General features: G+C 44.5%; 1 protein-coding gene across 4 annotated transcripts; it reads left to right on the top strand.

Annotated features, from left to right (window-relative positions):
• The first annotated feature begins 16,595 nt into the window (after positions 1–16,595).
• Positions 16,596–108,560, top strand: SH3GLB1 (SH3 domain containing GRB2 like, endophilin B1). 4 transcript variants are annotated; one of them, XM_077452967.1, is made up of 11 exons: positions 16,596–16,748; positions 48,328–48,469; positions 61,103–61,231; positions 64,723–64,856; positions 67,022–67,114; positions 71,359–71,400; positions 79,217–79,240; positions 84,599–84,688; positions 92,166–92,266; positions 100,673–100,898; positions 105,540–108,560. In XM_077452967.1, exons 1-11 carry the CDS (start codon positions 16,686–16,688, stop codon positions 105,645–105,647), a joined length of 1,152 nt encoding a protein of 383 aa, XP_077309093.1. In that variant the 5' UTR covers positions 16,596–16,685; the 3' UTR covers positions 105,648–108,560. The 4 variants fall into 4 exon arrangements, with proteins under 4 accessions (XP_077309093.1, XP_077309092.1, XP_077309095.1 ...); XM_077452966.1 differs by having other exon boundaries at positions 71,359–71,448; XM_077452969.1 differs by lacking the exon at positions 71,359–71,400.
• The last annotated feature ends 29,156 nt before the right edge of the window (positions 108,561–137,716 follow it).

Here is a 137,716-nt window from a genome sequence, read left to right as displayed (position 1 = left end):
ATCAAATGTTCAGAGAAAAATATTCTCATCTGAAGCTGAGTTAGTAATAAGTTTCTAGTGTATGAGTATGACATATAAGGCCGCGTACACACGGGCGGACTGTCTGTCCAACTTAGTCCGCTGAAACACATTTCAGCGGACAGTCCGCTCGTGTGGGGGTTTCAGCTGACTTTTTCAGCGGACAGTCTGGCGGACTAAGTATTTCGGAATTTCCGTAATATTGTCCGTCCAACTTTGGTTTCAGCGGACAGTCCGCTCGTGAGTAGGCTAGTTGGACGGACTAAGTATGGCACATGCTCAGAAAGGATTTACACGGCGAAAGGTTGCATTGCTGTGTATTGGACTTCCGATTTCTAGTCCCGTCGTACGTGCTGTACACGTCATCGCGCAAGCTTTCAACGGACTGTTTGTTCATCGTGTGTGGTCAAGTCCGTTCATTCGAAAGTAGGACGGACTGTCTGTCGGATTGTCTGACGGACTAAGTTGGCCATACAGTCCGCCCGTGTGTACGCGGCCTAAGGTATCTTGATATAGAATGTCATGAGAAGACAAATATTGACACGTGCCTACGTAGCTAAAGGAATAATACATTGTGGATTATATCCTGTTAAATTAAGTTTAGAGTAGTCTCAGTCATATTAATAAGTATTAGTATATAGTTACTTAATGTAGTTAAAGTTGATAATATGTGTTCATATTAGTAGATGTTTGGTTATATGACATTACATGATCAGCACATTACTACAAATGTTACATGTGGGCTTGTCAATCAAGCTCCATATGACTGAGTTAGTATCTACTTTTGTATAGCATATTTCTGAAGTGAGCAGAAATGAATGTGTGCCATGCAAGGTTCTAAATTTTTGTGAGGTTATGACGTTCACATGTAACATACAAAGCCAACGTTTCTATACTGAAGGGCAGACAGACACACACACCCTCTAGGGGGTATGACACTGATATATTCACACAAAGAAACTGATAAGTTGGGACAGCTGAATTCTGCCAGAAATACAGATTTTGGTCCAAACTTGCCTTGGATACACATGGTTGCACAAAGATTTCGGAAAATCCGATCGTTCAGAACGACGTGACGTGCCAGTAGCCAACAGCTTTTGTCTCGTAATATATTTTGAGCATGCATGGCACTTTGTGCGTCGGAATTGTCTACACACGATCAGAATTTAAACAATCAAATTTTGTTGTCGGAAAATTTTAGAACAAGATCTCAAACTTTGTGTATCGGAAACTCCGATGGAAAAAGTCAAATGGAGCCCACACACGATCGGAATTTCTGACAACACAGTCCGTTTTCACATTTTCCGTCAGACAGTCAGACCGTCAGTACAAGGCATTAGAATGTAATTTCCTGCTTCATCTTGTGACACACAAGTCAGGATGGACAGAAGGCAGCAGCCATGAAGCACACATGCTTTCATAAGCTTATTACAGCATTATAACTTTTTATTCTATTTGATATATTTTTACCCACATTGAACTGAACTATTATACTTTTTACATTGTATTTATGATGCCAACTGTGTGACAATAAACTCACACTTTGTTTTAAGTCAGTTTGACTATCAATGTTGTTCATCCGGAAACGCCTCTGAGATACAAGAATATTAGATATTAACCACTACAATACAGGGCACTTTCGCCCCCTTCCTTCCCAGCCCAATTTTCAGCTTTCATCGCTCTAGCGCTTTCAGTGACAATTGCGCGGTCATGCTACACTGTACCCAAATGAAATTATCATTTTGTTCGCACAAATAGAGCTTTATTTTGGTGTTATTTATTCACGACTCCGTTTTTAATTTTTTGCGATATAAGCGCAATAAAAGCGGAAGTTTGGAAAAAAAACAATATTTTCTTTTTTCTATTTTAAAAGAAATCCAATAAAATCAAATTTTGTCATAAATTTAAGCCAAAATGTTTTCTGCTACATTTTTTTGGTAAAAAAAATTCCGTTAAGTGTATAATAATTGGTTTGTGTGATCACAGACATATGTACGCAAATGATCATGTACATATGTGTGCAGGTGATCACGTACATATGTGTGCAGATAATCATTGGGACATGTGATTTTAGTGGGACATATGTGGGGGACATGTTTTTATTATTAGGGACATGTGTTTTTATTATTTGGGGACATGTATGTTTTGGGGACATGTGTGTTTTGGGGACATATGCGGGGACTGTGTTTACACTGTGTTGTGTGTTGTGTGTTGACACTAGACTGATGATCAGTGAGTAAAAAGCTGTAAAAAAACAGCTCATACTCACTGATCATCAGCCGGCTGCAGCGTTCTGCTCTCCTCTCCTCAGCGATGACTTCCATGTGAGGAGAGGAGAGCCGATTGCCTAGCAACCGGCTGTTTGTTTACATCACATGACGGCCGTGATTGGACAGGGCCGTCATGTGATCAGGAGGGCCAATCACAGAGCCCTCCTGCCGATCTGAGATGTGCCGTGTCCGGGTGACACGAGCACATCAGGATCGCGCCGCTGCGCGAGCACGCGCGCGCGCGATCCCACTACTTCTGAAGGACGTTCCTGAACATCCTATCAGAAGTAGACGGCTCCCACCTGGCTGTATATATGCATTGGCCGGGTGGGAAGTGGTTAATATTATTCTTCAGATACTTTAACAAAAAAGGTAAGTATTCCAGCATTAGAAAGGAAGTAAAATGTTCTTCAGCTTGGAACTCTGCCAAAACAGACAATTGTACAACACTTCCAAGCAATGTTTCATATTCCTATTTCTGCCCTCCAATATCTGTGTGCTAAATGTACCTATTTTTTATTCACATAGGGGAAAAAAGACTCAGGACATCTGAAGACACCAGGGACCCCTCCACCTCCAAAAGAAGGGGAAATCACAAAACCACAAGCAGAGGATGAGGAGGGAGAGGTTTATGAAGTGGGCGAAATTGTCACCACAAGAGGTGAGTGTCTTAGACCACAGCTGCAGGTAAGAGATCTATTCCTGCATATTTCTAAGACGTGTTTTTTTCTTTTAGGTGATGTAGATATCGTGAATCTCATTTCACCAGTGAAAGTGCCTAGATCCTCATCGGGGAGAGAATGACTGACGACTATTTGCTTGCTGCCTGCCCACGACCTCGGCTTGTCTGACGATTCTTCTGCCTGCTGATTCGGTACCTATCTGCCTGCCTGTTCCTGACCCGGCCTGCCGACGACTTCGTCCTACCTGCTGTTCTTCTGCGGTTCCAGCCTTCCAGTATCCTGCTCTACCTGCTCGTGGGTCTGCTGTGAGAACCGTACTACAGGACACCTTCCCCGCTGCCTCAGCGTGTGCATCTCCCGCAGTTCCCGCCTCCTGCTGATCTCTGTTCCTGTCACATCTGCTCCTCTTTAGTACCCGGAGCCGGATCAGCCCAGACACCAGTGTCCTGCTTGGCACTTGTGCCCCTTCCACGCTCTCGAACCTCTGTCTCCTCTACCAGGAGTTCCTGAGCCAGAGGAATACGAGTAGCCGCTCCCAGCATCCGTGGGCTCAACCACCAGGTACGTGACACCAGTACTGGAGTATGGCTGTGGGGCCCTAGGGCAGATAAGAGCTGGACTTTGTGGAGGATATGATAATATGACAGGGAGGCTGCTGGGGTCCCCTGGAGCTAGGAGCAGGGTTTGCAATTGTGACCCTTGCAACCCCTTATGCTACGCCCATGGCACCACATATGTGAGGTATCGCTGCGAATGTCAGAGTAAGCACAATATATCAAGCACCAGATCTCTAAACTTGTAACCTGACCCTTCCTTTCTGTTAAAAAAAAAAACTTGTAACCTGTAAAGGCTTTTAAAGCATCACCTAAGGATAATTAAATGTATAGTAGTTTGTCGCCCTACATGTATGTAGCACTAACCCTCGAAGGAGCTGCTGGTTTGATTTGGGCTTACCGTTACCTCACCTGCTTGCTTCTTCGTCTTGGGGATCCCGTGGTAAATGGCCCAAAGAATGTTGAAACTGACACTGAATCCTCTTTTGGGTTATTTATTTAGAAAAAACAAAGTCTCTTAATGTAGGGTAGAGGTTAGGGGTGAGTTCAGGCACTTAAATTGCAAGGTGAAAGTATTAAGAGAATCCAGAGAATAAAACTGTTCCACAACTGGATTCAACAACCCCTGGATAGACCTCCCTCACTAGGCCTAGCAGCCGGTGGGATGCTCGGTAAAGTCTCTGCCACAGACTTGTGTGATACACTTGAGTGTTACTGAGGCATGTGGATAAATTTAAAGAACTGACATACGGTACCAGTTTCTCTCTAACCGATGCGGCGATACCGTATGAGTGTTTATCCAAGGTTCCGTCCTTCAACTAAGTCTCCAGGCTCCTTCAGGGAAACCAGCCTTGCGCATGGTCTTCTCCTGAAAGAATCCATCCCTGGGGTTCTTCAGTTGCTGGGCCTCTCCCTACTGATGAGATGGTACCGGACCATCCCTGGATCGGTAGGCCCTGAAATTAGACACAGGATGCATAGTTCTGCACCCCAGGCCAGGAGGGCCATGGGGCTGGGTCAGGAGGACCACCGGAGCCAAACAGACAAAATGTAATTCCCCGCCAACATGGTGTCGGTACCTTAACCACTTCAATACCGGGCACTTAAACACCTTCCTGCCCAGACCAATTTTGAGCTTTCAGCTCTGTCGCACTTTGAATGACAATTGCGCGGTCATGCTACACTGTACCCAAATGAAATTTTTATAATTTTTTTCCCACAAATAGAGCTTTCTTTTGGTGGTATTTGATCACCTCTGCGTTTTTTTTTTTTTTGTTTCAGTTTCAAAACTTTGTAAATAAGTACGTTTTCTCCTTCACTGATGGGCACTGATGGGGCTACACTGATGGGCACTGATACGGCGGCACTGATGGGCACCAATGATGTGGCACCAATGAAGTGGCACTGATGAGGTGGCATTGATGGACACTGATATGTGGCACTGATAGGCGGCACTGATGGGCGACACGGATGGGCGACACGGATGGACACTGATAGGTGGCACAAATTGGCACTGATAGCTGGCACGGATTGGCATGGATGGGCGGCACAGATGGGCATGGATAGACGGCACAGATGGGCATGGATAGGCGGCACAGATGGGCATGGGTGAGCACTGATAGGCGGCACAGGTGGGCACTGATAGGCGGCACAGGTGGGCACTGATAGGCGGCACAGGTGGGCACTCATAGGCGGCACAGGTGGGCACTCATAGGCGGCATTGGTGTTATACTGTACTAATGGACGCCAATCAGTGCCAAACAATAATGCATGCCAATCAGTGATGCCCATTGTGGGCACTGATTGGCATCCATTATGGGCACTGATTGGCATCCATTGTGCTGACTGGCATCCCTGGTGGTCTAGGGAGGATTACCTTTTCCCTGGTGGTCTGGTGGCGTCCCTGGTGGTCCAGTGTGGGCATCCTCGGGGGGGCTGTGCTGATAATCGATCAGCACAGACCCCCCCTGTCAGAGGAGCAGCCGATCGGCTCTCCTCTACTCGCGTCTGACAGACGCGAGTGAGGAAATGCCGATCACCGGCTCTTCCCATTTACACTGTGATCAGCCGTGATTGGACATGGCTGATCACGTGGTAAAGAGTCTCCGTCGGAGACTCTTTACCGAGATCGTAGTTGCCGGGTGTCAGACTGACACCCCGCAACAACGATCGCCGCGATGCGCGCCCCCGGGGGCGCGCAGCGGCTCATAATCCTGATCACGTCATATGACATCCGATCAGGATTATGAAACCACTTTGCCACCGTCAATTGCCTATAGGGCGGGCGGCAAGTGGTTAAATACCACCCTCCAGAATGCACAGCAAAACAACACTCCCACTGGGCTGGCTCTGAGAGATAAGTGGCATTTAATGCACCAGCTAGACTGCATTTCTACTCTTGCCGGTGGTGACACCGACACCTGCGGTCAAGGAGAACCCAGTGCAACCCAGCTGGACTAGTACTGAAACCAGAAATTTAGAGAAATAATCCCGAAGCCAAACTGTGTACATTTTTTCTATAACCTCATCGGTCAAAAAGAGTTGAAGGTATGCCAAGAGGTTGTCATCTTCAACCTCCAATAAATGGGAATCTTGGGGGTGCTACATGCTCCGTACCGTAGTCAATCGAGCACCAAGTCTGCACATCACTGGGCACAGTCGCAGGATCATCACTGAAATTGCTTTCCATGCCTGATGACAAACTTCCCCACATAGTCACTCAATTCTGCAAATGATTCTGTATCGCTGTCACTGTTTTCCAGCAGATCACATGCAGCTTTTGAGGTAGAGGTTCGCTTTTTTGATGCCATGGTTGTTCTGCAGTTTCCAGACAGAAAGTACAGTAAAACTGCAGGCAAGGGTACTGGAGAAAGCACTGTGGGGGGGGGGGGGGGCAAACTAAGGTCAATTTAATTTTATTTGGTAATGTAATCCAATAGGATTACAATGTATCAGTGTGTTTGTGCTTTATACTATTTGAATTTGCCGATGGAAGCCAGGGCACACCGTGCATCGAGCGGAAGATCCAGCTGCCGTACACAGCGGGAGCACATCGTGGGATCCCGGGGACAAGGTAAGTAATCTTTTCCAGGATCCAGCGATGAGATCCCGAGTGGCTTGGGGTTACCACTAATGGCACTGAAATCTATCCCCGAGCAACACTCAGGAATACCACCAGGGGGGTTAAGCATAGATTTGCTTTTAAGCCCAAATGGGGACGTTTCGCTCTTCCTCCCCCTCCTCATTAACATTTGTCACTTTTTTTTGGAAGGGGGAGCAGATAACTGATTTTGACACTTACCTGCTCCCCCACTTCCGGTCAGCTCGCCACAGAAATCTGAGCAGAAGTTCAGCCCCTCCCCTGAAACCCTTCTGGGACATGTCACAGGTCCAGGAAGACTGGAGAACCAATCACAAAGTGCAGTGCAGTTGGAAGCTGTAAACAAAACATCCCACACTCCGCTTGAGTGCTTTCATCATATACCGCTTCCTCCCAGTCTGAATATACATATCAGATTTTACAGCAGAAATTTGTAAGAATCAGACAAGACTAGCTCAGTTACAAAGCTAAACGTGAACTGTTTATTGAAACACATGTAACAACAGATATCCACTCAAGGTCAATAACCCCTCCCTTGGATTCAGGGCGGGGTAAACTGTCCAATCAGCAATAAGGAACACAAATACAAATATCCATCCCATAATACATTTACCATAAAGCAGACACAAACAATAGAACAATGGAATACATCCACACCCCAAATGACCTCAGCAAAGAGTCCAACAGCATGAGACAACACACAATATATACATATATACAACATTCCAGTGTGACTGTACATCGAGTCTGACTAGCACAGATGAGACTGGAGTTCTTGATCACCCTGTGCCCCTAATAGACAAAGAGTGATTTACACATAGAAAGGGTGGGGGGAGCTGGAAAATGAGTTTCCAGAGCTCTCTAAGGTAAGCTGGGTTTCACAAGCCCCCCACCCAAAGTGACTCACGTCACAGAAGCCAGCTGTAAAGCCACAAGAGTTCACTTCCAGTTTCCTTAAGGTGTTACTAAACTCAGGAGCCTGTATTCACTATATCTAGTCTCCCACAGTCAGGGCAGTTACAAGGAGTGGGCAGGAGGCGCGACTGCCCTGGGCGGTGTCCTAATCTGAGGGGAGAGGGGGTGCACTGGGAGCTTCGGTAGCTGCCCTTGCCTCACTGACAGGAGTTACGGTATTCACTGCATATCTACTGATTACCGGACTCCCTCCTCATCCAACTCTGTCTTATCTCTGCGATTTACTGTTGCTAATAATTACTCTCTCCTGCAGTAAGCCACACTCCACCCTCAACTTGCTCTCCTTCCCGTGTCACTTCACCTTCTTCCCTGTTACTCTCACTATGGTCCGGCTCATCTCCTCTCCACCCACTGCGATGGCAGTGTTCAAATCAATGCTACACCAACTTTGTGGTGCTGCATAAATTTGAAAAAGTAGTACATGCACTACTTTTGCAATTTAGGGTGTGACTTCAATAAACATCTGTGCATGAAGCCACACAGATGTCTTCAAAGACGCACTGAGATGAGGCTTTGAAATTGTGCGATTTCAGGTGAAGTTGCACAATTTCAAAGCCACATTCAATGTGAATGGGGGCTAATAGCAGGTTCACACTGGTGTGCTGTGGTTTGGCCACAGAGCAATTGTATGTACAGTTTATCCACAGTTTTAGGTGCACTCCCATTAAATTCTATTAGACGGTTTTCATGAAAGCAAATCACAGTCTTGCATGTGCATCTTTGATGCACAATTAGAAAACACACAGCCCAATAGAATTCATCAGGATCACACCTAAAAGTGCAGGTAAATCACACATACAATCGCACTGTGGCCACACCACAGCGCACCAGTGTGAATAAGGCTAGGTTCATACGCTTGCATGTCTGGATCATGCAATAAATTGTGGTTTTCTTGACAAACACAGAAGCACACTGTCCTTTAGTAGATTCACAGCAGTAGCATTGATAGTTAAAGGCACCCCACACATCTGCACATATTTTCACACACACCAAACCACATGGTGCTACAGGACATTTTTAGAAAAGGGTCATGGACACCACCAACCACTACCCCATATGTGTGCACCCATTACTCGCAGGTTGCTGCAGTGCAACACTGTAAGTACTATTATAGTGCAGACCTTAAAGTGGAAGTAAATTCTGTTTTACTTTGCAAATTTTTGTAATATTGTCAAAAAATGTATAGCAGTTATTCAAAACGTTTCAGAACTACCTTTTTTAAATTATTAAAAAAGGTCTTCTTCCGGGAATCGGCTGCGCTAACTTTAGCTTTTTCTGTGGACGTAATTTCCACCCTTTCTCGGATCCCCTGATGAAATCTCAGGTATGCACGATCGCAGGAGAACCAGGACGCTGAGGAGGAAGGAGCAGTATTGCGAGCCTTCCTAGCTGTGCCGTTTTCAATGCAACACACATACCCTACGTGCTGTTGTTAGGGAAACAGCACACATAGCGTGCCATCAATCGAACTACGAACTGGGCATGCGCCGGTGACGCAGTGAAAGTTTGCAAGATAAATTGTGAGAAGATTAAAAAAGTAAGTGAAGTTTAACAGGCAGCTATCATTAGCCTGACAGATGTAGAATTAAATGTGATAAAGTGAAGCTGGGGAGTTTAGAATTACTTAGACCACTATTATGCCGTGTACACATGATTGGAATTTTGGTCGGAAAAAGCTCTGATGGTTTTCCCGACGGAATTCTGACAGGATTTAGCTGTCAAGCTGTCTTGCATACACGCGGTCACACCAAATTCCGACCGTCAAGAACGTGGTGACGTACAACACGTATGACGGGACTAGAAAAAGGAAGTTCAATACCCAATAGCTAATACTTTCCATCTCGTAGTTGAATCTGAGCTTGCATGAATTTTTGCGCATTGGAGTTGCATACACAAGATCGGAATTTCCGATAGAAAGTTTTTACATCAGGAAAATTGAGAACATGCTCTCAAATTTTTGCTTGCGGGAATTCGGCTAGCTAAATTCCGATGGAGCATACGCACAGTTGCATTTTCTGATGAAAAGCTCTCATCGGTCTTTTGCTGGCCAAAATTCAGATCTTGTGTACGCGGCATTAGGGTAATTTCATATGGGTGGTCCACCTGGCTGACTCTGCTTTGCTCAGCAGGGAATCAATCCACTGCTCCCTGCTATTATGGAAAATAGGGTTTCCATCCGTCTGGATTTCATGGACAGAAACAGATCAGATAGCAGTGGGTGTCAGCGGACATGTCACCGCTGACATCCGCCGCTCCATAGAAGTGAATGGAGGTTCCGATCAGGTCCTCGTGAAAAACTGACAGACAGACGTGATTGGAAAGTCCATGTGAAATGGGCCCAAGTCCAAGCGCGGGGTGGGGGGCACTTTGCCATTTTTGCCCTGGCTGCTGGGTGACCTTGTCCCAGCACTGCGCACAGTACACAGAACATGGAAATTCAATTATTTTAATACATGTAAACTGCTAAATACCTTTTCTCATCATCAGTATATAGCAGTCTTGTAACTTCAATCAGTGCCTGGTTAAAGATTGTAGGAGGAGTTTTCATACTGCACTGGCTGTCCTATCAGGATACAGACCCCTGCCCCTGTGTATGGACAGTGCTGATTGGACCTGTGTTGATCACAAGCACTCTCCCAAGAAAAAAAACAATACACACCAAACTAAGCATGTGCAGCCTGACTCCATAGACTGTCTTATCCGGACTTGTCCAGGGGGACAGTGCAGGGAGGGGGAGGATCTGTGCAAAAAAAACTTTTTTACACAATGCAGAGGATTAACCCCTTAGGTTCCACAGTGAGTATAACAAGCATGCTGTAATGCATATACAGACTGATTTTACTGTTGTGGGTTTAATAACACTTTAAGTGAAGATGTTGGTGCCAGTGTTCTGTCAAAATAGCCAACTCCTTGAGATCTCCTATCGCTTCACTTCCAGTTACTGTAAAGCAGGGGTCCCCAACCACCAGGCAGTGGCCCACTACCAGCCCTGGCCTCTCTGCAGCCGGTCTACAGGACTGGTGCGATATGAGAGCCAGGCATGCGGCATGTTGGAGCCAGGGGGTGGGCGGCACGAGAGCCAGGCGGGCGGGATATCAGAGCTATGCAGGTGGGCGGGATATTGGAGATAGGCGGGCGGGCAGCATGTCAAAGCCAGGCAGGCGGGCGGCATGAAAGAGCCGGTGTTCTGTCAAAATAGCGAGATGGATGAGAGAAGCGTGTGGGCGGATTAGACAAGCGGGCGGTGAGTGACTAGTGCTGCCAGCAATGCAGCGGCAATACACATATGGTAATACTGGCAGGTGACGTGGCAAGTTACAATACACATCTGGGGATACTGGCAGGTGACGTGGCAAGTGACAATCCACATCTGGTGGCACTAGCAGGCGACGTGGCAAGTGACAATCCACATCTGGTGGCAGGTGACGTGGCAAGTGACAATCCACATCTGGTGGCAGGTGACGTGGCAATTGACAATCCACATCTGGTGGCAGGTGACGTGGCAAGTGACAATCCACATCTGATGGCAGGTGGCGTGGCAAATGACAATCTACATCTGTTGGCACTCACAGGTGATGGGGCAAGTGACAATCTACATCTGTTGGCACTGGCAGGCGATGTGGCAAGTGACAAGCTGCATCTGGTGGCAGGCGACACGCCCAGGGCTTCCACTGATTCTGCCTTATGGTGAGTTGAACTATTTCATAGTATATTACAATGTAACAATATAAATAATGCGTTTCAATCACCCTGACACCGTAACAGCCATGGTGCCGGGATGATTGAAGCGACAACACCAGCCATTGCCTCAACAAATTGCCCGCATTAAATCGTTCCCCCCCCCCCCCCGGGCCTAATATTCTTCCACGCAGCTGGTCCCCAATGCCAAAAAGGTTGGGGACTGCTACTGTAAAGCATCCGTAATTGGAGATTTAGATGAGTTGCTGTTTTCACACAACACCGGCAAGCATGTACACTCTGCTATACCTAAAGGACTACTGCAGCTACTGCCCTTATATAGGCCACTGGGCACCAATGTAAATAGCTAACGTGGGCACATCTGTGCACGATCGAGTGAGCGTGCTTCTGTGTATGTGCATGTGCACTGGCGGACATCTATTCACAGCTTAAGCACTCCTATGCATCTCAGGGTTACTGCAGAATGTTCCTGATAGGAGATCTCGATGAATTTTGACAGAACATCTGCACCTGAAGCCGATTGAAGAATTATCTGAGGTGAGCACATTGCTGTTTCCAGGGGCAGGTAAGTGTACTTTTATAGAAAGTCAGTAGCTATAGTATGAATTGCTGCTGATTTTTAATTTTTTTGGGGGGGAGCTTAGTGCTCCTCTTTAACTAGTTCCCGACCCGCCGCAGTTGTACTGCAGCAAGTTGGCTCACCTGGGCATATCACCATTATTGTACGTGGGGCACATGGCCACCTAGGGGGTGCACACACACCTGGCATCCCCACAGCGATCGGATTAGTTCCAGAACCGATCAGTCTCAAGGCCCAGGCCAATGATTTCTGGCCTGGACCTGGTGATCGGTTCTGGCAAATAAGACTGTCCTCTACCTGTGTAATGTAAACACAGGCAGAGGAAGTGATGTCACCTCCCCTTGTCAAGCCCCTTTCGGTTCCAGAGCTAGAGGAGAGGACATCCCACTGTGGGTACACAACAGGAATACATGTAGGTACACTTGTCATCCCCCAATCACCTTCTGATCGCCCCCCCCCCCCCCCCCGTTAACCCTTTCACTCCCTGTCACAGGGTCACCAAAGGCAGTTTTCAGATTTTTCACTGATCACTGCACTGGTGTCACTTGTCAGGAGGGATGAGAACCAGAACTTGCGAACAGGCAAAACATTTGTGCAAACACACGAACACCGTTAAAGTCTATGGGACACAAACATTAAAAATCAAAAATGCTCATTTTAAAGGTTATATGCATGTTATTGCCATAAAAAGTGTTTGGGGACCGGGTCCTGCCCCAGGGGACAGGTATCAATGCAAAAAAAGTTTTAAAAACTGACATTTTTTCAGGAGCAGTGATTTTAATAATGCTTAAAGTGAAATAATAAAAATTAAATATTCCTTTAAATATCCTTTAAATATCGTGGGGTTGCCCTTAGTCTTCCTGTAAAATAGTGCATCTTTCCCGTTTTTAGAACAGTACCACAGCAAAATCACATTTCTAAAGGAAAAAATGTCATTTAAAACTGCTTGCGCATGTAATGAATTGTCGGATCCCTGCAATATAGATAAAAATCATTGAAATAAAAACGGCATGGGTCCCCCCCAGTCCATTGCCAGGCCCTTTGGGTCTGGTATGAATATTAAGGGAAACCCGGCACCAAAATGTCAAAAACAAAATGGCATGGGGGTCCCCCCAAAATCCATACCAGACTCTTATCTGATCACACAACCTGGCAGACCACAGGAAAAGGGGGGGACGAGAGAGTGCCTCTCCCCCTCCTGAACTGTACCAGGCCACATGCCCTCAACATGGGGAGGGTATTTTGGGGTCCCTCCCAAAAAAACACCTTGTCCCCTATGTTGATGGGTACAAGGGCCTCTTCCCCACAACCCTTGCCCGGTGGTTGTGGGGGTCTGCAGGTGGGGGCTTTAACAAGGGGACCCCCAGATCCCAGCACCCCTATGTGAATGGGTATGAGTACATTGTACCCCTACACATTCACCAAAAAAAGTGTAAAAATTGTAAAAATGACAGTTGACAGTTTGGGACTGGTCCTTTATTAAAAAAATGTCCTTTCATCTTCAATCACAGCTCCGATGACACGAGAAAAAAAAAATGAAAACTCTGCCTCCATGGGAGGTGTCTCATGACTGGAGGCTTTTTGCAATGACAGCCCTTTATTAAAACAAAAAAATAAAAGTGTTTCCCAATGTAACTCCATCTTACATCTCCGAGAAAAAAACAAACGAAAACATAAAAACTGTGCCTTGATAGGTGTCTCGCGACTGTAGGCTTTCTGCAATGACAGCTGTTATATAGCTGAGGGCAGGACCACCCGGTGACGTAAATGGGTGACCCTGCCCCCTCAGATGTTAGGTGACATCACATGATGTCAGAGGGGGGCAGGAAGAGGCCCTTGGGGGGACCCCAAAACACCCTAACCATGTTGAGGGCATGTGGCCTGGTACAGTTCAGGAGCCCCAATAGAACCCAATTTTTTTTTAAAAGAGTACCTGTCACTACCTTTTGCTATCATAGAGGATATTTACAAAAAATAACAATGTAAAAATAAAATAAAAAAGCAAAATAAATAATAAAACAAAAAATAGAAATAAAGCACCCCTGTCCCCCCCTGTGCTCGCGCGCAAAGATGAACGCAAGTGTCGGTCTCGTGATGTATGTAAACAGAAATTTCACCCGTAAACAGCAGGTATCACTGAAAATGTCAGATTGAGGACAGTAATTCTAGCAGGAGGCCTTCTCTGTAAATCTAAAGTGGTAACCTGTAAAGGTTTATTAAAGGTTTTTAAAAATGTATGTAGTTTGTCACTGATGCACGGTTGTGTGCAATTTTAAAGCATGTCGTGTTTGGCATCTACTCAGCATGAGATCATCTTTTTATATTTTACCAAACATTTGGGCAATATAGTGTGAGTGCATTAAAATTTACAAAAGTGTTTTTTTTTTTTCCCAAAAAATGCGTTTGAAAAATCGCTGTGCAAATATCGTGTGAAAAAAAATTGCAACAGCCACCATTTTAATCTGTAGGGCCTTTGCTTTAAAAAATATATATATATAATGTTTGGGGGCTCAAAGTAATTTGAACCCCCAATCATTGCTCACACATGCCATGGGTATATGTGCAATTCCACCATAAAATACATTCTACTGCTTCTCCTGAGTACGGGGATACCACATGTGTGAGACTTTTTGGGAGCCTAGCTCTGTACAGGACCACGAAAACCAATCACCACCTCCAGGCTTTCTATGGGGGTGTAAAATGGTAATTTGGGGGGTTTTGTGCTATCTTGGCATTTCATGGCCTCTGAAACTGTGATAGGTAGCGAGGAGTGAAATGAAAAATGTACGCCCTTAGAAATCCTGAAGGCGGTGATTGGTTTTCAGGGTCTTGTACACGACTAGGCTCCCAAAAAGTCTCCCACATGTGGTATCCCCGTACTCAGGAGAAGCAGCAGAATGTCATGTGTGAGCAATATATAATTTCAGTGACAATGATTTGTCATTTTTCAATCACTTGTGACAAAAAAATAAAATAGTCAATGGGCTCAACATGCCCCTCAACAATTTCCTTGGGGTGTCTACTTTCTAAAATGGGGTCATGGGGGGGGGGGTGTACTGCCCTGCCATTTTAACACCTCAAGAAATTAGATAGGCAGTCATAAACTAAAAGCTATGTAAATTCCAGAAAATGTACTCTAGTTTGTAGACGTTATAACTTTTGTGCAAACCAATAAATATATGCTTATTGACATTTTTTTTTCTCACGACATGTGGCTGAATAGATTTTGGCCTAAATGTATGACTAAAATCTAGTTTATTGGATTTTTTTATAACAAAAAGTAGAAAATATATATTTTTTCAAAATTTTCGGTCTTTTTTTATTTGTATCGCAAAAAATACAAATCCCAGAGGTGATCAAATACCAACAAAAGAAAGCTCTATTTGTGGGGGGAAAAGGACGCAGATTTTGTGTGTGTACAGTGTTGCATGACCGTTCAATTACCAGTAAAAAACAGCGCAGTGACAAATTTTAAAAATTGCTCTGGTTATTAAAAGGGGGCAAATCCTTCTGGTCATTATTTGGTTAAGGTAAAGAATGCAGGCATGGGGGAACATACAGCACAATACAGCATACAATTTGTGCTGTATGTAGGCATATACTAGTACAAATTTCCAGAAAAAAAATCATAACTCATTTATACACTTTAAAGTGGTTGTAAACCCTTACAACAACCTTTGACCTACAGGTAAGCCTAGATTAAGGCTTACCTGTAGGTCCAAGAAATATCTCCTAAACCTACACGTTTAGGAGATATTTGCCGAAAGACAGGCACCGCTGTCTATGGGGCATGCGCCGTAGACAGCGGCGCGCAGTCGCACTGAGCGCTCCGTGGTCAACGGCAATATGCCGCGAGTGGCGGCTCCTGTGCGCATGCGCGGGAGTGACGTCATCGCAGCTTCGCCGAATGACAGCGGCGGAGCAGCGAGACCCACCGAGAAGATGGATGCGCCGGACTACAGGGGACAGCGGTGACTTCGCTGGCTCCTGTGTCAGGTAAGTGACACATAATGGACTACTATGCGATGCATAGTAGTCTATTATGCTTTACCTTTGCAGGGAATGAAAGAGGAAGTAAACCCATCAGGGTTTACTTCCTCTTTAAAGTGGTTGTAAACCCTTACAAACCACTTTGACCTACAGGTAAGCCTAGATTAAGGCTTACCTGTAGGTCCAAGAAATATCTCCTAAACCTATACGGTTTAGGAGATATTTGCCCGAAGACAGGCACCGCTGTCTACGGCGCATGCGCCGTAGACAGCGGCGCGCAGGCGCACTGAGCGCGGCATTTCCAACAACGGAGCTGCCGCGTGTGTCAGCTCCCGTGCGCATGCGCGGGAGTGACGTCATCGCAGCTTCGCCGAATGACAGCGGCGGAGCTGTGAGACCCCACCGAGAAGATGGATGCGCTGGACTACAGGGGACAGCGGTGACTTCGCTGGCTCCTGTGTCAGGTAGGTGACACATAATGGACTACTATGCAATGCATAGTAGTCCATTATGCTTTATCTTTGCAGGGAATGAAAGAGGAAGTAAACTCTTCAGGGTTTACTTCCTCTTTAAAAAGTAGTAGCCATGTGTCTTTTCCAAAAGCTCATTTATTGGAATGGATAAAATAGTCTCCATAAAAATGGCGGCGGCGCACACACTCTGCGGACACTCTTTCTATTTCCGGTCTCCTCTCTCTAGTGAATCTCGAATTTCCGGCCCAAAGAGCCGCCCAGTGTGTGACAGGCGCGAGCTGTGGGCGGAGCTTGTCCCTCCCTGGACTCAGCTGCCACTTTTCCTCCCGCTTCCAACACGACCATGGACTTCAACGTGAAGAAACTGGCGGCCGATGCCGGCACCTTCCTGAGCCGGGCAGTGCAGGTACGAGGGCGACTGGAACACCGGAGGCCGGCCGCTGGGCTCTATGTACGGCCTAGTGAGCCTGCACGAGTGTGGTGGCCTCAGGCGTCATGTCTGTCTGCTAGTCGTTTTCCTGTTTACCTTCAGAGCCCGACTACATTAAAGGAGACCGTTCACCAGGAGACGTTCCCGGGACTCTGGTGATTGTAGTGCGTTGTCCTCTCTGTGTGACATCATGTGTGCTCTATGGTGACAGAGCCTCCTCTGCTTCCTGTAACTGTCATGTGTCTGAACACTGGGTGTCTATAGCACTATAATACAGGACGTCACTGTCTATGTTTACCTTCCAGGGCCCCCCGTTCGCACAGATGTACCGCCCAGGGCCCCCCCCCCTGTTCGCACAGATGTACCGCCCAGGGCCCCCCCCCCCGTTCGCACAGATGTACCGCCCAGGGCCCCCCCCCCCATCCGCACAGATGTACCGCCCAGGGCCCCCCCCGTCCGCACAGATGTACCGCCCAGGGCCCCCCCCGTCCGCACAGATGTACCGCCCAGGGCCCCCCCCGTCCGCACAGATGTACCGCCCAGGGCCCCCCCCGTCCGCACAGATGTACCGCCCAGGGCCCCCCCCCGTCCGCACAGATGTACCGCCCAGGGCCCCCCCCCCGTCCGCACAGATGTACCGCCCAGGGCCCCCCCCCCCCCATCCGCACAGATGTACCGCCCAGGGCCCCCCCCCCGTCCGCACAGATGTACCGCCCAGGGTCCCCCCCCCCCCGCACAGATGTACCGCCCAGGGTCCCCCCCGTCCGCACAGATGTACCGCCCAGGGTCCCCCCCCCCATCCGCACAGATGTACCGCCCAGGGCCCCCCCCCCCGTCCGCACAGATGTACCGCCCAGGGCCCCCCCCCCCGTCCGCACAGATGTACCGCCCAGGGCCCCCCCCGTCCGCACAGATGTACCGCCCAGGGCCCCCCCCCCCCCCGTCCGCACAGATGTATCGCCCAGGGCCCCCCCCCCCCCGTCCGCACAGATGTATCGCCCAGGGCCCCCCCCCCCGTCCGCACAGATGTATCGCCCAGGGCCCCCCCCCCCGTCCGCACAGATGTATCGCCCAGGGCCCCCCCCCCCCGTCCGCACAGATGTACCGCCCAGGGCCCCCCCCCCCCCGTCCGCACAGATGTACCGCCCAGGGCCCCCCCCCCCCCCCCCGTCCGCACAGATGTACCGCCCAGGCCCCCCCCCCGTCCGCACAGATGTACAGCCCAGGGCCCCCCCCCCGTCCGCACAGATGTACCGCCCAGGGCCCCCCCCCGTCCGCACAGATGTACCGCCCAGGGCCCCCCCCCGTCCGCACAGATGTACCGCCAAGGGCCCCCCCCCCGTCCGCACAGATGTACCGCCCAGGGCCCCCCCCCCCCGTCCGCACAGATGTACCGCCCAGGGCCCCCCCCCCCCCGTCCGCACAGATGTACCGCCCAGGGCCCCCCCCCCCCCCCCCGTCCGCACAGATGTACCGCCCAGGGCCCCCCCCCCCCGTCCGCACAGATGTACCGCCCAGGGCCCCCCCCCCCCCCGTCCGCACAGATGTACCGCCCAGGGCCCCCCCCCGTCCGCACAGATGTACTGCCCAGGGCCCCCCCCCCCCCCCGTCCGCACAGATGTACCGCCCAGGGCCCCCCCCCCCCGTCCGCACAGATGTACCGCCCAGGGCCCCCCCCCCCCCCGTCCGCACAGATGTACCGCCCAGGGCCAAGCCTCTCCCCACCCGGGCGCACAGATGTACCGCCCAGGGCCCCCCCCCCCCCCGTCCGCACAGATGTACCGCCCAGGGCCCCCCCCCCGTCCGCACAGATGTACCGCCCAGGGCCCCCCGTCCCCACAGATGTACCGCCCAGGGCCCCCCCCCCGTCCGCACAGATGTACCGCCCAGGGCCCCCCGTCCGCACAGATGTACCGCCCAGGGCCCCCCGTTCGCACAGATTTGTATTAAAATCAGAATGTGGCTGTGTCCAGGGCCCTAACTTTGGATGTATTTTTTGCTGTATAGATGTAATGTTTGTGCTGATCTTTATCTGCTGCTGCTGTCCAACATGTCAGTATCCAATGGGGTTGATTTGCTAAAGGCAAAAAGACTGTGCACTACACATGTATTTTTGCACCAGTGGTCTTCAAACTGCAGCGTTTGGCTTGCATTTATCTGGCCCTTTGGGCGCTGATTCCCCCCCCCCCCCCCCCCCACTGGACACAAGCAATGAGGGACTATTCCTCCCACTGAAACCAAATGTGGGGCTGGGGAGCTAGTCCTCCCGTTGACAGCGCTGATGGGGTGCTAGTATTCCCAAGCACCAAAAAAATATATTTATATTAGGGATGCACTGAATGGGTTTTTGGGTGCCGAAACCGATACCGAAAATGAAAAATACACTAGGCCGAAACCACACCGATACCGAAAATGACTGTTTTTAAAAATTTTTATACAGGAGGTGGTCAGAGACTGGCGGCATGATAAGAGATAAGTGTGCTGTCCCCAGTGCAGCCAGTGATGCCACGAAGAGAGAGGAGAGCCGCCTCCGCCGTCTGGTTCAATAGAGCGCCGGGAACATCACAGCTTTAATATCAATAGCTGTGTGTTCCCCCGTCGCATACAGCCCCTCCCCCTTGTCCGGGGAACTGTTATAGACAGATTACTCGTCCAGATTGGATGGGTAATCTGTCTATCACAGTTCCCTGGACAAGGGGGAGGGGCTGTATGAGATGGTGCGCGACGGGGGAACACACAGCTATTGAAATTAAAGCTGTGATGTTCCCGGCACTCTATTGACCAGACGGCGGAGGCGGCTCTCCTGCATTATAGATCTCCCATGATGGGTGGCACCAGGGGCGGGGGCGGTGCTCCGCCCCCACCCAGGCCCCGCCCCATTTTCGGCTCAATTATCGGCCGTTTTTTCCTTTCGCCAAATTGCCGAAAAGGGCATTTTCGGCCTAAATGTTTCGGCGGACGAAATTTCGGTGCATCCCTGATTTATATTATATTATATTATGTTTTTTCATGGCTGTGTGAATGGAATTATATGGTCACAGCATAGACTTTCATTTTATAACATCAGCATTATAATAATACAAACAATAGTTTTATTTTTTGACATTCCAATGTAAGATTACTTGACAAATCTTTCACGTTGTGAGTTCTGCCTGTCTGCTGGCCATTTCTTTCCACGACTTCCTGGATTCCCTGCGTGCTTTGCGGCTTCTTCTCTGCTGTTTTTTCTTTCAGTTTCCAAAGACTACATATCCCATGATACCTTGCTGCCTGCAAGCAGTGATTCCTATTCTGACCCCGCCTCTTTAAACTCCTCCTCTGTAGTTCAAAAGGAAGACTCAATTCTGTGACACAGTAGAGCCTACTCACAGGGCATAGTGAATACGTTTGTCACAGAATTTCTGGAAGTAAATGTGTGGGGATCTTCACAAAGTAAGTGTACAAACTTCAAAATTATTCCGATTACTAGGAGTAGGTTGAAAACAATTAAAAAGCAATGTGGAAATGAATATGTGACTTTACACCACTGTGTACGTGTTCTAACCTGGGACAGGGTGCGCATGTGTTGCTTTATCAAAGCATAAGGGAGACTGTATGTAAAGTTGATGTGCGCTGGCCTGGGACGGGGTGCGTATGTGCTGTGCTATAGGTGTGCTGAGAGACCAGGAACTGAGGAAGATTGGCCATGTGACCTCAACAGTTCTTGTGCCTCACCCTTCCTGACCGCAAGTTGGAGCTAGCAACATACAAGTGACAGCAAAGAGATTGAAGGTATATTCTCCAAAAATAGTTGGTGCAAGTTAGAGCTGCCACGGCGAGTCGACGTAATTGATTACGTCGACTACAAAAATACGTTGACGTGCGTGCAGGGCGTCGATGCATCAGTATCTCTCATTATCTCCCCCTCTCCTCTCCCCCCTCCGTGCCGCCGTCCCCCTCTCCTCTCCCCCCTCCGTGCCGCCGTCCCCCTCTCCTCTCCCCCCTCCGTGCCGCCGTCCCCCTCTCCTCTCCCCCTCCGTGCCGCTGTCCCTAGGGGTGCAACAGATCGTTACCGATCGGCGATCCGTTCGGGTCACCCCGCTCGGATCGGCACATGCCGCGACCCGCGTTCTCGGCCTTAGGAAAGGCTGCGGCTTCGGCCTAGCTCCGAAGCGGCCGCCATCTTTCTGCACCCAGGCTGTTTACACTGTGATCGCTCCGACGGAGCGATCACTTGTAAACAAACCGGCGTCATGTCATGATGCCGGTTCCTCTCTCCCCTCTCTGTACTAATCTGTACAGTGGAGGGGAGAGATTGGATGGAATCAGCCATCCCTTCATACCCTGAAGTACCCAGCAATACCCTGCCTGCCCATACTCCGCCATACCCAGCCAAATCTGTCTCCAGTCCCTTTCCCTGTCTCAAATGGGAGATGTCAGAGGTCTGTTAAGACCCCTGATATCTCACCATAGGCCCCCCCACCCCAACAGGGCTGATAAAAAAAAAAATGCAATAAATAGATTTTTTTTTTTTTTTTAATAATAATAATAATAATAAAAAAAAAACACACTGACACTGTCCCCACACACCCTCCAATAATTAGCTAATCAAAAAAAAAAAACACTAGATTAATTAAAAAAAAAAAATCGAATAGTCGTTGACTAATCGAAAAAATAATCGATAGATTAGTCGACAGACAAATTATTCGTTAGTTGCACTTCTAGTGTAACTGATTACTTTAAAAAAAAAAAAAGTGGTAGTAAAGTCTTTTTCCCAAGTGTTCTTCCAGGACAGCCCTTGAGAGATGGAGCTCCTCCCATCGACACAGGAAACACATTGCCACAGTTCAAAAGGCGGTCCCTCAGGTCCCTGGTCAGTCATTTGTGTTTCCTCCGTCGGAGGAACATGTTGCCAGGAACCTGGAGGCCCCTCTCAGGGGCTGCCTGAGAACCTGCAAGCCTAAGGGACCGGGTCCTGGTTTATGGCTGCAGTTTGGGTCCATACCTTTTTTTCTTTGGCTCGGGTACCGTCCAGCTGAACCGGAGCAGACCCGTTACCCTCCTCCTTCCAGTGCCGAGGTGGCCAGGGGCAGAATGACGCCGGTTTCCCCCAGGAGTGGTGAGTGGAACCTTCCATCTTCCCTCCTCGTTGCAGGGGGTCGGAGACGCCGAGCGTTCACTTCCGGCGGAACCGCGTCATCACTGCGTGCCGAGACTTCCGGTTCCGGGTCTCTAAGGGTACAAGGAGGAGAGGGAGAGCCAGCGCTGTGCCTGTAAAGCCCGACCAGCGTCCAGCTATACCGGATTAGCGGCGGGATTCGGAGCGTCAGAGGGGGACCATGGAGGCTATTCCCCAGGATACTCCGGCGGAGACAGGCACCAGCCAAACCCAGGTAGGCTGCTGGGCATGCTATTACTCTGGTGGAGTGGTGGTGTTTGTAGGCTGGGCCCTGTAGTACCCCACGGTGGCGGTTTACTCACAGTGAGGTTGTTTGTTAGTGGTGATTCTAAGAGGGACATGGTTCTGACGCTAAGAAATCCTTTGTCTTCTTATTTTCAGGCTAAAGAGATGCCAAGGGAAGACAAGACAGGCCGCAAAAAGTGTCCTAATTGTGGGAATAGGTTGTCCTCTGGCTCTAACAAAGCCCTATGCAAGCAATGCATTGCAAGCTTGCTTAAATCTGAGGCAGATTCCCCTTTAGCAAAGTTTTTGGGCTCCTTTAAAGAGGAAATGGCGTCGACCTTTAAGTCCCTCCGGGAGTTGATCACTGACGTGGGATCAGCTGCAGCTGCCTCCACGAGTAAAACAACTATAATCTCATCCTCACCATGCCTTACAACACCCAGCTCAGGGGAGCCCCGTATGGTCAGGGAGCCTAGCCCCACGTTGATTAGCCCCGAATCCTCTGACACTGACTCGGGTCAGGAAGAGGATCAAGCAGCATCTAAAGCCTCAAAATATAGATTATCTCTCGAGGAAGTAGATGAGCTAATGGGGGCTATCTATGATACGCTGGAAATTGAGGAGGAAGAAACTCAGTTATCCAGACATGATCAAATGTATGAGGCTCTGGGGAAAAAGAAAGCAAGGGTTTTTCCTATACATAAGGTGCTTTCTGACCTTGTCCTTAAGGAGTGGTCTGAACCAGACAAGAAGGTTTTCTTTCCTAAATCCCTTAAGAGAAGGTTCCCTTTTGATGAGAGCCCAGAGGCGGTCTGGAATAAAAATCCAAAACTAGACGCCCCTCTGTCCAAAATCTCAAAGCAGGCTGATCTGGCCTTTGAGGATATGGGCCACCTGAAAGATCCCATGGACAGGAGAACAGACATTGTCTTAAAGAGGGCCTGGGATGCCTCTATGGCAGGCTTAAAACCAGCTCTAGCCACTTCCTGTGTAGCTAGAAACCTGGAGTTCTGGTTATCGCAACTACAAGAACACTTAAAGGCAGGCACTCCTAGGGGGGAGCTTTTGAAATCTTTCCCTATGCTTTTTAAGGCCACCAGTTTCATCTCTGACGCCTCCACGGACTCCGTTAAATTTACGGCTAAATCTGCAGCACTTTCAGTGGCAGCAAGGAGGTCAGTATGGATGAAAACCTGGGGGGGAGACACGGCGTCTAAAACCCGCCTGTGCAGCGTCCCTTTTACAGGAGACTTAGTCTTCGGGCCTGAATTAGACTCCGCCTTAGAAAGGACGGCGGACAAAAAGAAAACCTTTCCTGCAAAAAAGAAAAATTTTCAAAGAAAAATTTTTCGTCCCTTTAAGGAACCCTCTAAATCAGAGAAGAGTTCAACCCCCAAAAAACATTGGTCGGGACATAAAGGGAAAGGAAAAGGGGGCATACTGTTTAGCCGCCCCAATCAGGATCCCAAACCCCAGTGACGTCAGGGTTCCTGTGGGAGGAAGATTAAGCAAATTTCTTCCTCAATGGGAAGAGACAACCTCGAACGAGTTTGTCTTAAACATAATAAAAAGGGGTCATGCGCTGGAATTTCACAGCAACCCTCCTTCCAAGTTTCTGGTGACAAAGCTTCCAAGTCACTCAGAAAAGGCCAGGGCCTTACCTTTACTAATAGGGGAAATGGTAGATCAAGAAGTATTGACACCAGTCCCTATTCAGGAACAAGGGGACGGTTTTTACTCGCACATCTTTGTGGTAAGAAAACCGTCAGGGAGATTCAGACTAATTATGAACCTCCGTCCACTGAATCGCTCCATCCGTTACAAGAGATTTCGGATGGAGTCCATTTATTCCATAAAGAATCTCCTGCAGAAAGAGACATTTATGGCAACCCTGGACCTAAGGGATGCTTATCTGCACATTCCAATAAGGGAGGAATGCCAGAAATTCCTTCGGATGGCAGTGCAGATAGACACAAAGGTTTACCACTTTCAGTGCAGAGCACTTCCCTTCGGTCTATCATCCTCTCCGAGAATCTTTACCAAGGTTCTCGGAGAGGCTTTAGTTCCTCTGAGGCTTCAATCAGTCTCAATTATCCCCTACCTAGACGATCTGCTCCTAACAGCCCACTCAGAGAGTCGTCTTTCTCAGGACCTAGAATTGACTCAACTCAGTCTGAGTCGATTAGGGTGGATTGTCAGTCAGGAGAAATCCAAGACAACCCCAACACAGGAGATCCTGTATCTGGGGTACTGGATCAAGTCTGTAGATCAGAAAATTATACTGCCGGAAGAAAAGATTTTGAATCTGTGGCAGAGAATATCTTTTCTTCAATGCAGCCCCAAGTGTACGGTGAGGGAAGTAATGTCGGTCTTAGGTCTTATGACGGCAGCCATTCCAGCCGTACAATGGGCCAGGTTCCATCAAAGAGAACTTCAGGGTTTTCTGTTAGAACAATTAAAAGGCAGAGATCTGGAGGAGGAGGTATCGATCCCCTCAAGGGTAAAACGCTCCCTCTGGTGGTGGAAGGACAGGGAGAACCTAAACAAAGGGGTTCATTGGGTCCTTCCTATCACTTCAACACTAACAACGGATGCGAGCAGTTGGGGCTGGGGAGCCCACCTAGGCTCAAGCTGGGTCCAGGACAAGTGGACCCCGGAGGAGAAATGTTTCTCTTCCAATTGGAAAGAACTAACAGCAATCCTGAGAGCTGTTCTAGCTTTCCACCCCGCAATACAGGGTCACCATCTACAGGTCCGTTCAGACAATACGACGGCTGTAGCATACATAAACAAACAAGGAGGAACCAGAAGTCCTCGTTTGATGTTGGTAGCCAGACGCATTCTCCAGTGGGCAGAAGCCAATCTGGAATCCATTTCTGCAGTTCACCTGAAAGGGGAGCTGAACAACAAGGCGGACTTCTTGAGTCGACAGAGGATTTCGAACCAAGAATGGTCCTTACACCCAGAGGCATTCAATCTCATAACAGCTCACTGGGGAGAACCAGAGGTAGACCTTTTTGCGAGCAAGAAAAATGCAAAGGTTCCCAATTTTTTCTCGCTAAACCCAGGAGATCAACCCCTGGCGGTAGATGCCTTGCAAACTCCATGGACTTTCAGTCTGGCGTATGCATTTCCCCCTCTTCATCTCATTCCGAGGGTCCTAGCAAGATTCCTCAAGGAAAAAACCTGTTTGATTCTAGTAGCACCTTTTTGGCCCAGGAGACCGTGGTTCACAACGTTGCTGCAATTGACAGACTGTCCGCCTCTAAGACTTCCCTACAGACAGGACCTCCTGTCGCAGGGACCTCTTTACCATCCGCAGGTCGCCACACTGAAGCTGTCAGCGTGGTTACTGAGGAGGGAATCTTAAGGAGTAAGGGCCTGTCAGACGAGGTAATTGCGACCTTACTACAGAGTCGCAAACCAGTCACGAGAGCTATTTACAAAAAAGTCTGGAAAAAATTCAATAGCTGGCTGAATGGCCGGGACATAAATACGGCTAATATTCTACAGTTTTTACAGGAAGGTGTAAACAAGGGTTTAACCCTAAGTACTATTAAAGTACAGATAGCTGCCTTAAGTGTATACCTAGATGAACGCTTACAGGAAAATCCTTTTGTCGCTAGATTCTGTAAGGCAGTCGCTAGACGCAAGCCAGTCAGAATCACAAAAGTCCCATCCTGGGATTTAGCAGTTGTGCTAAAAGCTTTCTTGGGGTCACCCTTTGAGCCTATCTCAGAGGCCTCCCTAAGGCTTATTACCTTTAAGACAGTTCTCCTGGTGGCAATCACTTCAGCCCGTAGGGTCAGTGAAATCCAAGCACTTTCCATCAGGGAACCATTCCTACAGATCCTAGAAGACAGAGTCATTCTAAAGACAGACCCTGGGTTCTTACCAAAGGTAGCATCTAGCTTCCATAGGTCCCAAGATATTGTCCTCCCTTCATTTTGTCAAAATGCAGCAAATGAGAAAGAGGAACGTTTTCATTTATTGGATGTGAGGAGGTGTATTCTAGAATATCTTAAAATAACAAATCCATTCAGAATCTCAGACTCCCTTTTTGTCCTTTTTTCCGGACAGCGTAGGGGACAGAAAGCTTCAAAAGTAACCATAGCTAGATGGATTAGGCTAGCTATAGCAGAGGGGTATAAGGCCTTGAATAGAGATCCTCCTGAGGGTGTTAAAGCTCACTCAACAAGAGCGTTGTCTGCATCCTGGGCAGAAAGAGCTGGTGCCACCCCGGAGCAGGTATGTAAAGCAGCCACATGGTCAAGCTTTTCCACCTTTACAAGGCATTACCGACTGGACTTAATGTCTAGTCAGGATCAGGCCTTTGGGAGGAAAGTACTCCAGGCCGTGGTCCCCCCCTAATCTGGTAAGTACTTGGGGATCCTCTCAAGGGCTGTCCTGGAAGAACACTTGGGAAAACTGGAGTTAGTACTTACCGGTAACTCCTTTTCCGGTGGTCTTCCAGGACAGCACGATCCCACCCTTTATTTGATTGTAGTGATGTACTAATGTTATTACCTGTTATGGTTTATATGTTTTTCAGTTCCATCCTTCGGTTCTTGGTGAATGACTGACCAGGGACCTGAGGGACCGCCTTTTGAACTGTGGCAATGTGTTTCCTGTGTCGATGGGAGGAGCTCCATCTCTCAAGGGCTGTCCTGGAAGACCACCGGAAAAGGAGTTACCGGTAAGTACTAACTCCAGTTTTTTTTTTTTTTTTTTTTACTTGTACCTACAGGCAAGCCTATAATACGGCTTGCATATAGGTAAAGTGAATATTTCCTAAACTTGCAATGTTTAGAAGATATTCACACTGCATGCGGCCAGTGACGTCACCAGCTATGCGCTCTGAAGGGACAGCATACCCATACTGTCCTTTCAGAGCTCCATTGCCACAGCTGTGACTCCCCTGCGCATGCACACAGACAGAGCACTCAAACCTGGAAGTAAGACTAGAAAGTAAGACATAGAATGCATTAAGGTGAAAAAAACATTTACCTTTACAACCCCTTTTAAATACCTGAAAGTTACACATGGTAATAACCCAATTTTATTTATTTTTTTAACCATATAGTTGCAATTGAGGTCTCTAATCCCCTCCACCAGTCCTCCTCCTGGATAATGCTACTGATGGTGGAAGGAGTTTTGCAGAGTCGGTATGTCATTTCCTTCCGCTGTGCTAGTAGCTGCATCTCCCAAAGGGAACTACAGTTCCCATGACTCCTTGTGCCTCTATCGTGCACTGTGTACGCCCACCCATCTGCCAATCAATAGCTTGGTGTGTGCTATGTAAAACAGTGCAAGTCAGTACAAGGTATGTGACTTTGCTAGTGCTGCTGCAGCAATGCTCTCAGAGAAAGATGGAATAGTTGTCACTGGTACTTATGTTTTTTTAATGTCAATTTTTATTGGTATTTGACCTATTTTTTTTTTTTTTTAAAGGTTTAAATATGTTTTATGTATTTTTTAAACAGAGAGCCAGGTGGAGGGGAGGACGCAGCCAGGTTCAGGCTGCTAATGGGTGCAAGGAAAGTGACACTACATTCGGGAGTAGGCACCCTGAGAGGACACACATTTGGGTTGTGTATTTGGGTTTTTTAACTGTGTATATCTGTTTTTACATTAAAAAAAAAAATATATATTTTGTAATATGTTATCAGTTTTTTTTTTTTGCCCGCATTTAAGTTTGCACACAGATTTTTCTATTAACCACTTAAGCCCCGGACCATTGTGCAGTCCAAAAACCAGACCACTTTTTGCGATTCGACACTGCTTCACTTTAACTGACAATTGCACGGTTGCGCGACGTGTCTCCCAAACAAAATTGATGTGTTTTTTTTTTTTTTCCCCACAAATAGCGCTTTCTTTTGGTGGTATTTGATTACCCCTGCGTTTTTTTTTTTTTTTTTTTTTTTTTTTTTTTTTTTTTTTTTTGCGCTATAAACAAAAAAAGCAACAATTTTGAAAACAGCATTATTTTTTTTTATATTTTGCTATAATAAATATCCCCCAAAAATATATGTAAAAAAAAAAATTTCTTTCCTCAGTTTAGGCCGATATGTATTCTACATATTTTTGGTAAAAAAATCGCAATAAGCAATTGATTGGTTTGCACAAAAATTATAGCGTTTACAAAATAGGGGATAGTTTTATGGCATTTTTATAAATTTAATTTTTTAGATTTTTTTTTTTACTAGTAATGGCGGCGATCATCAATTTGATTTATTTTTATTGTGACTGCGACATTTTGACGGACAGATTGGCCGTTTTTGATACATTTTTGGGACCATTGTCATTTATACAGCAATCGATGCTATACAAATGCACTGATTCCTGTGTAAATGACTAGAGGTTGACCGATATGGGATTTTCTCTGGCCGATGCTGATATTTAGAAATCATGGCGGCCGATGGCCGATATATGATGCCGATTTTTATTTTTATTTTTTTTTTATTTATTTTTTTTTTTGGGCCGATATGTTAGGCCGATTTTATTTTTATTTTTTATCCCCCTTCATCTCATAAAACCTAACAGACACCTTTCCCACTGGGGCGTTTTTTAGGTGCTTTTGGGCAAAAAATAGCGCCTGTAAAGTGCCTGCAAAACGGCTCCCCTGCAGTCTGTGTGAAAGACAGAGTGCTTTCACACTGAGGCGATGCAAGCAGCACGTTTGGAGTGGTGTATACCGCTTCTCCACCACTCCTGCCTATTGATATTAATGGGCACCACTGCCCAAGCGCATGCAATGCGATTTGGCAGCGGTGCTTCACGGGCGCATTTAACCTCTTCTTCGGCCGCTAGCTAGGATTATATGCGCCCCACTAGCAGCTGAATAGCACCGCTAAAATGATGGTAAAGCACTGCTAAAACTAGCAACATTTTACCATCAAGCAGCCTATAAAATAAAAACAAGTACTCAAAACTTTTGGACGAAAAAATAAATAAATGGACTAACTTTACGGTTTCCCCCCCCCCCCCAAAAAAATGCATTTGAAAGACCTCTGCGCAAATGGCGTGTGACATAAAATGTTGCAACAACCGCTATTTTATTCCCTAGGATCTGTGCTAAAAAAAATATATACTTTTTGGCCGGTCTAAGTGATTTTCTGGCAGAAAATACAGGACTTTTACTTGTAAGCAACAAGTGTCAGAAAAGATTTAGTCTTTAAAGAGGAAGTAAACCCTGATGAGTTTACTTCCTCTTTTTTTCCCTGCAAAGGTAAAGCATAATGGACTACTATGCATTGCATAGTAGCCCATTATGTGTCACTTACCTGACACAGGAGCCAGCGAAGTCGCCGCTGTCCCCTGTAGTCCGCCGCATCCATCTTGCTGGTGGCATCTCGCAGCTCCGCCGCTGTCATTCGGCGAAGCTGCGATGACGTCACTCCCGCGCATGTGCACGGGAGTCGACAAATGCGGCAGCTCCATTCTTGGAACTGCCGCGCTCAGTGCGCCGCTGTCTACGGCGCATGCGCTGTAGACAGCGGTGCCCGTTTTTGGGCAAATATCTCCTAAACCATATAGGTTTAGGAGATATTGCTTGGACCTACAGGTAAGCCTTAATCTAGGCTTACCTGTAGGTCAAAGTGGTTTGTAAGGGTTTACAACCACTTTAAATGGTTAAACTGAGAACTCTACACACTGAGATGATTTCATTCATTCAAGTGTAAACGTATCTTTCTGTTCTTTTCTTGGCAGACTGCCCAGAGAGGAGGAAAGAAGTTTCTATAAAGACTCAGGCAACTTACACTGACTTCTATTACAGAAGTCATTTCCAAGCCCCGCTGTTCTAAATCGGCCTTTTTATCAGCTCAATCGGCCGATGCCGATTAATTAAAAAACTGCAAATATCGGCCGATATATCGGTCGACCTCTATAAATGACACTGGCAGTGAAGGGGTTAACCACTGTGTCAGTGTAGGAGTTAAGTGTGACTTATGGGTGTGTTTCTAACTGTGGAGGGGGGGGGGGCGGGGGTATGGCTGTCTGACACGTGACTGATCTCTGCTCCGATCACACAGAGCTGAGATCAGTGACACTGTCACTAGGCAGAACAGGGAGATGCTTGTTTACTTTAACACCCCCCTTCTTCCTCCCCGTGAGGCGATCGCGGGTTTCCCCATGACGATCAAGTCCACAGGACCCGCGATCGGACTCATGGAGGTTCCAAACGGCGCGCACACGATGGTACAGTGCCGGTTGCCATGTGGTTAATCTGTGCTTCCTGCTGCCTGTTCTCCTCTAATAAGCTCAAACTGTCAGAAGAAAAGACAAGCCTGCATAGGTGGGACATAGGCAGGAGTGGGCGGTGCTTCATGGGCAGATCGTGAGGGGGAGTGGGTGGAGCCTCGTTTGCCAGAAGTTTTCATAGACTGGAGGAGCACCTCCCACAGTGATGCGATGACGGCACACTGCAGTCTCTGAAGAGCAGCACCACGCAAACAGGGACAATGGAGGCATTTACAAACAGAGGAAGCACCGTTGTCTCCTCATCAGAGGAACTGAACATGAGAGCTTTCAGTTTAACCACTTAAGGACCGCCTCATGTAAATATACGTTTTTTTGAAGAGGGATATCTCGGTAACGGCAGCAGCTGCTGCCACAACTGAGGTATCCCTCTTTACAGGAGGCGGTCCTGTGTATGATAACTGTGATCTCCACGGCTGGTTCGCCGAGAGATCACAGTTATCGGCGGTGGGAGAGGTGCCACCCCCCCCCTTCCACCGCTTACCGGAAGCGTCGGTAGCGGTGGAGGCGATCGGGTCCTGTCGATGGCCGGGTATGGAGACGAGTGAGGCTAAGATGGCCCCCACTCGTCTCTAAACCATAGGAGGGCGGAAGCGACGTCAAAACGTCACTTCCGCCCATACCTCTTAAAGGTATATTTTTTTTTTCAATGTCATTTTTTAAAATTACTTTTTTTTGGGATTTAAGTCCAAATATGAGATCTGAGGACTTTTTGACCCCAGATCTCATATTTAAGAGGACCTGTCATGCTTTTTTTCTATTACAAGGGATGTTTACATTCCTTGTAATAGGAATAAAAGTGATCCATTCATTTTTTTTATTTTTATTTTAAAATGTAAAAATAAATCAAGTAAAATAAATAAGAAAAAAAAAAATGTAACACCCCCTGTCCCGACGAGCTTGCGCACAGAAGCGAACGCATACGTGAGTAGCGCCCGCGTATGAAAATGGCGGGCAAACCACACATGTGAGGTATCGCCGCGATCGGTAGAGCGAGAGCAATAATTCTAGCCCTAGACCTCCTCTGAATTTTTTAAATGTCGCTTATGGAGATTTTTGAGGGTAAAGGTTTGACGCCATTCCACGAACGGGTGCAATTTTGAAGCGTGACATGTTGGGTATCAATTTACTCGGCGTAACATTATCTTTCACAATTTAAAAAAAAGTTGGGCTAATTTTACTGTTTGTCTTATTTTTTTTTATTCAAAAAAGTGAATTTTTTCCAAAAAAAAGAGCGCTTGTAAGATCGCTGCGCAAATACGATGTGGAAAAAAATATTGCAATGACCGCCATTTTATTCTCTAGGGTGTTAGAACAAAAAATGTATATAATGTTTGGGGGTTCCAAGTAATTTTCTAGCAAAAAAAAAAAGTTTTAAACATGTAAACGCCAAATCTGAAAAAGAGGCCTGGTCCTTAAGTGGTTAACAGACTGTATAGTTACATCACATATTGATTTTCATTTTGACCATAGTTCTACTTTAACCACTTGCCGACCGCCGCACGACGATATACGTCGGCAGAATGGCACGGGCAGGCATATGGGCGTATATATAAGTCCCTGCCTGCCCGCGGGTGGGGGGCCCGATCGGGCCCCCCCCGGTGCCTGCGGCGGTCGGCATTCCTTCGAGAGCGATCCGGGACGAGGGGACGGCCATTCATTCATGGCCACCCCCTCGCGATCGCTCCCGACGAATAGGAATCCCCCGTGACATCACTTCCTCTCCTGTAATGTAAACACAGGAGAGGAAGTGATGTATTCTCTCCTCCGTGTCGGTATTTTTCGTTCCGACACGGAGGAGAGCGGATCGGTGAGTTGCACCAACACTCTACACACACAGTAGAACATGCCAGGCACACTCACACCCCCCCTTTACCCCCCGATCACCCCCCCAATTACCCCTGCCCCCCAGTCACAGTGACACCAATGTCATTTTTTTTTTTTTTGCATTGGTGTCATTTGTGACTGTAATAACTGTTAGGGCAGTTAGGGTTAGCCCCCTTTAGTTCTAATGTACCCCCCTAACCCCCCCAATAAAGGTTTAACCCCGTGATCACCCCCCGTCGCCAGTGTCACTAAGGCTGGGTTCACATTGCAGCGGTTTATGAGAACGAATGTGATTCGCACCGCACTGCAGTGCAAATCGCATCCGATCTCTGTGCGATTCGAGTTCAGCCATTCGCCGCACCCGCCACACCCGCCGCAAATTCGCACGGGACCCTTTTTTTGGCCCGCAGCAGAATCGGATCGCATGGGTGTTCACACCATGCGATCCGAGTTTGCAGATCGCACTGCGATATGCGAACTGATCTGGGGGTGTCAGTAACATTTCACTGACACTCCCAGCAGTTCGCATAGGGCAGTGTGAACTGCCGCCGGGAGGCATGCGATGCGGGAACCTGCCGCGCATTCGTGGCGTTCCCGCATCGCTCCAGTGTGAACCCAGCCTAATAAGCGATCGTTTTTCTGATCGCTGTATTAGTGTCACAGGTGACGCTAGTTAGGCAGGTAGGTATTTAGGTTCGCCGCAGCTTTTTATAGCGCCAGGGACCCCCATATACTACCGCATAAAGCCCCCTGATTGCCCCCTAGTTAACCCTTTCACCAGTGATCACCATATAACTGTTACAGGTGACGCTGGTTGGTTAGTTATTTTTTTATAGTTTCAGGGCACCCGCCATTTATTACCTAGTCTCACTAGTGTACCCCTAAATTTAGGGGTGTCTACTTTCCAAAATGGGGTCATTTGGGGGGGGTTTGTGCCATCTTGGCATTTTATGGCCTTCAAAACTGTAACGCCCTTAGAAAGCCTGAAGGCGGTGCTTGGTTTTCGGGGCCCCGTACGCGGCTAGGCTCCCAAAAAGTCCCACATATGTGGTATCCCCGTACTCAGGAGAAGCAGCAGAATTTATTTTGGGGTGTCATTTCACATATGCCCATGGCATGCGTGAGCAATATATCATTTAGTGACAACTTTGTGAAAAAAAAAAAAAAAAAGTTTGTAATTTTCCCGCAACTTGTGGCAAAATATAAAATATTCCATGGACTCAACATGCCTCTCAGCAAATAGCTTGGGGTGTCTACTTTCTAAAATGGGGTAATTTGTGGGGGTTTTGTGCCATCTTGGCATTTTATGGCCTTCAAAACTGTAATAGGTAGTGAGAAGTGAACTCAAAAATTTACGCCCTTAGAAAGCCTGAAGGCGGTGCTTGGTTTTCGGGGCCCCGTACGCGGCTAGGCTCCCAAAAAGTCCCACATATGTGGTATCCCCGTACTCAGGAGAAGCAGCAGAATTTATTTTGGGGTGTCATTTCACATACGCCCATAGCATGTGTGAGCAATATATCATTTAGTGACAACTTTGTGTAAAAAATATTTTTTTTTTGTCATTATTCAATCGCTTGAGGCAAAAAAATAAAATATTCAATGGGCTCAACATGCCTCTTATCAATTTCCTTAGGGGGTCTACTTTCCAAAATGGGGTCATTTGGGGGGGTTTTGTACTGCCCTTCCATTTTAGCACCTCAAGAAATGAGATAGGCAGTCGTAAACTAAAAGCTGCGTAAATTCCAGAAAACGTACCTTAGTTTGTAGATGTGACAACTTTTGCGCAAACCAATAAATATACAATTATTGACTTTTTTTTTTACCAAAGACATGTGGCTGAATACATTTTGGCCTAAATGTATGACTAAAATTGAGTTTATTGGATTTTTCTAATAACAAAAAGTAGAAAATATCATTTTTTTCAAAATTTGCGGTCTTTTTACGTTTATATCGCAAAAAATAAAAATCGCAGAGGCAATCAAATACCATCAAAAGAAAGCTCTATTTGTGGGAAGAAAAGGACGCAAATTTTGTTTGGGTACAACATTGCATGACCGCGCAATTACCAGTTAAAGCAGCACAGTGCCAAAGTGTAAAAAGACCTCTGGTCATTTACCAGCAAAATGGTCCGGTCTGAAAGTGGTTAAGGTTGATCCTTTTTTTTTTTTTTTTTTTTTCTTTCCCCCCCATCTGCATCTCATGACTGCAAAACAAGATTACCATTATTTATATCCATGCCTTTTTAAAAGAGAAGTATGGGGTGGGTGTGTGTATAATGTGTGTGTTTGTTTACCTAGGTGGATGCAGCATTGGTCTGATGCTGCATCTGACCCCCGGTGCCTCTACACTGATAACCGAGCGGTCGAATACTGCCGATCCCTCTGGTTTTAAGAGCTCGCTGAGCAGAGAGCTGCAGACTATCAGTCACAACTCTATGCTCTTCACCCTCCATGCTCACTGGAGTGCTGAGCTGTGGAGCGGGGCGTCTCAGCCTCTCAGCGGTTCGCTGAGACGGGTGTCAGCCCAGGCACCTGATGGATCCAGACTTTGTAGCGATGACATGGTGCTTGGACTGATATCCATGACATAAGCAAAGAGCGGACTTCAGCCTGCTCTGGTAAAAAAGGGTCACAGGAGTGCAAAACAAATTGCACTCCTGTGATCCATAGGTTCATATGGAATGTATAGAGTGCATTAAGGTGAAAAACCATGAGGGTTTACAAACCCTTTAACCACTTCCCACCCAGCCAATGTACATATACGGCTGGGTGAGCGCTCTCTCCTGAGTGGACGTTCAGGAAGGTCCAGAAAGAGGGGGATTGCGCGCATGCCCGCACAGCGGCGCGATCCTAATGCATTTGTTTCACCCAGACACGGCGCATCTCCGATCGCCAGGAGGGCTCTGTGATTGGCCCTCCTGATCACATGACTGCCTTGTCCAATCACAGCCGTCATGTGATGTAAACACTGAGCCGGTTACTAGGCAATCGGCTCTCCTCTCCTCACACGGAAGTTGTCGGTAAGGAGAAGAGAACAGATCGCTGCAGTCGGCTGGTGATCAGTGAATATGTGCTGTTTTTTACAGCTTTTTACTCACTGATCACCAACCTAGTGTAAACACACGTCACCACACAGTGTAAACACAATGTCCCCAAATAATAAAAACACATGTCCCCCACATATGTCCCACTAAAATCACATGTCCCAATGATTATCTGCACACACATGTCCATGATCATCTGTACATGATCATTTGTGTACATATGTCCGTGATCACACAAACCAATTATTATACACTTAAAGTGGTTGTAAACCCTTACAAACCACTTTGACCTACAGGTAAGCCTAGATTAACCACTTTCAGACCGGACCATTTTGCTGGTCAATGACCAGAGGTCTTTTTACAATTTGGCACTGCGCTGCTTTAACTGGTATTTGCGCAGTCATGCAATGTTGTACCCAAACAAAATTTGCGTTCTTTTTTTCCCACAAATAGAGCTTTCTTTTAAAGGTATTTGACTGACTCTGCGATTATTATTTTTTGCGATATAAACGTAAAAAGACCGCAAATTTTGAAAAAAAATGATATTTTCTACTTTTTGTTATTAGAAAAATCCAATAAACTCAATTTTAGTCATACATTTAGGCCAAAATGTATTCAGCCACATGTCTTTGGTAAAAAAAAAGTCAATAACTGTATATTTATTGGTTTGCGCAAAAGTTGTCACATCTACAAACTAAGGTACATTTTCTGGAATTTACACAGCTTTTAGTTTGACTGCCTATCTCATTTCTTGAGGTGCTAAAATGGCAGGGCAGTACAAACCCCCCCCCAAATGACCCCATTTTGGAAAGTAGACACCCCAAGCTATTTGCAGAGAGGCATGGTGAGTATTTTGCAGCTCTCATTTGTTTTTGAAAATGAAGAAAAAAAAAATGTATATTTTTTTTTTTTTCTTTTTTTTCAATTTTCAAAACTTTGTGACAAAAATGAAGGTCTGCAAAATACTCACCATACCTCTCGGCAAATAGCTTGGGGTGTCTCCTTTCCAAAATGGGGTCACTTGGGGGGATTTTGTGCTATCTGGGCATTCCATGGCCTCCGAAACTGTGATAGGCAGTGAGGAATGAAATCAAAAATTTACACCCTTAGAAAGCCTGAAGGTGGTGCTTGGATTTTGGGGTACCGTACGCGGTTAGGCTCCCAAAAGGTCTCACACTTGTGGTATCCCCGTACTCAGGAGAAGCAACAGAATGTATTTTGGGGTGTAATTTTACATATAACCATGGCATGTTTGAGCAATATATCATTTAATGACAACTTTGTGCAAAAATAAATAAATAATAATAATGTCTTTTTTCCACAACTTTTGTCAAAATATAAAATATTCCATGGACTCGACATGCCTCTCAGCAAATAGCTTGGGGTGTCTACTTTCTAAAATGGGGTCATTTGGGGGGGTTTTGAACTGTCCTGGCATTTTATGCACAACATTTAGAAGCTTATGTCACACATCACCCACTCTTCTAACCACTTGAAGAAAAAGCCCTTTCTGACACTTTTTGTTTACATGAAAAAAAATTTTTTTGCAAGAAAATTACTTTGAACCCCCAAACATGAAGTGTTTTTTTTAAAGCAAAAGCCCTAACGATTAAAATGGTGGGTGTTTCATTTTTTTTTTTTCACACGGTATTTGCGCAGCGATTTTTCAAACGCATTTTTTGGGGAAAAACACACTTTTTTTTATTTTAATGCACTAAAAATCACTATATTGCCCAAATGTTTGATGAAATAAAAAATATGATCTTAGGCCGAGTACATGGATACCAAACACGACATGCTTTAAAATTGCGCAGAAACGTGCAGCGGCGACAAACTACGTACATTTTTAAAAGCCTTTAAATGCCTTTACAGGTGACCACTTTAGATTTACGGAGGAGGTCTACTGCTAAAATTAGGACCTTCGTGGTGATACCTCACATGCATGGTGCAATTGCTGTTTACATATGACACCAGACCAACGCTTGCGTTCGACGTTGCGCCTTAGCAGGAGGGGACAGGGGTGTTTTTTGTTTTTTTTTTTGTTTTGTTTTTGCTTTTTTATTTTATTTTTAAACTGTTTCTTTCATTTATATATTTTTTTTATGATTTTTATTGTTATCTCAGGGAATGTAAATATCCCCTATGATTGCAATAGGTAGTGACAGGTACTCCTTTTTTTTTTTTTTTGAAAAAATTAGGGTCTATCAGACCCTAGATCTCTCCTCTGTCCTCAAAGCATCTGACCACACCAAGATCGGTGTGATAAAATGCTTTCCCAATGGCGCTGTTTACATCCCGCAAAATCTAAGTCGTGAAATGCTCGTAGCTTCCGGTGTCTTAGGCCATAGAGATGATTGGAGCCATTCTGGTCTCTGATCAGCTCTATGGTCTGCTGGCGGAACCACCGGCTGCATTCTCAGGTTCCCTGTTGGGACATGGCGTACCTGCTAAGCAAATGATGGTTAACAATAAAACAAAGTAACATTACAGTATAACAGTAGGACTTGCCATACCTGCAAAGCAAATACAAAAAAAAATAGCAAAAAAGAACACATTTAACACAATCTGTGCCTAAAATATATATATGCTGAAGCATGGGGGCATCCTCACGCAAAAGGTAGGAGCAGATCGCTCCCATGCCCCCATGCTTCGGCATATATGCTCTTTTTTAACTGTGGTGGTGAAATCACCTCCGACAGTGCTGGAGTCGCGGCTTTACGTATCGTGGGAGCAAACGCTGTTGCTGTCAAGATAAATAAATCCACGCTACAGCTGAATGGCGTACCTGAAAACAAAAAATGGTTAACAATAAAACATTGCAGAATAGAATACAGTACAAAGGAGCAGAACAATAGAGAGAGGAGAGAGAGAACAATAAAACGACAACTATTTTTTTTTTTTTTTTTTTTTTTTTTTTTTTTTTTAAACACTTTTTTATGTAACTTTTGTAACGTTTCCAGTGGTTTGGGTCTCTCAAAATGCGATGGCATCTTGGGAAACCCTGTGAACGTGTGCCTAGCTTGTGCAATGCTGTACCCTACTCTAAAACTCAACTAGTTCATGGTAGCGTTCAAAACATTCACCAATGCAAAGACCAGGATTGTCAGGACAGCGGGGACAATAATGACGGGTGTCACGCCTATATCCGCGCTTTCTGCAGACACAACATTTTCTTTGGGGGGCTCGTTGGGTAGGGGTACTCGGGATGACATAAGAATAATGCCTCTCATGCAGCCGGCTTACTGCATCTGGTTGGGGAACGTGAGGTGGAGCACCGCCTGGATACAGAAGGGCTCTGACGATATCCTCCTGGAATTTAAGGAAGGATCCAGTCCGTCCTGAAGCTTTGTGTAGCACATAAGCATTCAGCATAGCCAATTGGAATAAATAGACACTTTTTTTGTACCAGCGTCTGGCCTTACGGGCAACTAGATACGGCGCCAACAACTGGTCATTGAGGTCCACCCCTCCCATATTTTGGTTATATTTGTGGACACAGAGGGGTTTCTCCACAATACCAGTCGCCGTAGGAATTTGGACCGTCGTGTCTGCATGAAGGGAGGTAAGAACGAAAACATTCTTATTATCCCTCCACTTCATAGCGAGCAAATTATTACTGCGCAAGCAGGCTCTCTCCCCCAGCCTAAGACGGGACTCTACAAGCCGCTACAATCTGCTGATCAAACAAGTGACTAAACAGTGGCACGCTTGTGTAATAATTGTCCACGTACAAGTGGTACCCCTTTCCGAATAAGGGTGACACCATGTCCCACACTATCTTGCCAGCGCTTCCTATGTAGTCAGGGCAGTTCTCCGGCTCTACGTGACTATCTTTACCCTCATAAACCATAAAACTACGTGTATAGCCTGTGGCCCTGTCACAGAGCTTATACATCTTGACCCCGTATCTGGAACGCTTGTTGGGGACGTATTGTTTGAATGACAAGCGACCAGAAAACTTAATCGGGGACTCATCAACGCAGACAACTTGATGGGGAGTAAACAAGTCTGCAAAACGTTGGTTGAAGTGGTTTATGAGGGGCTGAATTTTGTAGAGCCGATCGTATTCAGGGTCTCCACGAGGACGACAGAGTTCATTGTCGCTGAAATGCATGAACCGCAAAATCTGCTTGTATCGTGCCCTGGACATGGAAGCAGAGAACACGCGCATATGGTGAATTGGGTCAGTGGACCAATATGACCGCAACTCACTCTTTTTGGTTATGCCCATGTTGAGGGAGAGGCCCAGAAAGATTTTAAATTCGGAAACCGTAACTGGTTTCCATTGTCTGGCAAGGGCGGACTGGGGAATAGTGGCGATGTGTTGACCAGCGTACAAATTGGTTTGGTCCACAATAGATCTATAGAGATCTTTGGTGAAAAACAGTGAGTAAAAGTCAAGTGTCGTAAAATCAACTGTTTCCACGTTAATGCCAGGTTGGCCAGTGAATGGGGGAAGTACGGGTTCTGCAGAAGTGGTGGGCACCCAATTAGGATTGGCGAATTCTGCAGGAAGGGCACTATGGGTACGACGGGCCTGTCTTTGTCTTGGTGGCAGCGGGACACTACTTGTGCTTGCCGCCTCGCCAGCTTGAACTGCACTTATGGGACTCGCCACGTCACCACGTGTTACTACAGTGCTGGATGTACGTCCAGGGTGTACTAGGCCGCTGGTGCTTGCCAGTTCACCAGAAGGATGAGCAGCTCTAGTACGTCTCTGTTCCATACGAGTGACCTGCGGTTCCTCCACCCGAACAACAGAATACATTCGGGATCGGGTACACCTGTCCTTAAAGTGGTTGTATACCCACATTTTTAACTTTTACCTACAGTAAAGCCTATAATAAGGCTTACCTGTAGGTAAAAAAAAATATCTCCTAAACCTGTTTGGTTTAGGAGATATTCCCCTCCGTATGCGCCGCTGACTGCAGCGGCGCATGCGCACAAGGGGTTTCTCGCCGTCAAAATCCGGCAGCAGCCGAGCGGCCGGACTGAAATCTCCCGCGCGGAGTGACGATATCGCGACTCCGGCCACTCACAGCGCCGGAGCCGCGATACCCGGAAGAAACGCTGAGGGAGCATGTCAGCTCCCTCGGCGTGGATCTGGCCAGATGTCGCGGCCTCGTTCTAAGGTAAGTATTTCATAATGAGCTAGTATGCGGTGCATACTAGCTCATTATGCCTTTTGCTTTGCAGGTTTTTAAAAAAAAAATAAATAAAAAAAAATGTGCGGGTTTACTACCGCTTTAACAGGGACCTCATCTCCGTCGCCAGAGCTATCTGTCATGGAGCCGCTGTCCTCTACAGGATCGTATTCTGAGCCTGAATCTGACAGATGAGTGACGTCCTCTTCACTATCTGTCATGCTCAGAAACGTGTAGGCCTCTTCACTAGTGTACCTTCGCTTTGCCATTTTGGGCTCTAAATTTAGGGGTACACTAGTGAGACTCACAGGTAAAAAAGCACCTAGCCTGTCAGCGACTGTTTCAAAACGCTACAAAAAAAACTGTTAGCGATCGCAGGGATCAAGCCTGACTCTGCGAACGCTGCAGTTATGTGTGTTGTGTTTTGTAAGTGACAGTGATCGATCGATACTGCACTTGGGTGGGCTGGGCTGGGCTTGGCCGAGGGGCTAAACGCAGGTGCTAGCAGGTATCTGGGCTGATCCCGCTAACAATGCGTTTTGGGAAACCTAAAATGCTGGCAACGCTAATATAGATCTGATCAGATACTATATTACTAAGGGAGGTGTATGCTTTGCGCGTGGGTGTTAGCGGTACTGGCACTAACCTGACGCTGCCTGGGGCGACGCAGACCTTATCTGACCCTCAAACTTATATCGCCCGCCGGGTGATCAGGGGGTTAAACCTTTATTAGGTAATAAATGGCGGGTGCCCTGAAACCAAAAAAAAAAAAAAAACTAACCAACCAGCGTCACCTGTAACAGTTATATGGTGATCACTGGTGAAAGGGTTAACTAGGGGCCAATCAGGGGGCTTTATGCGGTAGTATATGGGGGTCCCTGACGCTATAAAAAGCTGCGGCGAACCTAAATACTTACCTGCCTAACTAGCGTCACCTGTGACACTAATACAGCGATCAGGAAAACTATCGCTTATTAGTGACACTGGCGATGGGGGGTGATCACGGGGTTAAACCTTTATTGGGGGGGTTAGGGGGGTACCCTAGAGCTAAAGGGGGCTAACCCTAACTGCCCTAACAGTTATTACAGTCACAAATGACACCAATGCAATAATAAAAATAAAAAAAATGCAATTGGTGTCACTGTGACTGGGGGTGCAGGGGTGATTGGGGGGGGTGATCGGGGGGTGAAAAGTGTGCCTGGCGTGTTCTACTGTTAGTGTAGTGTTAGGTGCAACTCACCGATCCTCTCTCCTCGGTGCCGGAATGAAAAAGACCGACACGAGGAGAGATTACATCACTTCCTCTGCCTGTGTTTACATTACAGGAGAGGAAGTGATGTAATGCTGCACTTCCATTCGTCAGGAGCGATTGCGAGGGGGTGGCCATGAATGAATGGTCGCCCCCTCATCCCGGATCGCTCCTGAACGGATACCGACCGCCGCTGGCACTGGGGGGGGGGCCCGATCGGGCCCCCCACCCGCGGGAAGGCAGGGACGTACATGTACGCCCATATGCCTGCCTGTGCCATTCTGTCGACGTACATCGTCGTGCGGCGGTCGGCAAGTGGTTAAGGCTTACCTGTAGGTCCAAGAAATATCTCCTAAACCTATACGGTTTAGGAGATATTTGCCTGAAGACAGGCACCACTGTCTACGGCGCATGCGCCGTAGACAGCGGCGCACTGAGCGCGCCATTTCCAACAACGGAGCTGCCGCGCGTGTCGGCTCCCGTGCGCATGCGCGGGAGTGACGTCATCACGGCTCCGCCAAATGACAGCGGCGGAGCTGCGAGACCCCACCGAAAAGATGGATGCACTGGACTACAGGGGACAGCGGTGACATCGCTGGCTCCTGTGTCAGGTAAGTGACACATAATGGGCTACTATGCGATGCATAGTAGTCAATTATGCTTTGCCTTTGCAGGGAATGAAAGAGGAAGTAAACCCATCAGGGTTTACTTCCTCTTTAATAGAATTTTTTTTTTACCAAAAACATGTAGCGGAATACATTTTTTGGCTTAAATTTTATGACAAAATTCGTTTTTTTTATTTATTTTTTTCTATATTTCCGCTCTTTTTTTTTTTTTTTTTTCACTTATATCCCAAAAAATTTTAAACTCAGTCGTGAATAAATACCACCAAAATAAAGCGCTATTTGTGCGAACAAAATGATAAAAATTTCATTTGGGTAGCATATAGCATGACCGCGCAATTGTCATTGAAAGTGTGAGAGCGTTGAAAGCTGAAAAATGGTCTGGGAAGGAAGGGGGGTGAAAGTGCCCTGTATTGAAGTGGTTAAAGTAGAAGTCAAGGCTGCCATATAAAAACATTTCTCAATTCTGAAAACCGACACGCATAACTTTCTGGTTGTTGCATACTCAAGTTAGATTTACCTCTAAATAAATCTAAGTAGTATTACACTGAATGTACTATGCTGTTTATCAGCTATGTGTGGAGGGATTGATGGAAATGAACTGTTGTCACTGGAGACTTGCTCCAGCAGTGCACATGCTGTGGTTTGACATTGAAGGTGTCCAGACTGAGTCCAGGATTTAGTGCCTAATCTATCAAATTATTGCTTCAGAGAAATGGCCTATAAAGTCAAGGCACAATGATCTGGATAAGGATTGATACCACAGAGCCCTATAGATTAGCCTGGTGGTGTGTATAGTAATCTAAATGTAAGCAGCATTTGTAGTCCTTGCCTGCACCTGTTAACTTCAGCATCATAGACTGTGTACTAATATCTCTTTATCTATTTGATACAAATTATGATTGCTAGTTCAAAATTATCAATATAAAGTTGATAGTTTAAGGTGGGAGTAAACTCCCATACATTATTTTAGCTATAGGTACTGTAAATATCTCCTAAATGTGCACTATACATCACCGGTGCATGTGCTCCAAAGGAACAGCTGCCGTAAACTGTGGCTCCCGCGGACATGCATAGGAGTGATGTTATCGCAGCTCCAGCCACTCGCACCACTGGTATCTGCGAACCCGGAAGGAAGATGAGAGAAGCTCTGTTAGTGGTGATAGCTTGCCGCTGGAAGGGCTTTGTTCTAAGGTAAGTTTCGCATAACGTGTTGGAGTGCGATGCACATTATAACTTTGCCTTGCAGGTAAGAAATAAAAATTGCCGGCGGTTTACAACAACTTTAAAGTGTTTCTTGACCCTGCGTTCGCTATATCGTCTGGTTTCGCACAGCATGGAAATGATTTCAGTAAATATAAACTGCTAAATACCCTTTCTCATCAAAAGTAAAATCTCAGTCTTGTGACTTCTATCAGTGTCTGGTTAAAGCTTGCAGGAGGAGTTTTCAATATCCTCTGACTGTCCTATGAGGCTGCATGACTCCTCAACCCTTGTCTGGACAGTGCTGATTGGCCCTGTGCTGATCACATGCACTCTCCCAAACACAAAAAAAAAAAAAGACTAGCAATACACACCAAACAGCATGTGCAGCATGCCTCCAAGGCTCTGCTCTATCAGCAGATGGATTGGGGACAATAAGAGAAGGGGAGGATCAGAGAAGACAGGATTAAACAGACTTTTTACACAGTGAGTATAACAAGCTTGCTTTACTGCATTTACAGACTGATTATACTCTTGTGGGTTTAGTAACACTTGACATTTCACACGCATTGATAAAATCCAGAGCAGTTCATCTCCTTTTGGCCTTTATTTGTTGAAATTGCACTGCTGGCATCTGTAAGCCTTTTACAGTTTGTATAATCAAGCTTCGCCTTGGCAATCCTAACTTTTGCTTCTGTGTTTTTTTTTCAGTCTGAGCCAAGAGGATTGTTTAGAGGGAGGAAATGACACATTTGTGACCAATGAGTAAATGCTGTAAAACTATTAATCCAACCTTTTGTTTCCATTAACACCGAACACGGCCTATTTAGATCTTGGTTGTTAAAACTAGAAGTCATGTGTTGCACAATATGTAATAAGCTGCCCCTCTGTAACAGAAATTATTCTTCGGTCTTCATCTATTGTTTGCCGCTTAAGTTTGCCTGCTCTACGTAGTTTGTCTTCCCTTATGCTATATAGATGAGCAGAAGGGGAAGGTACTGTACAATGAATGAGCCTTCACATCCCAGGACACCAGGTGAAAATGAAGGAAAACAGACTAAGCCTAGATTCACTCTGAAATGCAGGTTTTAACTTGTGCGAGTTCAGCTGAACTTGCACGACTTCAAACCAGCATTTCAGTCTGACATTAGGGGCGATTTCAGAGAAATCTGTGCTGTTTCCTACACAGAGGTCTATTGAAATCACCCCCAAAGTCGCCAAAAGTAGTGCAGCGGCAGGCGATCTGACACTTTGTGGAAATTGACACTAATACAGTGATCAGTGCTAATATACACTGTAGTCATGACTTTGGCTAGGAAGGGTTAATTATGTGCCTAACAAGTGTTGATGTGTGTACTTTATGCTGCTTTTTATTACACATGGATTTGTTTCTGTTACCTCTGTATAGAGCCCTGTGGTGTTTATTACCACAGGGCTCTAGGCTGTGATTTGACACAGCTAATAAGCAGCAGGTCCTGGCCATGGATCATTGGCATCTGTTGATGAACTCCCGCTGTATCAAATCACAGGGGATTAGGTGGGCGAGGGCATGCACTCGAAACCCAGAAACAGGCAAAGACGTACCAGTACCTGCCACCCCGCCGCAGTATATGCATTGTGGAGGGTCGGCAAGCATTTAAAGGATATATAAAGCCAACATTTCATATTCCTTATATGTTCATGCTGTACCATGTGCTTGTATGAAAAAGTATCCTCTTCTTTCTAATGCTTCCTTTGTGTGAAATCCCTGTACTCAAACTACACTTGGCAGGAGATCACACCATGGTCAGCTTTTTAGCTGTGCTGGAAACTGTGTTTTCCTATGACTTCTGCTGACACACTCCTCTAGCACAGCCTTTCACTGGGAAGTTTAGTGTGCTGCTTTTTCTCCTCCCCTACCTCTTATGCAGCTGAGAACAGAGGGTATGTAATCACATATTGCTATGTCGTCATAGTTGGCAAAGTTGAAAAAAGAAAAAGTCCATCAAGACCAACCTGTCATGATCACAATGTCAACAAAGCTGTTATGCTGTGATTGTCCCACTGCTATCACATGATACCTGGGTCAATCACAGCACCCTGTACCATGTGATTAGCTGTAGCCAATCACAAATCGCAGCTGTTCTGAATGTAACCTATTCATGACAGTTCGAAACATTGCTGTTACAGTGATCATCATATTTACCACTTGCCGACCCCCCACAGTACATGTACGCCATCCAGGCCGTTCTGGGTTAGAGGCGCACTGGACACAATGGATTGCGTATCTCCCCGGCCCCTTTTGGGCTCAAGTAAGTCTACCGGTGGGTGTGGGGGAGATAAAAGTCATAGGGCATTTTTTTACCTTGATGTAAAAAATGCATTAAGGTAAAAGGTGTCTAGCCTTTAGAACTACGTTAAAAAAAATAAAAATAAAAATTATCGAAGGACTAGTGCAATATATTACATTTTTTGTTCCTGGGTTGAGATACTTTGTCTCCCTGACTGCTTTGTTAGGTGATTACTAATACAGAGAGGATTTATGTAGCAGGGGGTCACTTTTTTTAAAAGCTGTTAACAGTAAGCTTTCAAAATACACTTTGTATAAATAAGGAACTGATGAGGTGTCACTACTGGAAAAATTCCCTTCTGACGTCTGCAGTGATCTTGATTCCACTGTAAAAGCAGCTTGCAATTGACTTCTCTGTTGTATCTGTTCAGATTCAGGCTCCTAACATATATATTTTTTTGTTACATAATTTTACAATCTCCTACTTATTTTTAACAAATACCAGAGGTCTTGGAATCCATGGGGTTGATTTTACCAAGACTGAAGAAATGTGGTGCAGCTCTGGATAGAAACCAATTGGCTTACAGGTGTTGTGTTTGTTGGTGTATTTTTATTTATTTTAAATAACAAACCTGTTCTACTTACCTGCTCTATGCAAGGGTTTTGTACAGAGCAGCACAGAGTGCCCTCGCGAGTCCTGCTGCTGTGTCCATTGATGCAGACAGCAGGACTCCGCCCCCCGCTGGCTCCCGTGTTACTGGATTTGACAGCAGTGGGAGCCAATGGCACCCACTGCTATCAATCTATCCAATGAGAACCAGAGACAGCGGCTGGAGCTGCTGTGCTCATCCCCGTCGCTGGAACGAATGGGTTCAGGTAAGTAAAAGGTAGGGCTCTGGGGTGCTGCTGCAGCACAAAAGGTTTTTCACCTTAATGCATTAAAGTGGAGTTCCACCAAAAAATGGAACTTCTGCTTTAAGGGAGGTGACCTCCTGACATGCCACATTTGGAATGTCATTTTTTGGGGAGGGCCAGTACCCTCTTTTCAGAGGGTCCCAGCTCCCACTTCCTCCTGGTGCACTGGAAAGGGAGCTCACCTCTCCTTTCTCCCTCTCTGCAATCATCTGGGATATGTCGCAAGTCCCTTATGACTGCCTGGCCAGTCACAGTGCAGCTCGTGCATGCACAGTGGGTGCCCGGCTGTTAATTTGATTGGCTCTCAGCCTTTTCCTTCAGTTTTCCCTCATACAACACTGGGGCTGACCATGTGATCATTGCGGGAAGACTGTCCTATCTGGGAAGTAGGCAGCAGGAAGTGAGACTTAAAGCGGGATTCCGCTGCGTTTTTTTTTTTCCTCTTACCTGTGTCACTGGTGGGCGATTCCTATCATCGGTTAGCATTCACGATCGGCGTGTTTTTGACCCCCGGCGTGACGATTCTTTTGCTTCGGATAACTTTAAAAAAAGTAGTTAGGCGTTTTCCATTTTAACTGTGGGCGTCTGAAGCCCACAGGCATTTACTTCCTCTATTCTATGACGCTCGGCTCCCAGCATCCACCGCTCCATCTCGCGCATGCTCACTGATAGCAGTGAGCAGCGCTGTAAAAGTTTCAATAGTGGTAATGGCAGATACAGCTGCCTGCCCACTTTGAAAATGGCAATTTCGGACACGCCCTCGTCACGTGACCGGCGTCCTCCTTCCGAAATCTCACGAGATTTCGCAATTTCATTGTAAGGTAAGTACTGAATATTTTTTTTTCAGGGTTCATTAATGTAAGTATGCTATCATGTGCTTTAAATAACAAGAAGATAAATTTTTAGGTACAAAACCGCTTTAAGAAAAATCCATGTATAAATTTCAATAAACTCAGTGTGAGGTAATTTGGCAACATCAATGCATGTAATTGACCAGGAGAGAATTTTTTACTTTTATAGCAAATATGTAATTAACTTTACATTTTTGGTTTTACTCCTTGTCAGCTGACTAGATCTTGGCAGCCGAATGCTACCAGGAGCTGCATGAGATCATTTATTTTTATTTTTTTCAGACCCCGACCTTTGTGCATTTCACTCGCTTATGGGGCTGAAGTCCTTGTTCACACTGAACGTGGGTTTGAAATTGCACAAGTCCAGCTGAACTCGCACGATTTCAAACCTGCATTTCGGTGTGAGTTTGAGGTGATTTGAAAGAAATCTATGCGGGTTCATGTCCAAAGTCGCCGAAAGTAGTGCAGGAAAGTTTTGGAAATCGTACCAATTAGGACAGTGTCGTTGCCAGCAATAGGCTGAGCTTTGACATGTCAAATTGTGCAAATATGAACGGGAGAGGATACCTGAATAAGACAGTTCACAACTGAAATATATATATTCATGACGTTTGATGTAAGGGTTGGTTGGTGGCCTAACCTTTTTTATCTTGCTCGGTTTACCTTTCTTATCTAAAGTTCTCCTTTTTATAAAGCAAAAGCAATAACCATGTGCAATTTCTGCGTTTACCCATGGATTTTGTGTGTTTTTACATAAACTCATGAGTATTATGTCTTATGTCCCAACAGTTTACAGAAGAGAAACTTGGACAGGCAGAGAAAACAGAGCTAGATGCCCACCTTGAGAACCTTCTTGCCAAGGCTGAAAGCACAAAAGTATGGACAGAAAAAATTATGAAGCAGACAGAAGTCTTACTACAGCCAAATCCAAGTAAGTAAAAGCATCAACTAGGACTCTGAGGTTGACATTCTAAAGGAGTAGAAAATCTGCATCCAAAAAAAAAATCCTATGAATATTCACTTCAGTTATCTACTCATGTAAAAAAGCATCTACACAGTGCACGTTCCTTTCATATCTACACATTTTGGTTATTTAGATGTCTGTTTATAAAGCAGTGAAAAATATTCACTGCTCCATTCTCCGGCATTCACAGAGATCGTTCTCTTCTGAGTGCCAGTTTATGAAGAGGTGTACATCACTTATCCTTTTGGAGGAGTGAAGCAATCTACAAACGCTTCAAACAGTGGAGAACACCCCAATGATACTGGAATCTTGTGAGATCTAGCGAGATTACAGTACCAGAAATTCACTGAAACACTGAAGTGTTTGTTTATTAAGCAGTGACTATCACTGCTTAGTACATGGACATTCTTGGAGAAGACTGCCCACCTAGTTAATATGTATGTATACAGACATGGCAGGCAGGGGTGATATGGTTACTGTCTTGGGGGGGGGGGTCTGATAGAGGAAGTCAAATCTTCCTTTTTGTTTAAAAAAAAAAATGATACTCCCGCAAAAGCTTACGGCTCAAAAAATGCTAATAATCGCTGAATAGCCAAGTTTTTTTGTTGTTTTTAAGCTTTGTTTTTTCCTGAGCTGGAGCATTTTTACAGCTGAAAAACTCTAAAAACCCACTAGTTCTGGGGGGTTTTTCCAGTCAGAAAATGCTCCTGCCAAAAATTGCTGATAACAGCCTATGTGTGCACGGACACATAGGTTAACATCTAGACATGTGCATTCGTTTTCGTCCGAATGCATTTTCGTCCGAATTTCAGCTATTTTCGTTTTCGTTTTGCCAAACGATAACGAAAGCACAAAATCCGAAAAACGAAAGATCCGACATAAATAAATGCTTTATTTTCGTTTTCATTGTTACAACAGTTCGATATAGAATAGGAGATTCGACGTGACTCTGACAACGTGTCTATAGAACCTGTGTTCGAATGTGCCTAACCTTACCTCTATTAGTCCAAGATTATATAGAGAAAATATTCGACAGAGAAAAAAGATTTGACAGAGAGAAAAGATTCTGCAAGATACTGTCCTAAAAAGTGTTTGGGGACCCGGGTCCTGCCCCAGGGGACATGTATCAATGCAAAAAAAAGTTTTAAAAACGGCCGTTTTTTCGGGAGCAGTGATTTTAATAATGATTAAAGTGAAACAATAAAAGTGTAATATTCCTTTAAATTTCGTAGGGGGGGGGTTGTCTATAGTATGCCTGTGAAGGGGCGCATGTTTCCCGTGCTTAGAATTGTCCCTGCACAAAGTGTCATTTATGCAGGAAAAAAAGTCCTTTAAAATCACTCGCAGCTATAATGAATTGTCGGCTCCGTAATACAGAGAACACTCATTGAAAGTCATTGATAAAAAAATAAATAAATAAAAAAAAAAGCGTGGGGGTCCCCCAAATTCAATTACCAGGCCCTTCAGGTCTGGTATGGATATTAAGGGGAACCCTGCCTCAAATTTAAGAAAAAATTTGACGTGGGGTTCCCCCTAAATATCCATAACCAGACCCTTCAGGTCTGGTATGGATATTAAGGGGAACCCCGCGTCAAATTAAAAAAAAAATTGACGTGGGGTTCCCCCTAAAAATCCATACCAGACCCTTTATCCGAGCACGCAACCTGGCAGGCCGCAGGAAAAGAGGGGGGGACGAGAGAGCGGCCCCCCCTCCCTCCTGAACCGTACCAGGCCACATGCCCTCAACATTGGGAGGATGCTTTGGGGGTCTGTGACCCCTCAAAGCACCTTGTCCCCATGTTGATGAAGACAAGGGCCTCATCCCCACAACCCTGGCCGGTGGTTGTGGAGGTCTGCGGGCGGGGGGCTTATCAGAATCTGGAAGCCCCCTTTAACAAGGGGACCCCCAGATCCCGGCCCCCCCCCTGTTTGAAATGGTAAGGGGGTACAAAAGTACCCCTACCATTTCACAAAGAAAGTGTAAAAAATGTTTAAATAAAACAAACACACTTTTGAAAAATTCCTTTATTAAAAATAAAAAAATAAAAAAAAGATTCCAGCGGCGGTAATCCACTCTTGCTATCCATCGACGGACGGTCATATCTCCAGCGATGTCTAATATCATCCAGCGCAGCGCAGCATCCTTCTTCTGTCTCCGTGGAGGAGACACTACAGGCATTCCGGCGGCTGACGTTTGTTATATACGGAGGGCGGGGCCACCCGTCACCTGACCCCGCCCCCCTCTGACGCAAGGGGAAACCCGGGGTTCCCTGTGACGTAGGGGTGACCCGCACCCCTCTGATGTAACACAGGCAGGTTTCCGTTACATCAGAGGGGGGCGGGGTCACCCCTACGTCACGGGGAACCCCGGGTTTCCCCTTGCGTCAGAGGGGGGCGGGGTCAGGTGACGGGTGGCCCCGCCCTCCGTATATAACAAACGTCAGCCGCCGGAATGTCTGTAGTGTCTCCTCCACGGAGACAGAAGAAGGATGCTGCGCTGCGCTGGATGATATTAGACATCGCTGGAGATATGACCGTCCGTCGATGGATAGCAAGAGTGGATTACCGCCGCTGGAATCTTTTTTTTATTTTTTTATTTTTAATAAAGGAATTTTTCAAAAGTGTGTTTGTTTTATTTAAACATTTTTTACACTTTCTTTGTGAAATGGTAGGGGTACTTTTGTACCCCCTTACCATTTCAAACAGGGGGGGGGCCGGGATCTGGGGGTCCCCTTGTTAAAGGGGGCTTCCAGATTCTGATAAGCCCCCCGCCCGCAGACCTCCACAACCACCGGCCAGGGTTGTGGGGATGAGGCCCTTGTCCTCATCAACATGGGGACAAGGTGCTTTGAGGGGTCACAGACCCCCAAAGCATCCTCCCAATGTTGAGGGCATGTGGCCTGGTACGGTTCAGGAGGGAGGGGGGGCCGCTCTCTCATCCCCCCCTCTTTTCCTGCGGCCTGCCAGGTTGCGTGCTCGGATAAAGGGTCTGGTATGGATTTTTAGGGGGAACCCCACGTCAATTTTTTTTTAAATTTGACACGGGGTTCCCCTTAATATCCATACCAGACCTGAAGGGTCTGGTTATGGATATTTAGGGGGAACCCCACGTCAAATTTTTTCTTAAATTTGAGGCAGGGTTCCCCTTAATATCCATACCAGACCTGAAGGGCCTGGTAATTGAATTTGGGGGACCCCCACGCTTTTTTTTTTTATTTATTTATTTATTTTTTTATCAATGACTTTCAATGAGTGTTCTCTGTATTACGGGAGCCGACAATTCATTATAGCTGCGAGTGATTTTAAAGGACTTTTTTTCCTGCATAAATGACACTTTGTGCAGGGACAATTCTAAGCACGGGAAACATGCGCCCCTTCACAGGCATACTATAGACAACCCCCCCCTACGAAATTTAAAGGAATATTACACTTTTATTGTTTCACTTTAATCATTATTAAAATCACTGCTCCCGAAAAAACGGCCGTTTTTAAAACTTTTTTTTGCATTGATACATGTCCCCTGGGGCAGGACCCAGGTCCCCAAACACTTTTTAGGACAGTAACTTGCAAATTAGCCTTTAAAATGAGCACTTTAGATTTTGAACGTTGGAGTCCCATAGACTTTAATAGGGTTCTAAAGTATGCTATATACTAGCTCCGTCGAATCTTCTTTATACATTCGACAGACACCATAAGCCTTCAAAGACAGATTCGACCGTGATTCATGTGGATTTTCGGACGAATGCAATTTTTGAACGAAAAATGAAATAAATAAAAACGAATTTCGGGAGTAACTAAATAAATTAAGTTTTCAGACGAAAACGAAATTCCGAAACGAAATATTTTACTCTGCACATGTCTATTAACATCCTGGGGAGTTTATCTGCTGCAGAAAAAAAAAAAAAAAACATCTCAAGCCAAAAACAGCTGCTGTAAAAGCATCCAGTGTGCATGAGGCCTAAAACTTGGCTTTCTCTGTGAAGTCCCACAAATACCTGTTGAGGCTATTGCTGAAGTCCTAATAATGCAGCTTTTTTTAATGGTATGGTGATGATGCACTATTTCTGAATTCAGAGCAGTGTTGCCACTCTCATAGGCTTTGCCTGCTTGCACTACAGTGAGATTAACCACTTCCTTTGCTAAAAAAATAAAGACCCTAGGAAATAAAAAGGCAGTTGTTTTCATTTTAATTTTTTTTATGCCGCACAATATTTTTTTTTTTTTCTTTTGATACATTTTTTTTTATGGATTAATAGAGAACAAAACACAATATTTACCCCGATTTTTTTTTTTTTTTTTTTTTTTTTAACTTTTACACTGTTCTTTAACCATTTCAATACAGGGCACTTATACACCTTCCTGCCCAGACCAATTTTCAGCTTTCAGTGCTGTCGCACTTTGACAATTGCACGGTCATGCTACACTGTACCCAAACTAAATTGTTATCCTTTTGTTCCCAGAGCTTTCTTTTTGTGGTATTAGATCACCTCTACAGTTTTTATTTTTTGTTAAACAAAAAAAGACCGAAAATGTAAAAAAAAAAGCTTGTAAAAATGTTGTAAATAAGTTTTTTTTTTTTTCCTCTTTCACTGATGGGCACTGATAAGGCGGCAGCGATGAGGTGGCACTGATGGGCGGCACTCATGGGTGACACAGGTGGACATTGATAGGTGACACTGATGGGCATTGATACATGGCACTGATGGGCATCCCTGGTGGCAGTGGTAGGCATTGTCAGTGGGCACTGATTGGCAGCTGCCTCGGCACAGATGTGCATTTTCCTGGGGGGGGCATACCCGGTGGTCCAGTGTGGTGGCATCCCTGGTGGTCCTGGGCAGGATACGGGGGGGGGGCTGTGCTGATAAGCAATCAGCACAGAGCCCCCCCTGTCAGGAGAGCCGCCGATCGCATATGTCAGACGCGAGTGAGGAAAAGCCGATCACAGGCTCTTCCTATTTACATTGTATTCAGGCGTGATTGGACACGGTTGATCATGTGGTAAAGAGTCTAGGTCAGAGACTCTTTACCTAGAGCCGCGTTGTGGGGTGTCAGACTGACACACCGCAACAACGATCACCCCCGGGGGCACACAGCAGCTTAATATCGTGAGAACGTCATATGACGCCCAGTCAGGATATTGAAATCACTTTGCCGCCGTCATTCTGCTATATGGCAGGCGGCAAGTGGTTAAATTTTTTTTTTAAAAATGTCACTTTTTTTTCCTATTACTAGAAATGTAAACATCCCTTGTAATAGAAAAAAGCACAACAGGATCTCTTAAATGTGAGATCTGGGGGTCAAGAAGACCCCAGATCTCATATTTACACCGAAAAAAATTAAATGGAATTTAAAATTGTAAATAAAAAAAAAAAAAAAAAAAAATGTCTCTCAAGAGTTATGGGGCGGAAGTGACATTTTTGACTTCGCTTCCGTCCTGCAATGGTATGGAGGAAGGGTAGGAGCCATCTTCCCCTCACTTATCTCCATACCAAGCCAGGGAGAGGACCCGTTCGCCTCCGTCGCTACAGACGGCTCCGGTAAGCGGCGGGCTCCGATAAAAGTGATCTCGCTGAGAATCCGACGCAGAGACCACTTTTATCTGAAACTGGACCACTCGCTAAAGAGGATATCGGGGGTTATGGTAGCTAGCTGCTGCCATAACGATATCCCCCTTCAAAGTGCTGACATATATCGGCATGAGCCGGTCCCGAAGTGGTTAAAAATCCTTCATAGGCTGCGCTTGAATTTTTTTTTACAGGTTACCAGTTTAGAGTTAGAGGAGGTCTAGTGCTAGAATTATTGCTATTGCTCTTGCTCTAAGGACGCCCTGTGATGGCCTACGGGCGGGAAGTAGTTAATGTTGCAGGCAGTGTGGTTATAACTATTGTCACTGCTGATTCCAAACCTTTAGCTTGTCAGTCAGCACTTGACCACACCTGGACCTGCCCACTGCCTTCTAAATTGACAGCACTGTTAAAGGATCTGTACTTCTATGCAGCAAGTTTTAAAATCAATGCACCTCTGCCAGAGAGCTCCGGCAGATCCCCATTCTCTGCTGCAACAGCTGTATATCTTGGTCAGGAATATAATCTCAGCCTGATGGCGAAATAATAAAAGCAGCTGAGGTCCGACTCGTTAATGGGAAGGCTGATCGATCAACTTGGGTACGACCAGCCTGCAGCCTTGTTCCACCCCCCTGCCAGGAGCAGCTAATTGCTTGGCAGGAGGGATTCTCCTGTCAGCACTGTCTGTATTGATGGAAGTGTGCAAATTTCTTTCCCACAAGAAAGAATTTTGCACTCTGTATGGCCTGGTCCTATTGAAAGTTGTGGGGGGGGGGGGGGGGGGGGTTTAATGCACTTTAAATACGCACAAAAAAAAAAAAAAAAGTTGGTCTGGTTTTAAGCTGTTTGTCCAGCTCTACCTTCTCATACACATGAGATTCGGACTAAGTAAGTATCTGATTGTTCTGGTCAGCCTCTTGTAACACATGGCGGCATAAAGTCCATCGTATTACTTGTAAGAAAATTAATTCTAAAGGTAGATATTTTTGTAGTAGAGGAGACAGATTCTGCTGGCATGTATAATTGCATATACAGCCTTTGTGGAGCAATATATAGACTAGTCTTCACTATTTTGTTTTTCCTTTGTACTTGTATTCCTGTAAATCTGATGCTGACTAAAACTTTCATTATAACAATATGACAGTTGTTAATATATTGGTTCATTTTGCTGTTGACTTCCTTTAATATTTCTCCTTTTGTTTTAAGCTCTCCAGGCTTCTTTTTAAACAGACTTGAAGTAATACTCTTTGTGTTTATCTGATAATCGCTGCCTTCCTGTGACCAAATCCCCTTTTCCTTCCTCTGTTTGACCTGCCAGACTCCACTGGGAGTTTTATATAATATCTTGGATAGACACTGGATCAAATATTTTCCAGTTGAGGAGTATCTTTCAAATGATATATTTTGAGGAATAAATAAATCTGGCATTTTCATACCAGATAATACGTGTGCAGGCTTGGCAAGAAAACATGCTAGACGTATCTTAAAGGGGTTGTAAAGGCTTGTGTTTTTTCACCTTAATACATCCTATGCATTCACCGGCCCCCAGCCCCCCATTTTACTTGCCTGAGCCCTGAATTTCTGTCGGAACGTCCCCGTCATCCCTCTCTCCACGAGTTCCCAGCTTATGATTGGATAGATTGATAGCAGTGCAGCCATTGGCTCTCGCTGCTGTCAATCAAATCCAATGATGCGGGGGGTGGTGCCGAGTCCAGCATTCGTGTCTGTGGATGCAAATGCTGGACTGGCGAGGACGGCCGCAAGGTAACCCCCTCAGGAGAGCGCTTCTCCAAGGGAGTTATCTAATGCTGGGATTAGCCACCGAGTCACTAAAGAAGTGGATGTTCGGGGTCACGCTGTGCAAAACGAGCTGCACAGTGGAGACGAGTATGACGTTTGTTTATTTAAAAAAAAAAATACTTTTAGTGTCACTTTAAGAAAATAGGATGCTAATTTTAAATGTGGGAATTGGTATATCCAAATTCATTTGGAGGTTAGCTTGACATAGGTGGTAACTTTTTTTTTTTTCTTTGCAAATGGAAAGAAACTTGCCACTTTCTTTGATTCAAAACAAAGGCTAATATGAATGATTTACAAGATGTGAAGTATGTGCAGTATGCTGTACCTAGTTCAGTCATGTTCTTCCCTCGCAGCTAAAGAGCCGCACCATTCATACAGCAAAATTTTGTATTTAGAGTTTGATGGAGCGTCCAGCACCCAGCTTGGGTGCCTCCGTCAAGATACAGCTTCCTCCAGTTTGGACCCAGGAACCAGGTATTATAGCTGACCACCCAAGGATTAGACGACGCTAGCTTGGATGCAAACTTTAACTCACTCTATTGAAAATTCACCCAAAATATATAGCACAAAAGATCGAGAGCCTGATCACGTTATCCTAAGCAATTGGCACATCTAAGAGACAGTCAACATACACTGTGTTCTAATTCGCATCTAGCAACTAATAGCTGACCGTGATCTAATTAACCATTTCCCGACCGCCTCACGCCAATATACGTCGGCAGAAGGGCACACCCTTTAAGAGGCCGCAGAGGCGTGCATGCCCGCGGGAAGCTCAGGGAGTCCGGTTGCGGGTCCCGCGGACTCGATCTCCGCTGGGATACCCGCGATCGCCTCACGGAGAGGAAGAACAGGGAGATGCCGAAGTAAACAGCATCTCCCCGTTCTGCCTAGCAACAAGTGACACTGATCTCTGCTCCCTGTTATTGGAGCAGAGATCAGTGATCTGTAAAACAGCCACGCCCCCCAGTTAGCAACACGCCCCTAGGACACACTTAACCCCTACACTGCCGCATAGTGGTTAACACCTTCACTGCCATTTACACAAGAATCGTGCATTTGTATAGCACTGATTGCTGTATAAATGACAATGGTCAAGAATGTCCTATGTGTCCACCATAATGTCGCAGTCATGATAAAAATCGCTGATTGCCGCCATTTAAAAAAAATAAAAATGCCATAAAACTATCCCCTATTTTGGAACCGCTTATTGCGATTTATTTTTATCTGCCTAAACTGAGGAAAAAAAAATTTGTTTTATATATTTTTGGGGGATATTTATTATAGCAAAAAGTAAAAAAAGGTTTTATTTTTTTTTCAAAATTGTCCTTTTTTTTTTGTTTATAGCGCACAAAATAAAAACCATAGCGGTGATCAAATACCACCAAAAGAAAGCTCTATTTATGGGGGGAAAAAACGTCAATTTTGTTTGGGAGCCATGTCGCACGACCGCACAATTGTCAGTTAAAGGGACGCAGTGCCGAATCGCAAAAAGTGCTCTGGTCAGGAAGGGGGAAAATTCTTCCGGGGCCGAAGTGGTTAACATGAATTGACTACTAGTCACCTAGACAAGCCTAGGTGCCCAGGTCATCCTGCAACCAGCCCAAAACCCTGGATACACAAAATACATTACCCATTATCGTAAGCAATAAACATCCCATAATGGTTTGATAACAAGGTAGTGTGAACAGACTATTGATCACATCTCCAAAAGATGAGCAGACAAATGATAGACAAGCCAATTAACAATGGGAAGTCACACATAGGAGGCACACAACGGGGAATTAATACCTTGAGAGAAAAACACCTTGGTAAACATAGCAGGAGACCCCAGCATCAGGTTGGTTTGAGCTCATTTATATTAACATCTGCTCTCAGTCTAAAACAGTGACGGGGAACCTTGGCACCCCAGATGTGTTTGAACTACATTTCCCATAATGCTCATCCACTCTGCAGTGTAGTTGAGCATCACAGGAAATGTAGTTCCAACACATCTGGGGTGCCAAAGTTCGCCATCACTGGTCTAAAGTATTCATTGCTGGTTTGGGCACAAAGGCCCCAAATCTGTATCCCAGTTCTAGATTGCCAGAGTCTGTTTCCGGGAAACAATTCCAAAGCCGAGGCGGGGCCAGTCCAAGGGTCCCCCAGGCACACACCTCCCAAAAATAGAGCCCCCTCAAATGCCAGGGCCCATAGTCAGACGAGAGGCTCCCCTGCAGTCCCTTCCATAAAGCCCCTGTCCATAGAGTTACTCACGAGTATCAAAGCTATTCAAATGAGAGAGAAGTTAAGTGTCTTCTGCAACTTTTATTTTCTGGGTTACAGTAGTGCAGAGAAGCAGGTGTTGGCCCATTTATATACATTTGTGAATGGACAGTATCCAATTAAGTATCTTCGATCACATACTACTTAGTTTAGTCTTTTAAAGGATTCCCTTAAAGTGTGTGTAAAGGCAGAAGTTTTTTTTATCTTGGTGTATTCTATGCATTAAGATACAAAGCATTCTATCTGCTGCAGCTCTTCTAACACTTACCTGAGGTTACTCTCTGTCCAGCGATGCCCACGAGTGTCCCAGCCATCTGAGATTCTCCTTCCTGATTGGCTGAGACACAGCAGCGGCGCTATTGGCTCCCGCTGCTGTCAAAGTCAGCTAGCCAATTTAGAAAGAGAGAGAGCGGCGCTGTGTTTTGGCTTAAGTGCCCCCATAGCAAGCTGCTTGCTGTGGGGGCATTGAACAGGAGAGAAGAGCCAGGATCACAGAAGAGGCACCATGAGAAGAGGAGGATTGGGTCTGCTCTGTGCAAATCCACTGCACCAGAGGAGGTAAGTGTAATACGTTTGTTATTTTATAGGAAAAATTCCATGTCAGCCAAAACTTCCCTTTTTTTTCCCCCATTTGGTTAGAATGTGAAAGATAAGCTCTCTGCCAGGCTACTTTAACTGTTTCACTCATGTGTCTTCATGACCACTATCTCTGGTACAGAAAGTAATGAAAGCCAACCTGTTTAAGTTGTTGCAGGAATAGATCAGAAATCTTTCAATGCAAAAACCTGTTCTGGTGGCAGCGATCTTGGAAGGTATATCGATATCCAATCACTTTGGAATGCTACATTATGCTTGAGAGAGGTTACACATTATGGAAAAACATGTAACAAGGTTGCAGCCCTTTCCAGAAGCAGTCTGAGAACTGTGAACTTGGCTGCATTGAGTTTACATCAAGGCCCCTTTTACACATGCGTTCGTTTGATCAGTTCAGTCACTTTTTTTCAAAGGAAAAACAGGTGATGTTTACATCAGTTTTTCATCCCTTTTTTTTTTAATTTATTTTAACCACTTAAGTCCTGAGTCCTTTTTTATTTATTTTTTTCATGCTACATCTGTTTTTCGCGTAAAAAAAAAACTTTTTTTTTTTTTTTTTTTACGAATGAAAAACTGAGCTTTCATCCGTTCAAAAAAAAAAAAAAAAAATGTTGGCGGAAGCGGATGAAAATAGATGATCATCCATTGTCATCTGTTTTTCCATAGTAATGCATTGATGTCAGTTTGTGGGAACTAAGCCTAAAGATCAAAATGTAGACGAACTACTTTCTCACTTTTGCACAGTTTCTAAAGATACTCTTTATAAGCAGAACATTTTTCTTTTAGTTTAACAAACTGGGTAAAGAACTGCTGTCAAGTTGCAATTGCTCTCTGTGTAGAATTCTTCTATACTGTATTGTACTGCCCTCGTGACACCTGTCACCCCAACAGGGGGATGGACAGAAAGGAGGGCCTTCAAGGAAAAAAATTAAGAAAAAAAAGATGCATCTGAGGCGATTGATAAACTGTTTCTGGTCTTGTGTTTTTTTTTTTTTTTTCTTAAAGCTTTCAGTCCAAAGAATAATGCATGGTCATGGTTTACCAGAAAGCTACACATTAGCACCTCTCTTCTTTCTTGTCACCTTACCAAAGTTATCTTTTAGTGCCTCGTCATCTTGCCTTCTCAGAAATTATGACCTGACAGAGGTTCTAATCCTTCTCCTGTTAAAGGGGTTGTAAACCCTTGTGTTTTTTCTGCATTAAGGGGAGAAAACACCTGGCAGTGACCGGCCCCCCAGCACTCCCCATTTTACTTACCTGAGCCCTGGAATTTCCCGTGGCGGAGACGTACTATTCTTCTGCCTGGGGTTCTTGGCTCTTGAATGGATATTTACTGCTGTCAATCAAATACAATGATGGTGCGCTGGGGTGGGGCCGATGGACACAAATGCTGGACTCAGGTGAACCCCCCAGATATTTGGAACTGTTCATAATTCCCTCTACCTAGACTAAGGCCCCTGTTCCAGTTGAAGGAAAAAAGCCCCAAAGCATGATGTTTAAACCACCATGCTTCACTGTGGGTATGGTGTTCTTCTGGTGAACCATGGAATAATCCAACAATGTTTATTCCATCATAGATATGAGCTGGTGCAAAATCTAAAAAATAAATCTAAAATTCAGTTGGGAAACAAGTGTAAAAACCAGTGATGTAATGGACAGAGAAAAGTTAGGCTACCAGTTGTGATACAAGTGAGCCCTCCGGATGTCTGTTCACCCCTCTTCCCCACCTGAGGTGACCTGTGGCAACGTTGAATAACTTTTATCTGTCCATTTACATCATTGTTTTTACACCTGTTTCCCAGCTAAATCATTTTAGACTTTTTTTTTTTTTCTCTTTAGATTTTGCACCAGCTCATCATATATGTGATGGAATAAACATTGATGGATCATCATGCCATGGTTACTAGTGCCTGTGTTTATGACCGACACACTTCTTTATAGAATCTTAGAGAGCTACTTATAGTTCCTTATGCTTTTGGTTGTAACATGACAAAAGGGTATGAATACCTTTTCAAGGCACTATATATGTGTATTTAATGTTTTTGCTACGATCCATCTACCAATGTTATGAGAGACTAAGTGGCTCCAATAATGTAGATCTAGCAGTTGTGTGTATGTATATACTGCTTTCCTTTTTTTCATATTTTTTTGGTCTACATTTTGAAGATCATTTTACTTCATAGCCATAACTACTCAATTAACTGCAATTGACTAAGTACTACCTAATTGCATCTGTGTCAGAATTCCAATTGTTTAGCTCATGAATGCATACTGCCTTTCTTTACACTAATATCCTTTCTAGGAAATGCCGATTTATATGTGTCCCTAGGCTCCAATCTTGTGACACTGAACTGATGACTTCTCTGTTTTGTTCTCAAAGATGCCAGGATAGAAGAGTTTGTCTATGAGAAGCTTGAGAGAAAAGCTCCAAGTCGCTTGAATAATCAGGAGCAGCTGGCCCAGTACTTGATTGATGCAGGGAACGACTTTGGTCCAGGAACAGCATACGGTGAGTATGTGTGATGGCATTCAATGAAGGTTGCACAGCTGGAATAAAGAGTTGAGTTCCACACAACATATGCTAAGATTGTCAGCTGTGATGCACTTTCATTAGTAAAATCCACATCTTTCCATTTAGCTAATTATAGTTGTGTTTATCATTCTGGTGTGATGAGTAACTGGTTTTTCTTGCTTGTCACATTTGATGCTGTATTGCAATATAACTTGCTGTCTGATGTCTTCTATTGATTGTTTTGTAAAAGCTTCATGATGAATATTTATGGCTGCTTGATTCTTTGTTGGAAGACTTCCACCTCGATTGGTCTATTTACATCAGCAAGCAGATTTAAATACATGCATAGTCCTTTGGCATCACAAAATATTACATAATTATGTTAAAGCATGAAGACCTGAAATCTGCTTTAAAGAGTTTTCCACGTAAATTAAGTCTACTTGTGCTGAAGTAGCTGCTGACTTTTTTCATCAGCCACAGCAGGTTTATCAACCTTCATTTAAGCCCCATTTTAAGCCCCATACACACTATCAGTTTTCAGCTGAGTTTTTTCCTTTAGATTTACCAAAACCATATAATATGAGGTCAAACCTTAGGAGTTTCAATTTGTACAGTGGTGCAAAAAAGTATTTAGTCAGCCACCAATTGTGAAAGTTCTCCCACTTAAAAAGGTGAGAGAGGCCTATAATTGTCATCATAGGTATACCTCAACTATGAGAGACAAAATGTGGAAACAAATCCAGACAATCGCATTGAAGTGGGAGAACTTGCACAATTGGCGGCTGACTAAATACTTTTTTGCCCACTGTATGCAATCAGGCAGGCCCTTGCACTACATGGTTTTGATAAACCTGAAGGAAAAAATCTGCAGAAAATCTGATAGTGTGTTGGGGGCATTACTGGAATCGTGTACAGAGAGAAATATGTTGGCTACCATTGCTGACCTTTTTTCTGAAGATGCCTAAATTTACATGCTAAGCCTTGAAATTCACCATTTTGTGTCACTGACCTGGCCCCATGCAGTGACATGTGAACTAATCTGGATACTTGTTCTGTTTTAGTGACTTGGTGAAATACTAAAGTCATTAGAGCAGAATGACAGCCAGACAACTAAGGAAACTGTTGATGGCAGCATGCAAGCTACCTTAGTTGAATTGGAAATGCCAGTTCCCTGGGCCTCAGTAATTTGAGCAACTGACCTATCGATAGGTACATAAATATTTGGACACAGGCACAGTTTTTTTTTCAGGTATTTACCAAAACCTATTCAAACTATAGGTATATAATAGGGTCTGAAAGTGCTCACTCTCTGGTTTAATTTGAGGGTATGTACATCCAAATCGGAGTAGGGGTTAAGGAATTACAGCTCTTAAGCATAGCCACCCTCCCTTTTTTCAATGGAGCAAAAGTGATTGGACAATTAAATTAAAAGCTGTTTCGTGGCCAGGTGTGGGCTACTTGTGCTACTCAACAGTGGTGGGTGATCACAGGATCCTCTTTGTGGTAAAGAACATCCCATTTACAACATCCAGACAAGTGAAGGACACTCTCCAGGAAGTCTACAATCAATAGAGGACTTCACAAGAGCAAATACAGAGGGTTCACCACAAGGTGCAAACCATTCATAAGCCTGAAGAATAGAAAAGTCAGATTAGACTTTGCCAAAAAAAATCTAAAAAAGCCAGACCAGTTCTGAAAAGCATTCTTTGGAAAGATGAAACTAAGATTCATCTGTATCAGAATGATGGTAAGAAACATGTGTAGAAGGCTTGGAACAGCTAATGATTCAAAGCATACAACGTCCTCTGTAAAACATGGAGGAGTCGGTGTGATGGCATGGCTTCCAGTGGCACTAGGTCATTGGTGTTTATTGATGTGATAGACAGAAGCAGCCAAATTAATTCTGCAATGTTTAGAGATATACTGTCAGCCCAGATTCAGCCAAATGGAGCAAAGTTGATTGGATCTCACTTCACAGTACAGATGGACAATGATCCAAAACACACTGCAAAGGAAAAAAAAAAAACTTTTGAAGAAAAAGTGGAATTTTCTGCAATGGCCGACTCCGTCACCTGATCTCAACCCAATTGAGCATGCATTTCACTTGCTGAAGGCAAAAATGAAGGCAGAAAAACCCACATACAAAGAACCGAAGACGGCTGCATTTCGAGCCTGGAAAAGTATCAGAAAGGAGGAAACCCAGTTTTAGATATTGTCCATGGATTCCAGAGTTCAGGCAGTCATTGCCATTAAAGGATTCTCAACAAAATATTTAAAATGCACATTTTATGATTATATTCATTAGTTCCATTACATTTTGAGCCCCTGAAAATGGGGGGGGGGGGGGGGGGGACTGTGTATAAAAATGGCTGCAGTTTCTAAAATGTGTACTTGATATGATCTGGGCTGCTCTGTGCAAAATCACTGCACAGGGCAGGTAAGTACATAACATGTTTGTTTTTAATAAAAAAAAAAAAAACTTTACAATCCCTTTTAAGATGTGGGCATGCCTAGAGGAGGAAAAACTCAGCCTTATTTATCAGAGTTTTAAGAAAGAACTAGTCTTGTTACTGGTAGCATTGAATTCAATTCATACTACACTGGGAAAATGAAGAGTGAATGTAATTACTATGCACAGAAAACAGAACTTTCTCTAGACATTTTAAGATGTAAAGAACATTGCTTCCTCAAATTCTGTGCCGGATACGGTATGTGTACACTGTGATTTTAAAGTGTATGCAAACTCAAAAGTATGTATGGTTTTTCTTAACCACCTGGCATCTGCGCTATGGCCGAATGACGACCACCGCGTGGATGTTAATTTCCGGGAGGTCGTCGTATGACTGCCTCCCCTGTGCACGCGCTGAGCGCTCTGTGATCACCGAGTCACTGAGACTCGGGTGAGCACCGATCCGAGTAAGGAGCTGGTGCTTGTCTATAAAATTTTCCGACAACATGCTCCAATCGGACATACTCCGCTCATGTGTAGCCTACTCCGACGGGCAAAGTGCCACGCATGCTCAGATCAAATTCCTAGACCAAAGCTATTGGCTACTAGCCTGAACGTAGTCCCATCGTAACGAAATAATGTCATCACGTTATGTACAATCGGATTTTCCGACAACTTTGTCCGACCGTGTGTATGCAACAGTTTCAGACAAAATCCAAAGGATTTGGTTGTCAGAATGTCTAACCCGTGTGTACAAGGGCTAAGACACACCAGCTTTAAGGAGGCTTTAGTAATAAAATAAAGCCAGGGGAGGTGGGGGGAATAGGGTGCAGGGTGGACGCACTGATATTCCTCTTTAAATGATTAGAACTTCAGTGCAGGACATGTACTAGAATTGGTTGCATGAACACCTTAAATTTTTGCAAGAATAAGATTTACTTATCACATACAATTCTGCCTGTGTGTGTGTGTGCATTGCAGTGGAAGGATCATTTTGGTTTTCATTATCGAAGCCTTATGATTTATATTTGTGTTCCAGGAAATGCTCTCATTAATTGTGGAGAAACACAGAGACGAATAGGAGGAGCTCACCGGGAACTTGTACAGACTGGAGCTATTAACTTTCTCACTCCCTTAAGGAATTTTATAGAAGGAGATTATAAAACAATATCTGTAAGTATGGGAGGAAGTAGGCAGCTCATACTGTGTTGCAAGTAATGTTTCTCTATTTTGGAATTCTGGTTTAACATTATTTTTCTAACTGTTGTGAATGAAATGTAATTATAGGGCTATTATTCTTAAATAAGTACTTTAGTAGCACACCTAAAATTTGGGACTGTTTGAAAAAGGCCCTGGTCATTTAAATTTAAAGTAACGGGGAAGGGTCAAATTCTGTGTCTCCATTTAGATTTCTTTTTACCTGTAAAACGTGATAGAAAGTGTCTGAAAATCTCACCTTTGACCCTTTCACCTGAACATGATTTTCATTTCTATCTGTTTCAATGACTAGAAAATTTGTAGTTTTCTATCACGTTCTGTCCTAACATGCACTGTTGGGGATGGTTCACATCTGCATCTGTGAGTGCCCCCCACACGGTCCAGAGCCCCAAGACCACTGACACCGACCACTACCTCACTGACTTCGTCCAATGACACCGACCACTACCTCACTGATACTGACATTGTCCACCGACAGTGACTACTACCCCACTGACACTGACATCATCCACTGACACCGACCACTACCCCACTGACATTGTCCACTGACACTAAACATGGGTGTAACAAAGGTAGAGTTGGTACATTGAAGCCGCTCCGGATACAGGCGTCTTCACTAAGTGAGTCATGCTGCCCTTTCTAAATGGTCTCGTCTTCTGGGAACTGTGTGTGTGTCTCCCAGGAGGCAGGGGGGAGCAGGAGGGGCTGGAAATTGCATAGATCGCTGCACAACAATTGCGGCGATCTTACCCGGAAGTGGGTGCGGGTACCTGTGTGTTTTTTTTTTTTTTTTTTGTTTTTTTTGTTTTTTTTAAGCTTATAGTGTGCATGGAGCCTAATAGTGGAAGTAAAAAAAAAAAAAATCCCAAATTTTGGGTTGTCCCCTGAAAAGTAATAGAGGGTAAATCTTCCAATGTGGTCACTAGAACTGGTGACCTGGGTGTCCACAAGGAATTTCCTATAATTGCAGAAAATTCTGCTCTCTTCCTGTTTTGGCTGTAGGACAGGAAGTGAAGTAAAATCTCTGCAATGGGACAAAGGTGGCAAAAATCAACCTTACAGAAGTTATAACCCTCCCTTGCGCTATCCAAAATAAAAAAAATTGAGATTTGCGTATAGTTTTGTTTTAAAAGTAAGAGGTTTTATTGAGCTATGTGTTCCACTTTAATGGACTGTAGTATGGACACCAAGGAGGACCTTTTGAATCCTACCTATCACATAAGTTGGCCGGTTCCTTGCTGTGTGTGCCCCCCCCCCCCCCCATTGTGATCTCCTCTTGGGATCAATAGAGCCATTGATAGCATTTACAAGAAAGTGTTAGATTAGCTGTGCTCAAAGTTCCTGTTAAAGAGGAAGTAAACCCTTCCAAACAACTTGGACCTATAGGTAAGCCTAGATTAAGGCTTACCTGTAGGTCCAAGCAATATCTCCTAAACCTATATGGTTTAGGAGATATTTGCCCGAAAATGGGCACCGCTGTCTACGGCGCCTGCGCCGTAGACAGCGGCGCGCATGCGCACTAAATGCGGCAAATCCAAGAATGGATTTGCCAAATTTGTCGACTCCCGTGCGCATGCGCGGGAGTGACGTCATCGCGGCTTCGCCGTATGACAGTGGCGGAGCTGCGAGGCGCGACTCCCGTGCGCATGCGTGGGAGTGACGTCATCGCGGTTGCGCCGCTGTGATTCGTCGGAGCTGCGAGACGCCACAAGCAACATGGATGCGGCGGACTACAGGGATCAGCGGCGACTTCGCTGGCTCCTGTGTCAGGTAAGTGACACATAATGAGCTACTATGCGATGCATAGTAGTCCATTATGCTTTACCTTTGCAGGGAAACAAAGAGGAAGTAAACTCATCAGGGTTTACTTCCTCTTTAAATTGTTGACGTTCATAGTTTGGTGAGATTGTTATTTTACTCACTATATTTTTGTGGCCAGAGTTTGTTACACAGATCTTGAAAGCAAGCTACTCCTCTGGAAATTGAAATAGCTGTGGCATTGCTTTGACCTATTTGTCATCAGTTTTCTCCCAATCTTTACTCCTTGTTCTGCTTATCAAGCTGTTTTTCTACAGCTGTATTGATGCACCTCTTTCCCTTTCTTTTTTCGCTTTCTTTAGAAAGAACGGAAATTGTTGCAGAATAAAAGACTGGATTTAGACGCTGCAAAGACCCGTCTGAAAAAAGCCAGGGTTACAGAAGCCAGGGCTTCAGTAAGTAGCTTGACAAATGACTGGAAAAAAAGTCACTCTTTCTCCCTGTGGTTAACCTGCCTGAATAGCTGACAACATGTACTCTTTGTGGTAAACAATTGGAAGGTCCCAGATTCAAGCTGCATAAACTCAGTTCTTTGTTAGCTTTACGTTGTTAAAAAATGCCTATTCTGACTCGCAATTTATAGAATATTTGGATAACACCAGAATTGCATACTGTGCAGAAACTGCTCATTGTATATTTGCCTATTTTTCCTATTTGTGTATTTTAAAAGCACATTTTCATTTCATCTTATTCTGCTTTCAGGCTAATTTAGTAAGGCATTGCAAAAGCAGCAATGCACAGTTACTAAAGTAGCTTGTTAAAATTTTTGTATATTATAGTCTTTTAAATTGCTGACTTATTTAATAAGTATTTTAATTTTAAAGCTTTGTCGAGTCTGGCATTTCCACTGCACTGAAATGTAGCTGCTTTCACTTTATGATGGTTGCTCAGTGAATTGGTGACATGCTAGAGATTATTGCAGGGAGTAAATAAAAAATCTCCCAATGAGACGCATAAAAAAAGCCTGAATGGTGTTTTAACCATTCCTGACTAAAACTAAAATCTATAACTATTTAAAAAAAAAGCTTTTAGATGTAAGTTTTTGGTGTGGTGTGTTTTTTTTTTTTTTTTTTTTTTTTTTTTTTTTTTTTTACATTTTTGAGGACCGAGCAAACACCAAATGACCAATAGCAGTAATACAGTATATTTCCCCTGCATATTCTTCTTTTGGCCTCCAGTCCTCTTTCCTCACTCCATAGCATAAACACAAATGATTGGGGCAAGCCAAGCATTCATGTTTATGCCACGAGCTGTGTACACAGGCATCTAGATATGGTTGGATTAGCACACTTAATGGTTATCTGATGTCTTACAATGTTTTCAGAATCTGCAGTGCTATTTATTTAGGGCTTATTCACAGTTCTGTGCAGCAACATGCAGGCAGCCTGTTAAAATCCTAGACTGGCAGATGGCTTCACACATCTCCAAGAGCATCCCCGGCTGTATATCCATGCATCGGTCTTCAATGGATTTACACTTGGGGATGCGCTTGGAGATCAGTGAAAGGTCCGTCTATCATTGATTTTAAACGGGCTGCCTGTATATGGCTTCACAGGACAGTACACCCATGTGAATGAGGTCTTGCTGCTAAGTCCCCTCAGTGAGCACAGCTTTGTGTTGGAGCAGATGCTGACTAATTTACACAAAGTAAGTGTGAACCAAGCCAAAGCTTTCAAAAATGACTGCATTCCGGCAAAGGAGTTACCATACCCACTTTTACCTACAGTGGATATAAAAAGTCTACACAACCCTGTTTAAAATGTCAGATTTCTGTGATGTAAAAAAAAAGAGAGAAAGATTAAATAACTTCAAAACTTTTTCCACCTTTTAATGTGACCTATAAACAAAAGCTATGGTCCGAAGAGAGCATCCAAAGCATCAAAGGTGTCTCATTGTTAAAAGGTTTCAGTCAGGAGAAGGGAATACATTTCAAACAAATTTCCAAGGCATTAGATATACCATGGAACACAGTGAGTGGAGAAAATATGGCACAACAGTGACATTACCAAGAACTGGATGTCCCTCCAAATTGATGAAAAGACGAGATGAAAACTGGTCAGAGACTGGAAAAATGCATCTGAAGTCTCCCAAAAGCATGTGGGAAAATGTGTTCTAGTCTGATGAAACCAAGTTTGAATCTTTTGACCATTATTCCAAAAGATATGTTTGGCAAAAAAAACAATGCACATCACCAAAAGAACACCATACCCACAGTGAAGCATGGTGGTGGCAGCATCATACTTTGCGTCTGTTTTTCTTCAACTGGAACAGCGGCCTTAGTCAAGGTAGAGGGCATTATGAACAGTTCCAAATACCGGTCAATATTGGCACAAAACCTTTAGGCTTCTACTAGAAAGCTGAACATGAAGAGAAACTTCATCTTTCAGTATGACAACGACCCAAAGCATGCATCCAAATCAAAAAAGGAATAGCTTTACCAGAAGGAGATTAACGTTTTGGAATGGCCCAGCCAGAGCCCAGACCTTAATCCGATTGAAAAGCTGTGTGATGAATTGAAGAGGGCTGTGCACAGGAGATGCCCTCACAATCTGACAGATTTGGAGTGTTTTTGTAAAGAGTGGGCAAATATTACCAAGTCAAGATGTGCCCTGCTGATGGACTCATACCCAAAAAGCCTAAATGCTGTAATAAAATCAAAAGGTACTTCAGCAAAGTATTAGTTTAAGGGTGTGCACACTTATGCAACCATGTTTTATTTTATTTTTTTTACTTCCTCCGCCTAAAAGATTTCAGTTAGTTGAACAACAAAGTTGTACCGTTTATAGGTCATATTAAAGTTGGGAAAACCTGACATTTTAACAGATCTGTATACTTTTAATATCCACTGTATGTGTCTCCAAAGCTCCTTGTGCTTGCCCAAGGAGCCCCAAACTCACGTGTACATTTGCAGAAATCCTCACCTCCAGTCTGTCTCAGAGGTCTTCCATGTTTTCTACTGGGGTACTTGCATTGCTTTAAAGTTCTAAGAGGGCTAAGTATTCTAAAACATGTGCAGCTTGGAATTGGGGGGGCACTGGAGTAGCTCAGATTTCATGAAATCAAATATACATACAGGCAATTTGCTTTGCTGTGTAGTTTTAACAATGTTGAGGGTAACACAGGATTATTTTAACTTTATGGTAACTAAGTGAAATCTGCTCTACTGATCAACCTTTACGTTCTATTTTAGCAGTTGTTTAGAGTTGAATACATTATCTAGTTTACTGTGTATCTTATTGTAGCAGCCTGAATTGTAAAAGAGAAGTATGGGGGGTTTTACCCCCTTTTTATACATACATTTGTTTATACAAACAAGCTCAGGTTGGACTTCTCCTTTAAGATCTAATGCTAATAATTGTCTGTACATAGCTGCCATTTCTTTAGTGACCTTTTCAGCCTATCTGGTCAATATTTTTTTGTACTTTACAGGGAGTTTCTAACGTCTCTTCTCAGGAACACATTTTCTTGAAATGTCACTGAAATAGGATAAATTTTGTCTTTCCTTGTGAACATTGTCCTCTGTATGTTACTTAACAAATGAAGTCTGCCCCATTAATGACATTATATTCATGAAAATTAAGGAACACTTATAATGTCTTCTACATACTTATCTATCTTTTTCTGTTTGTTAAAGATTTATATTTAAAACCATAAAGTTGGGCAATATGAAGGTAGCAAAGTTGCATAGTAAACCCGCAACGCGGGTGGAGAATAAAGTCTGAACAAATAGACCAGAAAGATACAGATGGTAAATACCTCTTTCCTTAAAAAAGAAACACCCTTGCTGTGGGGCTTCTACACTGCAGGGGTTAAATGTCTGTTTTGGCCAAGAGTACCGTTAAGCAGTTTTTACTACCTTATTTATTACCGGTACCAGTGCTCTCCTCTTCTCTCTGACAATCTGGGTTGCTGACAGGCAGGGCCCTGCTACTCCCTGGTGTTCTCATTTACAATGCAGGGCTGCTGGTCATGCATTGTACTTGACGATGTCAGAACGTCAACCGGCAAAAAGAGTGCCAAACAGAAGTTGCTCCAGTCACAGGAAGAGAGGAGGAACCTGAAGATGTAAGGGATAAGGTAAGTGTTTTATTCTAGGCAAAAACGGTATTTAACCCTTACAGTGCAAGGGGAGCCTTACTGCAAGGATAGCTTTTCCTTTCTCCAGAGTTCAGCTTTAAAGAGGGCTAGCTTTGGGAATAAGCTAGGTGGAATGTTTCTTCCTTGTTTATACTGTCCCTGGCCACATGACTTGTGTAAATAGAAATTCTATATAATTATAATCCATAGCGTAGCTAGCTATTGGTGTTAAGTGCTGTCACTACAACAGGTGTTCCTAAACTGTGTTGAGCAGATATAGAAGCTTTCACCTAGTGGGGATATAGATCCTCATGTTAAATTGAGCCATACACAAGACATTGGAGAGAGTAAAATGTGCATGAAGTGCTTTTAATTTTTGTTTTGAACTAAAAGCTGGTTTTGCTATGACAAGATTGCATTCTGTGGAAGTTTAATTAAAGCTTTCTAGCTTAGTTTTGTGATGTGGCATTTTATAAAGCTTCTCTCTGCAGCTTGTGCATTAAACCGCTCTTTCCTCACTGCCTGTTGACAGTTTATTTTTGTCTTTATGTATGCACTTAAGCAATTAAACGCAGCTGAGCCTGAACGGGATACCAGCTTTATGGTAAATTTGTCTTACATGCTCGGCGTGTTGCATGTAAAGTGGCTGAAGGTTTGTTGGCCTCCTATCCCCACCTCCATTTTAATGTACCGTGCTTTCTCTTGCACTGTGAAAATTAATCTACTTTATTCTTTCTGCTCTGGAACAGTAGCCCTTGATAATTGTCTTTGTATGTATCATTCTGACTGGGAAATTTAAATTTCCCAGTCAGAATATTTATAGTCTGTCATTCTGGCGATTTTTATTGATAAGGTAGAATCTACTGAGCCGAGTTTTACAAAATTAAAGGATTCCTAAAGCTAAAACACAAGTGGGGCTAATAAGGCAAATCAGAATTCAGTTATTACATTCATTTGGGAGTTACTACAGTTTGTAATGTCTTGTTGAATAAACCCAAAAGTATCTTTTTATAAATGTCTTTAGAAAAGACTGAACACTTGACTATCCATTTACAAGGGAAGTTAGACATTGAAATAGATAAACATAAAACATTCCCGAGATAAAGGGACATCTTGACTAGCTAGAATGTCAACTTCAACTGAATAAACATACAATAACTTCATAAGCTGTAGCAGGATAGAGCTCCCTTAATGCCTTTCATCATCTTATTAGTTTGAACAAGGTCAAGAGGAAGGATTGATATGTCACTACTACATTAAACACCAGGCAGTCATTAGATGTGACAAATAAACGTATCCAAGCCAGTTAAATGTGTTTACTTGGCATGTCTGGATGAAGCTTATGGGTAAGAGTGGCATTATCACTCTGGGGGTATAGACACTTACTGGCCAGAAGATTGGAAATCCAGATCCTCTAGTGAGGGGAAATGGAACAGCAGGAGCAGCAACCATTTTGCTGCGGTGCTGGCTGCTGGGCAGTCTTAAATGGTTGCAAATTCTGTACAACCACTTTTACCTATAGGTGAGCCTATATTGAGGCTTAACTGTATGTGCTGGAAAGATCTCCTCAGCTGGTTTGGGAGATATTTGCTGTGATTTTCAGAGGGCTGAAGATCGATGCTTCCAGCCTACAGGGACAGCGGTGACATTGCAGGCTTCGTTTTCAGGTAAGTGACACATAATGGGCTACTATGAGAGTAAAGTAGTCCATTATGCTTTACCTTTGCAGGGAAATAGAGGAAGGAAAACCCATCATGGTTTACTTCCTGTTTAAGGCCAGGGATGGCATGGGAACACAAATTTTGGTTCCTTAAATAAAAAGAGAAAAACTAGAAGGCTGCAACATATATGTATATGAGCTCAATTAATTAAATCTGTATGAATGGTGCATTCTATTGCCTGCCCAAAGTTCAATTTTTGTGGAACCTTTTAATGATGGGGGAAGTGTTCTGTTACACTATTCAGCTATTTTACTGCCCAGTAATACCAATTACCACAAGTTGCCTCTACCCAACCTGCAAAGGTTTGGAACCTTACTAGAGGGAAAGAGTGACTTATGTTGCCCTCGCATACACAGCAAACGTTAAGAGACTTTCAGGTGGTATTAAACAGGCAAGTGTCAAGAAAATTTCCACAATTCTCACTTGATGGTGAAATACGGGAAGTTTTCCTGGTGCATCTGCAGGGAGGTTTTCAAACAAATTGTAAAGTCGTCTTTTAAGATGAGCGCCAGCCACTGCCATATATGCTTATCAATACCTTCAGTACATCAGACACATCATGATTTATAACTAGTGATACTTGAAATTGGGACCAGTGCTTGCCTTGTAATCGGGTTATGACTGGCCTTAAACATCAAGTTATTTAAAACAATTGGAGCTTCTCATTATGCATGTGCTTTATAGTGATTTGTTATAAAGGTCAACTTGTGTTTTAGGTTTAGTCACCCTGTAAGTATATTTTTGTTTAATCCACAGCAAGAGAATACACAGCTGATTTATTTTATAGATAATGTATGTGCAGTCTGTTTTTAATGTTTTTACAGATTTGTAATATTTCTGTTGTGATAGATGCTTCAAAATTTTTACACTGATTCTATTTTGGTTAGTTCAGCTTATAGTGCAAAGAGCAGAAGTGCTACTCAACAACCTGTCAGAGGTCGGTTTTCAGCTTCTTTGTGGGATATGAAATCAAAGCTAATTTCTTAATAGTTGTCGGGGTTGACTGCACAGTAGCATTATTTCAATTGAGCATCGACATTTCTTAATCATACATTACAGTACAGAATGAGTATTTAGGTACATTGGGTTATGCTGCTGCCTTCAGAAGATTGCAGCCCAGCAATAACACCTCCTACCCCCTAGGGTGTCCTAGGAGAACAGATGTCTTTTCTCTTTGGAGAAGAAATGTCGTTTTTTTTTTTTTTTGTTTTTTTTCTCCAGGTCAGATCTGGAGCAATGTTTGGCCTCAAGTACCATCAAGGGTCAAATTTTTATTTTATTTTTAAAACCATTTGACTCTACATTTATAGTTAAGTGCTGGGTCTCACTCGCACTGTTCTTCTTGTACATTCCCCAGTGACTCCTTGGGATCTCAAGCTGCCTCTTCAGAAACCAACCTATTAACCGATTAGCAATTCTCTTTGGTCTATCCTTACTCACAAGGTTGCCCTGCACATCGAAATGAACGAAAGAATGGTAGGGTAGTATAATTGGCTAATCTATTAATACTTTATGTGTTACCACAAAAAAACACATATAAAAAAAAAAAAAGAAACCACCTTAAACCTGGGAGTACAGCCCACTAGTTAGGTGGCACAGTGGTTTAAAAATTAATTTTTAAACTTGTGTGTCACCTTACTTGGTGGTCTGTACATCCAGTTTAAGATGGTTCTGAATTGGCGGCCTTATCCTTTAAAGAACCCTTTGTTGTGCTACATGGTTGTTTTGAAGGCCTTGGCCTCTATTCCTCACAGTTCAGTTACTGCCTTTCACCTTTAACCAGGACGTTGTTCTACCATCTTTCTATCCTGTTTTAAAAAGGTCCATAAATATTTCCCACCATTGTCTTATGCGGTACATGCTAATTTGAGTTGATGTCTCAGCTACAGCTCCCTTATGAAAGTTCAGCTTTGTGTTTGTCCATCCCAAAGGTCCCTGTGGGGTGCAACCTGCTTCTTTTTACACTATCGTTAGGAGGATTTTACAACTAGTCATTCAAGCTTATGACCTCAAGGCCGAGGTTTCCTCTTTCCAATCACAGCACGCTCCAGTAGATCAGTCAGTACTTCATGCACCCGAGTGCAGCCTGGCTGCATCATCCATTTTACAGCGTTCTGTAAATGGGAAAATTACAAGTCCCAACAGCCTATGCAGCTGTCTGCTTGTAGTTCTCAATGAACTACTAGAACAATGTTGATAACTCTAGGTAGTTAATTGAGCTTCCTGCCAGCGTGTAACTGCCTGCTTGTATAGGAGGTACGGGCAGGGCCACTGTTAGAAATCATGGGGCCCCGTACAGCCTACCCGACTGGGCCCCCCCAACCCCGCCCTCGACCCCATCCTAGGCTCCTCACCTGACCCAACCTCTGCAGATTTGTCACCGTTTACGTATGCACACGTGTTCATTATTGTGCATGAATACAGGGGGACAGAGGCAGTTTAATAATGTTTTCAATTTTATTTTATTACAAAAAAAGTACACTGTATCTTTTAATTTCCTTTTGTATCTCTTTTATGAACAACATCCCTTCTGATAGCATAGGGTCATCCTTCTGGAGAGGTCTGGGGTCTATTAGACCCCAAATCTCTACTCTGGCCTCCAAAGCAGTTGATCAAACAAAGATCGATTTGATCAGATGTTTGTTTAAGCCAGTAATGGCTTGCTTATATGAGACCATGTAAGTAGGAAGCACATCATCAGCTCCTCTCACTGTGTCCCAGGAACTGGATGTTGCTGCCCACATCCTTAATGGGACCCCTGATTGAACGGGAGAGCAACGGTGGTGAAACCTCCTTCCACTGCCTGCAAAAGTAATCCAGGGGCTTCTTAGCCACTAAGATTACTTTTACTTTGTGTAGACTTATTGGGGCTAAAAAATAATATACTGATCATTGCTGCAGCCATGACCAAGATATCACCCTTCCAATCCAACAATGTACCAGTACATTGCTGGACAGAAAGTGGTTAAAGGGGGTTGATTGGGAGGCACATGTTTACTGCCCATGCCCCCCCCCCCCCCCCCCCCCAAGGAAAGTGTAAAGTAGCATCTCACAGCATTTTATGATTATCAGAATTATGGAAATTAGAGGTAGCACAGTCAGCATGTGCTCTGTCATGGATCTGTCAGTGTCACATGGCTTTTGGGTGCTGACTTTATTAACTGTGTGTTACAAACTTTAACCCTGCAATAGCATACAGCAATAACAAAGTAAGCACCCAACAGCAATATGACACACTGACAGATCCATGACAGAGCACATGCTGACTGTGCTGCCTGCATGAGGATCATAATACTGATAATCATGACCTGCTATGCTGTGTGTCAGTGTGTAAGCCTACCTACGTGAGACAGTGAGGATTCTATCTGCTGTTCTCCACTCACTCCGCAGTGCATGTCCAGCCACGCTGTCCTCCAGGTTCTTGCTCCCTCTCATCCACTGAGCCGCCTGTCGCCTCACCTCACCTCAGTCTCGGCAGTCGGCATGGGAGGCGGAGCCAAGTTACGAGGCTCCGTATTATCACTCCGCCAGGGAAGGCAGTGGGCAGTGGCAGCCGGATCTATTTAACTAGCAGAGCAATATGCGGGGAAGCTTTATGTAAATGCACCCGAAAAAGGAGAAATAGTCCAAGCGCTGTGCTCACCCTCTGGGCCCCTCTGTAGAACAGATGGGGCCCAGCAAAATGTAATTACACCCCCCCCCCTCTTTCTCTAAGCAAGTATTAGTGGGGGAGAGCTTCGTTTAGAAAGCTCTAGTTTTTAATTTGCAGAAATTAACTGTAAAGCTGACCGGGCCCCCCTGTGGAGCTGATGGGGGCGGGCCCAGTACAACAGGGCTGGCTGTACTGCCCTATCAGCGGCCCTGGGTATGGGCAGACAGCTACACAGTCTGTAGGACCACGACATTACACCTATGATTTCCTGATCATGGGTGCAACATCTCTAACAAATAATGCAAATTTTTTTTCCCTGCCAAAAATGTGTGTATGTGTGTGTGTGTGTGTGTATATATATATATATATATATATATATATATATATATATATATATATATATGTGTATATATGTATGTATGTGTGTGTATATATATATATATATATATATATATATATATATATATATATATATATATATATATATATATATATATATATATATATATATATATATATATAATATTTATATATTATGTGTGTGTGTATGTATGTATATATATATATATATATATATATATATATATATATATATATATATATATATATATATATATATATATATATATATATATATATATATATATATATATATATATATATATGTATGTATGTGTGTGTATATATATATATATATATATATATATATATATATAGTGTGTATATATAGTGTGTATATGTATGTGTATATATATATATATATAATGTAAAAAGTGAAAGTAACTTTCACATTTTTCCAGGTAAATATTCAAGTCTTCAGTCATAGGGTTCTTCAGGTAGCTCTGTTGAGCCTCCTCTGTTAGCCTGTGATTTTTTTGTGGGCCTATTGGCTTCTGTTGCTCTGTTAACCCATCCCTTAGACTGCTTTCCGATGTCAAAATGTACCCGAATACTCGTCCTGTGTCCCATAATGTATGGTTGAGAAAATAAGATTTTTGACTTGCCGTAAAATTATTTTCTTGGACACGAGTCCCTCCCCTCTGTTTTTATAATTACTATTGCCTGCTAACAAAGCTGAGGAATGTTGGGAGTGGCAGAGGTTATACCAAAATTTTTTTTTTTTTTTACAGCTTTGTTTAGCCAGTGTTCAATCCACTGAAGGCAGCAGCATAACTCACTGTACCTAAATGCTACCATAATGTACAGATAGTACATTTGGTTCAACTAGAGAAGAAAAGCACCCATAAAGGTAGGCACCACATCCCAAAAATAGAAACTATAATGGGTAAGAGATAAATAGGGATTTTGACGGTGTTTACTATCAGAAGAATAGACTGTATATAATACAAAATTGTATACACTTTATTAGAAACAAAGTTAAAATAGTATAAATGACAATTTACAGTGGTGGTCTGGATGGTCAGGAAATAAATTGAAGATATATTGTTGCACATTATCCCGACCTGTTTCGCAGATTTGCTTCCTCAGGGGATGTGCGATTTAATCAAACGATTGATTGTTGTCATTTATACTATTTTAACTTTGTTTATAATAAAATTTATACAATTTTGTATTATATACTGTCTAATCTTCTGATGGTAAGCACCGTCAAAATCCCTATTTATCTCTTACCCATTATACTCCCATAATGTACTCCAAGAAAGTTTTTTTTTTTTTTTTTTTAATGGCAAGTCTCTTTTCTTACCTGTTGCTAGGGCAGGTTAGATCATGTAAGGTAGACACTGATTGGTTGCTAAGAGAAAAAGACTGTAGTTATTCAGACACTTCATACAAGAGGTCTTGAATATCTAAACAATCTGCACTCTACTTAGTTTATTAAATAGACCACGCTAATCAACTGCTTGCATTAATCTTCCAGCATTGACGACAGTATAATGAGACCCTTATTCTTCCATACGAGCTCACCATGGAACCTAAACAAGTACTGTTCTTTATAGCATCTCTCTGATTATTTGCACATGATTATCTTCAAATTTACTGTAAATTCAAGTTGAAAGAAATCTGCTGTCTTTTTTCATCCTCACAAAAGCTTGTCATTTGCATGTGATGATAGACGTAAATGTGGGACAATAAGAACCTAAACAGCAATACCTGTTAAAATTCTAAAGACTTAGAGAAACTGTTTTGTTATTTGGTAGACTACTTAAAGGGCAGAGCTATTTAAAAAAGTCTATGATAATACTCAATTCCTCCTCTTTAGACATATGCCACCGTGCCTCTGCTTCTTGTTAGCGGGCACATGGTCTGAATGGAACTATCTGTTATTAGTGATGTTATTGATTTTTCTAATTGATAAGCATCATTGTATTTTTTTTCACAGCCTACAAAAAGATTTTTGATCTGTTCGATGTTGGTGGGTAGATTTGAACATGTGGGGTTCATGATGATCTCCCATTAATCAGCTGTTCAGTGGTAATGCAGTTTTGTGCATTGTACTGCCTTTCAATTAGTTTGAAAGCAGTAGTCCTGACAACTTTTTGAGTTCCACTACCACAGCTGTGCCAACCCTAATCTGTGTGCTCCTAACCCAGTCATAAGATTTAAACCTAACACTAAGCCTATCCTAACATCCCCCTAAGCCAAACCTTAAAGTGGAACTCCAGCTAAAACATTCTTTTGTTTTGCCTTTTGCATTGAGTGAGTAAGGATTCAAAATTGAAGTCTGATTTTAATTGATTTCCTTACCTCCGTTGAGTATGTCCTGTGTGGGTCACATCCCGTGTGGTCATCAGAGAGGAGTTCTCCTCAGCAAGGGAACAGACCACAATTTGATTTCACCCTGTGTTTCACATTATTTTGAATGGAGGCTCACAAACACTAACCTGTTGAGGAAATGTCCTTGTCATATACCTGTCTGTCATGTGTTTTTGTGGTAAGGGTTGGCGTAAAAAAATTGAACACAATATATATATTTTTACATCTAGATTATGGAAAAACAAGATCCTTAGAAACGATATAGTGTAGTTTTATAGATTTCTTTGGCATATAGATAACTGTGATTTGTTTTGTGTTTTAATGCCTATCAGATGTGGACTGAGGAGGTGACAAGGGTGAGTACATATCGTAGAGGTGACCGCTTGTGATAACTGTTTTACACCAGAAGCACTGTGGAAATAATAGGAATTAACTTGCTTCCTATCAAGCACTAGAAAAGTCAGATTGTCTGAAGACCTATTATAAACTACTTTTTTTTTTTTTTTCTCCTAAAATGTATATTTCTTGAAAACATAATAATCTGTTCGGTTTGTAGTTCACTACAGTAATTTCATGGCAAAAATTTGTTTAACTCTTGAGAAAGTGGTTAAACAAAGAAGTTAGAAACAATCGTCATCTTTTTATTGCTGCCTTTGTCCCCTGTTAGGGAGGGTCTCTCTAACTGCCCTTATTACCAATGTCCCCAGGAAGGAAAGTAAAGATATAAATACAAAATTCTGAGTTGTCACCAGAACTGCAATAGAGGAGAAATCTTCTAATGAGGACACTTGTTCCTGTGACAGCTGTCTAAGAATGCATTTCCCTCACCTTGGAAGAATCTGCTTTCCCTTCAGGTTGAGTCCACGGGACAGGAGGAGAGGAGAAATCTTGCTAATATTTTTATTATTCAGGATTTATATAGCGCCAACAGTGTGCGCATCGCTTTACAATATAAAAAGGGAGACAATACAGTTATAAAATGCAAGAGGATTAAGAGGGCCCTGCTCAGAAGAGCTTTCAATCTAATGTGTTGGGGCAGGTGGTATATGTGGGGAATGAGCTGATGGAAGTGGTAAAAGATTAGTTGGAGGCGTGATAGGCTTCCCTGAAGAGATGAGTTTTCAGGGATCGCATGAAGGTAGCAAGAGTTGGGGTTATCCGGACAGGTAGTGATTTCCTAGAGGATGGGAGAGGCTCTGGAGAAATCCTGGAGACAAGTGTGGGAATAGGAGGCGGGTGTGCTTGATAGGTCTTGGGAGGAGCGGAGAGGACGGTTTGCGTGATATTTGGAGACAAGACTGGTGATGTAGCTCAGGGCAGAGATTTGAATGGCTTTGTATGTTGTGGTTAGTATTTTGAATTTAATGCGCTGTGCGATTGGGAGCCAATGTAGGGATTGGAGGAGAGGGTTGCCAGACACTGAACTGATAAGCCTGACATCAGCATTCATGATGGACTGAAGAGGGGATATCCTACGGTCAGTGGTTTTAACTCTCCTACACTATACAAAATGGGGGTGGGGGGGGGTTGGCTTTAGATCTAGTTTAACTGGTCAACCATTTTAAAATTGATGGAAGAAAAGTGCCTGCCCTAGTGGGGAGCACCAAAAGCGGCCTACTATTAGCTTTATTACACAGGAAACGGTGCTCTGTTAAAACCACTGAAACTGATTTCACTTTAGTACTTGGGGTTTGACTTCAGAACTTGGGTCCATTCATCCACCTTTCCCCTTAAAGTTTGGGGGGCTCTTATTGGCTTCTGAAGTGCTGTTATGATGGGAAATGTCAGAGCATGTGGTTATGTCTGAAAGTTACTATCTTAGTATAGGAGATGCGCACACACAAGAGGCTGTTTGGCTAACAATTGTAATGACGAGTAACTTGCAGTGTTTCATCTGAGGCCCCCCTCTACACGGCACTGATACCCACTGAGTAAGCGGATGGCTGATCCATGTCGGCTCCACTTATGCAGACAGGCACACAGCCCTCTCTCTATGGGCAGCCAGATGTAAATGGACCGCCTGTCCATTTTACACCAGACTGCTAACCTATCTACTAGATGAATGCGGAACAGATCCCCAATCCATCTGTTCTTAGCGGATCATATTGGATGTTGGCAGATGTAAACGGACACATGTCTGCCGTTCCATAGAGGATTATCGAGGGTCCGATCGGGTCCACCGGAAAAACTGACAGACTGACCCGATTGGTTTGCCGGTATGAAAGGGCTGGACTTCTACTTCTAAACGTCTGAATAGGTAACATGTGTGGTACAACTGCTTACTTTACAAATTTTATACATATTGGTAGTTTAAGACTGCATAGAGCCTGTAAAGAGCCTCTCCTTTCACTCCAGTGTGAAAGCCCAAGTGCTTTCACACTGCGCTTACTGGATTGTAAAAAAAGTCCTGCAAGCAGCATCTTTGCAGCGCTGTAAGAGCGGTGTACACATCGCTCTTAAAGCGCCCTTGCCCATTGAATTCAATGGAATTTGCCGGTGGTTTTAACCCTTTTTTGCCTGCTAGCTGAATAGTGCTGCTAAAATGACAGTAAAGTGCCCCTAAATATAGCGGCGCTTTACCGCTGACGCCCCCAATGTCTCCGTGTGAAAGCCTTCTACATCTGGTGTGTGTGTTTTTTTTTTTTTTTTTTTTTTTTTTCTTCAGAAACATGGCAATTTATTGTTTGCAAAGATTTCTGGAGACAACACCATTTTCCCACACCACTTATTATTCTGAACACCACATATAGGTAGACATTGGAACACATCCGAAGGTTTTTACTTAATGCACTGCATGTGTACAGAGTTATGCCCACTGGCATGACAGCACTAGCCTTATTTTGTCTAGTTACATGGGTGTGTGTGTGTGATGGTAAAGGCTCACACCCATATTACTAGACATAGTAACATTGTTTTCTTACTATTCACTTCTGATATATACTTTTTTGAGTAGCAATGCACAATATGAATTTACAATTATTGGAAACTTCATTGTTTCTGAATGATGAGAGTAGGAGTTGGCAGTTTGCGTTCTAATTTGGTACCCTGTTGGGTGATCTTTTGAAATGCGTTTTAGAATTTAGAGTTGCAAATCATAATATCCGACAGCATAAGTGTAGAATATACATTGAAAATGTAATGTTTTGCAAAGCGACCCTAACATGTAATGGACTATTTTGAGCTAATCTCCACCCCATGTTTAGTTTTCTTACACTTTCTTGTATTTTTGTGCTCTATCCGAATATTTTTTTATTTTATTTTTTTTTTATTTTATTTGGGACTCCTATTGAGAGAAATATCAGAAGTGGCACAAGTAATTTTTAAGAGCCTTATAGGGAGCAAAAACAAGACATGTAAGCATTGTTTTATTAAAAGGCTGTGATTTCTAGCAGGCATGTGTAATATCTCTAGTTTCCGACTGTCCCTCGAAGCATATAGGGCCCGTACACACGATCAGAAAATCTGAAGTAAAATTTAATCCGATGAACGATCTGCCAATTTTCTGATCGTTGGTATGCTGCTTTTGACAGCTTCAAAATTTTTGTCTGATGTGACCACAATGTCCGATTTTTCCTTTTCACAAGACTAGACATGCTCAGAAATGAAAGAAAACATACAGAAAATTCAACACATTACGTCACTTGTGACGTTGAAGTGAAAAGGGAGTAACCTCTTCACTTTTGATTTGAGACTAGCATGCAACAAAAAACTGATGAAAATTCATCCAATAATCTGATCGTGTGTACATGGCTTTAGTCTCCAACAAATTGTGTAGCATGTTTGGTCATGCATGGTCTCTTTGTATTGTAGCTTATCTACAGTCTCTGACCATCTGCTGTATCATGTCTGCAGTCTCTGATCATTTCTTACAGCGTGCCTGTACTCTGAACATCTCCTGTTGCATGCCTTTGACTGCTTTCTCTAGCATTACTTTCACTGAATATTATGTGCAGCCCTTTTGGCGATGTTGGTGGCAGTACTTGAGGCCCTCTATCTGAAACATTGGTGGCCAATATCATAGACACTCCGATGATTGAAACTTGTGTTTTCAAATAACTAGATACTTGATGAGATGGTAGGTATTGTAACTGAAATCCTGCTAAAATGGTTCAGAAACATGACCATTGTTTCTCGGTTGGGTGTCTATATATTTAAAGTATAACGAAGACCCCTTTCACACTGGAGCATTTTTCAGGAGCTTTAGCGGTAAAGAAAGTGCCTGTAAGAAGACTAATTTGCGATGAAAAACACCCCAGTGTGAAAGGGGTCTAAAGGCAAAACTTTTTTATTTATTTTTTTCCGTTATGGCTAAAGGGAAGATGGTTTAGAACACCTGTGTTTTTATTGCTGCCTGTGCCCCGTTAGGGAGATTCTCCCTCTATTTATCCTGCATACTATTTATCATTGAACATGAAAGTAAAAATCAAACATTTTCTGTTTCCCCCAGAAAAGTAAGAGGTAAAATCTTCCAATGGGGACACTAGTTCTAGTGACCTGGGTACCCCCAAGGCGAATCCCTTAATTTGCATGGATTTCCTCACTTCCTGTTTGGCTGTGGGACAGGAAGTAAAGGAAATTCTCCAAAGTGGCACGCAGATGGCAAAAAACTCTCCCAATCTCTACCTAAAAAAAATAAAAAATAAATAAAGGAGGGGGGGGGGGGGTTTGACTATTCTACTTTTAATGGATTGAATGAATACAAGATTTAGGGACAGTTCCCTTTTCTAGAGTAAAAAACCTTTTTTTAGACTGAAGATCTTTACTGTGAACTGCTGAATCTTGCTATTTATACTTCACTAAATTATACTGCTGTAGCATCGGTTGTAAAGTAAAAACTGAATTAGAATTACAGGAATCAGGCATTGTCTTCATTAGAAGTGCAAATTTAATGTAATTTCTGCTTAGCTAATGTGGGTGACAAGTCCTGTTTTGGTGTGTGTGTGTGTGTGTGTATTTTTTTTTGTTTTTTAATTCTTTTTCCCAATCCTTTGTTTTTATGACTTGACCCCAATATGTTCTGTGATGTGTCATCCATACACAATACCTGCTGATTTGAATGGGCTGTCCTAATGCATTGCACAGTAATGCAACACCAGGACACACAATTCTGAATGGGCCCTCCATATTTCTAGCTTTCTTAGCATTCCCTTGTTTGTGGATGTCAGGTGCTTATGTAAATTCCTAAGAAATGTATCGGATTCATCTCACAGAAATGAAACTCTTGCTGAATAGATTTTCAGCATAAGTAGACCGCTTTTTAACGGTCATTTCCCCGTATTGTGAAATGTGCTCGGGATAGGATGCATTGCGTAATCAGAAGTAGACATTTTTTCATTGCTTAATGGTAGGCAGTAGCAATTACTTAAGTTACTTGGTAACTGGAGCGTTAATGTGAATTAATGTGGTTAGTATATTGGCTAAACTAAGTAAGTCACTTGAAATATAACATCCGTTTAGCATTTCAGGGAATGAAGACAACTTGGGAGCTCTTGTGTTTACTGTTCTGGGTTAAAACTGTCTCGAAAGTACAAGTTGCATTTGAGCCAATGAACTATGGCTGGTGAAAGCAGCCCATGGGTCATTGCCTTCTCTGCAGACTAACAAGCGGAGCACATCCAGTAATAGAATACTGTGCACTATTGATTACTCAAACTGACTGTCTTTGGAAATGTACACAGTGAAGGCCATTCATCATTGCTATTCTCTCTTTGCAGTCTGAACAGGAACTCCGGATAACGCAAAGTGAATTTGACCGCCAAGCTGAGATTACTAGATTACTGCTAGAAGGCATAAGCAGTACACATGTAAGTTATAAACATAACCAGTGGTAATGGGTTCAAATAATCTAACCTGTTGGCTGATATAGGTTTGCATTTAACTGTAGCTGCCCATTTTTCAGTGAAATTGAATTTGCTGACCCAGATTTTTGTATAACTGGATTGTTGCAGTTATAACTAGTTGTGGCCAGATACTAATACCGTATATGTAAACCCTCACCTCTTAAAACAACCTATGGAGTTTAAATTATAAATGAAAGACAAAACGTGTGTATACATATAAAAAAACACTATAAATACCTTTTGTTTCCCGTTAGTGATCACATAATCACTGTTCTAAGCTGCATAAGTAGCTCTGAGAGCTGGGGGGGGGGGGGGGGAGAAGCAGCAGCGCACTGGTATTCCCAGTGAATGGCTGTGCAGAGGCCGTTTTTCAGGACAAGTCTGATCATTGGAGGAGTACACACTGTGTTCTCGGCACAGCTAGAGAACTGACCGCACTATGCTCTCATGCCTAATGTGGTCAGTTTTTTTTTTTTTTTTTCCAATCCTTTATTTTCATCACAGGGTAACAATACAGAGATGACAGCATTGTCCATTCAATGGTTCGAGAGTGAGCCATGTTACATTTGGAAGGTGCGATTTCAACACAATGCCCATCAAAGATACGGACAAATAGTATATGCAAAATTACCCCTAGGGATGAAGCGGTCGGTTGTCTCTGTACACTGTGAAAATGTAGCTGAAAAACAGCAGCAAATAAACTCCGCGCCACTTATTAAAATGTGAAAAAAGAATAAACAAATCAGTGATTCAAATAAACTGAGTGAAACACTAATAGCTGCTCCCTAGAAGCAAGAGAAAAAAAACGTATCGTGCTGTAAATAAGGTAATAGTAGGGGCGCTAAAAAAAAAAAATATATATATATATATATATATATATATATATATATATATATATATATATATATATATATATATATATATATATAGACATCCATTACAAATGTGAAACTTATTAATCATAGAACACCTCAAGTGATAGACAACCTATCACCATAAATTGAAAAACGTAAGACAATTGCAAAAAAAATTATAGTGATAATGTAATAATAAAGTCCCACTTCGATGCTAGGAAAACAAAATATATCCACAGTCCATACAGTGATTCATTTAGTGAAAAACTCCGTCTATATCCATATGCCAGAAGGCGGCTGAAATCTTCTACAAGATTGTGACACGTCCCTTCACCAAATTTTGGACACAGACAACACCCCAACCGTGAAGATAAAGTTGTCTTCTTACCAGATGATGTTGACTACTTTACTTAAAAAGATAGTCAAATAAGCTTATGCAGGTGAATTCCCTGCTCGCATGGAATAAGATGGACCTCTTATGGAAAAAACCTTCTCCTCATAGATTCAGACAGGTCATAAAAAAAGGAGAGCAAACAGAATCCATAGTGTGACACCGTTTAATTATAAATTTTAAAAACAAAGCCAAATGGCTGCTTACATATGCCGGTGCCTGACCTGGCACTGGGGCTGCTTGCTTAAAACAATCTACCACGAAACGATTGTTTTAAGCAAGCAGCCCCAGTGCCAGTTTATATTTACTAAAATTGCATTGCTGTGTACTGTGGGAGACCAGATAAAGTGAATGCAGGCTCCTGGGTTTAGTAATGCTTTAAGCAAGAGTTTCTCGATGTACCGACATTGGGGCTGACCTCATAAGATCTGCCATCTTGGGGCTGAAACATCCTCTTGCTATTCTGTCACATGGAAGTGCACCCTTTTTCAGTGATGGGCTTTAAAGTGTTACTAAACCCACAACCGTAAAATATGTCTGTATATACAGAATAGCATGCTTGTTATACTCGCTGTGAAACTTGAAAGGTTAATCCTCTGCATTGTGTAAAAAGGCTCTTTGACACTATATGGACAGATCCTTCCCTCCTGCACAGTCTATCTTGACAAGACCATATAATACAGTGGGAGTAGCCATCCTGCACATGCTCAGTTGTGTCTCTATTGCTAGAGAGAACATTTCCTGTTTCAGTTGAACTGTTGAGGTTACATGACATCACACATGTGGTCATGTATACAGGCTGTAGTGGAAATCTACCTGAATGCTCAGCATTGGACAAACTGCAGTTTATCATGTGACCGTGGTATACAGATCAGCAAAAAAGGTATATAGTGGCAGTATTTTAATGTAAAAAGATGATTTGGGAGGTCAGAGGAACTATTTACATATTACTGGGTTTAGTAACACTTTAAGTTACTTCTGGTACAGACAGAATAAAAGCCACTGCTATCTTTTCTAGGTACAGTTAGCAATTTTGTTTCAGAACATAAAGTTGATGTGTTGCAATGGTCTGTTTCACATGCGACACAACTTTATCTTGGGGCACGAGATGCTGTGGAGTTAAGATGAACACTCACTGGAAGCTTAGACCCCACAGTGTTGGATCAGTTATCAGTGATGCATCAATTCAAGATTTATGAATTATTTATTTTGATACAGATTTATATAGCGCCAACAGTTTGCACAGCACTTTACAACGTTGGGGCAAACAGTACAGTTACAATACAATTCAATACAGGAGGAATCCGGATGCCATCCACCATAGGCAAGTATAACTTCAGAGTTAGATGGCTCACCCTGTGCCCACTACATATAAGGGCTCCCCTTTTTATCCTTCTCGATAGTTAGGACAAAATATGCCAGGCAAGCTGCATACCATATTTATCCCCGTATAACACGCACTTTTTTTACCCTGAAAATAGAGGGTAAACCATTCCTGCGAGTTATACGTGGATATCTGTTTTTTTTTTTTTACCAGGGGGCATAGATCGGGCGGTCCACCCTGGGTGCCTCCTCGTGTTTAGCTCTTGATTGGAGGAGGAGAGTGGTCACGTGACTGTCAATGAAAGGGAGAAGTGCAGTCGCATGACCGGGTTCGGTGTTAATGGAGGTAATTAGAAGCTTTGATTTACAGTGAGAGTGACACAGGAGGAGTGGTGTATGAGAAGGGGCTGAAGTGAAGTTTTCTCGCGGCACTGTCCCAGGAGACCGGGGGTCTCCTGGGAGTGCAGGAGGGGGGGTCTTTATAATGCAGGGGGGCTGTGTAAAGTTTTTTTTTTTTTGCTGACGTTTCCCTCTTAAGGTTAAGGTATGTGTTATACCCCGATTAACTGATATATAGATATTAAACATGGCTTTTGTGAGGGTGTTTTTTTAAATTTTATTATGTGTGTTTTTCTAATAGTTTTTTTAATAAAATCTGTTTGAAGTTTTTCGAATTATGATTTGGTGTATGGCAGGGGTGTCCAAACTTTTTTTCAAAGATCGCCAGATTTGATGAAGTGAACATGCCTGAGGGCCGACCATTTTGCCTGGCATTCTTTGAACCATTGAAAATTCGGTCTAAGTGTGTCCATCCGAACACTAATACACAGCCCAACAAGAATTCTCTTGCCTTTGTCGCGCTCGTTCCCAACACACAGACGAATGCTCTGCACTTTAGGGGGTACCGTTGATTCTTAATGGTACCCCACACATTGGAAAATGTAGGGTGCTTTTGGTGCAGTGCAATTAAAAAAAAAAAAAAAAAAGCTTGGGAACTTTCCCTGCATTTTTGTGAGTAGGGAAGTCCATTGAAATTAATGGGCTGCCCTACACACAGTACACAGCCACACAGATGTTGCATTTACGGGCTTAAAATAGGTGGTGAGGAGGCAACATAATGCCTCTTTACCGCAATTCAAATGCCTCTGAAAAGAGATCTGTGCATGGATTGCTTTTCAGAGGAGCAGCAGTCCTGGCTAATATCACACACAAGCCCTACAAAAGGAGTTTTGATGGTATAAGAATGGGGGGGGGGGGGGGGGTTCGGATTAAAAGTAACATACACACAGACATATGCACATACATGCAGACACGCATTCAGACAAATGCACGCCGCACACACGTACAGACACATGCATACACATACATACGCGCACACACGCACGCATACATACAGACAGACACACAGACACGTGTGTATACAGACAGACACACAGACACACGTGTGTATACAGACAGACACACAGACACACGTGTGTATACAGACAGACACACAGACACAGGTGTGCATACAGACAGACACAGGTGTGCATACAGACAGACACGCAGACACAGGTGTGCATACAGACAGACACGCAGACACAGGTGTGCATACAGACAGACACGCAGACACAGGTGTGCATACAGACAGACACGCAGACACAGGTGTGCATACAGACAGACACGCAGACACAGGTGTGCATACAGACAGACACGCAGACACAGGTGTGCATACAGACAGACACGCAGACACAGGTGTGCATACAGACAGACACGCAGACACAGGTGTGCATACAGACAGACACGCAGACACAGGTGTGCATACAGACAGACACGCAGACACACGTGTGCATACAGACAGACACGCAGACACACGTGTGCATACAGACAGACACGCAGACACACGTGTGCATACAGACAGACACGCAGACACACGTGTGCATACAGACAGACACGCAGACACACGTGTGCATACAGACAGACACGCAGACACACGTGTGCATACAGACAGACACGCAGACACACGTGTGCATACAGACAGACACGCAGACACACGTGTGCATACAGACAGACACGCAGACACACGTGTGCATACAGACAGACACGCAGACACACGTGTGCATACAGACAGACACGCAGACACACGTGTGCATACAGACAGACACGCAGACACACGTGTGCATACAGACAGACACGCAGACACACGTGTGCATACAGACAGACACGCAGACACACGTGTGCATACAGACAGACACGCAGACACACGTGTGCATACAGACAGACACGCAGACACACGTGTGCATACAGACAGACACGCAGACACACGTGTGCATACAGACAGACACGCAGACACACGTGTGCATACAGACAGACACGCAGACACACGTGTGCATACAGACAGACACGCAGACACACGTGTGCATACAGACACACACGCAGACACACGTGACAGACACACAGACAGACACACAGACACGCGTGTGCGTGCACACAGACAGACACACAGACACGCGTGTGCGTGCACACAGACAGACAGACACACAGACACGCGTGTGCGTGCACACAGACAGACAGACAGACACGCGTGTGCGTGCTCACAGACAGACAGACACGCGTGTGCGTGCACACAGACAGACAGACACGCGTGTGCGTGCACACAGACAGACAGACACGCGTGTGCGTGCACACACACAGACAGACACACAGACACGCGTGTGCGTGCTCACAGACAGACAGACACGCGTGTGCGTGCACACAGACAGACAGACACGCGTGTGCGTGCACACACACACACAGACAGACAGACACGCGTGTGCGTGCACACACACACACAGACAGACACGCGTGTGCGTGCACACACACACACAGACAGACACACAGACACGCGTGTGCGTGCACACACACACACAGACAGACACACAGACACGCGTGTGCGTGCACACACACACACAGACAGACACACAGACACGCGTGTGCGTGCACACACACAGACAGACACACAGACACGCGTGTGCGTGCACACACACAGACACACAGACACGCGTGTGCGTGCACAGACAGACAGACAGACAGACACGCGTGTGCGTGCACAGACAGACAGACACACAGACACGCGTGTGCGTGCACAGACACACAGACAGACACACAGACACGCGTGTGCGTGCACAGACACACAGACAGACACGCGTGTGCGTGCACAGACACACAGACAGACACGCGTGTGCGTGCACAGACACACAGACAGACACGCGTGTGCGTGCACAGACACACAGACAGACACGCGTGTGCGTGCACAGACACACAGACAGACACGCGTGTGCGTGCACAGACACACAGACAGACACGCGTGTGCGTGCACAGACACATGTGCGCGCACACATGAATAAAGCCCTTTTTAACACTAATTTAGCTTGTAGCATAGTACAGTACCTTTTGGAGCTTCCTCATTCAGCCGGGTACTGCACTGTAGGGGGAAGCAGAGAGAACAGCACACTCCTCTGCACTTTACTTTCACTTTTGAAGCTCACGGAGCTTCTCAGTGCCGGGGATCGGGCTCATCTGACAGCCCTGCTCCCACGGCACACTAAATTGAGAAAGACCAGGCGGGCCGTTCAAAACTGGACCGCAGGCCGGACTTTGAACATGCCTGGTGTATGGTATAAGCTCTGTATTCACATAATTATTCACATAATGTTTTTTTTTTTTTACTTTTGTTACTCAATGTTTGATGGTATTGGAAGTGCACTCAAGCACATAGTTGGTCTAATTGAGGCAAGTACACAGACACAAGCGGCGTCTATTACCTAATAGTATACTCTTGTCTGTAATGGGTGCAGGGTATAACCAGTTCCATATAGAAGGATAAAGCCGCATCCTTACCTGTAGTTGGCACAGGGAAAATCAGCTGTCACTCTTAAGTTTTATACTTAACTGCAGTGGATGACATTGTTTAGTCTATACAACGTTTATGAATGAGACCTTGCCTCTGTAAAACTGTGCAGTCAAAGCTTTGGCTGCTGAGAGTTCATTATCTTCCATGGCATCTGGCTGTCCTTAGGTGATGACGTGATGCATGTGAAGTGGAGTTGCAATACAATTACTTTATGTTCGGAACTGGGATATTATTCATTTTTATGTAAAGCAACGTTTACTTAATCTATAAGCCTGCTTTTTTTTTTAATGACTTCTGGTTTAAAATAAGTTTCACAATTATTAAAGTGCAACTCCAGTCAGAGTGTTTCTTTGTCTTGGTTAGAGTGGGTAAATGTTGCCTTTTTGGGGGGGGGGGGGGGGGGGGCGGGGGGGGAGAACCATTCTCTGGACTTTCACTTCCTGTCCCAATGACAGGAAATTGAGTATATTTTGCTGAGAAAAGGTCCTCTGAAGTCTGTTGGGAAACAAACTGTTCGGGAAGTGTTAATCTCCTGGGTCCTCTGCAGCTCACTACAGGAGACGATATGGTCAGCTGAAGGAACCAGAGAGAACTGTGGAGGACCTAGGAGATTGACATTCTCCAAAAGTACTTGTTTCACATTGGACGTTAGGGAGACAGCAGCTCTCTCAGCAGAAAAGGTTAAGTATTGTGTTTTTAACTTTTCAGATAAGTGATTCCTTGAAACTTTGTGTGACAGGTTTTCTTTAATGATACCGGAGAGTGCAAATTTACTTCCACAATCTTGCTGTAAAACTAGAGTTATGTGAAGTTCCACTTTTAATCTTTCCATGGCTTGTTGGCCTCTTTGGCTAAGCTGGGGGATTTTCTGAAATGCAGCCAGGCGACATCAGGAGGGAGAGGAGAAATTCAGCAAAACATGTTCTTTCAATGTGTACTCGTTCGTATATGCGTAATGGAGCACTAGGTAATGATTTCATTTGAATTTCATTTATTCCAAAGGCACATCATCTGCGTTGTTTGAATGACTTTGTGGAAGCCCAGATGACCTATTTTGCACAGTGTTATCAGTATATGCTGGACCTTCAGAAACAGCTTGGCAGGTACGAAATGGCAGTTCTTTGTTTTGTTTTTACTTTAGAAAAGGAGCAGATTAGATATTCTGAATGTGTGTAAATTCATGTAAATTGAGGTACATTTAAATGCAGGAGAAATTGTTCTGGGAAATATAAAGTTTATCTGTTTCATTTAAATGAAACAAATGCAGGAGGCTCATCTGAATGAGGGCTAACTGAGTGCAATTGCACCTGAGAGAATCGATGCAGTCTTTAACCACTTCAGCCCCGGAAGATCTTACCCCCTTCCTGACCAGAGCACTTTTTGCAATTCGGCACTGCGTCACTTTAACTGACAATTGCATGGACATGCGACGTATCTCCCAAACGTTTTAGTCCGCTACGTTTCCTTCTACACAAAATAGGGGATAGTTTTATGGCATTTTTATTGAGAGATCTAGAGATATATATCTATGTGTATATGTGTGTGTGTGTGTGTATATATATATATATATATATATATATATATATATATATATATATATATATATATATATATATATATATATATATGTATATATGTATATATGTGTGTGTGTGTGAGAGATCTATTCTCATTTTAACTAATGGCGATTAGCGATTTTTATCGTGACTGCGACATGGTGGACACATCGGACAATTTTGACACGTTTTTGAGACCATTGGCATTAATACATTAAAAAATTGCATTGATTACTGTAAAAATTTCAGTGGCAGTGAAGGGGTTAACCACTAGGTGGCACTGTAGGGGTTAAGTGTGTCCTAGGGAGTGATTCCTACTGGGGGGGAGGGGCTGTGTGTGAGACGTTACTGATCAGTGCTCCCGATTACAGGGAGCACTGATCAGGGACCGTGTCATTAGGCAGAACGGGGAGATGTTTGTTTACATTAGCACCTCACCGTGAGACGATCGCGGGTATCCCCACGGATATTGGGTCCGCGGGACCCGCGATCACCCTCACGGAGCTGCTGGCGGGTGCGCGCCAGCAAGCCGCCTCTTAAAGGGCAACATACTGGTGAGTGATTCTGCCTGTGCATGCCTTTCTGCCGCAGTATATCTGTGTGAGGCGGTCAGGAAGCAGTTAACCACTTCAGGTTTAAAACGTATTTAATAAAAAATGTAAACTCATCTAATTTCTTCAACTTAGACCAGTGTATATTCTGCTACATATTTTTTGGGGGGAAAAAAATAAGCGTGTATTTGTTTTACGCAAAACTTATAGCGTCTAAAAACTATGGGATAGATTTATGAACTTTTTTTTAGATAGATTTATGAAGTTTTTACTAGTAATGACGGCATTCAGCGACTTTTTTCTGGGACCACAGTGGACAAATCTGACATTAAATTACACATATGTAGGGCAGTCCTTAAGTGATTAAATGCAAAGTGTGGAAATACCGAATATTGGATTCAGGTTATCTTCTGTTTAACTCTTGTTTAATTGGTAAATAAATAAAAAAAATACAAATTCAATGATTTCTGAAAGTATCCAATTTGCCCACAACTTTTGCACAGTACTGTGTCATATGTGTAGCCCAGCACAGAAAAACAAAAAAACTGAAGTTTATTCTGGTTGTACTTTGCCTCCACCGGTTCCATGTTACTCTGCTCTACTGCCTAGCCGATCGGAAGTGGAAGTTCTCCATCCGTCCCAGCACTGCTAGTGCATGCGCAGTGGGCACCAGCTGTGATGCCACACGCTATCACTACTGGGTGCCCATAGTTAAACTGCTGGTACCAAGGAAAGAAGACAGCGATTGAAACCAACTGAGATGAGCACACCACTGGATCGTGGGGCTGTTTTTAAAAGTCCGTAGCTACAGTTTTTGTAGCTGCTAACTTTTTATTTTTTTACAGGAGGCTGGACCTCATCTATAAATCCAATGAATGAAAGGTAGGGCCAGGGTCAGTTAGGTTGGGGAGGAAAGGACTACATGATGCTGGAGTTTTTTCAGTTTAATAAACGAGGCGGACTCTGACTTTCTGTAGCTTCCGCTGTGCACTGAGAAATTCTGTGTGCATTGGAATCCAGAGTAATCAGTCGTGACTGAGCTCTATTCTCGCAGCGCATTATCCACATTGTGCAGAGAACACCCCATCAGACACTGCAGGTTCCACATTCACAGCGTGACACGCATTGTATGAGTCATTGAGTGTGGCCTGTAGATGGCAGCATCCACTCTTCACTTTAAGAGCCCCCCAAGTGTTCATATTCTGTTTACTGGATTTTTGACTTTCACTCTAGTTCTCCTTCTCACATACAGCAGGATAAGTAAACTAAAAGTGTATGCTGTACAAATGTGAATGACCTTAAAAAAAAAAGTATTATAGTTTTACGTATAAAGGGACTTTCTTTTTAATCATATTCCTTATACTCTCTAAGAAGAGTAATAAGCTTGCAATTAATTTACCATAGGTTACAGGTATGAAGGCATTCAAATCCTATCCAATCAATAAGCAATAAATATATACAGTGCATACGGAAAGTATTCACAGTGCTTCCCTTTTTCCACATTTTGTTATGTTACAGCCTTATTGCAAAATGGATTAGATGCATAATTTTCCTCAAAATTCTACAAACAATACTACATAATGATAATGTGAAAGAAGTTTGTTTAAAATATTTGCAAATGTATTAAAAATAAAAAAGGAAAAAAAAAATCCCATGTACATACGTATCCATAGCCTTTGCTCAGTACTTTGTTGAAGCACCTTGGGCACCAGATTACAGCCTCAAGTCTTTTCGAGTATGATGCTACAAGCTTGGCACACCTATTTCTTTTTTATGCATCATGGGACACAGAGTCGGGCTAATATTCATTACCTGCTGGGTTATACTTCATCATTAGGTGGATGGACACTGGTAGACCAAAGGTCTTCAGACAGGATGTGGTCCCCTATATAACCCCTCCCATACAGGAAGTACTTTAGTTTTGTACCAATGTCTGCAAGGTGGATGGCACGGTTTGTTTGCGCTCTGAGCTCCAGGTCTCTAGTCCCACAAACGGTTCCAAATATGTATCAAGAGATTGACCTATCGGATTTATTTGACACAGGCTTTTATGCTTATATAAATGGTACCTGAGCCTCGCAAAGGAGACTCAAGATCCTTGCACGGTTTTGCCTGTGATGTGGCCTCCGGGCGCTTGACCCAGCGGAGTGGAAATTCTGGACACTACAGTACTAAGGCATTTCCTGCAGGCTGCTGTATATGTCCAAGGGAGTGGACCCTTAACATGAAAGGGTACCCAATCCTTGAAGGTCCAAGTGACAGAAACCCACGGTGACGAGTGAACATTGGGCTCTTAGTTCCTAAGTGGCCCTGTGCCTGGACGGGTAAGTGAAACCCCTTTATTTTATTATTGTGGGGTGTCCCCGTGATTGTAACAATCTGTCAAGTTAGCCAAGGGCTGGACACCTGTGTGCAATGACCAATACGGGGGAGTTCTGGGCTAGCTGTGGATCTTTGCAAAGTGTACCTTTTTTGCCTGTGTCTGGCTGTTTTTTACCTGTATGTTGGTGCGCCATTTCGCCTTGGTTCACCATGTATCACATGTGTTCGCAAGAGCGCCGCTGGGCTCAGCAGTTTGGCGGCCCACACGTATTCGCTGCACATAATGCACCATGGCCTTTATTTCGGAACACGAAGATGCAAGCTTTATGTGAATACAGTCGCCCCCACTCGCCTGGACCGCACACATGCATGCATAGAACATTCCGGCGCATACCCAGATTATTTAAGCTGTGTATGCCAAGCATGTGGTGCTTCCAGAAGGCAGCTGTGGGACACAGAACAGGCTCTGAACAGACACTTGGTTCATTTCTCCTTAATGTGAGTCAACAGGTGTTGCTTGGCAGGCTAAAGGTGCTTTAGCAGGATTGTTGCATAGGCTCTGTATGAGTCTTCTAGGGAGGATGGTATCCTCCTTCGAAGCAGTGCCCTGTGCCCAGTTCCATTCCAGGCTTTTACAACAAGACATCTTGTTGGCTTGGAACAGAGGAAGAAAAGCCCTGTATTATCCAATGTGCTTATCTCCTCAGGCATGCTTAAGCCTAAACTGGTGGTTGCAGGATCAGAACCTGCAAAAGGGAAAATCCTTTCTCCTGGTAACTTGGAGAGTACTGACTATAGATGCCAGTCTCTTAGGCTGGGGAGCAACCTTAGACGGGCTCTCGCAGCCCAGGGGAAATTGTCAGGGACAGAGCAGACCCTGCCCATCAAGATCCTATAATTACGGGCAGTACGTCTGGCCCTATAATCCTGCACGGTGGAGCTTCAGGACTGCCCCATCAGGGTTCAGTCCAACAATGCCATGATAGTGGCCTATATAAACCACCAAGACAGTACCAGGGGTTGTTCAGCTCCTGAAGGAGGGGAACTACAGTCTAGCCTGGGCAGAGGGACATGTGCCGATGATATCGTCAGTCCATATCCCAGGCTTGGAGAACTGGAAGGCAGATTATCTCAGCCGCCAGCAGATCTGCCTGGGGGAATGGTCCCTACACCGAGGTGTTCCAGGAAATTTGCCGATGTTGGGGATGACTAGAGGTCGACCTACCGGCATCCAGCTTCAACAACAAGCTACAGTAGTTTGTGTCTCGAACTAGAGATCCTCTGGCAATTGGAGCAGATGCTCTGATAGTTCCATGGAGCCAGTACTACCTGGTTTATACTTTCCCTCCGATCTCTCTCCTTCCACATTTATTGCACAAGATTCAGAGGGGATTCCGGTCATTCTGGCGGCACCAGCCTGGCCCAGAAGGCCCTGGTTCCTGGAGATTTTGAGACTGAAAATAGACTGCCCATGGATGCTTCCATGTCGCCCCGATCTACTGTCTCAAGGTCCTATATTCCACCCTTATTTACAGTCTCTCAATTTGACGCCCTGGCTATTGAAGCCAAGGTGTTAAAGGACCATGGCATCTCGGGACCAATGGTGTCTACTAGTGAATGCTAGAAAAGCTATCACTAGGAAGATTTTTCATAAGGTCTGGAAGACTTGTATTGCTTGGTGTGAAGCCAGAAAATGGCATCCTCGGAAATATGTGATTGGGAGAATTTTCTTTTCTACAGTCTGCTGTGGAAATCAAATTGGCTTTGAGTACAATCAGAGGTCAAGTTCCGGCCCCATCGGTGTTCTTCCAAAGGCCTTTAGCCTCCCATTCACTGATCCAAACCTTTATGCAAGGGGCAACTCGTCTGTGTTACAGAAACAACCATGGAACCTATTAAAGAAATTCCATTGGACTTGCTGTCACATAAGCTAGCCTTCCTGGTGGCTGTCACCTGGGCTAGAAGGGTGTCGGAGTTGGTCGCCTATTCATGCAGGGAACCGTACTTGACCTGTTCCATCCTTTTTGCCAAAAGTGGTGTTGGCCTTTCATTTACATTAGGACATTATTTTGCCACCTTTTGTTCTCAGCCTCGTTCGGCGGAACTCCTTATAAGTTCTGATGGCTATTGTTTGGAAGGGTGTCCCCCTCCCCTTAAGGCTATTGCTCTGGGACGTCCCAGCAGGTAATGAATATTAACCTGACTCTCTGTCCCATGATGTGCTCAAAGAAAAGTATTTTACAGGGTAAGTATGACGTAAAGATCCTATTTTTGGGCAGTTTCTCCCAGTCTTCTTTGCAGGACCTCTCAAGCTCCATCAGGTTACATAGTAAGGTTGAATAAAGACACCAGTTCAACCTGAGTGTCTACAATTATCCCTATCCCTGTACATTGCACACTCACATCAGTCCCTACCCTCAAGGAGCCCACAATCATATACTAGGGCCAATTTTGGACAGAAGCTAATTAACCTACCTGCATGTCTTTGGAGTGTGGGAGGAAACTGGAGTGCCCGGAGGAAACTGGAGTGCCCGGAGGAAACCCACGCAGGCACAGGGAGAACATGCAAACTCCAGGCAGGTAGTGTTGTGGTTGGGATTCAAGCCAGCGACCCTTTTTACTGCTAGGTGAGAGTGCTAACCACTACACCACTGTGCCGCCCAGGTTTTATGGGGAGCGTTAGTGCACAGCCATTATCAGATCTCTCCAGAGATGTTCAATCAGGTTCAAGTCTGGGTCTTGAATGGGGCCACTCAAGGACATTAACAGAGTTGTCCCGTAGCCACTCCTGTGTTATCTTGGCTGTGTGCTTAGGGTCGTTGTCCTGTTGGAAGATGAACCTTTACCCCAGTGTGAGGTCCAGAGCTCTCTGGAGCAGGTTTTTATCAAGGATGTCTCTGTACATTGCTGCATACATCTTTCCCTCAAACCTGACTAGTCTCCCAGTTCCTGATGCTGAAAAACATCCCCACAGTATGATGCTGCCACCACCATGCTTCACTGTAGGGAGGATGGTATCGGCCAGGCGATGAACAGTGCCTGGTTTCCTCCAGATATGACACTTACCATTCAGGCCAAAGAGTTCAATCTTTCATCAGACCAGAGAATTTAGTTTCTCGTGGTCCGAGAGTCCTTCAGGTGCCTTCAGTCTTGGTAAACTCCAGGAAGGCTGTCATGCCTTTTACTGAGGAGTGGCTTCCATCTGGCCACTCTACCATACAGGTGGCGTGCTACAGAGATGGTGGTTCTTCTAGAAGGTTCTCCTCTCTCCACAGAGAAAGGCTGGAGCTCTCTCAGAGTGACCATTGGGTTCTTGGTCACCTCTCTGATTGAGGCCCTTATCCCCCAATCGCTCCCCCAATACAATTCTGTCTCGGAGGTCTACAGACAATTCACTGTTAACTGTGGGACCTTATATAGACAGGTGTGTGTGTGCCTTTTCTAAATCATGTCCAATCACAGGTGGACTCCAATCAAGTTGTAGAAACGGGTCAAGGATGATCAGTGGAAACAGGATGCATACTTATGTGATTTTATTTATTTATTTATTTATTTATAAATTTGCAAATGTTTCAAACTGCTTTCACGTTGTCATTATGGGGTATTGTTTGTATAATTTTGAGGAAAATAATGGATTTAATCTATTTTGGAATAAGGCTGTAAATGAAGCTCTGTGAATACTTTCCGGGTGAACTGTAGCAACTTGCCAGTCCTTGGATGTGGTGGACGCATTCGTTTTTAGTTTTTGCTTTTTCAAGCTTTTTTACATTTTTCATTTTTGCTGATCTTGGGAATAACACCCTTCCAGTCTTGGATAGCTCTGCTCACTATAGGTTACCTGTGAAGGGAGATATGGTTGGCCTGGCTGGACTTCAAACATGTCTGGCCTCTGTTAGTCTCCACTACATGGGGGAGAGATGTTGGGATTAGTAGATTACAAAAGGAAGATACTATCGCTGTCCAGTCGCATCAATGGTAGTAGGAAGGACATTCATTTCTGGCACGATCAACAGACATTTCCTGTACTTGCTAAAATTTTAACCTGAAAATGAATGCAGTGACTACATCTAAGGACTGGTAAACTGCAATCCATATTACGTTTAATTTCTGGGTTCAGTTATGGTTTATGAAAGGTGTATATTTGAAGTTGAGTTTTAGCCTATACAGGATATTTTATTAGGTGCTGTATATTCGGCACCTATTTTGAGTTGTAGTGTAATATTTAATGAGGCTGTACTTATGCAGTGTGTCAATCCGATATAACTGGTAAGCTTGCCCCAGTGGGTTAAACAATAGAAAACTTTGATTCCTCTCATCCACGTTAAACAGAGTACCCCCCCCCCCCCCCCCCCCTTTTCTTTTTCTTTTTTTTTTCTTTTTTTACCTGAGCACATCTGTTCCAGCGATGCGCACAAGCCCAGTGACTCCAGCCACTCTCTGTCCTCATTAGATTGATCATATCCAGTGACGAGGGGGTGGGGCCAAGCCCTGCTCTGTGTCAATGGGCACAGTAGTGGGACTCGTGATCGCACCCACACAGGTGCCCCCAGGGAAAGCAGCTATCCGCGGGGGCATCCGATGAAGAGGAATGCCGCTGGGGCACCCCAGAAGAGGATTGGGGCTGCTCTGTGCAAAATCCTTGCACAGAGCAGGTAAGTATAGGCATCTTTGTTAAAAAACAAAAAAAAACCTTTTACAGTCACTTTAAGGCGCAAACACTGTGCTTTACTATTATGCAGGAAGCACAAATCTCCACTATTTCTCTTCTCTTGGACATGGGAGAGTTGTCTTGAAAAAGTTTTGTTTTGAATGGTTGTTGGTTATATAATTGGTACAATAATGGATCTAGTACCATTACAAGCCACACCTGACAAATACATTTCATATCAACTTTATTAATTTAATAAAACATTAGAGAAAACTGTAACTATCGTTTCCCTTAAAAATGGTAATGCTAAGTTCCATCTCCATTTCTTTGTGCAGTACTGGAAAAAAATTATATAATACGTAAATATTTAAAATGCTGTTAAGCTGAACAGCTTTGGAACTTTTTCAATAGCTTTTTTTTTTTTTCTTTTAGTTTTCCATCAACTTTTGTATCCAACAATAATCAGTCGTCCTTAACGCCTATGCAAAATGTTCCTCTGCCGTCAATCTCTGCCTCCGCTCCATTACCTGCTGCAAGCAATTCTGTTGTCACATCAGGCTTCAGTGAGCTGAAAGCAACAAGTGGCAGCAGAAAGGCCAGAGTTCTGTATGACTATGATGCTGCCAACAGCAGTGAACTATCACTTCTTGCAGATGAGGTAATTGTTTTGGGTTCAGCTAGTATCTTACTAATTGCTTATTTTAAAAACTGTAAGTAACATCTGAAAGGTAGGTGCTCATTTTAAAACCTTGTGATTTAAATATAAATGGAGAACCGTGTACCTGATGCTTATGTTTAGTGCTGTCGGCTATGTGTGAGTACCTTGTTCATTAGACTGTAGTCACATGCAGTGGCAAGAAAAAGTATGTGATCCTCGTATAATTCACAATAGACAAATACAATGTGTTTAAGCACAAACAATTCTACATTGGTGTATTTTCATACATTCAAAGTGCTGAAGGAAAAAGTAGGTGAACCCACTGAGTAATAAATTCAGCGTAAACTCCTATAAGAGGCACTCAAACATTTTAACCCTTTCATGACGGCCGTGTGCAACTTTGCATTCATGGCTTGGTCCCCGCATGCTCGCAGACCAAAGAAAACTCATATTTTATCGGTGTTCTAATCACACGTGTGAGGTAGCGCCGCGATCGTCAGAGTGAGAGCAATAATGATAGCAAAAGAGCTCCTCTAAATCTAACCTGGTAACCGTAAAAATTTTTTAAAGCGTCGCCTATGGAGATTTTTAACTGCCGTCGTTTGCTGCCATTCCATGTGTGGGCAATTTCAAAGCGTGGCATGTTAACCACTTAAGGACCAGGCTTCTTTTTCAGATTTGGTGTTTACATATTTAAAACAGTTTTTTTGGCTAGAAAATTACTTGGAACCCCCAAACATTTTATATTGTTTTTTTTTCTAACACCCTAGAGAATAAAATGGCGGTCATTGAAATACTTTTTTTCACACCGTATTTGCGCAGCGGTCTTATAAGCGCACTTTGTTGAATAAAAAAAAAGACAACAGTAAAATTAGCCCAATTTTTGTTTATATTGTGAAAGATAATGGTACGCGGAGTAAATTGGTACCCAACATGTCACGCTTCAAAATTGCGCCCGCTCGTGGAATGGCGTCAAACTTTTAGCCTCAAAAATCTCCATAAGCGACATTTAAATTCTTCTTCAGGTTGCATTTGTTGCGTTACAGAGGAGGTCTAGGGCTAGAATTATTGCTCTCGCTCTACCAATTGCGACGATAACTCACGTGTGGTTTTACCACCGTTTTCATATGCGGGCGCTACTCACGTATGCGCTCGCTTCTGTGCGCAAGCTCGTCGTGACGGGGTGTTTTTAAAAACCTTTTTTTTTTTTTCTTCTTTATTTTAATTGATTTTATTTATTGTTACACTGTTATAAAAATAAAAAATTGATCACTTTTATTCCTATTACAAGGAATGTAAACATCCCTTGTAATAGAAAAAAGCATGGCAGGTCCTCTTAAATATGAGATCTGGGGTCAAAAAGTCCTCAGATCTCATATTTGGACTAAAATGCAAAAAAAAAAAATATACCGTTTTGACGTCGCTTCCGCCCTCCTATGGTATAGAGACGAGTGGGGGCCATCTTAGCCTCATTCGTCTCCATACTCAGCTAGCAAAAGGACCCGATCGCCTCCGCTGCTACCGATGGCTCCGGTAAGCGGCGGAAGGTGCGGGAGGGGGGTGGCACCTCTCCCGATGGCGGTGATCTTGCGGCGAATCCGCCGCGGAGACCACCGTTATCGTACAGAAGAACAGCGCCTGAAGAAATGGATATCTCGGTTGTGGCAGCAGCTGCTGCCGTTACTGAGATATCCCTCTTCAAAAATAGGACGTACATCGTCGTGCGCTGGTCGTTAAGTGGTTAAGTATCTACTCGGCATAACCTCATCTGTCACATTATACAAAAAAATTCTTTTTTTTTTTTATTCATGAAAGTATATTTTTTTCCCAGAAAATTGCACTTGAAAGACCACTGCGCAAATACCGTGTGACATAAAATATTGCAACGATCATCATTTTATTCTCTAGGGCAGTGATGGCGAACCTTGGCACCCCAGATGTTTTGGGACTACATTTCCCCATGAGGCTCAACTACACCGCAGAGTGCATGAGCATCATGGGAAATGTAGTTCCAAAACATCTGGGGTGCCAAGGTTCGCCACCACTGCTCTAGGGTTTCTGCTAAAAAAAAAAAAAAAAAATCTGTTTGGGCGTTCTAAGTAATTTTCTAGCAAAAAATACGGATTGTTTCGTGATTGGTGGATGGTTCTTTAAATATCTTTGTTTTATATCACTTTCACATGCCTGATTAAGGGGTCCTGCGTGACTCCAAAATTTTATTATCCGCTGTAACAATGTGATCACTGATTAAAAAACTTTGGACCCACTCTGGAGATCCTTGGTGTGCTGGTGACACTTTTTGTTTTGACTTAAAACAATCATAGCCCCACTTTGATGCACAGCCATTTAACAGGAACCTGTGCTTTGAGATTAGTATGTTAGATGAGGATAAGATTACATTTTATGTCAAATTACTGCAGAAGACCCATTAATTCAGGGGAGGTTCACTTGCCACTGTATATATTAGTCCAAATCAACTGTACGCGTCAGTGTGTTATAATTCTGGCTAGAATTTAATTAGAATTTATATGAAATGCCGTCGGATTAGATATATATATTTTTGGAATTTCTGTCTCTTGAACATAAAGGAAAGAGAACTCCCCAATGGGACATTAAAGGGTTTAAAGTCTCAGCAATAGCTAATTGCAAATGTTGAAAAAAATCTTTTACATTTTGACTACAAAAATATTTTACCAGAAAATATTAAGTAGAGCGTACTTAAACCCTTTAGCACACGTGCTAAAAAGGGGTACAACTAAAAATTACATGGCACCAGTGAGTACACAAACCGTTATCTATGCATGTAATCACTCAGTTGTGCTCCGCCCAAAATAAAACAACTAAGATATATAAAATACTAGGGGGTTTCAGAATAGAGCACATAACCCCTTGCTCCTATCAAAGATTAATCTGGCCTGCACGTTGCAATAAAAGTGAAGATATGTATGTTTAGGTCCTAAATAGTTCTATATATATACGATACTTGAGATAGTAAAAAAGGTGTATATGTGGAAGCCATTTAGGACCTAAACACACATCTCCACTTCTACTGCATAGTGCAGGCCAATAATTGAAAAGGACAGGGATGCCTGAAGTTGCTGGATTATTCTTTGAGGAGACAATAAGTTGTGCTCGCTGTGATGTAACACCCTTGTATTATTCAGTGATCAGCCATAATTTTATGACCACCCACCATAACCCTTGTGATTTGGACTCCACTAAGGCTCTGAATGTAGGCTGTAGTATCTGGCACCAAGCCGTCAGTAGCACATCTTTTAAGTCCTGTAAGTTGTGAAGTAGCACACCCCACAAATGCTCAATTGGTTTGAGATTTGGAGAATTTGAAGGCCAAGTCAACACCTTGAGCTCAGCGTTGTGCCCCTCCAAACCATTCTTGAATTCATCAGACCAGGCCATCTTCATCCATTTCTTGTGGTCCAGTTCTGATGCTCCATGTGAGCTTTTGGATGTGGCTACTGGTCAGCATGAGCACCCTATCAGGTCATTGGCTACACAGCCCGATATGCAACAAACTGCGATGCACAGTGGTTTTCTTTCTATCAGAAAAAGCATTAACTCTTTCAGCAATTTGAGCTAAAGTAGCTCTTCTATTGGATCGGACCATGCAGCCAGCCTTCGATTCCAATGTGCGTCAGTGAGCCTTAGATACCCGTGACCACTTTTAGTAGGTCCTGACCACTGCAGGCAATTAACATAGGAGCTACAGTTTTGGAATTGCTCTCACCCTGTCTAGCCATTACCATTTGGCCCTTGTCAAAGTCACTTAAATCCTTTCACATCCCAAATTTTTTTGCTTTCAACACATCAACTTTAGGGACAACGTGCTGACTTGCTGCCTAATATATCCTACCAAATTGCAGATGCCATTGTAACAAGGCAATCAATGTTGTTCACTTTACTGGACAGTGGTCATAATGTTATGGTTAATCAGCGTATCGTCTTACTTTATTTTGATGTATAACCTTTAATTGATACGGCAAGTAAATCCTTTATGTTTTCTTTATTTTGGTCAGGTCTGGTAACTAAAAAAAAATATATAAATGGGTCTTATAAGTAAATATTGTTTTACCCTGGAAGGGGGAGCTTTATTCTTCTACACTCATTTTCAAAGTTATCCTTATTTATTTTGGTGAATGTAGCCCGTTTAGAGTTCAGTAGCTCAAGCTTAGGTTTGTGCACACAAATGTCATTGCAAGGACTCATCGTTTTGCCTGTGTAAATGTGTAGAGGACTCCTTCCAAACATTTGATCAATGTGTAAGAAAGTAAGGCCCCTTTCACACTGCTGCAACTTGAAAGCTGTGCGATTTTGATGCTATTTCAGGGAATGCCTGTGTAAACTTGAGGTCTATGGACCTCAACTCGCGTCAGTCGGACCAAAGTAGTACAGGAACTACTTTTGAGGTTGGGGTGACTTGAAGTCGCACAGATATGAATGCTTATTATTAGGACTCATGGGGTGCGACTCTGTCCAAAGTTGCTGGAAAAATCACACAAGTGTGAAAGGGGCCTAAATCTTTCCTGCTTTGAACAAAATTCCAAATACCTCAACACAAACTTGCATGACAATGTAACCTAAAATTGCTACTTCTAATTAACATGCACATTTTCTTTCTTCTAGGTCATAACTGTGTATAGCATGCCTGGGATGGATTCTGATTGGTTGATGGGAGAGAGGGGCAACCAGAAAGGCAAAGTGCCAATTACCTACCTAGAGCTACTTAACTAACTGACTTGTTTTCTATTCTCTCCTGAAGTGCCGATTTTCAGCAAATAAATATTTATATGCAATTAGCTTGATGTAAAGCAAATGTAAAGATCTTCCAGATATAAATGTCTTTAAAAGAATTTCAGCCATGTAAACTGTCTTTTGGCTGTGCTGCCAATTTTCTTGCATGAAAAACCCTCAAGTCACATAACATTTTGTGTTTGACTATTATGGACTTGACAATTTTGTACTGACCTAGTGTCAATATTAACAAACTTCTGCCATGGGTTGGCAGGACGGGCGCGTGATAACTTTCTACTCCATTTGTGTGATTGGTGAATGGCTTTTTATTATTTTTCCTCCTTCGTAAAATAAATGTAAATGTTGTGCCAAATGTTTTATACTAATGTTATAGAACAGAGAGGCAGTGACATTCCCTAGTTGGCAAAGAACTATCGGGTATGTTTGACGGCGTTTAAACACTTTACATGGTTTCATTAGCTGGTCTCAAATTGCTACCTGTTTCAGGCCCTGAAATACTTTATATCATCAGGGTATCTGCTTTGTGGGTTTACTACAGGGGTCTCCAAACTAGCCATATGGCCTGTTTACTGTCCTTCAGACTTTAGGAGGGTCGGGTTGTGACTATTGAGAGTAGAAAATGCCTCAGACTTGGTGATCAGAGGGGGTAAAAAAATTGCATAAAATCACCTGTGGGTGGTAGGATGAGGAACAGTGCCTCATCATTGGTATATGTGGGAAGAATAATTTCCATTGTTAAAGTCAGTGGGAGGAATGGTGCCCCATTGTTGGTAGTATTAGGGGGAATAGTGCCCCATCCTTGATGTCAGTGGGAGGAATAGTGCCCTATTATCATTGGTATTGGGGGGAGTAGTAGTGCCCCATTATCAGTATTAGTGGGAAGAATAATCCTCATTATTTGTTTCAGTGGGAAGTATAATGGCCCTACTATGGTGTCGGTGGTATGAATAGTGCTTCATCTTTGGTGTCCATAAAAGGAATAGTGCCCCATAGTGGGTGTCATTGGGTGGTGTAGTGCCTTGTATCAGTGGGAGGAATAGTGCTTTAAGGGCTAGATGAAGGCAAACAAAGAGCCACATCCGGCCTGCAGGCTGCAGTTTGGAGACCACTGGTTTACTACACCAGACTAATTTTCACATTGGAACACGTTACATTTTTACAAAAAGTGTAACACTTAAATGGTAGTCTCCACCACCCCCAAAAAGCCCCCCTCAGTCTTTTTTACATACCTGTCCCTGATCCAGTGAGATATGGCTGCCTAGATTATACACCCACTTTGAACACATGCACTCTGCGCTCCTATTCATTTCTATAGAGCGATTCCAAGTACACGGTCAATCTGCAGCTCCCTGGGAATGACTGGCTCCATAGGAACAAATAGTGCAAAGGGCGTGCGCAACCTTGGCCATAGCCAGGAATTGTTTTTAATAGACATCTGTACGCCATATTTCATTGGATTAGGTCAGTATAAGACTGAGTGTGTGTGTTAAGGGCTACTATATAAAGATGCAGTTACACTTAAAAGAAGCATTTAGAGTATTGATGCATATGATATGCATCAATCATGAATTTTCCCATACGTTTACACTGACTTCTATGGAGTAATAAAAGCAAAGCGCAGACTAATCTTTTTTAGTTTGATGTCTGTGTGTCCTTTTGCCTTGTATTTCACATTATTGAAGAACAGTCTAAAATTTTATTAGTGTTACTATGTCGGCATGTCCGATTATGCTTCACGCAGCTGTTTACCCAAATTGCCATTCATTCAGATACGTGAAAAAGGCTGTGCTATATTTCATTTGTAAGCTTCATGGCCCAGGGATCATTCAGCATGCACTAAAATGATGTTGAAAACTTTGTAGTATTTGTCTTTCTTTTTGTCTGAACATCGTGCTGGAAGCATTCTTCTAACAGCAAGCTTGGATGCAACCTGTAAACATAAAGGAGCTGATATTGCTGACCTATTTTTGAAGATCCACGTAACAGCACCTTGGAGTCTCCCTGCACTGGATCTCTGATGTGCATGTGTGTTCAGGCTCAGATTCCTGAAGCAAGGGTGATGGGTGATTAGTGAACTGTGCCACGGTGAAACAGGGTATGCAATTTGTTAAACCAGGCTTTATTGTGGATGGAGTGCAAATTAGAATGTAATTAGAAAAGGCAGGCCAATAATTTCCATCACTGGGTACACTTCATATCACGTGGATGATTCTGGATATTTTCTCTTGATCTTTTAATGCCTGGTTTGCAGGCACATGAGCAGTGCATGAGGAAGGGAAGTGTTACAAAGTCAGTTACATCCTCTATGGCAAAGTCAACCTTCAAGGGAGCTACAATTACAAGAAGATGTTAGTTTACTTCACCATAATAAAAGCTGAAGAAGTACTGGGAATCATGCCCATATGTGTGAGTCAACCCAATCCTGGAATTTTGGTTTTAAATTAAGCCCGAGAGGAAATTGGGGTACCAGAACTACATTGGAACCTGCTGGTGCACCTGCATGTGTATTTTTAGACCTCATCCTGAAGCGGAACTCGCAGAAAACATGTTGGTCTTTGACTATCATGCACCTGTCTGTTTTACTGACCTGGTGTCAACATATCTAAAGCTGGTGGACTTTTTCTGATGGTGGACATGAACTTTTTTTATTTTACATAGCTTCAAATTCAACTCAAGAATATTATTTTAACCTACTGAATGTATGTGGGGTTTTAGGCGCACACCACCAACACACTCCATTTTGTATTGTTTTATAAATATATTTAAAATTTCTTTAGATTAAATGTAGAAACTAAAATTGCTTTAATACATTAAGCATAACAGACCAAACACATTTAAAACCTGTGTAAATTGGACTGTAAAATAAAAAAAAAAAGTTTTTGTTGTCTTAAATGTTTTGTTCAAATTCTTGTTTCTGTGAAGGTTTGACTTTCATATGGGTGTTGTATATGTTCCTGAACGTGTTTTAAGAGCCCATGTATACCAGTCACATTACGGTAAGGAACATTACTTTCATTTGTGTTTTGCCGTGCCATGCATTGTGCAGCACAGTACAGCGCACAACGGGGGAGTGTTTCAAAACTGGAGCAGCTGTGTATGGAAACCAATCAACTTCTCTCCTCAGCTTTTTCAGTTATGCCCCGTACACACATTCCGATTATCGTAAGACAGATCGTTCAGGTTTTTTTTTTGCGTACAACTAAGATAGAATACAACAGTGCAAAATGTGTGTAAGATTTTTGTCGTATGATTCTGGAAAAATCTTCCTTTGTGCGTAGCTACGTATTTTAAATGATGTCAAATACGTGTGACCCATGTGTCCTTCTGGTTTATTTTCGTGTTTCCGATCATGCGTGGTTTTGTCGAACGACTTTTATCGGACACATACTTTACTGACTACACGATTGCCGTACGATGGGCTGTCATCCGACAGAAGTTTTTCTGTTTGTCCCTTCGGATTTGGTTGGACGGACTGTCGTGATCGGTTGTCAAAAGCTGCATATTAACGATCAGATTATCGAACGATCTGTCCGAAAGCGACTTTTGTGGTCCGATAATCAGAACGTGTGTACGAGGCATTAGGCTTTGAAAATGAAAACTAGAAACTAATTGGTTGCCATGTACAGCTGCTCCTGTTAAAATCTCGCTCAGTGTTTTCTGTGCTGTGGAAAAATGCAGTCTGCACCAATTTATTTTTTTAATAAACTTTTTTTCAATTGGATGCCTAATGTAGAGATCTGCAGTGTACAAAAATGCATCCATTTTCATCTTTTGATTTTCCAAACTGCATTATAAACAAAGTGTGGGTTCTTTGGTGGAAGATTATGATAGTAACAATAAATATACAGCTATTTTATTTATTTTTACTTTTTTGGACTTGTTTACCTTTTTGATAAAAAATAAAATAATCGGGTGATATCCATTTATTACCAAATAAAGTCCACTTTGTCCTGAAAAACAAGGTATAATCCACCTGGATGCACAAAGTAGTTGTGATATGTTCAGTTTTACGAACGCGTGTCAAAGTTGTAAAATTGTGATTGCAAATTAATTTCTTACCCTCAGGTGTGAAGGGGTTAAGTTAACGATTTGATTGCATGCTGTGAATACTTAATCATAGTCACTGCTTTATAAGTATGCCCTTAGAGTGCTTGGAACCAGGGTCCACTTGCTGCACTTTAAAGTGCCTGTAAACCTCAAGTCTGAAATACAGTATGAACAAAGCATATCCTCCTATAGTGTGTACTTCGATTCAGATCACTGAGTGTCATTTCTGTCTGCTGCTAACAATATTAATTACTTCTGACAAGTTTTCCTGATACCAAGAGGGGAAAAAGGTGACAAGAGAGGGGCCTATGTTCCTGTGGGGGGATGGGAGATGTTTGTTTCATCTCTGTGTATCATCTGAGGCTAGTCGCTTCACTGGGTATGGGTTTACAACCACTTTAAACAAATTCATACATAACTGCTACCTTACATGTCCCTTGTGATTTTGTAGCTGGTTGGGTCCAGTTAGAAATCATGATTATATGTAGTGATGAGATAACTGCCTTCTGGTGTCAGCTGTTTATGGTGTACCTAAAGACACCACTGATTGTGACTCATCAGGGGAAAAGGAATCAGACTGTCTGGAACAGCTTTTCCAATGACTTGCAGCCTTTCTCAACCAGTATTCTTCCAGCAGTGGCCAGGGGTTCCTTGAGGCTTTAGGAATTGCTGTTGCTGATAAATCACCACTAACATCAATGATCTTTTTAGCTTTTGCAATGGGAATACATGCATGTTCTTGTGGGCAAATGTACTGTAAATACTTATGGTCCTATCACAAATCAGATTAAATGGGGTACTTTGGTTTACTCTAATGGTCTCCAAACTGCAGTGCTGTGCTTGCCTTTAATTGGCCCTTGGGGCACTATTCCTGCCAGACACCAACAGTGGACATCATTAATGATATGGCACCTGTTACTCCCACTGATTCCAACAATGGGGCACTATTCATCCTACTGACCAAAAGTTTCTTGAAATGTTTTTACTCCCTCCGATCACCAAGCCTGAGGCATTATTTACACCCACTGTCCAGCCCCCCAAAGTCTGAAGGACAGTAAACTGCCCCTTTTGTTTAGAAAGTTTGGAGACCCCTGGTTCAATCAAATGGCCTCACGTCAAAGATTATATTCTTGTCAATATCCTTACCTTTCGATTGGCTTTAATACTGAAATGGGAGGCTATGCTGTTCTGTTTCTAGCTCAACTTTCTAGGGGCCCTTCCACATCTCACATCAGGACATGAAAGGGAGCTTGCTCAGCATACAACTGTATAGGATGAAGATTGGAACTGAGGCTGTGCTACCTAAAATTCAGATAAATCCAGATCCAAGGGAATGTGTAAAACGTTAAAGCGGAGTTCCAGGAAAAAAAGTGTGGACACACTATGACGTACAGTGCCTTGAAAAAGTGTTCATACCCCTTGAAATTTTCCACATTTTGTAATTTTACAACCAAAAACATAAATGTATTTTATGTGATAGACCAACACAAAGTGCCACATAATAGTGAAGTGGAATGAAATAGTTTTCTACATTTTTTTTTTTTTTTTTTTAACGAATACCTAAAAAGTGTGGCATGCATTTGTATTCAGCTCCTGTCAGTCAATAATTTGTAGAACCACCTTCCGCTGCAATTACAGCTGCAAGTCTTTTTTTGGGGATGTCTCTACCAGCTTTGCACAGCTAGAGCGTGACATTTTTGCCCATTCTTTGCAGAATAGCTCAAGCGCTGTTGAATTGGATGGAGTGTGTCTAAACAGCAATTTTCAAGTCTTGCTACAGATTCTCTATTGGATTTAGGTCTGGACTTTGACTGGCCATTCTAACACATGAATATACTTTGATCTAAACCATTCAATTGTAGCTCTGGCTGTATGTTTAGGGTTGTTGTCCTGTTGGAAAGTGAACCTCTATCTTTTGCAGACTCTAAAAGGTTTTCTTCTAAGATTGCCCTGTAATTGGCTCATCTAGCTTCCCATCAACTCTGACCAGCTTCCCTGTCCCTGCTGTAGAAAAGCATCCCCACAACATTATGCTGCCACCACCATGTTCCACGGTGGGGATGGTGTGTTAGTTTTCCGCCACAGATAGCGTTTTGCTTTTAGGCCAAAAAGTTACATTTTGGGCACATCTGACCAGAGCTCTTTTTTTTTTTTACGTTTGCTGTGTCCCCACATTACTTCTCGCAAACTGCAAATGGGACTTCTTATGGCTTTTTTGAACAATGGCTTTCTTCTTGCCACTCTTCCATAAAGGCCAGATTTGTGGAGTGCACGACTAATAGTTGTCCTGTGGATAGATTCTCCCACCGGAGTTGTGGTTCTCTGCAACTCCTCATTAGTTAACATGGGCCTCTTGACTGCTTCTCTAATTAACCACTTCAATATCTTAGGGTGGCATGATGTCCTTGATTTTGTGAGGGGCTGGCTCTTTCCAGCCAGCGATTCTGTGCACGGTAAGAATGATTGTAGTGGCAGTTCCGCCACTTGATCGTTCTTATAGGCAACGGGAGGGCAAAACCCCACCCCCCCACGGCCACCATTCATTGCTTCTCCGGGCTCTCCCATGCCATCGAGGGCCCGGAGAAAGAATCAGTCGGCGCTGCATGGCGATTGAGATTTCCGGTGACCAGTTGGTCACCAGTCATCTTTGACCATCCAAGGCCCGGGTGCAACGTTATGATGTCACACTTGGGTTTCTGGAAGTAAACAAGTAAACAAAGCTGCGATCGTGGCTGTCGGCATGAGATCAGTGAATTTTTAATTTTTTTCCACGATCTTATGTTTTCCAGCTTGGAGGAGAGATGTGGGGTCTTATTGACCCCGCATCTCTCCATAAAGAGGACCTGTCACAATAGATTCCTATTACAAGGGATGTTTACATTCCTTGTAATAGGGAAAAAAAAGTGTAAAAAATGTTTAAAACGCCCCTGTCCCCGGTAGCTTGCAAACGCACATGCGAGTCCCGCCCACGTATGTAAATGCCATTCAAGCCACACGTGAGGTATCGCCACATGCGTTAGAGTGTGTGCAACAGTTCTAGCACTAGACCTTGTCTGTAACTCTAAACTGGTAACCTGTAAAAATTTTCAAAGCATCGCCTATGGAGATTTTTAAGTACCTAAGTTTGGCTCCGTTCCACGAGTGTGCGTAATTTTAAAGCGTCAAATGTTAGGTATCTATTTACTCGGCATAACATCATCTTTCACAATATACAAAAAAATTGGGCTAACTTTACGGTTTTGTTTTTTAATTCATGAAACCGTTTTTTTTTCCCAATAAAAGGTGTTTGAAAAAGGATTGCGCAAATACCGTGCAAGATAAAAAAGTTGCAATGACTGCCATTTTATTCCCTGGGGTGGCTGCTAAAAAAACATATATAATGTTTGGGGGTTCTGAGTAATTTTCTAGCAAAAAAATTATGATTTTTACATGTAGGAGAGAAGTGGTTAATGCCCTCCTTGCCTGGCCTGTCAGTTTAGGTGGGTGGCCATATCTTGGTAGGTTTGCAGTTGTGCCATGCTGTTCATTTCAGGTGATGAATTGAACAGCGCTCCATAAGATGTTCTAAACTTCTTCTATTTTTTTTTTTTTATATATATAACCTAACCACTTTAAAACTGGGCACTTGTCCTCCTTCCTGCCCAGGACAATTTTCAGATGTCAGCGCTGTCGCACTTTGAATGACAATTCCGCAGTCATGTAACACTGTACCCAAACTAAATTTTTATAATTTTCTTCCCACAAATAGTGCTTTTTTTTGGTGATATTCTGATCACCTCTTGGGTTTTTATTTTTTGCTAAACAAACTAAAAGACCCAAATTTTTGAAAAAAGTTTTTTCTTTGTTTCTGTTATAAAATTTAGTTTTCTCCTTCAGTGATATGTAGAATTGATGGGCACTGACAGGCACTAATAGATGGCACTGATGGGCAGCACCGGGGGGGGGGGGGGGGGGTGGTGACAGGTTTTATTGATTGGCCCTTTGGGCACCAACAGCTGATGGGCACTGATTGGCATGGCTTGTGGCACATCTGATGGATGGGGCTGTGTTGATAATCAATGCGCTAATTATAAGCACAGACCCCCCCCCCCCCCCCCCCCCCGGACAGGGAGAGCCACTGATCATCTCTCCCTGTCAGCAAAACTTGTGGAAAGCTGTTGACCGGAACTTCCTGGTTCATGCTGTGTTTGTCTGCGATTGGTCTCACAGCTGATCACATGGTAAGGAGCCCCCATCAGAGGCTCCTCACTGCAATCGGAGATGAAGTGTATCAGAGTGACACACAGCATCACTGATCGCCACGAGGTGTGCGCCTGCATGTTATCCTGCTGGCCATCATATGACGTCCAGTCAGAATAACTGAACTACCGCCCGCCCCTCATTCTGCTATAGGCCGGGCGGGAGGTGGTTAAAGGAGTTGTAAACCCTCAAGGTTTTTCACCTTAATGCATTCACCTTGCACCATGCATTAAGGTGGAAAAACTTCGCCGCTGCCCCCCCCCCCCTTTTTTTTTTTTTCCACCTGAACCCGATCGTTCCAGCGACAAGCATGAGCCCAGCACCTCCAGCCGTTGTCTCGGAGTCCTTATTGGATAGATAGCAGTAGGAGCCATTGACTCCCGCTGGTGTCTATCAAATGCAGTGGCCCGGTGGCGGGGCTGAGTCCTTCTGTCTGTCAGTGGACGCAGCAGCGGGACTTGTGAGTGCACCTGCATGGGTGCCCCCATGGAAAGCTGCTCTCTGCAAAACCCTTGCACAGAGCAGGTAAGTATAACATAACATGTTTGTTTGTTTTTTACAAAAAAATTAAAAATCTCTTTAAAAGTCTCAACAGCTTTATTCCTGACCTGTCTAGTGTGTTTGGTCTTTTATGATGCTGTTTGTTCACTAAGGTTTTCTAAAAGACCTGTGAGGGCTTCAATGAACAGCTGTATTTATACTGATATTAAATTACACACATGTGGACTATTTACTAATTAGGTGACTGCTGAAGGCAATTGGTTCCACTTGACTTTAGTTAGGGGTATCAGAGTAAAGGGGGCTGAATACATTTATATTTCTCTTTATGGTACATCACGGGACATAGAGCCATAGTAGTTACTCATCAGAGGCCCGCGCGTGGAAAATGGCCTTTCTCTTTCATTCATCGACGGACACAGCTCCTTTTTAAAGCTTGACCTTAGGGTTATATCGCCACCTTCAGGAGAGGACTGGCAGAACATGTAAAAAGGGCAAAACTGCACAGTACCGCCCAGGGGGGGGCGGTCCCACTGGCTATAACCCCCTCCCTCTGCTTCCTGCAGCTCAGTTTTTTTTCTGCCTAGTGTAGGATAATGACCTGGATCCCTGAGGGGACCATTGGTCTTGGGAATTTTTTTCTGCAATTTTGATCCTGTGATCTACAATCAACAGCTGGGCTGGGTGACAGGCTGGATAATATAGATCCTTGTAGTCTCCCCAGCCTGGCCATCGAGCGTGAGCAGACCCTAGCTATGCACTTGGTCGGCCACAACATGCGCCTTTCTGGTCCAGGGGCGGCCGGTGAGCTAAATGCTCTGGGGGAACACATGACCAGGCTGCTGCTGTCCGTGTCGCAGTGTGCTGTGGCCAACAGTCACCCTGTACTGCTTGGGTGATGGGTCTGTGGTGGAATGCGTCCAGCAGTCCCGACAGGATGGGTAAGTACGGCTCCACTTGCCTTGGCAGGATGGAGCAGCTGGGCATTCCCTGGGAGGTTGACTAGGGGGTCTCTCACGCTCCCTTCTCTCCCTGTCCCTCATTCCCTCCTCCCCATGCCAGGGCCGCTGTGTGACTGGGCATGAGGTGCAGTCCATGTGCGGTCCGCTCCTTCTTTCCCTGTTTTATCTGGCCGCAGTAAAGTGTTTAGGCGGTTTGCTGTTTGCCATGAGGGGAGGCTGCCGCGCAGTCCATGGCCATTTTTCTGAGGTCGCGGACATTTTCTTGTAGCCTTAGTCCGTGTATTGCTGTTAGCCATTTCCTCGAAGGTTCGGTGGCCATTTTCTCAGGTTTTTTTTTTTTTTTGGGCGGGCATTTTCTTGTGAAGAACTGTATGCTTCCAGAACAGAGCGTTTTTTACTCAGAACAGCTTGTGACTGACACAGGGCAGAGCGGATGGCGGCAGCACAGTACTCCCCCCTCAGTCTACGAACAGCTAGGAGGGTGGGATTTTGTGTACCTTTCCTTAAAAGGAAAACAGACGAGTGAGGGTCAGCATGGTGTCAGAATCTGTCTCTTCTTCCCCAGACATCCCTGCTATTTTAACCGGCTCACCTGCACAAAATGCGGTGCCTATGGACGCTTTGTCGGCGGTCCTGGAGTCCTTTGTTGCCAGGGTGGAGGCGGCGTTCGGGCGCAAGGAGGGTAAAAAGTGAAAACCCTATCCCCCCCCCCCCGTCTTCTGGGGAAAGCTCTGATTCAGACTCTGGCCCCACTGTGAGGTGTCCCTTGTTCTGACATGTCAGAGGATGCGGACCAGAAACTTTCAGACAGTGAGGATGACTCCGTGTCCGGGTTAGCACAGGAAAAAAGCGCTAGTAGAAGCACTTATCACAGCGGTGTGGGATACCCTGAAGATGCAGGATACAGCAGGGGCATCTGCAGAGGCGGCGGACCACAAACTGGCCCGCACACCTAAAGTGTTTCCGTATTTGACTTATTGTGATAAGATCATTTACAAGGAGTGGGAAAGCCTGCAACGGGCCATTTCAGTCCCGAGAAGAATGGCAGTGCGTTACCCTTTTGAGGAAAGCATCCTGAAAAATGGGGATCTCCTCCGGTCGTTGACCCCCTGGTATCCAGATTGAATAAGGTAACTTTGATTCCGGTAGAAGGGACTCCTGCCTTCAAGGACCCTGCTGACAGGAGGGCTGAGGCAGTGGTCCGGTCCATGTTTATGGTGGTGAGGTCAGCGTTACGACCTGTGTTGGCCACGGCCTTGGTGTCGCAGACACTTGCTGAATGGGCAAAGTTGTTGCACCATGAATTGAAGAAGCAACAGACTTCCCCGGTCTGCGTAGAACTGGCATATGAGTTGGGGCATGGCCTTAAGTATGTCTGTGATGCGGCCCTGGATACAGTTCCCATGCTCTCTAGAGCATCAGTAGTGGTGCTACGGTGCCTGATTCGGCAGAAATGCTGGTCTGCGGACCAGGCATCTAAAAAAAAGCACTGGCGGATTTGCCCTTCCAAGGGTAGAGGCTATTTGGAGCCTCGCTGGATGACCTTATTAAAAATCTTACCGGTGGGAAGAGCAAAAAATGTTACCGCATGAAGGTTTGCCCCCACCCGACTCTCGGGTGGGGAGTCGACTTTGGGAGTTTGCAACTTGGTGGACCTCCCTACTGTCCAATGGGTCTGCGAACTGGTTTCATCGGGATACAAGATAGCGTTTTTTCTTGTCCACCAAACAGATTTGTTCCCCCCAACCTTTATCTGCTTCCGGCTCGTTGGGAAGCCTTGTTTGGGGCAGTACAGGTCCTGCTACTGCGTGGGGTTGATAGTACCTGTGCCGACGCTGGAAAGGTTTCAGGGATTCCACTCCAAACTGTAGTCCCAAAGAAGGAAGGGGTCCGTCCAATCCTGGACCTCAAGGCCCTCAACAGCTTTGTGAAAGGGCAAAGGTTCAGCATGGAATCAGTTTGCTCCTTGGTTGCACTCCATCGGGGGGACTTCTTGGCGTCCTTGGACATCAAGGACACATGCTTACATGTACCCATATGCCTCAGGCATCAGAGGTTTCTGCGATTTGCAGTCGGGGAAGAGCACTACCAATTTGTGGCTCTCCCTTTTAGCCTGGCATCAGCACCCTAGGTCTGCACCAAGGTGTTGGCACCAATTCTGGCATTGTTAAGGCAATGTGGGATTGCAATCGTGGGTTACCTAGACGACCTCCAACTGAGAGCAGCTTCCGCCTCAGAATGAAGGGAGGATGTGTCGATCACCATGCAAACTATCCAGGAGTTTGGTTGGGTACTGAACCTAAAAAAGTCGGTGTTGCTGCCGACTCAACGCCCTGGAGTACCTGGGCTTACTGCTGGATTCCTCAGAAACAAGTCTTTCTCCCTTCAGACAAGCTGCAGACTCTTCAAGTTGCGGTGAGGTTATTGCTGAACCGCAGGTGGTCTTCACTGCATTTCTGCATGCGAGTCCTGGGTCTCATGGTAGCCACTTTCAAGGTGGTAGCGTATGCTCAATTTCACACTCGAGTCTTGCAGAAAGAGATTTTGTCAAAATGGGACAAATCTCTGTTATCGCTGGATTGTCAAATTCAGGTGAGCCAGTTAGTCAGGGATTCCCTGCTCTAGCGGCTGAGGTCTTCGGCCCTTTGATCTGGAAAATCGTTCCTTCCTTTCCATTGGACAGTGATCACAACGGACGCCAGCCTGTCCGGTTGGGGGGGAATTTTGGGCGTACAGTTGGCCCAGGGCTGTTGGACGCAGAAGGAATCCCACCTGCTGCTCAGTGTGCTCGAGCTTCAGGCGGTGCCTCTCCACATGGTCAAAGAGGCTGCAGGGGCTTCTGGTCAGGATCCAGTCCGACAACACCACGGCTGTGGCGTGTGTCAACCATCTAGGAGGAGCAAGGCTGCTCACATCCTACAGTGGGCAGAGTGGCACCTGACGGCTGTTTACATTCCAGGTGTAGATAACTGGCCGCCAGACTACCGAAGTCATCAGATGCTGGACCAAGGGGAATGGTCATTGCATCGGGATGTATTCTGGCTCAGGCGTGCCTAAGATGGGGCACACCAGATGTGGATCTCTTGACCTCTCGGCTCAATCGGAAGGTGAAGAGACAAGAGACCCCTGAGCAGACGCGTTGGTGGCTCCATGGGGGCATTATCAGCTGATTTATGCCTCCCCAAACACCCCCCCCCCCCCACTAAAATGCCTTCCACGCCTGCTATGCAGTGGAGGCTGAGGTGATTCTGATTGCCCCGGATTTGTCTTTGCGCCCTTGGTACGCCAACCTAGTACGACTGGTGGTGGATGTTCCTTGAGGAAGGTCTGATACTTCATACTGCTTTACCGTCGCTGGTTTTAAGGGCATGGCTGTTGAAAACCAGGTGCTAAGGGACCGAGGTCTGTCAGACTCAGTAATTTCCACTATGCTGAGGGCACAGAAGTAATCTTCTCAGAAGATTTATCGTACGTGGAAGGCCTACATCTCCATGTGGGGCGTGGCTTGGTGCCTGAGGAAGATGGACGCTCGCTTATAAAGCTCTCCTTCCCGGAGGTCCAGCTATCAACTTTTCGGCTACCTACACTATAGCGAATATTGGGAGCACACCACAGAACCCCTCAGGACTTCCCTCCCGCTCATCCAAGACGCCCACGTAAATCAACATATACCGGAGAGCTTCTGGACGCGGCCTAGAGAACCCGCACAGCTTGCACGCTCTGTCATGGCCATTTTTAATGGCCTATTAGAGAGGCCTCCTGAAACACCTATTATCTTGGAGCGCATACATAGAGCTTTGAGACCTAGGAGAAGAGAAGCTGATCCTCCACGGGATGTTATATGTTGCATAGCTGATTACATTTTAAAAGAAGAAATTATGCGGAAGGCCAGGAATGGAGGGCGGCTACACCACCAGGGCGCCGAAATTAAACTGTTTCAAGATCTATCGGCCATCACCCTGCAGAGAAGAAGGGAGCTGAAACCGGTTTTAGATTTATTGAGAGCGCGCGCCATTCCATACAGGTGGAAATTTCCTCTCTGTCACCTACAATGGCCACACTGCCAATCTCAGGGTCCCTGAAGATCTGGACCATTTTTGCAGCACTCTTAATTTACCCTCAGTTGAAGTGCCTGATTGGTACAGTGACTTTCGCCTTCCTATACTACGTAGAGCAGATTCCATGGAAGGCATAGCAGAGGCTGGCAACTTTAGCATCGGCAGACGCAGAAGAGCCCATCCTCCCTCCTCATCTCCAAGACCCCAGGGCAACCTGCGTAATCTCAGTCCCACGGCTTCACCGGACCACAGGAAACCAAGGAGATCATAACCGAATCTTTACACCGGCATACTGAGTCGCCGAAACACAGCCTATTATATTTTGTTCCCTATGTCTACTTTTGTCTGAGTCCGTTGCAATCTCACAGCAGTTCAGTAGCATTGCAGTTCTGAGGTCCTCTTGTTCCCCCCTTTCCTTTCCATTTTGTAACCTATGACTGGTACACAGGACACTTACGTTTTCTACTACTCCAGAGTCTGCTCAAACTTCACTCAGATAGAAACATATTTTTACTGAAATTAAGCGTCTGCTACCTCTTTTCTTCCTCGAATCCACTGGAACTTGACTGATCGTCCCCATGGCTTTTAGCTAAGAGGTAAGCTGTCTCACTGATCTATACACATGCTCCTGGCCCGATTCCTCCCGTCTGGAGAAATCACCCTTAAAGGTTGACACGACTCAACGCATTAACTGTTCCAGAATAGTTTCAGCTACACCCTCTTGAAGAACTCATTTTTCTTCATTTTTTCTTTTATTTTCGTTTTCTTTTTTCTTTCGCTTGCCGGAACACTTGTTTTTCTGTGTCCTACAGATATCCTCTGATTTTTGCTCACCCAACCAGATGGACACATACTATGGGTATAAGCAAGGTATCATTCATATAGCTGACCTGCTTTTAGAGGTTTTTCTCCTTGTCACTCTCTCACCTAGTTTCCAAACTAGCGGAATATAGTATTGTGCCTTATTGCATTTTATTCTATTTTATTTTATTTTATTGAATTTTACTGCATTTGATTTTCATTTACTGGGTTGACATCGACAACTACCCCCTGTGATGCGGATAGCATCGGGGGAGGGATCTCGATCTCATCCTCATCTTAGCTCCTACAGCTAAGCCATTCCACAGAATGCATACTACCAGGTTTAGATTGCACGCCTCACACGTTATTAGGTTACGTTCTGTTTGATGTTTATGTATTAGTAAAGTTGTTAATAATATGATCTTAATTGCGCCACTTTAGCCCCCCTATGGTCATTGTGGGCACACTCACGGTCATACAAAATCCTCTCCACTCCTCCGCATTAGAACTTGCTTGCTCACAGTAAATCTACACGAATTCATTCCCATGCTCCAGCAAGTTCCATTCTGCTGTCTAAACAGATCTCCCTACAGATTACTGATACCATTATCGATGAAAACGGAAGATATATTTTCCTTAAAGGCTCGCTACACAACAAACCTATTACACTTGTGAACATATACAGCCCTAACTCCGCACAGGTCCCTTTCTTCAGGACAATTGCGCATAAATTAGCTACTTTTCAAACTGGCATACTGATCGTTGGGGGCGACTTTAACGTCCCCTTGGACCCCCTGGTGGATACCTCAACAGGATCCTCTCACCTCCCTTACAGAGCCCTTAGACAGATCAAACTGACTCTCCAAGACCTCCTCCTCCACGATACTTGGAGGACCCTTCACCCGACAGAGAAAGACTTTACTTTCTACTCTAATTCCCATGACAAATATTCCAGACTTGACTATTTATTCCTGACCCAGTCGGATCTTCCCTACCTCAAGTACGCGACAATAGAACCTATGGTCCTGTCGGACCATCACCCTATCTCGATTACGTTGACGTTCCCTGAGATACAAGACAGAACATATATTTGGAAACTGGATCCATCTATTCTGACAGATGTTACACGAACCGAGCAAATTCGACAATGTCTCACGGACTACTTCATCGAAAACAATACACCGGACACCTCTTCTGTCACACAGTGGGCTGCCCACAAAAGTGTTATAAGAGGTAAACTGATATCCATTTCTGCTAAGCTCAATAGAGAGCGCAAAGCTCATCTGTCCGATCTTTACAAACAACTCAAAGCGTTAGAAACGACACACAAACGTACCTTGGCCGAGCAGACCCTCCATGACTTACAACACATCCGTTACTCCATTCGAGAGGAGTTAGGAAAATCCATCCGGAAAAAATATATGCTCTCGCAAAAACAATTTTATGAGTTCGGCAACAAAAGCGGTCATCTCTTGGCCCAAGCCTTGAAAGCCAAACGGTCAAAGACTAACGTACACTCCTTACGCACTCCCTCCGGGGAAAAACTCACTTCTAATGCGGACATAGCTAAGGAATTTGAACGATACTATTCTAGCCTATATCATATTGCGAAACCTGACTCATCCCCGTCTACTGACCTTACCAGACAACGCTCGATAAAAGGATTCCTAGACAAATTCTGCCCTAAACTCCAGAACCCTGACGTTTATATCTGCTCTAGATAACCCTATCACTCCATTGGAATGGACAACGGCCCTTAAACAGACAAAAAACGGTAAGAGCCCAGGCCCAGATGGGCTACCTGCGGTATATTATAAAACCTTCTCCGAAGTTCTCCAAGACCCCTTTCGAAGAGCGTTCAACTCTATTTCTGACACTACACCCCTTCATAGAGATATGCTAGAAGCTCACATAGTGGTAATACCGAAAGGTGAAAAAGACCCGACCAAGACTGAAAATTACCGACCTATTTCACTACTTAATGTCGATTTGAAACTGTTCTCCAAAATTATTGCCAATAGACTTCTTCCTCTTATCCCTACGTTAATTTCTGGCGATCAAGTTGGATTTGTCCCTGGCCGCGAAGCAAGGGATAACACGGTTAAAGCCATCAACATACACCACCTAATAAATATTACAGGGCAGAAGGGCTTCTTCCTTTCACTTGACGCGGAGAAGGCATTCGATAGGGTCGCATGGGATTATATGCACTGTGTTCTTCAAACCATTGGATTGGGACCCCAATTACTACGCTTTATTAGTGCTCTCTACTCTACTCCAAGAGCGAAAATCAGAGTGAACAATACCCTGTCGAATGCTTTCTCCATAAGGAACGGGACCAGACAAGGTTGTCCCTTGTCCCCTATTCTATATATCCTTACATTGGAACCCTTTTTGAATAGCTTAAGACACGACCCGGATATCACCGGAATCCAGTCCAAACTAAAAGAATATAAAATCGCTGCGTATGCAGACGATATCTTATTGTTTCTGACCAATCCCGTGATTACGATCCCATCCCTTTTAAAAGCTTTTAGGTTATTTAACACGCTGTCTAACTTAAAGATAAACTTTGGCAAATCTTACGCTCTCAACATCTCTTTACCTCATGATCTAGTTGAACAATGCAAACTCAACTTCCCATTCCAATGGACTAATGACAATATCACCTACCTGGGCATACAACTTACGAAAAACCTGAACGACCTATACACTAAAAACTATTTACCTATTCTACACAAAATCAGACTGGACTTAAAACAATGGAATAAACCTATTTTTTCTTGGTTCGGCAGAGCTTCCATTCTAAAAATGAACGTCCTCCCCCGCATTCTATATCTTATACAGGCGGTGCCGATAAAACTTCCACTAGCTTTCCTAAAATCGTACAGACAAGCATGTACAAGCTTCCTCTGGAATATGCGTAGACCCAGAATTAGCTTTTCCCAGCTTTCCTTACCCAAAGACAAAGGTGGCATAGGCCTTCCAGACATCGGCAATTATTATAAAGCCGCACACATGACGAGAATTATTGACTGGAACATTCATTCGCCCTTTAAAGATTGGGTCGCTTTGGAAGCATCCTTTGTAGACTCCCCGCTCCATTCTTTACCTTGGATACAGCGTTCACACATATCCCCTTCGATTAAGTCCCATCCACTTATCGCCCCAACCCTACAATGCTTTCATAATGTCTGTATCCAAAACGACATCTCATCCACTCCTGGACCACTGACCCCACTGAAACTAAACCCACACTTCCCACCAGGTATGCAGGAATCCTTTCTTGTTAAACATTGGACACGAGAGCCGCTAATCATAAAATCCTTTTATAAAAATAGACGACTGCTCACTACACAACAAATAGCCTCGAATATGCGAATGCCCCCTATACCCATGTGGACTTATCAACAGATTCGACATTTCTTGCAATGTACTAACAAACAGACTGACTGTACTAGACCTCTGACTCCCTTCGAGAAACTGTGCTCTTCACAGACACCCCTGACACATCTCATCTCTTTGACACACTCCCTTCTATTTCAGGGAATCGTCCCTGGGAACTCTTTGGCTTGCAAGGCATGGGAAAAAGACCTAGACTCCTCCTTTTCCAGGGAAGATTGGGAGAATATCTTTTTAAATATTCATAAAGGTACGCTAAACGTTTCAACCCAGGAAAGCGGATTCAAAATACAATGTCGTTGGTACCGTACTCCTGCTCTGATTCACTCCTGGGATGCTCAAATTCCGGATACCTGCTGGAGATGCCGTAGTCATCGCGGTACTCTCCTACACTTGTGGTGGCTCTGCTCGGCCATAAGTCCTTTTTGGCAGAAAGTACACGAAGTAATCAAACTAATCACAGACACGACTCTGCCCTTTACTCCAGCGCTCTACCTTTTACACCACAATGCTACCTTTAGAACATCTTATCGTAAATCTCTTACACTTCACCTTATTAGTGCAGCCAAGCAGTGCATCCCGATTCACTGGAAATCTTCTACCATCCCCTCCATTTCAGATTGGCTTCGGAGAGTAGATAAAATAGCACACATAGAAGAACTGATCCATATCAATAGCGACACCCCGACTAAATTCGGCTCGAAATGGGCCCCCTGGCAATACTTTCGGACCACTGCAAGCTTTCAAGACTTGATACAAAATACATCTCCATGTGGGAGGAGATGGGGTGGTGTCCATGCACATAATCAGTTTCCAGGATCCTGCTGTTTTTGCAGCGAGGAGTGGATCAGAAACTTGCCTTAAGCACCATCAAGGGGCAGATATTAGCCCTGGCTGTCTTCTTTCAACGTCCCTGGCAACTCTCATTGGTGAGTACATTTGTGCAAGGGGTTCAACACGTAGCCCCTCCGGTTCAACCACCGCTGCCCCCGTGGCATCTGAATCTGGTGCTATTGGTTCTTCAGAAACCGCAGTTTTAAAATATTAGGGAGATTCCCTTGTTGACTCTTTCTCAGAAAGTAGTCTTTCTAGTGGCAATTACATCTGCCAGGAGAGTTTCTGAATTGGCGGCCTTGTGCAAGTGTCCACAAGGATAAGGTAATACAGCCCACTTTTCTTCCGAAGGTGGTTTCGGCCTCTCATCTAAATGAGCACATTGTGCTGCCATCCCTATGTCCTAAGCCGACACATCCGAAGGAAGTTGCCTTACATTCCCTGGACGTGGTCCGGGCTCTATGGGTGTATCTGTCTGCTAGGGCTCCTTTCTGGAGGTCAGACTCTGTATAGGTGGCTGCTCCAAAAAGGGTCTGATGGTCTCGTCGGCCCCCATCTCTCAGTGGATCAGACAAATCGTGGTTCAGGCTTATGCCCTAAAGGGGCAGATGCCCCCCTTTCCTGTCACGGCACATTCTACCAGGGTGATTGCAACCTGCTGGGCTTTCCAACATCAAGCGCCTGTCTCCCAGGTGTGTAAGGTGGTGACTTGGTCGTCCGTTAAAACTTTCACTAAATTTTACAAAGTTGACCTGAGCACATCTTCGGATGCTTGTTTTGGCCACAAGGTTTTGCTGGCAGAGGGTTGCAATTCACACTTTCATTTAAAGCGGGGTCCCACCCTAAAGTGGAACTTCCGCTGATCGGAACCCTCCCCCCCCTCCGGTGTCACAATTGGCACCTTTCAGGGGGGAGGGGGTGGAGATACCTGTCAAAGACAGATATTTACACCCACTTCCAGGCATAGACTCCCGTGGGAGTCTATGCCTCTTCCTGTCTGCTGGGACACACACGGGTCCCAGAGACAGCACGGACAATTCCTATTGCGCTGCGCGACTCGCGCATGCGCAGTAGGGAACCGGGAAGTGAAGCCGATCCGCTTCACTTCCTGATTCCCTCACCTAGAATGGTGGCGGCAGCAGCAGCCGGGAGCCGAGCGATCGATGGGCCTCGGTTGCCGGCATCGCTGGACCCCGGGACAGGTGAGTGTCCATTTATTAAAAGTCAGCAGCTGTAGTATTTATAGCTGCTGGCTTTTAATATTTTTTTTTGTAGGTGGAATCCCTCTTTAAGTTACAAGGTTGTTGTGAACACATCTTCGGATGCATACGTTGGCCGCAGGTTTTGCTGGCGGCCATTTAAGTTGGCAACTCCTCTGTTGAGGAGTTCCTCTTTATTGTGGGTGAAGTTATTTATTGCTGTTTCCACCCCTCATTTTTTGACACTGCTTGGGGACGTCCCTAAGGTTAAGATTTAAAGGAGCTGTGCCTATCAATGAACAAAAGAGAAAAAAAAATAGGATTTTTGTACTCACCATAAAATCCTTTTCTCTGAAGTTCGACGGACACAGCACCCACCCCTCCTATTTATGTTTGTACTGCTTTTTGACAAACTGAGCTGCAGGAAGTAGAGTGAAGGGTTATAGCCACTGGGACTGCCCCCTGGGAGCTGCTGCGGAATTTTGCTGTTTTTACATGTTCTGACTAGGCCTCTCCTGAAGGTGGCGATATAACCCTAAGGTCAAGATTTAAAGTGTCCATCAATGAACTTCAGTGAAAAGGATTTTTATATACATATATATATATATATAAAATATGGGTGTGGTTTGGCGATAGCGTGCTTCAACTTCCTCCCCACGTCTGCAGTGCCAGGCTTTATTTTGACTGTCGGAGGGACGCAAGAGCAGATGGGGGGCATGTAAGTGTGGTGATGCACGCATTGACCAAGGCACGTTTACATAGCACCAGGCTGAAGCATTAATAGCAGCAGTAGTGCTGCACTATTACTCAGCAGTAGGTGTGTGTTTTTTCTGGAAGTAGCTGTTTGTACTTATCTCTATGTCTGGCAGAAGGGGAGGGGGTAAACACTCCAAAAAAGGGGCCCAAGGGTGTCGCCTTCAGGCTCTGGAGACCCTAATCTCACCACAGCAATACCATCCTCCCCTGAAAGACCTGGGGTGGCTGGTCAGGGTGAGCCATTGGGTCCATCAAGTGTTGCAATTGTTTCCAACACTTCAGCCCCTGTCTATATTTTCCTGAAGACGTTTTTTCCTCAACCTTGGTGGTTTTGAAGGAAAGGTTAGCTGCTTTAATCGCATTCTCCCAGAATGGGAGATGCAATAGGTCCCCTTCTACTGCCCAAGTCCCTCAGACAGAGGAATGGTGGACATGAGGATGAATTCCCCTGAGGGGACCATGAAGAGGCTGATGACTCCTCTTCCGAGCGGTCAGTGAGGGGAGATCCCTCTTCAGCTGCACTAACAATTTCTCAGATTGTGAAATCTCTTACAGAAGCTACCCTTAACTGAATCAGCTGAAAAGCCTACCTCTTTTTGGGGGTTTTATTACTAGAACAGAGCTTGTGTAGCCCGAGTGGGATCACCCAATTAAGCATGTTTTTTTTCTCCTAAAACGTTTAGTACTTTATCCCATAGGAGGAAACAATTCACTGAAAGGTGAAATATTGACGCTGCCCTACCCTCTGTGAATAAAAGTTTGATTTGTCCGGTAGTCAACACTCAAGTGCTCAGGGATCCAACTGATTGGTATTCCTGTTAAACAAACGCATTTTCTTTGGCAGGTTCAGTGGTGGAAATTGGGGTATCCTTGAAGGACTAGTTTAGACAGGTGTTCAAAATTATCCCTGATCAGCAGGCCTAGGATTGAGCCAAGCTGCTAGGGGCTTTATGTTTGCAATTGACGCTATGAGAGATTCTATTCTTCAGGCCTCATGGGCTGGTGCATATGTATAGAATCTTATGATTGAAAAATTGGTCCTCCAAATCTCAATGCAAAAAAACTCCCAGCTGGTTTTTCCTTTGCGTTGTGAACGGCCTTTGGAGGATGATTTGGTCAAATACATCCAAAAAAGTACCCTTTTGCTAGTTAAGAAAAGGAGTAAACGGGCTCCTTCTCCAGGGCCAAGGGCATCCGCCTCCAGGTAGTCTTGACGGCCTTAACTGTCGGGGTTCAAAAAGTAGACCTCAGGGTCAATCCCAGGGATAGAACAAGTCCTAGGGAACGAATCTGACAAACGGAATGCTGAAGCCTCTTTGTGAAGAAGGGGCCCCCCTGCTCGCTCGAGTGGGGGGGGAAGACTTCTGCAGTTCTCAAGGGTCTGGCAGGAAGAGTTTTGAGACAGATGGGTGATCTCCACACTAACTCCAAAATAAGATTACACTGGAGTTCCAAGAGTTCCCGTCTCCTCGTTTTTTCTCAGGTCAGACGTATCAAAGTTCCAGAGAAAATGAAGTCTCTCTTTCAAGCATTAGATCGGCTTTTTTCTTTAAGTGATTATAGTGGTCCCCATGAAAGAACAGAGATTGCAGTTTTATGTAAACCTTTCCACATTGCCAAAGCCAAATGGAGAGGTCAAAACCCATTCTCGATCTTAAAGATCCAAATCAATTACTGAAAATCTGCTTTTATTCCCGCATGGAATCAATCCAAGCAGTTCTCCTCCTGCAAGGAGGAGAACTTCTGGCATCAATCGACATTTAAGGATGCATATCGGCATGTGCCTATTTTCTTCGCTCACCAGAAATATCGATGTTTCGAGGTAGAAGAGCTCCATTTTCAATTTGTAGCCTTACCTTTCGGTCTAGCTACTGCACCCCGGGTACTCTTGACGGACCGGTCGGTAGCCCGCTTAGACCAAAGTATGGTCACCACAGTCAACTACCTGGAATACCCCGGTTGGATTCTCAACCTAGAGAAATCTTCCTTAAAACCATCAAGGAGCTTAGAGTACTTGGGTGTGATCATAGATACAGCCCGGAAAAGGGTATTCTTGCCCCAGGCAAACATCAGCGCCATAAAGGAGCTGATTCAGGTGGTCAGAGCAAAGAAGAATCCTATACGGCTGTGCATGAGATTATTGGGAAAGATGGTGGCTTCATTCTAAGCTGTTCCTTGCACTAATTTTCATTCGAGACTGCTGAAAAACAGTATCCTATTGGCTTGGAACAAGAAGGTCCAAGCTCTAGATTTCCCAATGTGTCTGTCTCCAAAGGTGTGCTGGAGCCTCACTTGGTGGTGGATAACCACCTTTATGGTAGCGTTGCAAGAAGAAAACCATTGTTGAAAGAGAGTCATAAAAAGTCCCATTTGCAATTTGGAGGAAGCCATGTGGAGGACACACATCAAAATGTGGAAGAAGGTGCTCGGGTCAGCTGAGACCAAAATGTTACTTTTTGGCCTAAAAGCAAAACGCTATGTGTGGGGGAAAACTAACACTGCACATCACCCTGAATACACCAACCCCACCATGAAACATGGTGGTGGCAGCATCATGTTTTAGGGTGTTTTTCTTCAGCAGGGACAGGGAAGCAGAGTTCATGGGAAGATGGATGGAGTCAAATACAGGGCAATCTTAGAAGAAAACCTGTTACGCCGCGTACACACGACCGGACTTTTCGGGCAGACTAGGTTTGACGGACTTCCCAACGGACTTTCAAAATGAACGGACTTGCTCGTCTGTTCATTTTGAACGTGACTCCAGGTACGATGGGACTAGAAAGGGAAGTCAATCTCGCAGTTTTCATCGGCGAGATTGACACCTTGTGAGCCCCGTCAACTGGTATGGATTTTAAGGGGGGTCCCCCCAAAATCTATACCAGACCCTTATCTGAGCACGCAGCCTGGCCGGTCAAGAAAGGAGATGGGGACGAGAGAGTGCCCCCCCCTCCTGAACCTTACCAGACCACATTCCCTCAACATGGGGAAGTGGGTGCTTTGGGGAAGGGGGGTGCCCTGCGGCCCCCCCAAAGCACATTTTCCCCATGTTGATGAGGACAAGGGCCTCTTCCCACAACCCTGGCCTTTAATAAGGGGGCCCCCAAATCCTGGCCCACCACCCTATGTGAATGAGTATGGGGTACATCGTACCCCTACCCATTCACCTGGGGGTAAAAGTTTAAATAAAAAAACACACTACACAGGTTTTTTAAGTAGTTTATTAGGCAGCTCTGGGAGTCTTCTTCCGACTTCTCTGCACTTTCCGGTAATTCTCCCGGGCTCCTCCGATATCGTCTGCACTTTTGCCACTCTTTTGCTAGTGGTTGCCCGGCTTTCTCCTTCGTCGCTGTCTTCTTCTGTTCTTCCGATGTTGACACGACGCTCTCTCCCGCTGTAATGCCGTGGACATGGTGCACAACGACTTATATAGGTCACCCGGAGACCTGCCGTGGACGTGGTAAGACCGTGGACGTGGTGCACAACGACTTGTAATGTCACCCGGTGACCCCACCATTTATGACATCACAGTCCCGGGGCATGCTGGAAGTGTGACCTCATAAGGGGCGGGGTCACCGGGTGATCCTGCCCCTTATGCCTATATAAGTCGTTGAGCACCTTGTCCATGGCATTACAGCGGGAGAGAACGTTGTGTCAACTTCGGAAGAACAGATGAAGGAAGAAGAAGAAGGCAATGACGAAGGAGAAAGCCAGGCCACCGATAGCAAAAGAGCAGAAGATAGCAGAGGAGCTTGGGAGAAGAACCAGAAAGCGTGGAGAAGTTGGAAGAAGACCCCCGGAGCTGCCTAATAAACTACTTTAAAAACCTGTGGAGTGTGTTTTTTTTTTTATTGACACTTTTTCCCCCAGGTGGATGGGTAGGGGTACGATGTACCCCATACTCCATCACATAGGGTGGTGGGCAGGGATCTGGGGGCCCCCTTATTAAGGGGGGCTCCCGGATTCCGATAAGCCCCCTGCCCGCAGACCCCGACAACCAACGGCCAGGGTTGTCGGGAAGAGGCCCTTGTCCTCATCAACATGGGGACAAGGTGCTTTGGGGTGGGGGGGGCTGCAGGGCACCCCCTTCCCCAAAGCACCCACCCCATGTTGAGGGCATGCAGCCTGGTACGGTTCAGGAGGGGGGGGGGCGCTCACTCGTCCCCACCCCCTTTCCTGACCGGCCGGGCTGCATGCTCGGATAAGGGTCTGGTATGGATTTGGGGGGGCCCACACTGTTTTTTCGGCGTAGGGGGTTCTCCTTAAAATCCATACCAGACCTAAGGGCCTGGTGTACGGTACCCTGTAGCCGAGAACCAGTGCAATAGGATCGCGCTGGAAACATTCTCGCAGGCAGGTGCTATAGCTGCCGCAGGTCGTATGTGGTCTGTCGGACCAGCATACAGGCAAATGGGCTTCCTGATAGGAACTTGGTCCGGCGGATCAAGATTTAACACATGTTCTATTTCTAGGTCCATCTGACTTTTGGGAAGAAAAAGTCAGACAAAGCCCACACATGATCGAAATTGTCCGCCAGACCAAGTCTCCCGGAAAGTCTGATCGTGTGTACACACCATAAAAGTCCAGCTAATAGCAGGAAACAATGATAGTTGGCCCGTCCATATGTTCCAAATCAGACATTGAGTTATTGGAATATATACATAACACAATTCTTTGTAGAAAACTTCACAAGCAAAAGTCAAAGGTCCATAAGGATGGTATACTTATCGTGTCTTGATGTCTGTGACTTTTCAGGTCGTCCAACATGGAGCTCTCCCATCTCTATGTAGGTCCCTGGTGGGTCATGGATTAGAGGTGGGTAAGCTACCTCTATAAGACCCGTCTCTACTGGCTAGTTCAGAGGCTAAAAATAGAGTCTTCATATATATTTCTACCTTGTTTCTACTTATTTTCTCAGTCATTCAGTGTTTGTTATGCACACAAAATGGTCTTCTCAGACTCTTTGAAACAGAACAATGAGGAATATATGGTGTCTTCATATCTCTTAATAATACTCTTAAAAACTGCATGTATGTTCTTGAAAACGTTAATGAAAAATGTACTGAAAAATAACACCTTCTCAATGCAATTGGTTTTATCTCATCAGTCGGATTTGCAAGGTTGATAACAACTATTTTCTGGCATACAGACTGCTAGTAGGAGGAAACTGTATAAAACACCTGCATGGCAATATGGAACAGCAAACCTTTAACAATGTTACAAATCCCCACTACTACTAGTAATGGTAGTAGTGATAATATCAGTACTACTAAGAATAAATAGTTTACAATAATATTCAGCGACACAATCTGTGCGAGTTCTTAGGTGAGTTAAAGCACCCCGATTGCAGATATGTGTTTGAGTGTGTGTGTAGATACTGTATAGATAGATGCCCAAACTCTGAAATGGCATGTCCAGAAGGTGTCTGGAGGGTGATAACTGAAGCCCTGCATAGATTCTACTTTCTCCCCAGGAGGGTTTTTTGCCCACTGAGGCAGCCTGTGAACGGTTCTTCGAGGCCTTAGTTGTGGCAGAGCTGAGGAGCTGAAGTGATCTGAGGGGCTGGCTGGATTGTTTCCCTCACTGGACCATGTCAGGAGGAACTGGAAGAGCACAGCCGTCCTGGAAACTTGTGATTAGAGACCCTGAATTGATTTCTGGTAACTGTGTGTTTTTGGGTTATAAGTGCAAGAGGTAGTTTGGACTGAGACAGCTCCCATAAGGTCCCATGTAAGCAGGTAGGAATGGGTAGTGGATGCTGTACCAGCTGGGAGGGTTGGGGTTAATGTTTTGCCCGCTCTCCTGATCTTTTTGGGGGTTTTCCTGTCTGGGTCTATCCCACTTGACTGTGTGATAAAAATGGAACAGTGGTCCGGTAGGAAAGAAGTCCCCTGTGGAAGTCCAGAGAGTCACCAGTGTTTTCACAGATGACACTTTGCAAGCACAATATAGCCTTGGGTTGTGAGACCCATAGGGGATGGATGTGGAAGAAGAGACCCGCAGGAGTACAAAAATGTAATCTTTACCTACAACAGAGACTTTTCTCCCTGAAGATGCCAGCACTTGACTATGCCTCTGAAAGATCTGCAGTTGCGTGAGGGAGCCTACCAAGGACTATAGACACTGGAATGCACGATAGCAGTGGGTCTTAACACATTGGAGTATGAAGACATCAGTGTAGAGTGCAGCAATGAGAAGATATAAGTAGTTGCCAAGAGTAATGGAAATGTAACAAGCAGCCTGTCAGAAGCGTGTACCCGTTATAGGGGGCTGGCCTCCAGCAGCAAGGGAGATGTTGTGTAGTGATGGCCGAACGGTTCGCTCGGCGGTCGTTTCTCGGCGAATTTCGGCTGTTCGCGATTCGCCCGATCGGCGGACTTCCGTGTTTTCTGTGTAAAAGAACTTTGACCTATGATGACACATCTATCATGGGGTACAGGACAGCCAATTGAGACATTACAGCACATGGACACTTGGACATTCCCCCTAACTTATAAATACACCCGATCCGAGGCCATTTTACATTCTTTCTTCTGTCACTATAGGGAGAGGTTGCTGTGTGGAGCAGGGAGAGATTGCAGTGACCCAAATCGCTAGCCATTTGGTACACAAAAGTTCTTTTCGGGACTGGTATAGGTGTTAGGTGTAGTTCAGGATATAGGTTTGAGGCAGTGCTGTGCTAGTGATTGTTGCAGCAGCCTGAGTGTCTTTTGTCAGTTTAGAGAAAGGGACAGGACGGTGTGTGCTGCAGGGAGAGTCAGTTTAATCATTAGCTGTTACTATCAGGTCCACAAAAGTGCTATTCCAGTAACCAGTTATTGTTCCAGCAGCCTCTGTTTTGTCAGTTTATATAGGGACAGGCAGGAAGCTGTGTGTGAGGCAGTGAGGGTCAGTTTAATCAGTAGCTGTTACTATATTAGGTCCACAAAGGTTCTTTTCAGGACTGGTATCAGTGGTATTGTAATAGGCTTGTACACGTATAATATTCTTTCTTCCAAATATAGAAAGAATATTATACTTGACTGCTGCCCTTCTGCTGCAGTCTGCTAATCAGTCACAACCTACTTGTTCCACAAAGGTCCTTATAAGGACTGGTAAGGTCTAGGGTGCTACAGTACATAGGGTTGAGTGAGGTACAGTCTGCTATTCTATAAGGACTGGTATAGGTCCACAATACATAGGGTTGAGGTGCACTACTGCTGACCGCTGCCCTATACTGCAGCAGTCCTTCATCAGTATAGGGACTGACGTACAGTCTGCTAATCAGTCACACACAACCTACTTGTTCCACAAAGGTCCTTATAAGGACTGGTAACCTGGTGTAGCGTGCTACAGTACATAGGGTTGAGTGAGGTACAGTCTGCTATTCTATAAGGACTGGTATAGGTCCACAATACATAGGATTTAGGTGCACTACTGCTGACCGCTGCCCTATACTGCAGCAGTCCTTTATCAGTATAGGGACTGACGTACAGTCTGCTAATCAGTCACACACAACCTACTTGTTCCACAAAGGTCCTTATAAGGACTGGTAAGGTATAGGGTACTACAGTACATAGGGTTGAGTGAGGTACAGTCTGCTATTCTGTAAGGACTGGTGTAGGTCCACAATACATAGGGTTGAGGTGCACTACTGCTGACCGCTGCCCTATACTGCAGCAGTCCTTCAACAGTATAGGGACTGAGAGTTTTGTCACAGGGTCATTTAAAAAATGACAGGCAGAGGAAGAGGCATGCCCTTCCGCAGGGGTGGTAGGGGTAGGGCAGGAGCAACAGGCTTGAGCCAAAGTGGGAAGTTGCAGAAGGTGCGTTCAATTACTTTAAAGGACGCACCAGACTTGGTTGAGTGGCTCACTCAGCCTTACTCTTCTGCACCCTCCTCATCCTCTCGATCTGCACCCTCCTCTTCACTCTCTGCTATGTGCACCCCCAAAGACACTACCACCAACAACACCACCACCACATACCTCAAGACATTTCTGATGCGCAGCCACTCTTGGTATTGGATCAGGAAGAGGAATTAGCAACAACCGCTACTCAGCAGTCTGACGACAGTACCCAGATCAGCCCAAGGAGGAGGTTGGTCCCCGGTGTTGCTGCCTACTCCGAGATCTCTACTTATAGCGGTGGGGAAGGTGACGTCGATGATGACGTGTCTAGTGATGTCACGTGGGTGCCCACAAGAGAGGAAGAGGAGGGGAGTTCAGAGGGAGATATGGACCAGCAGATAGGGAGGAGAAGCAGGAATAACTTACATTGCACAGGAGGGACAAAGCAGACTGCAAATGTATCAGGAGCGAGTCATCGACCATGTACGGTCACATCTGGCGCTCCCAGGACACCGGCACATGGCTCCGCAGTGTGGGCTTTTTTAACGTGTCCGCTGCTGACAATAGCGTTGCCATCTGCAATCTTTGCAGTCAACGCATTAGTCGCGGTAAGCCCAACACTCACCTAGGGATGACCGCCTTAAGAAGGCACATGAGCAGCCATCACCGAGCCCAGTGGGAGCAACGGAACACACAAAGCCACACTCCAGGCTCTCACCGCCCAGCCTCGTCTTCTACTTCTCCTTCTCCTCTCTCCTCACAATTGTCCTCCACTCCACCTTCCATCACGCCAAGCTCACGTTTTTCTGCAAAAAGGCAGGCTTCCATGGGCCTAATGTTTAAGCATAAAAAAATGATGACGCCGGATAACCCTCTTGCCCAACGGTTGACGACTGGCTTGTCAGAACTCATAGCCCGCCAACTACTGCCATATAAACTGGTGGACTCTAAGGCCTTTTCGTAAATTTGTGGCCATTGGAACACCCCAATGGAAGGTCCCAGGAAGGAAGTATTTCTCACAGAAGGGCATCCCAGAGCTATATGGCCATGTTCAGTGGCAAGTGAATGTATCTCTGGCACACAGTGTCGGTGCCAAGATACATCTGACCACAGACACATGGTCTAGCAAACACAGGCAGGGAAGGTATATCACTTTTACTGCCCACTGGGTGAACCTTCTGACGGCCGTCAAGCATGTAACCCGTGGCACCCATGTAGATTTGGTTTTACCGCCACGGATTGCATGCAGGCCTGGCTCTTCTTCTCCTCCTCCTCCTACTCCATCCTCCTCCCTCTCCTCCTCGGCTGACTCCTCCTTTTCTGCTGCTAGCGTCTCTTCCGCTGGGCCGCCCAAGCTCCCCAGAACCTATTCGACATGCCAGGTGAGACGTTGCCATGCCGTCCTGCGTCTGTTGTGCCTGGAAGCCAAGAGCCACACTGGCCCGGCACTCCTTTCAGCTTTGCGTTCACAGGCAGATCAGTGGCTAACCCCGCTCAATTTGACAGTTGGTAAAGTGGTGTGTGACAACGGTGCCAGTCTGCTTAGTGCATTGAAACAGGGCAAAATCACGCACGTGCCATGCATGGCACACGTCTTAAACTTGGTCGTGCAGCGATTCCTTGTCAAATACCCTGGGGTCCAGGACATCTTGCGGCAGGCAAGGAAAATCTCGGCCCATTTCAGAAGATCTTGCACGGCCATGGCTCGCCTTGCTGACATTCAGCGGCGACACAATCTGCCAGTCAAACGTCTTATTTGCGATTGCCCGACGCAATGGAACTCAACCTTCTATATGCTTGATAGGCTGCTCCAGCAGAAACGTGCAGTTAACGTCTACCTGTATGAACTCTGTGGCAGAACAGGTTCTGGGGAGCTGTTTTTTTTTTCACCGCGCCAGTGGCTGCTCATGCGCGACACATGCAGACTTCTGCGGCCATTTGAGGAGATCACCAAACTGGTCAGTCACAGCCATGGCGCCATCAGTGACATGGTACCTTATGCCTTCTTAATGGAGCGTGCATTGTGTCGTGTCATTGATCAAGCTGTGGAGGAGCAGGAGCGGGAAGATGAGGAAGTCGCAATGCTGGATGAATTCCCAGGGGGGGCTACTCTATCTGAGAGAAGTCAACAACAGGAGTCTTGAAGAGGAGTCAGAGGAGGATGGTGCCGGGGCAGATGAGGAGGAGCAAGAAGAGCATGCTTTAAACCTTTCTGGGACCCCTGTTGTGCGTGGATGGGGAGAGGAGAATGAAAAGGACGACATTATCCTGGATGATGAGCAGGAGCCAGGCCACCACACTGCTTCCAGTTTAGTGCAAATGGGGGCCTTCATGCTCCAGTGTTTTAATAGGGACCCCCGTATAAAAAGCATAAGGGTCAAGGACCAGTACTGGGTGGCAACGTACTTAGACCCCCGGTACAAACACAAAATGGCGGAAATGCTACCGCCGTCACAGAGGGCTGTCAGAATGCAGCACTTCCAGGCCTTGCTTCGAGAAATGCTGCATTCTGCTTTTGCGTGCGCTGGCAGAGGAGCAATTCCCACTCCCAGAGAAGGAGTTGCGGGTACCAATCCAACAGCGCCTGAAAGAAGAGGCCGGTTTGAAGATGTGTTGGTGACTTCGGATATGAGGTCATTCTTTCATCCGACCCATCGACAGGTGTCATCCGGATCCAGCATCAGGGAACGCCTAGACCGTCAGGTGTCCGACTACATCGGGTTAACGGCCGATGTGGACACTCTGAGGAGTGATGAACCCCTGGACTACTGGGTGGGCAGGCTTGACCTCTGGCCAGAGCTTGCCCAATTTGCAATCGAACTGTTGGCTTGCCCCTTGTCCACTGTCCTGTCCGAAAGGACGTTCAGCGCAGCAGGGGGGATCATGACCGATAAGCGTACTCGCCTAGCTCACGACAGTGTTAACTACCTCACATTTCTAAAAATGAATGAGGCATGGATCTCGGAGGAATTCAACACATGTGACCAGTAGACCATGTATATGTCTATAAACAATTTTTTATATCGAGCACACAGACCTTCTTTCTTCATTTGGCTCACTTCCTTGTCCAAAAAAAGCACACCGTACTATATGCCCGTACCCTCCTCTTTGAAGAGGTTGAGCGGTGTCATATTTCTACTGGGGCTGCTTATTATGAGGGGCTCCCACCATCCCTGTGCTGTGCTGACTTCCTCCTGGAGCTGCTTATTATGAGGGGCTCCCACCATCCCTGTGCTGTGCTGACTTCCTCCTGGGGCTGTACCTCTGCTGTGCATATTATGAGGGGCTCCCACCATCCCTGTGCTGTGCTGACTTCCTCCTGGGGTTGCTTATTATGAGGGGCTCCCACCATCCCTGTGCTGTGCTGACTTCCTCCTGGGGCTGCTTATTATGAGGGGCTCCCACCATCCCTGTGCTATGCTGACA

This window comes from Lithobates pipiens, unplaced genomic scaffold, assembly GCF_037356315.1.
Source record: "Lithobates pipiens isolate NorthernLeopardFrog02 unplaced genomic scaffold, aLitPip1_a1.2 Scaffold_23, whole genome shotgun sequence".
NCBI classification, from domain to species: Eukaryota; Metazoa; Chordata; class Amphibia; order Anura; family Ranidae; genus Lithobates; species Lithobates pipiens.
Note: the sequence above shows the minus strand (reverse complement) of the source record. Positions and strands in the feature narration are given on the sequence as shown.

Excerpts from the sequence above, each read along its gene's own strand:
- SH3GLB1 (XM_077452966.1), top strand. The coding sequence starts at position 16,686 with ATGGACTTCAACGTGAAGAAACTGGCGGCCGATGCCGGCACCTTCCTG. Across the intron at positions 16,749-48,327 it reads TCCTGAGCCGGGCAGTGCAG|TTTACAGAAGAGAAACTTGG; the intron begins GTACGAGGGCGA and ends ATGTCCCAACAG. Across the intron at positions 92,267-100,672 it reads CTTCAGAAACAGCTTGGCAG|TTTTCCATCAACTTTTGTAT; the intron begins GTACGAAATGGC and ends TTTTTCTTTTAG.